At 43.1% G+C, this 130,020-nt stretch overlaps 3 protein-coding genes and 1 long non-coding RNA gene across 9 annotated transcripts; all 4 read left to right on the forward strand.

The window, feature by feature from the left end:
• Positions 1–6,362: 6,362 nt before the first annotated feature.
• Positions 6,363–22,079, forward strand: GOLGA7 (golgin A7). 2 transcript variants are annotated; one of them, XM_058525279.1, is made up of 6 exons: positions 6,363–6,424; positions 6,641–6,773; positions 11,996–12,148; positions 18,094–18,195; positions 19,226–19,288; positions 21,769–22,079. In XM_058525279.1, exons 2-5 carry the CDS (start codon positions 6,663–6,665, stop codon positions 19,271–19,273), a joined length of 414 nt encoding a protein of 137 aa, XP_058381262.1. In that variant the 5' UTR covers positions 6,363–6,424; positions 6,641–6,662; the 3' UTR covers positions 19,274–19,288; positions 21,769–22,079. The 2 variants fall into 2 exon arrangements, with proteins under 2 accessions (XP_058381262.1, XP_058381261.1); XM_058525278.1 differs by lacking the exon at positions 6,363–6,424 and having other exon boundaries at positions 6,584–6,773.
• An 11,507-nt stretch (positions 22,080–33,586) lies between these two features.
• On the forward strand, positions 33,587–47,369 carry GINS4 (GINS complex subunit 4). Of its 2 annotated transcripts, none has more exons than XM_058525281.1 (8): positions 33,587–33,711; positions 34,385–34,499; positions 39,089–39,175; positions 39,884–39,922; positions 43,578–43,675; positions 43,844–43,932; positions 46,023–46,113; positions 46,208–47,369. In XM_058525281.1, exons 2-8 carry the CDS (start codon positions 34,404–34,406, stop codon positions 46,302–46,304), a joined length of 597 nt encoding a protein of 198 aa, XP_058381264.1. In that variant the 5' UTR covers positions 33,587–33,711; positions 34,385–34,403; the 3' UTR covers positions 46,305–47,369. The 2 variants fall into 2 exon arrangements, with proteins under 2 accessions (XP_058381264.1, XP_058381263.1); XM_058525280.1 differs by having other exon boundaries at positions 33,589–33,711; positions 39,884–39,997.
• A 16,430-nt stretch (positions 47,370–63,799) lies between these two features.
• Positions 63,800–66,449, forward strand: LOC131394139 (uncharacterized). Its single transcript, XR_009216075.1, has 2 exons — positions 63,800–64,219; positions 65,071–66,449. It is a non-coding gene; the product is annotated as an uncharacterized LOC131394139 (long non-coding RNA).
• Positions 66,450–84,454: 18,005 nt separating this feature from the next.
• GPAT4 (glycerol-3-phosphate acyltransferase 4) lies at positions 84,455–120,258 on the forward strand. 4 transcript variants are annotated; one of them, XR_009216060.1, is made up of 14 exons: positions 84,932–85,992; positions 98,193–99,197; positions 105,828–105,897; positions 106,066–106,366; positions 107,163–107,237; positions 108,016–108,105; positions 108,292–108,385; positions 109,040–109,155; positions 110,003–110,058; positions 110,598–110,683; positions 113,887–114,015; positions 114,097–114,176; positions 116,126–118,477; positions 119,293–120,258. XR_009216060.1 is itself a non-coding variant. In XM_058525282.1 (13 exons), exons 2-13 carry the CDS (start codon positions 99,033–99,035, stop codon positions 116,232–116,234), a joined length of 1,371 nt encoding a protein of 456 aa, XP_058381265.1. In that variant the 5' UTR covers positions 84,455–84,507; positions 98,193–99,032; the 3' UTR covers positions 116,235–117,152. The 4 variants fall into 4 exon arrangements, 3 of the variants coding, with proteins under 3 accessions (XP_058381265.1, XP_058381266.1, XP_058381268.1); XM_058525282.1 differs by lacking the exons at positions 84,932–85,992; positions 119,293–120,258 and adding an exon at positions 84,455–84,507 and having other exon boundaries at positions 116,126–117,152; XM_058525283.1 differs by lacking the exons at positions 107,163–107,237; positions 119,293–120,258 and having other exon boundaries at positions 84,931–85,992; positions 116,126–117,152.
• The last annotated feature ends 9,762 nt before the right edge of the window (positions 120,259–130,020 follow it).

The following is a 130,020-nucleotide window of genomic DNA, read 5'->3' on the forward strand; positions in this document are numbered from 1 at the left end:
TACCAAATCAGAAAGGAAGAAATAAAATTGTCTTTGTTTGCTAATGACATGATATTATATATAGAAAACCCTAAAGACTCCACAAAAAAAAACTGTTAGAGGGGCCGGCCCAGTGGCCTAGTGGTTAAGTCCACTTAACCACTCCACTGCGCTCCACTTCGGCGGCCTGGGGTTCACAGGTTCAGATCCTGTGCGTGGACCTATGCACCACTTACCAATCCATGCTGTGGCAGGCATCCCATATATAAAGTAGAGGCAGATGGGCACAGATGTTAGCCCAGGGCCAATCTTCCTCAGCAAAAAGAGGAGGATTGGCAACAGATGTTGGCTCAGGGCTAATCTTCCTCACAAAAAAAAAAAAACCATTAGAACTAATAAATGAATTCAGTAAAGAAGGATACAAAACCAATATACAGAAATTAGTTGCATTTTTATACACTAACAATGAGCTATCAGAAAGAGAAATTAAGAAAACAATCCCACTTATAATTGCATCAAAAAAGAATAAAACACCTGAGGATAAATTTAACCAAGGAGGTGAAAGACCTGTACAATGAAAACTATAAGACATTGTTAAAAGAAACTGAGGAAAATACAAATAAAAGGAAATATATCCCCTATTCACAGATTGGAAGAATTAACATTGTTAAAATGTCCATACTACTCAAAGTGATCTACAGATTCAATGCAATCTCTGCTAGTATTCCATTGAAAAATGTCCATTGACATTTTTCACAGAAATGGAAAAAACGATCTTAAAATTCATATGGAACCACAAAAGACCTCAAAAAATCAAAGCAAATTTAAGAAAGAAGAACAAAGCTGGAGGCATCACACTCCCTGATTTCAAACTATATCACAGAGCCATAGTAAACAAAACAGTATGATACCGGCATAAAAACAGACACATAGACCAATGGAACAGAATAGAGAGCCTAGAAATAAACCCATGCATATACAGTAAAGTAATCTTTGAAAAGGGCACCAAGAACACATAATGGGAAACGGATAGTCTCTTCGATAAACAGTGTTGGGAAAACTGGAAATCCACATGCCAAAGAATGAAACCGACCCCTATCTTACACCACTCACAAAAATTAACTGGAAATGGATTGAGGACTTAAATGTAGACCTGAAACAGTAAAGCACCTAGAAAAAAACATAGAGGAAAAGCTTCTTGACATTGATCTTGGCAATGATTTCTCAGATTTGACACCAAAAGCACAGGCAAGAAAAGAAAAAATAAACAAGTGTGACTACATCAAACTAAAAAACTTCAACACAGCAAAGGAAGCAATCAATAAATTGAAGAGACAACCTACGGAATGGGAGAAAATATTTGCAAACTATATATATGGTAAGGGGTTAATATCCAAATATATAAATAAACTCATACAACTCAATAGCAAAAAAAACAAATAATCTGGTTTTAAAATGGGCAGAGAGGACCTGAAGAGACATTTTTCCAAAGAAGACATACAATGGTCAACAGGTACATGAAAAGGTACACTACGCTAAGTGAAATTAGCCAGACAGAGAAAGATAAGTACTGTATGATCTCACTTACATGTGCAGTCTAGGAAAAAAATGTCCAACTCACAGAAACAGAGAGTAGAATGGTGGTTACCAACGGCTGGAATGTTGGGGAAATAGGGATATGCTAAGAGAGTAGACTTTAAGCATTCTTACCACACAAAAAAAGGTAACTATGTAAGGTGATGGATGTATTAATTAACCTGATTGTGATCATCATTTCACAAAGTATATGTATGTCAAACCATCACATTGTACACTTTAAATATATACAATTTTATTTGTCAATTATACCTCGATAAAGCTCAAAAAAAAAAATCTGGTGAGTGAATGAATGATCTAATGAACGACTAAAATGAGTATGGAAAGACTAGGATTTGGTTTAGGCCAAGAACATGTGAAAGGTCACTCTGGAGAGAGAATGGGTAAGTGAACATGTGGTAGCAGAAATGAACAGGAGAGGGTTACAGAGGGGTCAGTAAACACAGCAGCCTAACACTGAAGGGGCTGTGTAAGAAAATAAGAGAGCCATGTGGTTAAATTAGGTAAAAATCAGTAGATTTAACCAGAGTCAGATCCAACCGATATTGGGAAGATGTTCTAGTCTCCCAAGCAAGGGGCCAATGTTTTGAGACTGGAATTTTAGAAAGATTAATCTTTAGAGATAAATAGACAGTTGAAGCTCCCAGCTAAAGATGGGCCGAGGGAAAGGGTTTAAGCCAGAGTAAGGAAACTAGATTAGATTAGAAAAGGTCATTATGTGGAAAGTTTGTGAAATCCTTCCTGGAGTCCTTAGAAATCTATTGTTGGAGTTTCTGCTGCGAGGCAAGGAATTGTTCAGATAATTTTTCAAGAGCATTTCCATGCCACAGTTAGTGTCTTTGATAACTAAAACTGAATATGTATTAGTCACACAGAATTCCACAACATGCCCAAATGCACAGAATAGGTTGGGGACATTCTACACCACTCAATACCAGTAACAGTAAATCAACTGTAGAAGGAGGAAGAGAGGGAGGAAAGGAAGAAGAAGGAAGAGAAGTAGGGGAAAGAGGAGGAGAATGAAGACTGATAGAAATTGAAATGTTTTATCTATACCATAGGCCTTGATCTAAGCACATCTACGAAAGTGTTTCACCAATGTGATTGTCATCCATTAGGGATATCAAGGCAGACAGACAGCTTGGGAACTACCGGGTAAAGCTATATCACTGATCCTGTCTTCACCACACTGAAGACAAGCAATTCTACAGTCACACTTCTATCTCCCTCAGTAATAGGTAGAACCTCAACCGCCATCACCAATCCCAAAATAAACATAAGTGCAGAAGAGAGCCCACCTCACGCAGGTAACTCCTATTCATTTGGAAGATCAGATTTCACATCTTTGTAGCTAACTTTCCAGATGTGGGTTGTGAGAGGTGAAATTTATAGGCTGTGATAGGTGGGCTAAAGAAATATAACTTTATTTTCTCTTTATTCTCTTTATTCCTACTTTGTAGCAAGGGGTAAAAAAAAAACTTAAATTTGAGCATTCAAGAAAACTTCCCTCCAAACATTCTTTTTACCTGAGTTAGGTTTTAAGCTCAGTCAATTCTGAGTTCCCCCTTCTCGTAGAGGAAATCCAAGTTCTAGAGGAGTTTGCGTAGCATTTTGATCTGTGGGCAGGAGAACTGGGTTCTTGTTCTGGCATCCTCTCAAGTCTAGCTTGCCCTGCCTAGTCTCTGGGCATCTTGTGCTGCTATTCACTGAGGTGTGGCAAGTTCCACTTGGTTCTTTTGAGCATCACGCTGACAGCAATGTAGAAGTCTGCATGCCCAGCCAAAGGCCCTCACATTCTTCAGCCTCCTCATCCCCATCCCAGGCTTCTTCCCTGTCCCTGGATCTCTTGGCACTTCCACACAGGGTTTTCTGGTTCCCCCGGTCACAGGTACAGAACAGGAGATGTGGAGCATCATCTCTGGCCCACCAGCCTTGCTCAGCTCTCATCTGCCACCTGTATGGTACCTGCGTTGCTCTGGTTTCCAGTTCTATGCTGAAAGAGGGACTTCTGATCTAAACTTTGAGAAGCAATAAACAAGCTACCCTGCCCTTGCACTCTGGACATCTCCACCACCCCTCACTCCACCCCCCGCCACACACCAGATTCTTCCAAAAAAAAAATACACCTATGAGAGTGTGTTGGGAGGAGGGTAGACAATGACACTTAATACGACTTATTGTCCTTCAATTCCTCTTTCACCCAGGTCCCTCTTCCCAAGTATCAAGAGTTGAGTTGTACTTTCTCTCCTGTTTCCTGAAGCAAAAAAAAAAAAAAAAACGGTTTCACCACCCAGTCTTAGTGGCCAAGGGCTCCCGGGAAAACTCCAAATTAAAGACAAAAGGGAAAGTAGACTGAAAAACATTTCCAAAAATATTACCCTTTTACTCAATGTATGAAAATTGTCTGTTTTCTTTGTCTACTTCACTAGACTGACAGTTGGAGGGTAGAGACTGTTTTACCTGTTTGAGAGTGTTCTCAACTGCAAATATTGAATATGTAGGAAAACAACTCCTAGGAGATCTTACTGAGTCAGTAAGGAAGTATCAACTTAAGAGAAAACACTAGTAGACATTTAATGCAAAACAGGGTCAGATGATGGAACAGAATAGAAAATCCAGAAATAGACACACCCACACACACATATAAACAACTGATTTTCCACACAGGTACAAAGGGAATGCAGTGGAGAAGGGAGTCTTTTCAACAGATGGTGCTAGAACAATCAGATAATCATATGGGGGAGAAATGAACTTCAATCCCTACCTGTGGTAATCAAAATAATAATGCCCTCCCCAAGACGTCCACACCTTAATCCCCACAAATTCATGAATATGTTGAGAGTGAAAAGACAAGCCATAGACTAGGAAAAAACTGTTTGCAAATCATATATCTGATATAGGACTTTTCTCTAGAGTATATAAAGAACTCTCAAAATTCAATAATAGGAAAACAAACACAACCAAAAAATTGGCAAAAGATTTGAACAGACACTTCACCAAAGAGGACAGATGTTCAAAATCATTAGTCATAGAAAAATGAAAATTATAATCACAAGGAGATACCACAAGGAGAGAGCATAACATAAGTGTTGGTGAAGATGTGGAGCAACTGGAACTCTCACACATTGCTGGTGGGAATGTAAAATGGTGCAGCCACTTTGGAAAACAGTCCAGCAGTTTTCTAAGAAGTTAAACATATACTTACTCTATGATCCAGCCCTTCTACTCCTAAGTATTGATCCAAGAGAAATGAAAATATATGTCCATACAAAGACTTGTAGGTGAATGCCCAATAGCAGCTTTATTTGTAATAGCCCCAAACTGGAAGAAACTCAAATGTCCATCAACAAGCAATGAATAAACAAATTGTGGGATACCCATACACATCCAGCAACAAAAAGAAATCCATTTTGATAACATGACTACAGATGAATCTCAAAATAGTCTATGTGAAAGAAGCAGACCAAAAAAAGAGTACATACGGTATGATTCTTCTTTTTTTTGCTGAGGAAGTCACCCTGAGCTAACATCTGTTGCCAATATTCATCTTTTTGCTTGAGGAAGATTAGCCCTGAGCTAACATCTGTGCCCATCTCCCTCTATTTTGTATGTGGGTGGCCGGCAGCCACTGACCAGCGCAGTGTAGGTCCACTCACCAGAACCAAACCCCAGCAGATTTGGAGCCTGCCAAACTTACCCACTAGGCCACTGTGCTGGCCCCTATGATTCATTCTTTATAAAATTCAAGGAAATACAAACCAATGTATACTGACAGAAAGCAGATCAGTGCCTGGAGAAAGGGGCTGGGGAGGGGCAGGAGGGGGCATGACAAAGGAGCATGAGGAACCTTTTGAGAGTGATAAATGATCACTATCTTGATTGTAAGGAGGGTTTCACGGTTGTACACATATGTCAGAACTTATCACTTTGTCCACTTTAAATATATTCAGTTTATTGTATGCTATTTATACCTCCATAAAGCAGTTTTTAAAATACAATAATAGAACATTTAAAAAATATACAAAAGGCAGGATCAGACAGTGGTGCTAACAAGTTATATTAGCCAGGCTCCACCAGATAGGGGTGAGGTGAGGTTTCCTTGGCTGCCTTGCAAAAGTATGCTGAGTTAAGTGACCGTGCCAGTGACCTTGGAGAAGAGCAGAGCTGCGTGTCCTGTCAGGTCACCAGAGAGGTGTAGGCTGGGGTGTTGGATGACAATCTTTGGGGTAGGAGGAAAGCCAACACCTCAGAGAAGAGCTGGAGCAGGGATCTTGACAATGAGCCCAGGCAGGTTCTTCGTTCTCCCTTCCTCCCTTGCTGTTGCCAAACGGATCCCCAGTAGCCTGCTTTCTATTTCTAAATTTGAGTGAGCAGTTTTTGTATAAATTGAGTTGGATGGTGTCCCACGTGTAAGCTGCGACATCCAAGCAAGAGTGAAAATAACCCCTTACAATCAGAGATCCGAAACTACCTCGCCACGACCAACACGGAAACGACACGACGCGGAAATCCCGAGTGTCAAACCGCCCAACCTCCGGCGGGCTCGCGTCTCCACAGGCCTCCCCCGCGCCGCTCCGCCCCGCCCCCAGCCCCGCCCCCCAGCCCCGCCCGGTCTTTTTCTTCCGGATGGACTCCTCCGCGCGGGGCGGGAGCGGAGGCGGCCCGGGCCCCGCCCACGGCGCACCGCAGCGCGCAGCCTCAGTAGAGTCGCTTTACGGCCGGAGGAGAGGGTGGGTCCTAGACTTGAGGTAGGAGGCCGAGCTGAGGGGCGGGGAAAGAGGCCTTTTGCGGCAGGGACGTAAGTGACGGCGGAGGCGGTGCGACAGCTGCTGGAGGGCAGAGGAGGCGGGTTTGTGTTTCTTGGGCCGAACCTGGCTGTGGGGGGCGCGGGCCCTGGGCCGGGGCTGGAGCTAAAGGCCCGTGGTGACAGCATGGGTGAAGGGGAGTGGGGCGGGGGAGGCCCTGAGCTGCCTTGGGCGGTGGGTGGGTGTGAGGGGCTGGCGGGCTGGATTCCTGGGTCCAGGCCGGGGCTCTGACCCGTGGTTCGTGTCCCCCGACCCCACAGCGCGGCCCGTCCTGTCCTCGCCATGAGGCCGCAGCAGGCGCCGGTGTCTGGGAAGGTATTTATTCAGCGAGACTACAGCAGTGGTACACGCTGCCAGTTCCAGACCAAGTTTCCCGCGGAGCTGGAGAACCGGGTACGCAGCCTGGCTCCCCGCACCTGCTCTGGGGCGAGGGAGCGAGGCTCCCCAGGGACGGGAGGGGGTATGGGCTGACACCTGGCCCGCTGAGTGTCTCGCGGCTCTGGCAGGGGCAGGCAAAGAGAGGATCTTGGCCATAGGTGTACGAAGAGGGCCACTGAGCAAGACCTGGTGTTTGGAGGAAGGAAGAATAAGGCCAAGCCCCCGGGTGTGATGACCTCATAGAACTCTATCATGCCCAGTGCCGGGAATCCGTACCCTGCTGTCCCCCACCCCCCACCCCCGGGTTATTGACGACAGTATGGGGAACTAATTCCTGAGGCTCCTGGCCACCTAACTTAGCATGTTGTAAGCTATCCTGCTAACTGGTCGCGCAAGAGAATTCATCATCGTTTTCGTGACTGGCGTTTGTGGCCACTGTGCTGGTCGCGCTGCTCGGTAGAAAGGGTTTATTGAGTGCTGTGCCAGGCAGTGCAGACAGGTCTTCTTGGAACCTGAAAAACGTAAAGCATTAGATGGGATTGGACAGGGAAATATCACAGAACAAGGCCTTAAACTTGTCGCTCCCAGTTATGATCACTGGGAATCGCCTGTGTTGTGTTGGCTTGTATGTCAAAATGGTCATCAGGATATAGGTCCCTTGGGCCACTTTGCATACAGAAATGGAAGAATGGGATGTGTTTACCCTTTCTTCAGACTTAGCAAAAAAAAGTATCCTATATTAAAGGTACAGTGAAGTGAGCGTATGTGAGTGTGTGTGTTTTCTTGTGTCCGTGTGTGTTCACCCACCCAAAGAGAGACTCAGTGTTGAGCCATGTTACCTTACATTCTGTTTCCTGGTCAGAAGTCCGTTTCTGGTTAGATGCGAGCAGGTTTCGTGGCTCTTTCCTTTTGACAAGGAGGGTGAGGAACTGAGAGGTGATTAGGCATGTTACTGTGTGTGGGGCTAAGAAATGCTGGTCATGGAATAAGTGGGTGTAGATGAGTCTGTACTGGAGAAATGTGTAGCAGTATTGAAAATTAGCTTTTATCAAGGTAGGTTGTTCTATCTGATTGCCAAGGTTGGAAAATCAAGGATCAATTATAGTATCCTTCAGCTTGATTTATAACTGTGCGCAGGTTATTGGCCCAAGTATGTTTCTTTAAATGCAAATTAAAGATCAAACATGTCTTATCAAGATGGTTTGTAGATTAGCTGGTTTGTGAAATGCCATATGAATGCTGCAGTTTGTTTCATGATGTTGCCAGTTAACTCAGCCTGACACTAGGTGGGCATTTCCACAGTGGTTTGAAGAGATAGAAATTGAGCAAGTTGCCTATTGGCTAAAGCTACTGAATGTTGTTTTTAAAATAATTTAACATCACAGTTAGCCTGTTTTACATGTTAGAACTTATATGAAATGTATCAAATGTTTTATTTTTAAGCATTTTATAGAAACTCTGACTTAGACTATTTGTGTACTTTCAAATCAGAATGTAAACTATTCTTTTTCACCACACTTATTTGGATGTAACAAGATTCCTTTGTTTAAAGATTTTAAAGTTAAATTTCTGACTCATACACGAGCCAAATATATGTATGCAGAATCAGACACTAACCTTCCACTCTGTGTGTGGTAGAGCCTTTATTTCATAGTTGGAATACAGAAATACAATCTAGTCACAGTACTCACTGGTTCTTACAGAAAATTGATGTTTCTAAGTTCTGGAGTACTTTTACTTCTTTGACTTAATAGAGCCCAGAACTGCTTGTGATTCTGAGTACTACATGGAATGTTATATGGTGCTATTCAATTGTGCCTTTGAAATTTTTTTTCTTTGTAAATGTTTGGGTTAAAACACTAGTTTGTACATTAAACTGTTTGGGAAAGCTTTGTTTTTTTCTGTGTTGAGATTAAATTTAAATTACAGGTTTAAATTTTCCTTGCTTTTGTTTGATGGAAAATTGAAAGGTTTCTTTCTTTGTTTCTCTGCTAGTTACTCTAGAAATTGTACTGATTGCTCTGCCACTGGGGCTGATTTTCCTTTTGAGAGAACATCACACTTGGCAACTTAATAGAGGAAGAAACTAATATACAGATATTTTGTATTACTTAAAGCATTAAACACACACACATTTGTACCCTTTAATTTGGGAGTGAGGACAAGTTCTGTCTGTTAACAAGTTTGCTTTCTCCAGTGCCTGTTAGAATGCAATACTTTGATGCCTAAGAGCTTTGTTGCTAGGGCAGTTCTTTAAAAGAAGCTTTATTCTCACATCAGCCAAAATACAGACATCTTAGGCACCCTTGGTCTGAGTAGAAGAGAAAAGAGTGAACTACAATTGAAGCGTTTGTTCCCCTACATACCTTTAAAAATATATCTCTACATCTGGTCGGTAGAAATTTCCTTTGACTTGTGATCACTTTAAGCTTCAGCCTCACACTTTCTACCACATAGTTCAACAAGAAACAAAAATTCTGGGAAAACAAGCTTGATTCCTATTTCCATTCTGACTTCACATGTTTATTGATCCAAACTGGTATTTGGCTCCAACTTCACGTATCTCCAGATTTTCCTACAGCTCCTGTATGTACAAGTCCCTGGGGAAAACACCAACAGCTGTTCTGTGTGGCGCCTGAAGGGAGTGAGAGAGACACCCATTCTGGTTCTGTTGGGCCCTGCGTGTTAAGTGTATCCTCTGCCTTTACTGCTGCCTACCATGCTTTTTACCCTTTTTAATAACCTTTCAAAGAGATTCTTGATTTTATTTTACCTTTTATTCCTTTTTTCCTTTTTATTAACCTATTTTAAAAAATCCTTCACCTTGGTTTTGGGGGGTTTTTTGGTTTTTTTTCATGAGCTGTGATTTGTCTCCGTCCTGTAAAGTGTTGCAATCTTAGGATAACTTTTAAGAATTAGAGTTTCTGGTATGATCAGTAATTCTGATCTGAAAGAAATAAAATGTTTCTGAGTTTGATTCTATGGTTTTGAATCATATTGTGTCAAAGAAATGTAATAATTCAAAGACCTTTGTCAAATTATTACATTGTAGGTAAATGAAATGTGTGTGTTTGAAATAATTTAGACTTTTGTAGATTTACTGATGGACAAACTGAAGGCATTAACTTAGGCATAGCTAGGTGACAATAACAATTTACCATTGATATTTGTTCACTGAGCTATTCTCCTAAGTCTGTTTTCGGGGAATGAGAACTCTGAGATAGGTTCCCCAGGTGACTGTTCTTGACACCACATCTTCAAGTGGTGGCTCAGCGAAGGAACGCAGCCCAGCTCTCAGCACCATCTCCACCCACCCGACTCTTGTCAGAAACTCTCATATTCTGGGAAATTGAAGGTAGCCCCTTTTTAAAAACAGATAGAGCCACCACCACTTACATTAAATGCTCTCATAACATTGGCTCATTGAGTCCTCACAGTTTTCCACACGAAGGACAAAACAATGATTACAACTGCCTCTAACCTAAAGGATTTTTTTTTTTTTTTGTGAGGAAGATCAGCCCTGTACTAACATCTACCAGTCCTCTTCTTTTTTTGCTGAGGAAGACTGGCCCTGGGCTAACATCCTTGCCTCATCTTCCTCCACTTTATATGGGGTGCCGCCACAGCATGGCTTGCCAAGCGGTGCATCAGTGCATGCCTGGGATCCGAACTGGCGAACCCTGGGCCACCACAGCAGAGCACACGCACTTAACCGCTTGCACCACCGGGCCGGCCCCTAACCTAAAGGATTTTAATAGCTTAAGGGTGATGATCATAAATTGTTTTATACTGTAAGAAATTATGTTCTTGGGAATATTTTGTCTCAAACTGTATGTTGAGTTTCTTTGATTTTGTTTCTGAGTCTATTTCTAATAAAGACTAAATAGAAGAGAGAATTCATATGTAAGTAGTTACTAGGTTTAGGAATAAGGGAGATATTATGTGAGAGAAAGCTTGGAGTAAGGACAGATAAATTGCGCTTTGTTACCGAGAATGACAGTATTGGGGGGCCGGCCCCATGGCTTAGCGATTAGGTGCACGCCCTCCGCTACTGGCGGCCCAGGTTCGGATCCCGGGCATACACCTACACCCCGCTTGTCCGGCTATGCTGAGGCGGCATCCCACATACAGCAACTAGAAGGATGTGCAACTGTGATATGACTATCTACTGGGTCTTTGGGGAGAAAAAGGGAAAAAAAGGAGGAGGAATGACAATAGATGTTAGCTCAGGGTGGGTCTTCCTCAGCAAAAAGAGGAGGATTGGCATGGATGTTAGCTCAGGGCTGATCTTCCTCTCAGAAAAGAAAAAAAAAAGAATGCCAGTATTGGATGAAATTCTCTACTAATGGGCCTTGAAAGTCCTAGGGTAAAGTATTGAGATTTGAAATCTACAAAGTACTGTTAGAAGAAAGTAAAGTGATATTGGAAGAAAAACGTAAAAGCAGATGATTAGAGTGAAAAATGGATGACAGTAGTAGTATTAGTGTAAATGTAAGATAATGGTGTCACTGAATCAAAAGAGGTCGTAGGAATGACTTGGTGTGAAGAGTTGTGTGGTAGTTTGAGATTTTGCCTTGTTCATTGTGAGCTTTTCCTAACCAAATAGTTGCTTTAAAAGAGATGGGAGATTGAGTAAACAATACAGAACTTGTACCTTTTGATCCTTCTGCTTAAAATGTCCTTACTTCCCTTTTTTCGCCTAGTAAATTCCAGTGTTTAGGGACTCAATTTAACATCACCTACTCTTTCCAGATAAAGGAAATGTCTGCCTCCTGTGTCCCCACTGTACTTTATATATGCCTCTGTTGCAGTACTCTGTCAATTTATTGTATTTTTATGTTTACATATCTGTTCTGCTTGCATGACTGTAAACTCCTTGAGGTCTGTTCATCTTTCTCTAAGGCCTGTCATGATATCTGATGGTAGGTGCTCAGTAAATGTGAATGTAAGTGAATAGAAAGATGGAAGGATTGTATAATTTGTTACTTGAAATTCAGTATAAAGAACAAAGAAGCACCATATTGAGCCATGAAGATATCCAGTATCCATAAGAGGGATAAAATTAAACACTAAGGAGTTTCAATAACTTAGGTCCAGATTTAATCACCTAAAAATTGTTTGTTGACTATTAGATAAGAATGTTGACAAAACAGCAAAATAAATTAGTGATAGCAAGCATTAGTGAGTTGCTGATCTTTTTTTCCAAAACTTATTTTTAAATTCTTTCTTCCATACAGATTGATAGGCAGCAGTTTGAAGAGACGGTTCGAACTCTAAATAACCTTTATGCAGAAGCAGAGAAGCTTGGGGGCCAATCCTATCTTGAAGGCTGTTTGGCTTGTTTAACAGCGTACACCATCTTCTTATGCATGGAAACTCATTATGAGAAGGTAAGGCCACCTTTGTTTTCACAAAATCTCTTAAAATCAGAAAGAAGGTGAGTTTATTACATGTTTATGTTTACGTGATGACAATTGCCATAAAATTTAAATGAGCATTTATAATAATAATAATTCAAGTTTTATTGTTGTTCCTGTGTCTGTTCCAATTGGAGTTGACATATCAGTTTCAAATTTACTTATACTTAAGAAGAATGTAGGAAATCTATTCTACCCAGCTTTCTGAGAATCCTTTTACTTTATTTCCCCAAACTTCTCTCTTCAATCTTATCTTCCCACCTGAGTTCTTATCTTCTCTTTCTAACTGCCTGCTAGACCCAGAGTTGCTGGCTTCTCAGCTTAGGTGTCCAAAAGTCAAACTGCATATCTCCCCATTTTGTTTTATAGCACCCCCTTTTTCAGTACCATCTTGAGATGTGGGGGATGAAGAAGAGGGAAAAATTTATCAATTGTCAAATACTGAAATATTTTCCATTTTCCCATTCATTAACCTTTCATGATTTCCTCTGCCACTATCCTAATTTGTGCCCTTATTACCTTTGTCCTAAACTATTGAAATAGTCTCCCGACGAGTCTCATTTCTTCTGTTCTTATACTTTTCCAAACTGTCTGCTGCTGTCTTCAGAAAACACAGCCTTACTTCCCCTACCACTCCTGCTAAGTCACAGGCCTTCCCTGGCTTTCCATTCACTGCCACCGAGTAAAGCTCAAGCCTCTCCTCAAGCTGACCTCCAGCTTACCTGTCCAGCTCTGCCTCCCACCCCTTCCTCACTTGACCTTTCAGGCACACTTGATTACTCGCTGGTCTCTAAACCTACCCTCAGCGCTTCTCCACCTGCAGTGCCGTTCTTCCCGGGGTCAGCTCTCACCAGTGCCTTATGTCCCACTTTTGTCTAACTTGTCCTTAGTCTTCCAGTTGAATTTTGTCTCTCCTCTGTATCTCTCTAGCATTTTATTTGCCTCTGTTTTCTGGCATTTATCACTCTCTACTTTGGAGTGTAACAGTTAACATTCTTGTCTTATTTGCCCTTCAAGTATGTATTTTTCTTGAGGTCAAGGACAGTGCCTTAACCATGTTGTACCGTTACCTCTTCATGCCTAACACCATGCCTTGGGTATGTTAGTCACTCCTTGAGTGTGTGTTAAATGAATGACTTTAAGTTAATCACAGAAAACCCCTAACGTATCGTTATATTCTGGCCCTGCTTAGAAAACGAAATGCTGTAAGAATATCTGTTTAATACGCTGCCTGGTAGAAATGTCCCTGTGATTGTCTTGCACTCTGTGTAGTGGAGAGCAGATACAGTTGCAGCTAAAATATTTTGAGTTATTGGCTGAAAATGTTGCTATATTCTTCATTAGCATCCTGCCATGAATTCCCTTAGTGTTATTCTATATCGTGTAAAAGAGTATATTTAGATACCTAAATTAGTAGTTTATATTCTTCTCCATAGCACACACAAAAGCAGGTTTCATTCCTGTTTAACATGCAAAATCAGAAGTTATATAAAGGATCAGTATCCACTTTCAGGCTATGTTTTGTCTTAGCAGCCTCTCTTCAATAATACATTTGGTGAGTAAAGGAACAGGGGTTCGTTCATTCATTCGATAAATGCTTATCGGAAGCCTACTATGTGCTAAGCAGTATGCAGGGAATATAACTGAGTAGGGCAGACGTGGTAGCTGACCTTGTGGAGTTTGTAATTTAGTGGTAACAACTGATAATAAGGAAACAAATAAAAGCAACAAAATTGTAGATTGTGATAAGTGCCTTGAGGAAAACAAACTTTCCTATGATAGAATATAACAGGAAAAACCTAATTTAGATGATGTGGTCCGAAAGGCCTCTAAAGTGGTGATGTTTAAGCTGCTCAGGGAAGGATGAAAAGCCTGAGGCCATTTGGGCAGCGAGATCAATGTATGCTAAGGCCCAGAGGGCTTGCTGGGTCCTGGGAACTGAAAGAGGGCCAGTGTGGTAGGAGAGAATGGCTAGAGATGAGATTGGAGAGGTAAGGAGCAGCTGTACCCTGTAGGAGTGTGTAGTCCATGGAGAGAAGTTTAGATTTTTTTTTCAGTGCAGGGGGAAGCTACTCAAAGGTTTTGAGCAGGAGAGTGATATGATCAGATTTTCCTTTTTAAAGAGATCTCTTTGCTCTGTTGAAAAAAAGGTATAAAAGTAGAAGTAGGGAAACTCATTAGGATGCTCCACAGAAGTCCAAGCAAGAAATGATGAGAGCTTGGACAAGGAATGGAGCAGTGGAGATGGCAGGAGGTGAACACGTTCAAGGGATTTGTTGATAGTAGAACCAAGACTCGAGGAGCTGAATGTAGGAGGGCAGGTTAAGGCTGAATTCATGTGGATAAAAACTTGGTCATCCAGGAATTGTCATTTAAAGAATATATGATATTGCCAATTTAAGGTAGAAATACATCCTCCAGAGTATTTCATTCATGCTTAGTGGAGTGTTAGAAGCTTGAGTTTTCATTTTACTGTGCTCTTAAATTTGTCGATAAGATTTTAATTAACTTTTATTTATCAACGTGCATTTGCTGAAATAGATACAGATACCTCTTCTGACGTCAGTTGTAAAAAGAAATTGGTAATTGGATGCCAGCCAAGTCATTTACTAATTACGGAATCATGGACAAGTTAATCTCTCTGAGTTCTCTCAACTATAAAATAGGTCTTAGAGTTAATAAATTGCTTCACATATGGTAGATGCTTAATAAAGAGTGTCTTCTTAAGTAGATTTAAAAATTAAGTTAGCATATATATGTTTTAATTGGACATTTGTGAATTCACATATACAATGTTTCATTTCAAGTATAAGTAATCATTCTTTAGCAGCTGCTAGTTTATTTAACAGCTCTTAATTAAATCCTTTTGATTATTAATCTTGGAAGGCAGCTCTCAATATCAGAAATACAATGGAAATTGATCCCAATATGTTTTAACTTGAGTTCATAGGCAATATATAAGGTACTACTTTATAAGTCTAATCAAAGTCTCTTTCTTTTTATAGAATAAGTATTATAAGGCAAGTAAAAACCAAATAAAATTAGTCAAGAAACCAAAATTTGAGGCATGGTTACATTTTTTAAATAGGTGATTTTGTTTTAGAAACTGGACATGAATAACTAGCTCATAGGAAGTGAAGAACTGGAATGGTGATAAATGGTCATATGATGTGCCTATACTTTTAAAAGAAAACTTTAAATGTGTATTTGTATTTTTGATAAAATGGTAAAGTGTAAGAACAACTGCCCTTTCCCTCTCTCCAGTTTGTCCCTTAGGAATTTTGTGCTATTATTTCCTGCTTTATGAAAAGACAGGATTGAGTCATTTAGTCTTTATTGTTTTAAACACTAAAATTTCTAGTCTACAGACAATAGGCTAAATATGGTAGTGCTTGCACTTCGTCATGTGGGTTAAATTTTTTGAAATTATAAATAGGCCTTTTAAAACTCACTCAAACAATCATGTAATTTTTTCCCTATAATGTGCTAATTATTGATTTAAAATGAAGACAAAGACTTCAGTGTTATTTCTCTGTTGTTGCTGCCCATTATAGTTAGGGAACAAATGGGCTTGTAAAAGGTTCTCCTCTCAGTAGCTGTCTGCCTTGTTCATCAACTAGAAAACATCTCTTCTGCTATGTGCTGTAATCTGTAAAAGGGACACACTTAGAAGGAACTTAGGTATTTTCTGAAAATAAGATCCTGCTGTTCTCACCTAGCCTCACTTAGGATATTTTTTCATGAGGGTCTAGTAGACTTTCTCCAGTTTAATATTCTCAAGAAGGATAATAATCTTTCCTGAGGTTTGATTGTGTTTGCTTTGTAAATATTATACATATTGAGGTTTTATTTAGGATTTGAGAGTAACGGAGATAATTTTGCTCAGTATTATAGTTTGTTTTGACATTGATTTACCAAAAATAAAGTATGAGTAAAATGTCAACACAAGGTGTTTTGGGGTTGAGACTGATGCTCTGTCCTGTCTGGGATGCAGAAGGAGTTTCCTCATGTTAGTGCTTTCCTCTTGCTGAAGAGACAGAGTTTAAAAGCATCGTGTTTAGGACAGTGCTGCCTTCACCAAAGTAGTATAAGAGGATTTGGAGCTTATACAAAAAGAAAAGTCATTGTTTTCTTCTGAACTGGTACCCAAGTGCACATGAATGCTATTCAAGTTTAAATAAAAACCTTGCGCAACAAAGTTATGCTTGAATCAGATAAAGGAATGCTATTTCTTTGCTAGTAACCTATACCCAAGGAGAGAGGGAGGAAGGCTGTTCTGAAGGAAACCTTTCTTTGAAACCAGCCATGCAGGCATTTTTGTGAGTGTCCCCCTAGTATAGATGAACTGGGGTGAGGGGAGACTGACTCTACAGTTTCCAGTTCTGGCAAGGGAGCAGAGAAGGAAATAGAAAAGATTGAGAGTCCTGAGTGGGGCCCCTTTATGAGCTGTTTCCTTCTATTTGTATTTTAGCATGATTGACAAACTCTGACAGGAAGACAGTGCCTAAGATTTTTTTTCTTTTTTGCACATAAAAACCAAGCACAACTCAAATTCTTTGAGAGCTTGAAAATAGGAGACTGATACTTGTATTACTTCAGGTAATTAGGTGAAAAGAATCTTTTCTTTAGAAATGGTATTCTTAATGTACTACATAAAGAACCCTGCAGATTGCTCTTTTAATAATAATATGCTTTTTTAAAAAAAAAAAAAAGCATAAAACATGAGATTGTATTATTCCCAAAGATGTAACCTGAATAAACTATTTAAATTATTTTCCTTCAATAAGAAAATGTGTTAGAGAAACCACATCGAGTTTTCAATTCTAAATCAGTTTATACCAAAGCACCTAAATTGTAACATTCTAATTTGTTAGTTTGGCCTGATACACCCACACTTAAATCAGTTCCTAATTTCCAACTTTTTTTCATATCGTTCTTTTTTCCCATTATGTTGTGATCACATTTATCTGCGACTCTATCATATGCTGGTAGTGTGAATTAAAGAAAATATATAGTAATTAAAGAATGGATCAAAGCCTCTTTGAACATTAGAGCCAGAAAAGGGTTAGGATGACTTTGAATCTGAAATAAAACATGTAACTCTTTGATTTTGGATATATAGCTATTAAGATTTATTTTCTTCTAGCTTATCTGTCTCAGAATTGCCCTTATTAAAGCTGGAGATTTGGCCATTTCCAGAAGTTCCTTTGTATCCTATCTGGTTTTTGTCTACATTTGCTTTGACTTTTACAACTTTAATACTAAACTTATAAAGTGAGGTTCCCGTCCAGGACACAAGAGCAGACTAGAGTATTGCTCCATGCGGTTGGGAAAGTGATATAAGACACTTGGAGTCATCAGAAACTCCATAGCAGCTGACGCCCACATGCTTTACAAAGGAAACAGACTTTTCAGTTTTAAACTAACTGAATAACCTTTTGTTATTGGCCAACTTTGTATCCTTACTTAAAATTGCGAAAACGTACAAAGGAGAGAAGAAGCAGTTCTTAAGTGTTAAAGGTAAAGGCCCAGAACTATCCTTGATATTAGAAGATGTCACATGAACAACACTTTATGAGTAGGGAAAGAGAAAAGCGTAACCATTGTGTATATAATCATCTATTTCTCTGTATCCAGGATTGAGGTGACTAGGAGGTAAGGAGGTGGAGGGTTGGTCCTCATGCTTTTGTATGCACTTGTACTTACGCTGCATTGAAGATAACTTCGGACTTGCAGAGTCCATGATGCTGTGCTATATGTGGTGTGCAACTGGTGTGAGCCAGATAATCAGAGCTGTATCCCTCCGTATGACTTGCTTTGAACACTAATTCCACTGCATGAATGTTTTAAGATCCAGCTGATACTTTAGGGGAAATCTGATGAAATTTGTAAAAAGCTGTGGTGTTTCCTTCTGTCAGGTTCTGAAGAAAGTCTCCAAATACATTCAAGAGCAGAATGAGAAGATATATGCTCCCCAAGGCCTCCTCCTGACAGATCCTATTGAAAGAGGACTTCGAGTTGTATCTTTTCAGTCCAAATCATAAGGTCTAAATATCTATAAGTAGAAAATTTTGATGTTACTCTTTGGCATTGGCTAGAAAGAATTTAACTCTCTTCTCTTGTATTTGCCCTAGGAATTGTCTGTGTGAATTGCATGCCTGCCATAAGCCTCCTATCTCCAACATTTTTTCTTAAAACAGGTCTCTCCTTCCTTTGCATTGTGCAGGTCTCTGTGGATTGTTCAGTATTCTGGTTACCATCTTGCTTGGTGGTTCTGAGGGCATCTTGTAGTAATAATGGGGGTAGTATGAGTAATGCATTTCGGCTGCAGAAACCCTGAACCTAAAGCCCCTTTGAAATGCATAAACTCACAATGTGTGGTGAGACTTGTCATCCAAATGAATTGCAGGTCCATGGCTTCATCTGACGAGTTGAAATCAGTTACAGCTGCCAGATGTATAATTTCGTTACCTTTGACATACTGTGCATATTTTTAGAGGCAGTAAGCTTTGAAAATCACTAAGTGAATTTGGTAAATAAAATTGCAAAAAACTAATTTAGCTTGATAACTGGAGTAATGGGTAAAATATATTTTTTTTAAAACCTAGGTCAGATAGTCCCAGGCCTTCCAGCTGATAATAATTTCAGCAGTTTTATTAGACTCTACAGCAATGGTTCTTAAACTTTTAGAGGTCATGAACCCTCTCCCAAGGAAAAGTTTGTGTGTAATTTCAGGGCATTTTGAACCCCTGAATTCATTACCTCCATGGATTCTCAGTTAAGAACTCCCTAGTTCTACAATAAAACGTTCTTTTCCGAATGTTTTTAAAAAATAAATAAATAATCAGTGTTTGGGGAGGAACTGCATGTGGACTACTACAAATTTAAATTTTCAGCAAGGTGGAGAAAGCATAGGAGAAAGTCTTAATAATTTAAAAATAAGCAAAGCAAATTGAAAGAAAACTCTGTGCAGATCATACACATCAGCTTGCCATAGGCCCCTTGTATATATGTTCTATAGTGTGTTTTCTTAACAGCCATGCTGTTTAGATTGAAATTACCATTTATGAAGACAGAGGCATGAGCAGTGGAAGATAAACCATAGAATTAAAGGTAAATATGAAACTATATGATTTATATGCAGTTTTTGTAAATTTATAGGATGCATGAATTTTCTCCCCGGCATGGTAAATAAATCATAAATAGTGGCCTATTCTCTTCATTGGCTTGGTATTTAAAATGTGTATTTAACCCCAATTCTATTTGGTGATATAGAATTTAATCCTGATTTTTCCCCCCATATTGTTTTCAGATTGGTTTTGTTGTTACTTTGTTTTTTGGTATTTGGGGGAGGGAGATGGTCTTATTTTATTTTAATATTTCAGAACTATCCTAGGCATTTAAATAGTTAGGTTTTGCATGTAAGAATCAGTTCAGAGATTTCCCTGCCTTTATGATGAATGGCCTTAATAACCAAAGAAACATTTCAGAGTGGAGTGTGGGATATTCTGAATATTTCGTTTATTTAAGTGGCTTCATGGCCTTGTAGAAGAAACCTTATCTCTAGTGGGTAGAACTGTAAATTTAATTCTTTTGTTTAGAATGTTTATGTTCTTATATATCCATGTAATGGCCTTGAATAAATAAGAAACAAATTAGTTAATACTAATAAGAATCTATAGGCAGAAGCATATAAAAGCCATAGTACATGAGCATAGCCTTCTGAGTGACAGAAAATCGTACTTGACTGTTTCTGCCAATTTCAGTCATTTTCTCTTTCTACAGATAGTGTTCCACTCCTGTACTTTCCTAATTGACTTTGTTTGCAGCTATCTATCACTAATTAACAGGTAGCACAGAGACAGAATCCACCAAAGCAGACACATTCCTTCCCAGGGCACCAGTAATAGTAATAGCTACCGTTTTGAGGGCACCTGCTATGTGCCAGGTATTATACAAATGGTATTTCTAATTCTCACAAGAATTCTGCAAATTGCAGAAATATTTCCCCCATTTTACAGATGAGCAAACCAAGGAACAAATAGATTAAATGATTTTCTCAGAGTCACACAGCTAATAAGTATTGGCATATGAACCCAAGTCTGATTGACCATAAAACCCTTGTTTTTTACACCATACTTCCTCTAAGTACTTGGAACAGCAGGAGCATGGAGAAAGGAAAGAGTTCATCAGATTGTTCTAAGTGTTTATGTCCCCTTCTTTTCTTTTTCAATACTTTTTTTAAAATACATTTTGTCTGTTCCTGTACAATTTATTGAATCCTACAAACCAGCATTCCAAAGCTGCCGCCTTTTAGCACTAGTGAATGTGTCACCTGAATCCTTGAAAGCCAAAGACCTAAGTAATGACATCTTCTGCCACATGTTTTATTTCCGTAAAAAGGCTTTATTTTGGAACACTTACTGTTGCTTGTCCGTACACTTTCTTGTGTACAGTTTCTGAACTGATATTTCTCATACAAGCAATTAGGAACCTTATGTGTGGTTTTTGTTACATGCCATTGGAATAAGTTTGTTTTATCAATCGCAGCTGCATTGACTTGGCACAACCCGTTTGTCATGACTCATTTTGCAGTCATTATTGCTAAATATAATGTTTTTCTGAGGTGGTGTGGTGTTTTGAGCAATTACCCCCCAGAGACTATTCTATCAATATTCAAACAACCGTGAAATTTTGAAATGGGAAAGATTTACATTAGGAACTTCTGGATAATTTCGTGAATGCAAATATTTTTGTTCAACACAATTTAGTTTTCAGAGCTACGTGTTCGTTAGGCCCAGGATCCAGTGTGGGCTGAGGTCTTGGAGGAGGGGGAAAACCTATAAGAATAATTAATTCAATTCTACCATTTTTTGTAAGTCTACAGGGTGTCTGCGGGTTGAAGCATTATATGGGAATTAAATTAATGACTTAACGAAAGAGTACACAAATCATGGAGATGGCCTTTATTTTAAAAAAAAAAAAAAAGCTTTAAACAATATTTTGCTCTTCTTAAGTTTAATTTTTTTAATATCTTTATTATTAGACTGATGGGGTTTTTTCTTTGGATTAAGATTTGTCTTTATTTAAAAAATGGCATATATCTTTATTCAATCACAGTAAGTTAATGATAATAAAAATATCTAACATTTATTGGCACTTATTATGTGCCTGCTTGTTCTAAATACCTTGATTTGAATCATCACAACAACCCTACGACGTCGATACTGTTATCCCAATTTTTCAGATGAGGAAACTCAGGCACAGAGGACTTAAGTTACTGGTCCAATGCTAAAAACCAGTAGGTAGAAATCCAGGCAGCCTGGCCCCAGATTCGCCACTTAGGTCTATGCTGTGCTACTTCTCATGATGTGATTGGTCAGAGATCAGAATATACAGGGCTTCGATGTCTACATTATTGAGCTTGTGCTCACTTAGGCAAGTAGAACAGATCCAGGTATTTTATCAGATAGAACTCTGGGTTAATAGAACGTAGGGCGCATATTAGGAGCACATATCAGTTGATGTAAGAGAGGTGTTTTAGTGGTTATTTTTAGCATCCTTTTCTAAAACATTTACTTTTCTAATTATAGATCCCATCTCAAGCTGGGACCCACACCTTCCACTGGCCGATCGCAGAGTGTCCCCTACCTCCTCTCCAGAGCATCATTCCTTTGTATCTGCTGCCAGAGCCACGGTGCCATTTACTCCAAGGACTAACTTTCTAAAATTCCACACCTGGAGTGACCTCTAGTCGCTCAGCATCCACTTTGTGTCTCCAAATTGTGTAAGACTCTGTAATCTTTTGATTTCTGAGAAAACACAATGAAGCATTTCACTTTTTTTATTCAAAGTCATTAATAAAATATGCAGTTGGTCAGCCCAACGCAAAGTTTATTTCTTATCTGCCAGCAGTACCACTGGTTCTTTTCATTCTTTGGGCCAGCTTCCCAGACAGCCCTAGACTTCAACAAGTCATATCTTAGCCAGTGTTCAGTCTTATTCACCCAAATTGATAAAATGCTTTTCTCCAGGATTTTGGTGAAGGGTAGGCTCTGTCTGTGGTTTTGCTAACGCGTCTCCCAGATTTCAAAGAACTACCAGTTTTACCATGACTCAAATCTTAAAGATCTATTTCTGTTGTTCAGTTTCTCAAACTGAAGCTCATTGGAAAAATAATGTATAATGTTATTTGTTTTATTATGGCAACTATTCCTAATTAAAGCAGTATTTAATGCAATTTCCAGTTATTTTTCTTTGGAGAATTTTGTTATTGCATTACCTTGAATGTTGGGAAGAAGTGGTATGTGTTGCTTGTTCCTTACAAAAATAAGTAAGCACAATAAAGTGGATGCTAAACCATCAAACACATAAATGTCCCTGCTGTGTCCCTGAATGTGTAATAAGCAAGTGTAATAAATATTTTAATTATAGTTTTGTTATAAATATAACTTATGAGAAAAAAATTTGATAGGAATAATACTGTGTATTGCTAATTTTTAACTATCCCTACTGGCAAACCTTATAATTCATAGTCTTTCCTCATATACAGTATTCAGAGAAATCTTATGATTGGTTCAAGTACAGTAAGTTAAGTGATTTCCAACTAAAACTCTCAAGTCTGAATCAGTATTTCTAGTTCTTCTTTTGGCTGTATGTTCTTAGTACTGAGGCTTCTTATGCCCTTCATTCATCTTTGGGGTTTGAGAGCATTGTATTTGGGAGAAAGTTAAGAAATGTATTAGGAGAGAGTGAAACAGTTAAAAGTTTTATTTTCAGAGATGTTGTAGGTGCTAATACTGGATTTAATCTCTCAGATTTAATTTCCTTTATGGGTCCGTTAGTTATTCAGTAAATACCATAGGTCTGTGTAATATTTTAATTGTATAAAACTCCTTTGTTACTTTATAGCCTATAATAGTGTCTGTCTGCCTTTTAAACCCATTGCAATAACTTTGCTGAAATATTAATACATTAGTAAAACTTTTCTTAAACAAATTGTCTCTGTGTCATATGTGATGTGATTTGGTAAAGGGATAAAAGATATGGCATTTAATTTGGCAGATAGACAATACTACTAGAATCACTGTTACAGTGTAGCTTGGTGTTTTTAAACAAACATCTTACATTTATGTAGTTTGTCACACTTTTCAGTTTTTTACATGCTTTATGTCATAACAGCAGATGTTAGATAAATAGGTAAAAAACCAAGAAATAGTCCCTAATAGTTAAAAATGTATTCAATTTGGGGCCGGCCCCCTGGTGTAGCGGTTAAGTGCTCGCGCTCCGCTGCTGGCGGCCCGGGTTCGGATCCCAGGCACGCACCAACGCACCGCTTGTCAGGCCATGCTGTGGTGGTGTCCCATATAAAGTGGAAGAAGATGGGCACGGATGTTAGCTCAGGGCCAGTCTTCCTCAGCAGAAAGAGGAGGATTGGCATGGATGTTAGCCTAGGGCTGATCTTCCTCGAAAAAAGAAAAAATGTATTCAATTAAAGAAATAAGAGATTAGAATGTTTCATTGGGAAAAATTTATCCGTTATTGTTACTATCTTGGCTCATCTGATGACTCTGTTTTTTAAAATGAAGTGCTTTTGTAGAGAATAACAGCTTATAAAATATAGTCTATATTCTGACTTTTGTGAAATAATTTTTCTTTGTAAGATTTTCAGTTTCTCTCTTTCCTTTTTTTTTTTTTTTTTTGGTAAGGAAGATCAGCCCTGAGCTAACATCCATTGCCAATCCTCCTCTTTTTGCTGAGGAAGACTGGCCCTGGGCTAACATCCATGCCCATCTTCCTCTATATGGTTCACTGCCACAGCATGGCTTGACAAGCAATGTGTCAGTCCGTTCCTGGGATCTGAACCTGGGAACCTCGGGCCGCTGAAGTGGAGCTCGCGAACTCAACCACTACGCCACCAGGCCGGCCCCTCAGTTTGTCTTTCCTACCCAATTAAATTAATAGCAGATCATACTCATATGCAGCCAGTAGTCAAAAAAGTGGTCAGAAAACCTTAATTAAGTTCCTTCTATATTCCACTTGACCCTGGCTCCTAGCGTAAGCTGAAGTCATAGTTTCTCAAGAGTAAACTGCTTTTTTCTTGTTCTGTTGTTTGTTTTTATTTCACAAAAAGGAAGTCAGAGTATTAGTGCGTATTTGACTTATGTACTCATCTCCCCCTACCCTCGCCATGCCTCTGCTTCCCAACAATGGAGAGAGTCATCCATGAGAGCAGAGGTTGTTTCTGCTTCTCCTTGCCTCTGTCTCTCAGTCCGAACATCATCACACACAGAGCTACATAGACTTCTCACTCACCTGTCTGTAGAGTGAATAAATGAATGAGACAGAAGTTGACAGTCATGTAACAGAGTTCCTTTACTACATCTTCATTAGGGAGGTGTTTCTCTGACTTGGTAAGATGGGGACTTGTATACTCCCCTTGTAAAGTCTTTTTCTAGGACTGGAAAGAGATCTTATGTGTGCCTCAAACTCTGTTAGGGTGGGCTTTTGCCCAGAGGTCACTACTCTTGAGGATTTGCGTGACCTTTCTCCTCTAGATCAGGAATTCCCAGGGAAAGGAAAGGAATTGCATTCAAAACCTCTGAAGCAGGTGGGTAGTGTAAATAATGAATAAGCCTCCTACTCATACTTTGTCCTTTTATTATTCTGTATATCATTGACATTGCCAGTGTGTGATGTTGAATCTAGCTTTGGTTAAAGCTGCAAAACATTTTAAAGTTTATTTCTCCTTAATTCTTTTAACTTCTTCTATTTAATCTTCTGATAAAATTCACTTTTAGAAAGTTGCCCCTTTTCAGAATTCTCTAGGACCTAATAAAGCATGAATTTGTATTCAAGTCCTATTATATTTCTTCATGTACAAAGTTACAAGAAACTATGAAAAATGTGCTGATCACTCATTTAGCAGCTAAAATGAATCAAACAGGCCTATAATCTAATATCACCAGAGACTATTCCATAGTGAAAATACTAATGGAAATAGCCAAAGTGAGCCCCATCCTTATCTGTGCTTGGTTGGAGAACAGACATCAATAAATGTACCTATTATACAGTGACCAACTTTAATCTGCAAATGTGTAAAGTGCAAAGAATTTTATTCTTTCCACGAGAGCTGGAGTAAATGGTTTTATAATAGTACTCTGCAGTACTCAAAACTTGGAAACATGTAGAGGATAGCAAATGTCTGATTAACTTCTTTGCTGTAAATTGTGAATGCCAAAATATAGGTTCTGGACCACCTAAGTTCTCGGATAGTTTAGGAGTACAGCAGTAAATGTATTTTGTTCCAAAATGAGTAGACACGAAATTACATGACCAAAATAAATGCTGTGACTCTTCTGTATTGTATCTTAAGTTCTCCCATATGCCTCAAATGGTGCAGGTATGAAGTTCTGTGAAATTCTGCCTAAAACCTATAGGAACTTAATGCCTACTTTAAAAATTTTTAAGACTCCATTTTACAAAAAGAAATACTTTTATAAATCAGGCACAACCAAAGATTTTTGGTTAAAGGGCATTGTCAAGTTAAAACAAATTTATGCCAGCAGAATTTTCTAATTTTTTTTTTAATGGTATCTGAGCAATGTAAGTATTTATTGACCTTGTAAGAACGTATTTAACTTTGTGCTGTCACTTTTTACCTTGGTAGTGAAATCATTAATCTTCAGATTAATAAATCACCTTGTTTTTGAAGAATTTCTTTCTGTTTCACTTACAAAGAGTTCTTAAAAAAAGGCGACGTTGTGGGGGGAGTGGTACCTAAAAATCAGTCCACTGGCTGCTAGAGCTGTTGCTCTTGATCTTCATCTTTCTGTTCATGTTATATTCTCTTACCTCATATTTTCACAGCCCAGTTTATTGCCTGGAAATGAACATCATAATTTGTATTCAAAATGTTTTGGTGATTGGTCTTCTGGGAAGAACCAATTGCCAAACAGCGTAATTGGAGAAACTCAGATTCTGTGATAGACAAGGACTCGAAACACAGATGTAATGTGACCTTTCCTTCCCAATTAAAGGACTGGTGTGTACAACCTTTGCACATCTGTGTGCATCTCATACAATGTACAAATGTTTTATTTAGTCCAATTCCTAATCTCTTAGATATTTGAAGGTTTATGTACTTGAAAAAGCAACATTATTGTAGTGTTACTGTCTGATTTTTAAATAAGTGCCTCAGTTAATTAGGAAAGGAAAGGCCTGACAGCATGTTTGGGGCATTTTTAATCCTGCAGAAAAAGATCTTCACTTAATACCTAATGATATGGAGAGACTACTTTGCTACTTTCCTACTAGGGTAGAAAAAATCCTCTCCTAACCACAATTCCCAACAGCAACCGTATTGACAAAGAGAAACTACCAACGCCTGCCAGCAAGAGCTATAAATAAATAATCAGATCCCTGCTAGAGACTCTGTGAAAAAATTCTGAGGAAAAATAAGGTTGCCTCTGTACATTGTTTTCTATTCCCAAATACTGTTTTTGAAATAACCACAATTTTTCTATTTAACAAGGAAATGTGTGATGTCAGAATAACATGCAGCTGCATGTTAACTATATGCAACAGTTAAAGGCAGAAAGTAAAAATGCTGCTGAGACTGGAGGAGGCAGTTAGGCTCATAGGGTAAAATTTAGTCTAATTAGTTCATTTAACAGACAGGCTTTATAAGAACTTAAAAACTTATTTGCCTGACAAAGTCCCAGTAAGGTTTTTGATGGAACTTGTCATGCTGATTGTAGACAAAGTGAAGAGACATGCCCTACAACTAGCAGGACATATTAAGTTGTAGTACTTGATGTGTGTGGCATTGGTACAAGGAGAGGCTCACAGAACAATGGAACAGAATAAAGACCTAGACTCAGACGCAGACATGTCTGGTGGGCAGGATAGTCTCCTTTTGCCCCTCCAGATCTTTTCTCTTTCCACTTGCTCTTTTATATCATAGAAAACTGATCTGTTTGACTGCATCAACCTGGCTCCCTTGCCCTGAGGCTTCCAGTAGGGTTTGGCCAGTGGGAGGAATGAGCGGGAGATCTGAGCCTGGTACACTAATTCATGGAAGTGGCTAACTAGTTGGCCAACTGCTTAGGGGCCTGGAAAGACAAACCTGGAAGGCTTGGTGAGGAGGAGTCAAGGGATACTCTGTGGAACGACCTCTAGGAATGGACTCAGTGTGAAGAAATTCATATGCCGTGTAAATGCCCACAGATAGCATCTACTGCAGAGAGTTCTCACTGAGGAAGTGGAAAGTCCTTTGATGTCAGTCAGCCTCTTCCCAGCTCCCTGGTGCTTGCTCGGTGGGACCATGTAAGATAGTCATGGCAGCAAGGATGAAGGCTACATGTGGCAACAACATCGACTTCCTTTCATTGTGCCTGACCTGGCTACTGCCACTGCTGAGTGCCCCATCGGCCAGTGGAGGCCAATGCGAAGCCCCCAGTATGGCACCATTCCCCAGAGTGGGTTTTGATTATAACAAAACTGGACATTTTAATTACTGTATTGGGACTGCATTTTGTGACTTAAAGAGATCATGGGACTTTTTTTTCCAACCAAAGATGGACAAGAGTTATCATGGACCTTCCTCAGTTTTTGTCAAGGGAGAGGGGAAGAACTATACCCAACAAATAAATGTAAAGGGGTAAAAATAAAATCAGAGACAAAAATAAGTTGCTTTATGATTACATCCCATGAATTATCCTAATTGATAACATGTACACACATATACTCACAACTCTTGTATTACTACCATATTATTTTTGGATACATAGGTATGTGGTAAAATATGTAAATATGCCTGGGAACAATAAACACCAAGTTGTGATTACCTCTAGAGAGGGAGGAAGAGGAATGGGTCAGAAAGAGGAGTACAGGGCTTAGATTGGATTTGTAATGTTAAATGGCTGCTGCTTTCCCCTACTTTTTCAAATGTCTAAAAAATTTTTATCACAAAAACAATCACATGCGTGTCAATATAAATTACCATATCCTAAATATTATGCACACCAGATAAGATCGTCAGTATCAATATGGGCTTTGATAATCTGGACACGATACCCACCACCTCCTGGGACTTCACTGAGTCTCCAGTTTCCATTTCCTTTAAGCCTTCTGGCCTGTTTGTCTCACTGCTCTCCTTGATTGTCAAAAGGCACTACCTCTGCGTTCTGTTAGTTCTATTTATACAAAAAAGAAAATGAAAAATATGGACAAATGGCTTTTTCCTGCTTACAGATATGTGAGTAGACCTCTAAAATAAATGAATTAAACTTCCAGCCTAGAAGCAGCACACAGCCAAGGGTAAAGTTCAGGGTCAAGCTGAATTTCTTACTTGAAGTAAACATGTCTAAGATGAAACAGAGGATGACTGGGAAACTTATGGTGTCACGTCCCCACAAACGGGGAAAGCCCAGAGTAATTTTGGCCTTCACAGAGCTCCACAGGTCACATCCACATCTTATTGATCCTAACAAGTTAGCTGCTCTCGGCACCATCAGCCATGATGGGCCAAAGGACCCAAGGCTTCTGGTTCCTGTTCCAAAAAATACTAACAATTAACACAGTTTCATGACCAAATTTCAGTATTTTCAGCTGAAAATATTTTCATAACTGAACTGAACATAACATAAACTGAAAAATCTAATGGTTTCTATCATTTTGAGATACTCTAAAGGTTAAATTATTACATTATCCGTTCTAGCTAATTTTGTGTGTGTGTGTGTGATGAAGATCAGCCGTGAGCTAACATCCATGCCAATCCTCTTCCTTTTGCTGAGGAAGACCGGCTCTAAGCTAACATCCATTGCCAATCCTCCTCCGTTTTTTCCCCCAAAGCCCCAGTAGATAGTTGTATGTCATAGCTGCACATCCTTCTAGTTGCTGTATGTGGGACGCGGCCTCAGCATGGCCAGAGAAGCGGTGCGTCGGTGCACACCCGGGATCCAAACCCGGGCCGCCAGTAGCGGAGCGCACGGCACTTAACCGCCAAGCCACGGGGCCGGCCCCCGTTCTAGCTAATTTTATAGTAAAATACCCAGATAATATTATGTGACATGGAACATAATTAATCACCACATTCTTTAGCCTCCTGATAGATAGAGGGTGAATAGTGAACTCAATTAAGCTGTTCAGTTTCACCAGTGAGAAACCTCTAAGTGTTTAAAAGAAGAAACCTAGACATAATGCCAGAAGTTTTTAAAGTGTCACAAATTTTTAAATTTCACTAACCCAGGCCTCTTATTCCTTATTATTTCAAGTACTGACACCTCAAGAGGGGTATAATTTATAGATGCTCTATGTAGAAATGAAAATAAAATGGTAACAATTATAATACAACTCTTTCTCTGTAAGTCTAATTAGAAAGTTTGGAGCTTAAGAAAATTTTAAAATAAATCTTACTGTGTCTTGTCAGCTCAGGGGAACAATTACCTATGCACAGATTAACTCAATTGTATTCTAAGAGTTGTCGCTGCACAGAAAAATTATTTCAAAAAACTTTAGTCTGAAGTGGAATGACCTATTACATTAGTTATGTGAAGTTCTCAAAATGGTGCCATGTCTGTGATCCATTAACACAAAGAGAAGTAAGACATTAAAATGAAAAGAAATGCGTGATATTTTGATACAGGGTACACTCAAACAAGGCTCCCCTTTAGCCTTTTCCTATGACTATAGTCAAGCCTTTTCCTATGGCGTCATATTTAAAAACAAAAAAGAGCATTGGCCTAAGCTGAGAGCATTTAGAAATGCTGAGTTTGGCCTGGTTTTCATTTAGACCTAAAGACAATTCCCTAGGGTAAATTACATGAACCCTAATAAACATGAAGACCTGCCCGGCACTTAGACATAGCAGCTTTTCATCAGATGTTCATGACATAAAGGCACATGAATTTCTTGATGGAAAGGTCACATTTCTCTTTGCTTGACTCTTACCGAAAAAAATCATTTTACCTGCTAAATGCTATATTGGCCATAGTTTTTCAGAAGGTAAATTTTGTTTAAAAAAACAAAAAGGAAAATTCATGGTGGTTGTATATTCTGCAATAAATAAATGACAGTACAGTTTCTGTATCTCCTCACAGTGTTTCACATCCATCTCTCTTGGAACTTATTCCTTCTTCCTGCAGACTATGCTCACATGTCACCTCCTCAAGGAGGCTGCTATAGGCTCAAGATTCGTGTCCCCACAATATTCATATATTTAAATCCTAACCCCCAAGGTGCTGGTATTAGGAGGTGGGGTCTTGGAGGTGATTAAGTCTTGAGGGCAGACTCATGAATGAGATTAGTGCCCTTATAAAAGTTGCCCAGAATGCTCCCTTGCTCCTTCCACCATGTGAGGATACAGTGAAAAGACAGCCATGTAGGAGGTGGGCCCTCACCAGACACTGACTCTGTCAGTGCTGAGATCTTGGACATCCTAGCCTCTGGAATTGTGAGAAATAAATTTCTGTTCTTGATAAGCCACCTAATCTCTGGCATTTTGTTATAGTAGCCCAAGCGTGCTAAGACAGATGCCTCCCCAACCGTCTAAGACAGAGGCCTCCCCGCCCTCAATGTTCTCTATCTGTTACCCAACTTTATTTCATCACCACCTGACAAATAATTATTGTTTGTTTATTGTCTGTCTCCATCACAAGGTCTATGTTTCCTATTCCCTGCTTTATCTTTAGCACCTACACAGGGCCTGGCAGGAGATTCTCAAATATAACTAGATGCTCAAGAAATATTTGTGGAAAGAAGAATTAATGCATGAATAAATGAGGGGCACTGTGCTAGATGTGGGGGGTGCCTTCAGGGAATTCACAATCTAATAGAAGAAACAGACATGTTCATACTGCAATGTAGCATGATAAATGTTGTAACAGAATAGTAACATACATGGTGACCTAAAGAAGGGGTGGATGTGTTAGGGATGGTTTCACAGAAGAAGAGATACTTTGGCTGAGTCTTGAAGGATGCATAGGAGTTCATCAGGTGGTGAAATGGAAAGAGAGAAGCCTGGAAAGAGGCAACAGCATGTGCAAAGAAAGGAGACAAAAAATCCCTCCTGTCCAACTTTTGACATAACTGGAGCAAAGGGTGTAAGGGAGGAAGCTGTAAACTTCAAGAAAATCAGCAGCACTGTTTTCAGCCAGAGTGACTGAAATTGTCCTACTTCTCTCAAGGGAATTTACCCACCCTCCAACAGCCTGCTTCAGCACAGCTGTCTAAGCCTGTGGGCAGTGAGGTGTAGCCCACAGGTGTTCTGTCTGCCATCCTCAGAGGAAAATTTCAAGGGTGTAAAATGGCCACAGTGGGATGAGAGAACATCATCTTACTCTGTGCTTGAGGAGGCCACAGCCTTTGGCAGGTGTCGATGCCTCCGTCAATGTCACTGTGAACCCTTATTGACAAAGTCAAGGCGAATGGAGGAGATGGCATCTACAGGGTCTGTGCCCAGGCTTGGGAAGCCTTTGTTAGAGCTCAAACTTGAAGCCAAATGTTCTACTTCCTGGATCAGCTTTCTTTTCAGAAGATGTGAGTACCCCTCCACAGCAAACTGACACTTTTTTGTTATAAGGCTGAGAATAGTTATTCTTAAGAATATTCTTAAGTTATGAGAAAAAAGCATCCTCCTATTAACCAAGAGAAAACAAAATACAGAGGCAGAGGTAGGGTTTATGTGTCTGTGCCAGAAACTAGGATTACATTTAGACAAACTTTGAAAAGTTTATACCTTTATTGGGGACATATATGGTTTAATTTAATGTGTTTGAATTCAAGATGAGATTTGAGTAAGGGATAGGAGCTAAAAGTCTGAGGCGAAAGGGAATTAGGAACATCACAAATTGCTCCAATCTTACATTTGTCACGGAGATCCATGCCTGGCCTGGCCTCCTGAGATTTCCAGCATCTCAGCCATGCAAGCAGGTATGGGGTTTTACCGCTGGCCAGAAAAATACTTGCAAATTCACCAGTTAACAGCTTTCCTTGAGAGGCTAAAAGGAAACATGAATTTTTCTGCCTTCCTTAAAAATGCAAGTTTCCTTCTACTTTCCTGTCCTTAGTCCAAATCTTCATTCGTTCAGATCAACTGGAGGTTAAACTTTGCTTAACTAATACCCTCTCCAAAACTTAGTGCTTTGCTTCTTAGGATAGTGAGACCAGGAATGTAATGGAATTCGGAGGAAGGAAACAGTGACAAACAGCTGGACCAAATGAGCAAGGGCAGTGACGAAGGCAGAACAGTAATGATGGTATTACCTTTTCAAAAGCATCTTTCTCCAAAAAGCATCTCACAATACTGTATAGATACATAAATTTTGTCTTTTTTCCTTGGTGATTGAAAAAAAATAGATTCATTCTTATTAATGTATATTTCTATAGCTATCCACAAACATTTTGGCTGTTTCTATTTGCTGTGTCTATAACAGCAGTGAATTTCTTCATTGAGCACCATCTGGAAATTGCATTGACTGTTCACTTTCTTTCATTGTATAGGGTCCTATTTTCTGTATCCTCTCCAACTTGGGGCAGTAGCTTTTTCCTTCTTTTGCCATGTTTGTAGCTCGACGTTTTACTTGTCTGAATTCATGTCAGCACGAATATATACATATATGCTTTTACATATATATGCTTTTGTCTTACATTAAAGGTAGAAGGCATAAGCAGTAGATATCAAAATATCCTAGAGAGTCAAGCAGCTGAGATGGAAGCATTGCCTAAAGCAGTGGTTCTCCAACCTCCCCTGCATCAGACTCACGGAGTCTGTTAAACCACCCCTAGAGTTTCTGATTCAGCAGGGCTGGCCGGGGCCTGAGAATCTGCATTCTCACGGGTTCCCAGACGACCTTGCTGCTGGTGGTCTGGTACCGCGCTTTAAGAACCACCAGCCCAGCTGTTTTTAGAACTGGAAGTAGTGGCCATAGCTGAAGCCCTGGCAAAGAAGGAACCAGAAGGGCCACAGAGCGGTGGGTGGAGAGCACGACCCAAGAGACGGTATTGGCCTGATTTTAACAGAGCCCATATCTCTGTCGTCCAACCCCCCACCCGCTCCCACCCCACCAGCCAGGACATACTCTGGCGATTGCACCCCGGTGGCCGGGAGGCCGACACCGCCGAGCGTCCTCAGCCGCGGTGGCGAGGCGCCCCCTCCCGACGGTCCCTGGGCGGCGCCAGCCGGGACCCCACTGCGGCGCGGCGGGCCAAGGCGGGCGAGGCTCACCCGAGCCAGCCTGCCGCCGCCTCCCTTCAAGAGGGCGCTGCAGAGCGAGCCGCAGAGGCCAAGCCCCGCCCCCGGGTGGACGGAGCCTCTGGGCCGTGATTGGCCAGCGCCGCCCGTGCGCGGTGACGTCATGCCTGGGCGGAGAGTTTCTGAGGGGAGCGCGGGAGCTGCAGAGGAGGTTTGGGTACGTCCGGGAAAGGCCTCCAACGGCGTGTTTGGCGGCCGGGTGCTCCTTGGGAGAGCCCGGCGCTTCCCCACGCGCTTCCGGTGCTAGCCGCGTGCTACCTCGGAGTGTCTCTCTGCCTCCTGGGTGAGCATCCGCGTGGGACCTCTGGTGGGTGGGTGTGTGTGTGTCGGGGAGAGTGGGGAGGGGGCCGCTGTGCTCGCGGCGCCGAGCGAGGAGAGGAGCGGGAGGGTACGCTCTCAGTTTCTGAGGCTCCGGGGACTGCCCTTGGCCCCACCACCCGCCTTCCTGAGCCGTTGGGGTCACTGGCCGGCCTGATGTCGCTGGGCCTTGCGGCCCTAGGGAACGAGGCGTTGGTTAGCTCTCCCAGCAGTTGTAAATGCCTGCTGTGAGTTAAGCACGGTGCTAAGCGCAGGGACTACGCAGGTAACTATGGCCCCAGTACTTAGAAGTGCCAGGCACAGAGCGGATGGTGGTTCATACTTGAGCTGAAGAGCACACAGCCCCTGAGGAAAGGACCGCTGCTGGGAAGGCAGACAGGTGGTTATCACGTGGTGTGATGTACCAGTGTACCGTTCGTGGTGCACGTGGAAACGCTTCTAAGGGGTGACCTCTTTGAGAAACTAATACTTGACCTCAGGTTTGGAGGAAGAGGCAAAGAATTATAAAATCAAAGTCTGTGAATTCTCTAGCTACTGCCAGTGAGCCTCTACAACCCCAGTTGTAGATACATAGTTGCCTGTTCTTGCAAATAAATGGAAAACACGTTGCAGGGTATTAGTTCTTTTATTCTCATTAGGTTCCTGGTTTCAGAGAAGATGGCAGAGGAACTGGATCTCACGGGACAGGACTCTGATGGGGGTAGTGAGGAGGTGGTCCTGACTCCTGCAGAGCTCATTGAAAGGCTGGAGCAGGTAAGCACCTCAAATAGAGTCCCCTTGCTCCAATCTTAGCCCTTTTATTTAGCCCAACTATGCAAATGTCGGGAATCAGAAAACGAGGAAATGGAATTCAAGGCTTATTTCAAGAGAAGAGGGACTAGATTTTACCATCTACACAGAAATAGGAAGTAGTGGGGACAGGCTTTGTTAGAAACTTCATAATGTCAAATACAAAATCTTCAAGTGGGGCCAATAAGGGACAGCTTTGGGCACATTGAATAAAACAGTTCATAGAAAAGGATCTACTTGGTATTTGTGGGGACTGCAGAGGTTTTGTGGTGGAGACTTGTAAGTTCTAAACCTTAGTCCCTGAAACATCTGCTGTTTCCCTGTAGAATGCTTGGGTTAGCAAGAAAGTGCTGGAACACCTTTAGGAAAAAACTGCTCTTATTTTTCCTTTTCCTCCCATATACTTGCTTTTGTCAGCTGTTCTCTTTTTCCACTGGCTATCTAAAATCATTTCTGGGATATTTCTCCTTTTAGTCATGATAGCCATGGTTTATTGAGCATTTCCGGTGTCCCAGTAACTGTGTTAAGTTACTTACAGTCACTATCTCGTGGAGCTCTGGAAGATAGGAGTTCAGACTATCTGTGTTTAGATCCCTCCATGCCACTAGTCTATTATGTGACCTTAGGCAAGTTATATAGCTTGTCTCAAGCACTTCTTTGACTGTAAAATGGAGTTAATAATAGTGGCTACCTCACAGAGTTGCTGGGAGGATTAAATGAGGTAATATATGTAAAGTGCTTGGCAGATTGCCTGACACGTGATAAGCACTCACTGAATGTTGGCTGTGAGCAGTAATAATCCTTACAACAACCCAGTGAGGCAGGGGTTATTGTTATCTCCATTTTACAGATGAGGAACCTGAAGCTTAGAGATGTCAGGTAATTTGCCCAAGGTCACACAGTGGCAGCAGATCAGGATACGACCCAAGTCTCTTTGACGCCAAAACGTGTGCTCTTAATCCACTACACCTGCTGCCTTGTTCTCATCTTCTCCCTTTAACTGCCCCTTTCCAGAACTCGCTCGTTTGTTACTTTAGTATTCTTCATTTTTTCCTACCAAACATGCCATCATGAGTGACAAAACTGAAGGAAGATAATTTTAAAATTATACCTTATATGATAATCCTGACCATATAGCAGTTACTCTTAATTTGTTTTAATATCACAGACCTTTTTGAGACTCTAGTGAAAAGTCTGGCCCTTCTTCCCAGAATAGTATATATATACACCCATGCAGAATGCTGCATATCATTTCAGGAGGTTCTCAGACACCTGAAATCTGCCCACCTAGTCTGTGGAGCCCAGTTGAAGAGCCCCTGCTTTATTAGGAAAGGGTTCACTAAACAAAAATCACAAAGCATAAAGGAAAAAACTGATACATTCAACTACATTAAAATTAAGAACTTCTGTTTTTACACCTTGGTAAGAGTAAAAAGACATGCTGCAAAACTGGGAGAAAACATTTCAAAATATGTAACTGACAAAAGGTTAGTATCCACAATACATAAACAAACTTCAAAAACTGCCCCAACGAAGAATGAAATCTTAACAGGCATCTCCCAGAAGCAGAAACCAGAATGGCCAATAATCATATGAAAAAGATGTTCAACCTTTCTAGTAATCAGGAAAATGAAGATTTAAATCTCTATGAGATATTGCTTCATATTCATCAGATTGGTAGAAATGAAAAAGTGAACAATATAGAGCATTGGCAAGGATATAGAGCAATTTGCACATTTGTATACTGCCCTGGGCATGTAAATTGGTCACTCTGGAAAAGAATTTGTTATTGTCTAGTCAAGTTAAAGGCACACATATCTTGTGGCCCAGTCATTCTACTCCCAGCTACATGCCCTAGAGAAAACTTACACGTGTACTCCAGGAGACATGCACAAAGTTTTCATAGCATTGCTTGTGATAGTTAAAAACTGAAATAACCCAGATATCCATCAAGAATAGAATGGATGAAAAATTGTGGCGTAGACACACAATGGGAAAAAAGATGGTAATAAAATGAGTAAAAGCTCCTGCAGCAGCATGAAGAACTCTCAGGAACACCATGTAGAACAACAGGAAATAAGTTGCTGAAGAAACATAAATATATGTCAAGTTCAGACGCTTGCAGAACTGTTGTTCAAGGCAGAGCTTGCCAGCTCGACTGATGCAGCACACACTGGTGTGCTGCAGATGCCTCGTGATGTTGACCCTCTGCCCTCTGGGACAGCCAGAGCCCCCAGGCTGGCTGCCTCTTGCCGGTATCCTCGGGGGCCCCTTGGAAGGCAGCCTGAGGATAGTGGGGTCTGACAGCACAGCCGCAGCCTGGCAGTGGGTGCACATGAGTTAACATCTTGGGCCCGATGCTCTGTTGCAGTGCCCTGAGTGCAGCCAGGGCTGGTCCACCACCTGGACAGTGGCTGCAGCTGGACACGGACTCCTAGGCTGTGTGGCATGGCCTAAGGGGCAACTTGACAGGACCACTGATAGACCCAGCTCCAGGAGCATATATAGGATACTCCTGCATGCCTGTGAAAAATGATTTAAAAGTTATTACCTACAGTGCAATGTTTCTCATTTTAATGATTGTATTAGTCTGCTAAGGCTGCATAACAAAGTAGCCACACTGGGTGGCTGAAACAACAGAAATTTATTTTCTCAACTCTGGAGGCTAGGAGTCTGAAGTCAAGGTACTGGCATGGTTGGTTTCTCCTAAGGCCTCTCTCCTGGGTTTGTAGATGGCTATCTTCTCCCTGTGTCTTCACATGGTCTTCCCTCTGTGTGTCTGTGTTTAAATTTCCTCCTCTTATAAGGACACCAGTCATATTGGATTAGGCCTCACCTAATGACCTCATTCTAACTTAATTACCTCTTTGAAGACCCAGTCTCCAAATACAGTCACATTCTGAGGTACTAGGAGTTAGGACTTCAACATATGAATTAGGGATAGAGAGGGACACAATTTAGCCCATAGCAATGATGAACATATTTGTCATTAAAAATTTTGGTCAGGAGCCAGATGTAGCCATCTCAGACATAGAACCTGATTATTGAAAAAAGACCATGGATTTAAACACAAGTTTCTCACTAAAAATTTTTAAAATATTTTATTTGAAAGTTTTGTACTAATATAAAGTTTCCTGTAGTGTTTTATATTTTATTGTCATGATTTCTTAATGTAAATGAGAAAACTCCCCCAAATCTACTCCATTTTACCCCAGTGTACCATACAGGCATTATCAAATTATAAAATTGATAAATTATAAAATTATAATTTTATATTATAAATTATAAAAATTTATAATTTTATTTTTTATTTTAAATTTTATAAAAATTTATAATTTTTATAATTTCAAAATTATAAAATATATTAAATACTAAATTCAGGCTAATGATTTCCTCCGAGGAGGGAGGGACACATGGGGACTTTATGGTAAAATTCTTTAATGAAGTTATGTGCCCACAGGTGTTTTTATCACTATTTTTCATGTTAATATGTATTTCATAAATATTTTTGTATCTAATCAATATTTAATAAAATCAGTTAAAAAGAAAAACTCCTACTTTATAAGTCTTCTATGACAATTTGATCTGTTCTCATTCATTATGCTACTTGAAAATACAGATTGTCTTTCTGGTTAATTTTCTATATCTGTAACACTAAAGCTTGAGCACCTGAAAAAAATTTTATGATAGTAGCAATCCCCAGTATTTAATAATATGTCTTGATGGTGATAATTGGAGAAGTAGAGCCTCAAGGACGCAAAAGGAATAAATTGAGCCTGATTGGCATGTAATTCTGAGCTATGCTAAAACTAGATTTCCTGGAAGTGAAAGATAAGTAGAGTTTTCTTCAGTCACCTGTGGATATTTCAGTTCTCCAAGCCTTGGTAATATCTGAAATGTACCAAGCATCTGAGCCTGAGTCAAAATTAGGGATTTAACCTCTTGTTCTAAAATTGTTTAATAGGTGAATATCCATTTCTATTGTGATCCTTTATACTCTTGGACAGTTAGTAAATAACTTAATCTGTGTTTTCTTATCAGTGAGATAAAGATAGCTATATCCATTTCCTCTCATATTATAATGATGAATGAAAAAGTATGTGTAAAGTGCTCTGAGCTTCAGGAATGAAGAGATGTGTGGATTTATGTCAAGTGTTGCTTCATCTCTCAAAATAGAAAGGTGCTCGTGCCCCCTGGTGGGAAATAGCAAGGAAGAAGTAGAAATGTGTTGATGCTACTCTGTCAGAGGTACTGTTTGAACACCAGGCGGCGTCACTCTCAGCGCTGGGATCGTATACCATTCTTGAAGTGAACAGTGATTTTTTGGTAATGTTGGTTAAATAAAAGGTTGTGAACACAGTCCTCCCACTAAAAGAAACAGAAAAGCCTTCATTAAACGTAGCTTGTCTTCAAAGCATTTCCGGTATTTCCAGCTGGTAGGCAAACAGTTTTCTTTGCCTGAGATAGCTGGGATTTTCAGGGAGTGTGTACTAACAGGATTGTTTTGTGCCATTGTGAGTGATGCTTTTTTTTGTTGTGCCGTTGTTTTTTAGGCCTGGATGAATGAAAAGTTTGCCCCTGAATTGCTGGAAAGCAAGTGTGAAATTGTAGAATGTGTCATGGAACAGCTCGATCACATGGTAAGAGTTGCTTGTCTCGGGGTTACAAAGGACGAGAACGTTAAAAGGGTCTGTCAGCATAGGGAGAGGTTGTGGTCTGATAGCAAATCTGCTTTGCTTGGCCCAGCCTAAGTTGTTGTTGTTGTTGTTGTTGTTGTTTTTAATATTGAATTAGTTATCTACATTTACAAAGCAGGAGAGTTCCTGTGAATATCTGCATATCAGCTTCCCATGAAAAGTCCAAAAACCTGTCATCACTGGCCCCACATTTCTACATGACAATAGCTGACCAGGGCAGGGTAAGGGCTGCCACCTTTCAGTGTGCTCTCCAGTTCCCCACAGTCCCTAATTGCCTACCTTTCTCATAGACCTTACCTGCCTAGCCCCCATAATCATTTGAGTGTGCTGCCGTTGGCTTAGATGAGCTCGGCTTAAGTCATTATCAGCCTCAAGTAGCTTAAAAACATTGGTATTTTACAATTTCTCGACTGGTGTTTTTACACTACTTTTTAGACTCTTTAGGCATTTTTTCTGTCTGCTATATTATCTCCTTAATAATTGGGTTGGAGTTCTGGGCCCTTCTGACCAACGCATATTCAGAATGTAGTCTTTGAGTCCTCAGCATTGCCAGTGAGGATGGTCCTTGTGGGCTGTGTGTAGATTAAACAAAAAAGGTCCTTAGTCTTTGAATATCATGTTTTTTATAAATTTCATTTTCTCTTTTAATAGGAAGAAAATCTCAGGAGAGCCAAGAAGGGGGACCTGAAGGTCAGTATCCATCGAATGGAGATGGAGAGGATCCGCTACGTCCTTAGCAGCTACTTGCGGTGTCGGCTCATGAAGGTTTGACAAGGGGATACCTGTAGGCATTACGACAGTGCAGTCTATGGTATAGACTTAAGTGTCTTGGGGAGAGGTTGGACTGGGGCCTGGGAGGCTCCAGGCCAAAAGATGCTTCTGAGGCCCAATATCAGGATAGCTAAAGAGTAAGGAGGGCAAGAGATTGTTCTGGAGAAGCATAGATGAAACGTGTGTTGCAGACCTCCAGGAACACATTTTTAGTTTGTTTATCTGCTGTGTGAATGGTGCCCCCTGGAGTTACAGCATGGCAGTGCTGACGATAGGGTTGTTTGTGTTGGTTAAACAGGGAATACTGACTAGAGGAGAGCTGGTTTTAAAAATTATTTTGCATCTGTCATACAGTCAATGTCAAATGGACCGTGATAACTTGACATTCAGCTTTAGCCTTGTGGCCATCTTACTTATAAAAATGAAATTGCAAAACAGTCTATTTTGTATGATGTCTGTTTCAGCCCTGGAAAGTGCTTCCTTCCTTGAAGTTTCTTCTCATTTGGTTCCGCTTGTCCCCTTAGTTATTACAAAACAAATACATTCTCTCTTCTACATGAGAGTGCTTCAGATATCTGAAGACAGCTCACAAGTCTCATCAAAGTCCTCTCAGCTAAACATTTCAACCATTTATTTCCATTTACCCTCCTGATCTTTTCCCTAAAAAGGTTCTTCCTAAATTATACCACCTGCAACTGAATACAATATTCCAGTTTTAGTTGGTCAATTTTGTGAAAAACAAGAGTCATTTCCCTTATTCTGGATATTAAACTGGTAGTAATTCCGCCCAGTATCACATCAGCGTGTTTGACAGACACACCATGCTTAGTTCATTCTGTACTCACCATGAACTCTAACCTTTCCTGAAGTTTTTATTATTACCCCATCCTGTCACCATCCTGTATTTATATGGCTTGATTTTTGACCCCTAAGTGTAGGGCTTGATTATTATTCCTCTTAAACTTCGTCGTATTAAATTGGGCCATTTCCCTGGTCTCTGGATCCTGATCTTGTCACCTAATATATTAGCTATCTCATAACACTTTGTGACATCAGCAAGTTTGATAAGAATGTCATCAAGGTTCTTACCTGATTCGTTATTAGGACTGGGCCATTGATCGAGTATTCCACCAGAGACTTCCCTATGGAATGACATCTGTCTGTTCAATCAGTATTCTCTGTCTAACTCTTTTTGAGTCTCAATCTGTACTGTTACCTGGCCCCAGGCTTACAGTTTGTCCGCAAAGGTGTCATAAAGACGATATCACGTTTTGAAAAAATTGAGACACACAGTATGCCTCTCCACTCACTGTCAACTCCCACGCCACTCACTTTGTTGTTGTTGTTTGGATAAATCCTCTTCATGTTAACCACTTACTTTTCTTTGAGTTCATTATACTATTCTAGTATAGTGCCACATATCAATGTTAAGGACACTACTCTGTGTTTGAAGATTCCCTGCCGCCTTTGTATTTTTAAAAATCGGGATATTTGCCTATCTCAGATCTTTCACACCTCTTCTGAACTCAGTAGTTCTTCTGAGATTGTAAAACTACTTATATTTTTAGTACACTAAGTGATACTGTAACAGTAGCAATTTGCATATAACAGGAGAAAGTGCTTCATATAATTACACTCTATACGAATTTTATTTAATTTATCCTGGAACATAATTGATCCAAGCCAAAAAACTAAACTCCTTTGAAGAGTAAGTACTCCTTCGTCTTGGCCTTCAGTTCCTCCTCACCTTTGTCATTTCCCTACTTGCAGGGAGCATTTCCTTCCACGGGGATAACAGTAACAGCATTGACTCTGAGCAACAGCCTAATCCCTTCCCAGCTCCTGACGACACAACTTTTTATAGGTTTTGGCTTTTTTTTGTTTTTGTTTTTGTTTTGTTTTCCAGGTAGTTGTTAGCGTTTTTTCCAAGACTCACCTAGATTCTGGGCTTTATCCTTGCTGGTTATATTCTTGAAATTGAGTGTCACTCTTCTATCTGCCTGTGTATTCTGTATGCATCTTTCCAGCATTTGTCTATGTTTCATCTCATAGAAGAACACCCTGTACAATTACATAAAAATGTTCTCTTCCTCTTAAATGTCATTTACAATTGTATTTTTGGATTTTCTTTTATGATAGCCTCTCATCCTTTTTAAACTGTCTTCCGTTTTAGAGCCGTTTTCTTTTCTCTGAATTCTTTGGAACCTGCCTTCTTGAAGTCCAGAGTGTGGGCCTTATTATAAGAAAGAGTCTTGACCAGGAAGACTTGCCTTTTTTTTTTTTTTTTTTTTTTTTTAATTTTTGTTTATTGCAGTAACATTGGTTTATAACATTGTATAAATTTCAGGTGTACATCATTATACTTCTATTTCTGCATAGATTACATGATGTTCTCCACCCAAATACTAATTACAACCCATCACCACACACATGTGCCGAATTATCCCTTTCGCCCTCCTCCTTCCCCCCTTCCCCTCTGGTAACCACCAATCCAATCTCTGTCTCTGTGTGTTTGTTTATTGTTGTTATTATCTACTACTTAATGAAGGAAATCATATGGTATTTGACCTTCTCCCTCTGACTTATTTCACTTTGCATAATACCCTCAGTGTCCATCCATGTTGTCACAAATGGCTGGATTTCATCGTTTCTTATGGCTGAGTAGTATTCCATTGTGTATATATACCACATCGTCTTTATCCATTCGTCCCTTGATGGGCACTTAGGTTGCTTCCAAGTCTTGGCTATTGTGAATAACGCTGCAATGAACACAGGGGTGCATGTATCTTTACGCATTGGTGTTTTCAAGTTCTTTGGATAAATACCCAGCAGTGGAATAGCTGGATCATATGGTAGTTCTATCCTTGATTTTTTGAGGAATCGCCATACTGTTTTCCATAGTGGCTGCACCAGTTTGCACTCCCACCAGCAGTGTATGAGAGTTTCCTTCTCTCCACATCCTCTCCAACACATGTTGTTTCCTGTCTTGTTAATTATAGCCATTCTGACGGGCGTGAGGTGATATCTCATTGTAGTTTCGATTTGCATTTCCCTGATAGTTAATGATTTTGAACATTTTTTCATGTGCCTGTTGGCCATCTGTATATCTTCTTTGCAGAAATGTGTGTTCAGGTCTTTTGCCCATTTTTTAATTGGGTTGGTAGTTTTTTTGTTGTTGAGATGCATGAGTTCTTTATATATTTTGGAGATTAAGCCCTTATCAGATGTATGGTTTGCAAATATCTTCTCCCAATTGTTAGGTTGTCTTTTCGTTTTGTTGATGGTTTCCTTTGCTGTGCAGAAGGTTTTTAGTTTGATGTAGTCCCATTTGTTTATTTTTCCATTGTTTCTCTTGCCCGGTCAGACGTGGTGCTTAAAAATATGTTGCTAAGACCAATGTCGAAGATCATACTGCTTATGTTTTCTTCTAGAAGTTTCATAGTTTCAGGTGTTATATTCAAGACTTGCCATTTTTAAAGTCAGTTTCTAGATTAACCTCAGCCTATTTCAGAAATCTGGTATGTTGGACACTTGAATCTTGACAGATGTTTTCATCGTGATTTTATCCTCGCAGATAGAGAAGTTTTTCCCTCACATCCTTGAAAAGGAGAAAACACGCCGTGAGGGGGAGTCTTCTAGCCTTTCTCCAGAAGAGTTTGCCTTTGCCACAGAGTGAGTAAGCAGTGAGTGTGGGAACCACCTTTCTTTCCCTGGCTCGTGAGCATGAGTTTTGGTGGTTGTATCCACGAAGCCCATCTCAGAGCCGCTGTTCTCTATCTGATAGCCTTGGTGGCTCATACAGTTCATGTTGTGACAGTGATGTGCATTTTTGTATTTCAGGTACATGGCTAACACAGACAACTATCTAAAGAATGTTGCCTTAAAGCATATGCCTCCTAACTTACAGAAGGTGGACCTCTTGAGGTCAGGTGAGCAGAACATTCTCTTTCAGACATCCTGAGGGGCCATAGTTTACACCCTAAGTATCTTCAGGTGCCTTGGAATAGAATCTTCACTCTTTTCTCTCAAACATGGAAAAATAAGTATGTAGATAAACAGAAAAGAGGAAGGGTTTTAACAAAAAATTGTTGCAAGGGTAGCCACATCAGCATGAACTCTGTGTTGTTCAGGTTGGGTTGACATTCTTGTGACTGCCGTTCTAGACATAGACTCAGTCGTGCGTTCAGTCACTCGTCCCTCCAGCAGTTACCTGCTGGGCATCTGCACTGTACTAGGCTCTTCTGAGCACTGACAGTACAAGGCGTCTGCTCTCAGGGGGCTGGTAGTCTTTCCTCACAGATTCCAGATCGTGCAGGGACTGTCCAGCTACCAAGGAGGCTTTAAATAGGAGGCTAAGGAAACCTCTGGTGATTCCCTGTCACCTGGAGTAAAGGCTTCTAGTCTCTGTTGTGAGGAGTTTCTCTCATTAAGGAAAGGGGAACAGGACTGAGAGTGGGGGGGAGAAGGAGAAGGCGGCTGGGCGAAGGGAAGCAGGACCAGAGCTTCCACCTCTCGCCCTCCTCGCACAGTCCCCTTTAAATTCTGCTGAGCTGACACAGTGCAGCCTGTAACACCAGGAGCAAGCAAACGCAAACCAGATTTCTGGAACTCTGAAGTGGTCATTTTGGTGAACCTGCCTGAGGGAAACAAAAGGCCAGTCCATGTCCAGGTCAGCCACTTTTGTTTGCACCTTAGAAGGATAGGAATGGAGCAAGGACCATCTCCCTAATCATCGCCCAGGGCTGTCACATCCAATTGATTAAAGCAACCATGGGACTACTGGTGGGCATGCATCTGAATTTCTGAAACTGGGTCTAAGCCATTGTCCCAGAGCTTCTACTTGATGCTGGTGGACACCTCCTAAAACACTCACATGTCACTTGTCCACATCCCTTCCAAGAACTAGAGCCAGGCTCCTGGGATTGAAGCTGTGGGTGGGGGGACCAGCCTGCCCTAGTAAAATCAGAGTCTTGCTTAGTTGCTCTGAGTCCCCCTCAGGCCTCTGGAGCATTGTAGACCCTGAGATCAGGGTCGGGGAAGGCATGTTGAAATCTAAGCTGAGTTTCCTGGAATCAGTAGCTGCCCCGTGGGGCCGACTGACCTGGTGAAGTTGGAGTCTCTTTGGCAGACCCAGAACCCTAGAGCATCCCAGGGGACCCTCCTTAGACCTTTGGAGCCAGTTATCCTGAACCCCCTCCCAGAGATGAGGGGATCAGGGGCAGTATGAAACCTGAGCTGGGCTCTTCCAACTGAGAGTTATCCAGTAGGTGCTCTGACCTTGCAGTTGATGGAGCTCTGGGTACATGTGGAGCACCAGGAGATGAGCCATCAACAAGCAGCCCAGCTTGGGGCACACACGCACTTGAAATGTTGGGAGAGAAAGAGGGATGACAGCAACTTCTTAACCTGTAATCAGCCAATGAGGGTCCACTTATAGGTTGAAACCTATAGTCCTTAGTCTAACGTTCAAGACTGTCACCATATGACCCAGTCTTCCTAATATTCTCTCCTCCTCCTCCTTTATATAGAAATACTTTCTGACCAGATTTGTACACTCTGTCCTCCCAAAATGTCATGCATATTTCTACTGTGGCCCTTGCTATTACCTCCCAGGCTCACTTTTCCTCTTTATGTCCCACCCTTTCCTTCACTGCTCACATTGACTTCTTTCTCCCCACATCACTGAGTGAGTGTGCCACTGATATGAAGCCTCAGCAGATGCTGCTGGTACCACCTTGTCCAGAGACCGTGTTGTGCTTGCTGGTATCCTCCATACTGTGGCAGAATTCCCTGCTCAGTTTACATGCCCATCATTGTTGAATGAGTGGTTGCTGTGTGAAGCCATGGGTGGGAAGTGTGCTATTTCTATAAGGAGCCAGATCTCTCCTCGAATCACGCCCCACACAATGCTTTTACATCAGGGGTCCCTCAGTGCTTGAGACAATTAATCCCAGCAACTTTTCCCACACTGATCTTGTTAGCTGAGCATTTTCTGATCACATTGGTGTTTTTCTGGCAGTTCCCAAACCAGATCTAGATTCATATGTGTTTCTAAGAGTGAAAGAACGACAAGAAAACATCCTGGTAGAACCAGAAACAGATGAGCAAAGGTGAGTGACGTGTGTGTCTCTGACAGTGGGAGATACTCCTCGCAGTGGAGCACCAGCTGAGCTCTGCACACCCATTTTCTTCCTCCTTTTTCAGGGACTATGTGATTGACTTGGAAGAAGGCTCACAGCACTTGATCCGATATAAAACCATTGCACCTCTGGTTGCTTCTGGAGCAGTACAGCTAATTTAAAAACAGAACTAAATAAACAAGAATGAAGATGCAGAACCCTGGAGAAAATGTTCAGAAATCCCTCATGTCACTTTGTCCTTGTGGACCACAGACTTTTCCCAGCAGTGCTGGGGGTCGCTTGGGCATTGAAAAGGAGCTCAAAGTGGGATTCCTAACATGCCACAGGCCCTCCCGACTCTGCTGTGTTAGCCAGCATCAGCAGATGGGGCCCTTGCTCTGTTGATTCTGTGCCCTGGGCAAATACATGGAGACTGTCACTTTGTGCACCTCTTCCCTTTGTGGTGTTTTTTGAGCTAAAGAAAGTGAGGGAAAAGTAGCTCATGAAAAGGCACCACTGCCTGTGTTAGGGGACTGTAGTCAGCCCTGGCCTGATAGTGGCAAGAGAGTTCCTTTAATCTTTCTGGTAGGAAGACAGTCAATTGGAGAAACAGTTGTAGCCTTCTTCTGTGATACGTCACTAAACTGTGTGAACTAACCTTTGGGAACCTCTAATATTGGCCTTAAAACCAGTTTCCGTCATGCTTAACTGAGAATCGTAAGTAAACCAATAACCCATTACTAAGATTCAGTTTGGTGGCAGAAGGAGCCTCTGGACAGTTCTTGGCCTGTGGTGTGATGGAGTGCGTTCTCCCTGCTGCTACGCTGCAGCCTCCCCGAATCTCAGGCAGCTTCGCCAGGCCAGCCTCCGGGCCATCTGGCCACCTTGGCCAAGGCTCTGCTAGCAACAGTGACAATCCTATAGTAACCTCAGTATCAGCTTTTCTTTGTTAAGCTCTTCACTTTCCCAAGGGAAATGGGTGCAATTAAACTTCTGAGAATGGAGAATGCCACAGTGATACCTGCAGGAAAGACATATGGACATTGAATGAATCGTCCTCCCTTGAAATGTGATGAAAAGCAATCTACATTCCAGCCTTTTCTTGCTTGATAGAAAGGCAGCAGGTCCTCATTTACGTGACATAGGCTATTAGAGTAATCAATGTAATATTGCTGTCATTTCCAGGAGACGTCACTAAGTGAAAGCAAAGAAGGTTTTATTCGTTAATAAAAGCATTTTATATTTCATGTAGTGCTTTTTTCCAGCATGTTTTACCCTCTTCAGCCATTCATTACACAAATATGTACTGAGCGTACAGTGTGCCAGGCACAGTTCAAGACCCTGGGGCTCCAACCCAGAGTCAGACAGTCACCATGCCTGCTCAGACAGTGATAAGGGCCTTGCAGAGAATTAGAGCAGGGTGACTCACCCGAGAGTGACTCATGGTCTGAGGGATTCTCACTGATTTCAGTGACTCTTACTGAATTAGGCTGAGGTCTGAATAACAAGGAGCCAGACACACAGGGATCAAAAGGAAGGGTGCTCCAGGCAGAGAAGGCCGCTTGTGTAAAGACCCTGAAGCAGAAACAAGTCCTGCCTGTGGTCAGTGCGGCTAGAACACAACGGGCAAAATGGAAAATGGTGCAGGATAAGGTCTGAGAGGCAGGCTGGGCCCAGATCAGTTAAGGGCTCTGTTAGCAAGGATCCCATTTGGTCCTCGCAGCAGTCTGAGAAGTAGGCAGGGTGGGAGGATGTATTAGGTGGGGAACAAAGCCATAAGTCTGAACCTGAGTCTCCTTCCAGTCACGTGTGTGTGCCCTGTCGCCATTGCCTCCATTGTGCTAAGCAGCCAGGAGAGGAACCTGGGCTGTTATGCTGTTATCTAGAACAGCATTTCCTAAGCCTTAATGTGCACAGCAGTTGCCTAGAGATCTTGTTAGGATGCAGATTTTCATTCAGGAGGTCTGGGATGGGGCCCAGAATTCTGCATTTCTGAGGAGCTCCAGAGGCTGTGCAGTTGCTGCTGATCCAGGGACCACACTTAGAGTGACAGAGCTCTACGTCTTCCTGTCACAGCTTCTGTCCTGTGCGTGCTGGGCCACGCGGAGGAGGTGAAAGTCTCTGCTAAAGCCACTGAGTGAGTTGCTCCATTTCCTAGGTCACCTCTCCAAAGGAAGACTGGTTTAGATATGTCCTTTTAAAGTAAAGGTGAAGTGGGCCGGCCCCATGGCTTAGTGGTTAAGTGCACGCGCTCCACTACTGGCGGCCCGGGTTCGGATCCCGGACACGCACCGACTCACCGCTTGTCCAACCATGCTGAGGCCGCATCCCACATACAGCAACTAGAAGGATGTGCAACTATGACATAGAACTACCTACTGGGGTTTTGGGGGGGAAAAAAAAAGAGGATTGGTGATGTTAGCTCAGGGCCAGTCTTCCTCAGCCAAAAGAGGAGGATTAGCATGGATGTTAGCTCAGGGCTGATCTTCCTCACAAAAATAAATAAATAAAATAAAATAAATAAATAAAGTAAAGGCGAAGTTGAATCTCTAAACCAAGTAGAAAGGGAAATGATGTGACTTAGTGTGACCTTCACACTAAGTTTTTCAGTTCATGGTGAGTATTTTGCTTTACTGGAAGCATGATAGAACATTTTCTTCAAATAATTGCAACATACTTTATCATAAGCTTGCCACCAGCAAGATGGCTGTTCCTGAGAAATGCTTGCAAGTCCGTATCTGGGTTTTCCCAGCCACAGCAACCATGCGTCAGCTGTGACCTTGCAACAAGCCCCAGCTATGTTCTCTGTGTGCCCAGGCCCTGGCAGACAGGGGTTCTAGTGCCACCCTCTTAGGCACTGAAGTTCCTTCTGTGACATTCACAGTTAACCATAAAGCTTTCGGAGTGAAGTGTGAAGCAAGTACTTTATATATCAATTCTTTATATAATGTTCTTTAAGTAATTTATCATGGGAGGCTAAACATTCCAAACGTGGAATTCTTCAAGAATTGAATTTTTTGTGTGAGGAAGATTAGCCTGAGCTAACATCTGTTACCAACCCTCCTCTTTTTGCTGAGGAAGACTGGCCCTGAGCTAACATCATGCCCATCTTCCTCAACTTTGTATGAGACGCTGCCACAGCATGGCCTGACAAGTGGTGCACTGGTGCGCGCCCGGGATCTGAACCTGCGCACCCTGGGCCGCCACAGCGGAACACACTATGCCACCGGGCTGGCCCCGAATTTTTTTTTTTTTTTTTGTATTATGGTAAAGTACACGTAACAATTACCATCTTAACCATTTTAAGTGTACAGTTCAGTGGTATTAAATATATTCACACTGTTGTGCTGCCGTCACCACTATCCGTCCCTGGAAGTCTTTCCATCTTGTAAAGTTGACACTCTATACCTATTAAACAATAATTCCTCATGATCACCCCCATCAGCCCCGGTAACCACCATTTTACTTTCTGTCTTTATGATTTTGACTACTCTAAATACCTCATCTAAGTGGAATCCTAAAGTATTTCTCTTTGTGACTGGTTTGTTTCACCAAGATTGTCCTCAAGATTCATCCATGTTGTAGCATATTGCATAATTTCCTTCCTTTTTAAGGCTGAGTAATATTCCGTTGTGTTTATATACCACATTTCGCTTATTCATTCATCCATCGATTTGGTTGCTCCCACATTTTAGCTATTGTGAATAATGCTGCTATGAACATGGGTATAAAAACATCTCTCCGAGACCCTGCTTCCAATTCTTTTGGGTATATACCCAGAAGTGGAATTGCTGGATCATATGGTAATTCTATTTTTAATTTTTTGAGGAATTGCCATACTGTTTTCCACAGCAGCTGTACCATTTTACCTTCCCACCAACAGAGAACAAGTGTTGCAGTTTCTCTACATCCTAGCCTACACTTGTTTTGCTTTTCTTTTTCGTAGTAGCCATTCTGATGGGTGTGAAGTAGTATCTCATTGTTTTGATTTGTATTTCTCTAATGATTAGTGATGTTGAGCATCTTTTCATGTGCTCATTGGCCATTCTTATATCTTCTTTGGAGAAATGCCTATCCAAGTCCTTTGCCCATTTTTTAATTGGGTAGTTTGGTTTTTGTTGTTGACTTTTAGGAGTTCTTTATATATTCTGGATATTAATCTCTTATCAGATACATGATTTGCAAATATTTTCTCCCATTCTGTGGGTTGCCTTTTTAACCTGTGGATAGTGTCTTTTGATGCACAAAATGTTTTTAATCTTCATAAAGTCCAATTTGTCAATTTTTTCTTTTGTCACCTGTGCCTTTGGTGTCATTTCCAAAGAAATCATTGTCAAATCCAATGTCATAAAGCTTTTGTTGTATGTTTTTTCTAAGAGTTTTATTGTTTTAGGTCTTACATTTAGGTCCTCAATTCATTTTAAGTTAATTTTTGTATATGGTGTTAGGTAAGGCTTCAACTTCATCCTTTTGCATGTGGACATCCAATTTTCCCAGCACTGTTTGTTGAAAAGACTGTCCTATTCCCCATTGAATGATCTTGGCGCCTTTTCAAAAATCATTTGACTATATATGTGAGAGTTTATTTCTGGGCTCTCTTGTCTGTTCCATTGCTGTATATGTCTGTCTATATGCCAATGCCACACTGTTTTGATTACTGTAGCTTTGTAGTAAGTTTTGAATCAGGAAGTGTGAGTAATCCAGTTTTGTCCTTTTTCAAGATTGTTTTGGCTATTCAAGGTCCCTTGAGATTCCATATGAATTTTAGAGTGGGGTTTTTTTTTATTCAAAAAATGTCATTGGGATTTTGATAGAGATTGCATTGATTCTGTAGATTGCTTTGGGTAGTACTGACATTTTAAAATATTAAGTCTTCCAGTCCATGAACATGAGATGTGTTTCCATTTATGTCTTCTTTAATTTCTTTCAGCAATGTTTTGTAGTTTTTGTTATACAAGACTTTCACCTCCTTGGTTAATTCTTAAGTATTTTAATCTTTCTGATGCTATTGTAAATGGAACCGTTTTTGTAATTTCTTTTCCAGATTGTTCTTGTATAGAATGCAACTGATTTTTGAGAGTTGACTTTGTATCTTACCCCTTCGCTGAATTCATTTATTAGTTCTAACAACTATTTTGTGGAATTTTTAGCATTTTCTATATATAATATCATCTACAAACGGCTAATTTAACTTCTTCCTTTCTAATTTGGATACCTTTTCTTCCTTTTTCTTGCCTAAATGCTCTTTTTATACTGTGTTGAATAAAAGTGCTGAATGCAGGCATCCTTGTCTTGTTCCTAATCTTGGAGGAAAAGCTTTCAGTCTTTCACCATTGATTATGGTGTTTGCTATGGGTTTTTCATAGACGGCTTTTATTATGTGAGAGTAGTTTCCTTCTCTTCCTATTTTCTTGAGTGTTTTTATCATGAAAGGGTTTTGAATTTTATCAAATGCTTTTTCTGCATCAATTGAGATGATCTTGTGGGGTTTTTTCCTTCATTTTGTTGATGTGGCCTATTACATTGATCAATTTTCATATGTTGAACCATCCTTGCATTCCAGGAATAAATCTCCTTGGTCATGGTGTATAATTCTTTTAATATGCTGCTGAATTCTGTTTGCTAGTATTTTGTTGAGGATTTTTTCATCAGTATTCGTAAGGGATATTGGTCTGCAGCGTTCTTGTAGTGTCTTTGTCTGGCTTTGGTATCAGGGTTATGCTGGCCTCATAGGAGTTAGGAAGTACTCTCTTCTCTTCAATTTTTTGGAAAAGTTTGAGAAGGATTCGTATTAGTTCTTCTTTAACAGTTTGGTAGAATTCACCAGTGAAGCCATCAGGTCCAGGGCTTTTTTTGGTTGGAAGACTTTTGATTACTGATTCAATCTCCTTACTAGTAATAGTTCTATTCAGATTTTCTATTTCTTCATGATTTAGTCTTGGTAGGTTTTGTGTTTGTAGGAATTTGTCCATTTCATGTAGGTTATCCAATTTTTTGGCATACAGTTGTTCATAGGGCTCTCTTATAATCCTTTTTATTTCTGTATAATTGGTAATAATGTCTCCACTTTCATTTCTAATTTTAGTAATTTGAGTCTTCTCTTTTTTTCTTGGTCCATCTAAGTAAAGGTTTGTCAATTTTGTTGATCATTTTGAAGAGTGAACTTTTGGTTGTATTGTCTCTATTGTTTTTCTATTCTCTATTTCATTTATCTCTGCTCTAATCTTTATTATTTCCTTCCTTCTCCTAGCTTTGGAGAATTTGTTTAATTTGTTCTTATTTTTCCAGTTCCTTAAGTTGTAAAGTTAGGTTGTTGATTTGAGATCTTTCTTGTTTTTTAATGTAAGCATTTATGGCCATAAATTTCCCCTTTAGTGCTGCTTTCACTATGTCCCATAAGTTTGGGTATGTTGTGTTTTCATTTTCACTCATATCTAAATATTTTCTAATTTCCCTTGTGAAATCTTCTTGAGCCATTGGTTGTTTAAAAGTATATTGTTTAGGGCCGGCCCCGTGGCTTAGTGGTTAAGTGCACACGCTCCGCTGCTGGCGGCCCGGGTTTGGATCCCAGGCGCACACCAACGCACTGCTTGTCCGGCCATGCTGAGGCCGCGTCCCACATACAGCAACTAGAAGGATGTGCAGCTATGACATACAACTATCTACTGGAGCTTTGGGGGGAAAAAAATAAATAAATAAAAATCTTTAAAAAAATTTTAAAAAGTATATTGTTTAATTTCCACAGTTTTGTGAATTTTCCAGGTTTATTTTTGTTATTGATTTCTAGCTTCATTTTGTTGTGGTTAGAGAAGATACTTTGTATGATATCTATCTTTTTAAATCTGTTGAGACTGAATTTGTGGCCTAACATTTGGTCTATGCTGGAAAAGGATTGAGAAGAATGTGTATGCTATTGTTGTTGGATGGAGTGTTCTGTGTATGTCTGTTAGATCTAGTTGGTTTATTGTGTTAAGTCCTCTATTTCCTTACTTCTGCCTGTTTGTTCTATCCATTATTGTGAGTGAGGTATTGAAGTCTTCAATTATTATTGTAGAAATGTCTATTTCTCTCTTCAGTTCTGTCAGTTTTTGCTTCATATATTTTGATGATCTGTCATTAGGTACATGTAATGGTTTATAATTGTTATATCTCCTGCTATATTGAAACTTTTATTACTATGTAATATCCTTCTTTGTCTCTTGCAACCTTTTTTGATTGATTTAAAGTCTATTTTGTCTGATATTAGTATAGCTACCCCTGCTTTCTTTTGGCTACTATTTACATGGAATATCTTTTTCCATCCTTTACCTTTCAACCTGTTTATGTCTTTGGATCTCAAGTGAGTCTCTTATAGACAGTATATGGTTAGGTCATGTGTGTTTATCCAGTCTGCCAATCTCTTTTGATTGGAGAATTTAATCCATTTACATTTAAAGTAATTACCTATAGGGAGGGACTTACTTCTGTCATTGTGCTATTTGTTTTCTATATGCCCTATAGCCATTTTGTCTCTCATTTGCTGCATTACTGTCTACTTTTGCATTTAGTTGATTTTTTGTAGCAAAATGTTTAAATTCCTTTCTCATTCCTTTTGTGTATACTCTATAGCTATTTTCTTTGTGGTTACCATGGCGGTTACATTTAACATCCTAAAGTTATAACACTCTAATTTGAATTTATACCAGCTTAACTTCAATAACATACAAAAACTTTACTCCTTTACAGCTCTGTCCCCACCCCTTTTGGTTGTTGATGTCACAAAATTATGTTTTTATGCATTGTGTGCCCAAAAATATAAACTAATAATTCATTTAAATGCTTTAGTCTCCTACATTATGTAGAAGACAAGATTTGGAGTTACAAATCAAAGTTACAGTAATACTAGCTTTTACACTGTTTTTTTTTTCTTAAAATGTGTTAGTCTCTTAAAACATGTAGAAAACGAAAAGTACAGTTACAAACTGTTATAGTAATACTAGCTTTTATAATTGCCCATGTATTTACCTTTATTGAGATCTTTATTTCTGCATACAGCTTCACGTTACTGTCTAGTGTCCTTTTGTTTCACCTCACAGAACTCCCCTGAGCATTTCTTGCAGTGGTCACAAACTCTCTCAACTTTTGTTTACCTGGGAATGTCTTAATTTCTCACTTTTGAAGGACAGTTTTGCTAGATATAGGATTCTTGATGACATTTTTTTCTTTTAGCACTTTGAATACATTGACTCACTGTCTTCTGGCCTCCAAGGTCTCTGATGAGAAATCTGCTGATAATCTTAAGGATCCTCTGTATGTGATGACTCACTTCTTTCTTGCTGCTTTCAAGATTTTCTGTTTGTCTTTGGCTTTTGAAAGTTTGATTATAATGAGTCTCAGTGGGGGTATCTTTGAATTCATCTTACTTGGAATTTGTGGAGCTTCTTGAATATTTATATTCACGTCTTTCATCAAATTTGGGACGTTTTCAGCCATTATTTCTTTAAATATTCTCTCCACCCCTTTCTGTCTCTCCTCTTTTTCTGGGACTCCCACAATGCATATGTTGGACCTCTTGATGGTGTCATGTCCCGTGGGTCCCTTAGGTTCTGTTCGCATTTCTTCAATCTTTTTTCTTTCTATTCCTTAGCCTCAATAATTTCCATTGTCCTATCTCTTTCTTCTGTCTGCTTGAATCTGCATTTGAATTCCTCTAGTGAATTTTTCATTTTAGTTATTGACCTCTTCAGCTCTAGAATTTCTTTTTGGTTTCTTTTTAGGTTTTCTATATCTTTATTGATATTTCCATTTTTTTCACACATCATTTTCTTGACTTTGTCCACATCTTCCTTTAGTTCTTTGAGCATCTTGAAGACAGTTGTTTTAAAATCTTTATCTAGTGGATCTACCATTAGGTCTTTTTCAGGAAAAATTTCTGTTGATTTATTTTTTCCTTAGAATGGGTCTTAATTTCCTGTTTCTTTGTATGCCATATGATTTTGTGTTGAACACTGGACGTTTGAATCTAATAATATGGTAACTCCAAAAATCAGATTCTACTCCTTCTCCAGGGTTTACTGATTTTTGTTATTGTTTTTGTTTATTATTTTTGTTTTTTTGATTGTTGTAGGCTATCTCAGTACCAAGGATCAGCCTGAGGTGTAAACTTAATGTCTTCTAAGGTCTTTTCTGAGACTTTCCCTGGGCATACACAGTCACTTTCTAACTTTCTCTGTATATGCAGTTGTTTTAGAATGTCCTAAAGTCTGGTTCCTGAATGGGGAAAAAGCAAAAAATAAAGGGGAAGAGAAAGGGATCCAGCCTTTACATCCCTTGGCAGTCACTTCAGCCATAGGGGAAGGGGCTTGCAACAACAGGAAGAGGCGCAACAACAATGGCTGCCTGGCTCTTTGTCTGCACCTCTGTGAGCAGAAGCAGCAATCAGTGATCAGAGCACAGATCCCCAATATTTGGAGGACAGGGTCCTTCTTGCCCACATGGCTCCCACAAGCTGTGTGCAAGCTGCTCCAGGAACACATGCACAGCTGCCTGCCATATAGCTAGCGGTGGAGGATTAGTCCCTGCTACTGTGCTAAGATCTGAAATTGACTGAAATTATCTGTAATTTACCATATAAGTCTTCCCTGGAATTTGCAAGCCTTCAACATATTCCAGAGTTCCAAAATAGTTATATCAGACAGATTCTGCCAGTGCAATTGTTGTCTAGGTGAAGAAAAAGTCAAATCCTCATTTGAACTGATTTTAATATTTTCCTGGTTCTCTCATTAAACAGTAAGTTAAATAAAAGCTTAGGCACATGTTCATTTTATATCTGTATCAGAGTTAACAGTTCCTACCATATAGGTGTTTACAAATAAATTTTAATTTTTCTTATGTATTTGTAAGGTAAGTAATATTGCTATCACATTTTAAGGTGAGAAAACAGATTAATCTACTGAAGGCCACATAGCTACTAGGTTGAGGAGATGGGATTCAAACCCCAGTGAGTCCAGAGCCCCAGGGTCTATCCCTTAATTACCTCGCAGTACTCTCTCTCCACAAAAGGAAAGAAGATCCAGAAATGTTTTGAGCAATGATACCTTCACTGTAGTAAGTTCAAGTCTTCCAGAAAGACTCCTTTGAGAGAGTAACCACTACCATTCACATTTCTATAGAAGAGGTGGCATTTTTCTTAACATAGGAGTATTTTCTGCTCTAAGCAAGTCATGTTCTACATACCACAGTGGTTACAAATTCTACCTAACCTGTTAAGACAAGGAAAACCGTTCAAAATAAATTCAGCACACAATTACCTAAGCCTTCCTTCTCGTCCAGTTCTATTAGGTTCTATGAGAATAAGAAAAAAAGAAAATGACTATTTCTGCCCCAGGAAATTTACAGTGAATCCTAAAAAGAATTCCTAAGTGTAAATCTAAAAATATAAGATTATTTGCCTCATAAAAAAAACTGTCTTAACTGCCAGGACTAAGAAGGTAGAAACAAAATGATTTTCTTGGGCTCAAAGCTTTGTGTATAAGAGTGTTTTAAGCCTCTTAAGTGGGGTACTCCTTGGAACCCAAAGTTGTTCCCAGCTCAAATGTAAATGTTTTAAAACTTCTAATTCCTGCTTCTGTTATCTCGGAACCTGTAATTTTCCTCAGTGGCTACCCAGGGGCCGGCCTGGTGGCACAGTGGTTAAGTTCACGTGCTCTGCTTCAGTGGCCTGGGGTTCGCAGGTTCAGATCCCGGGCGCAGACCTACACCACTCATCAAGCCATGCTGTGGCAGTGACCCACATACAAAATGGAGGAAGATGGGCACAGATCTTAGCTCAAGGCCACTCTTCCTCAAGCAAAAAGAAGAAAATTGGCAACAGATGTTAGCTCAGGGCAAATCTTCGTCACCAAAAAAATAAAATAAAGCTTCAGTGGCTACCCATTGTCTACAGAAATGGAAAGGGGTAAAGAAGATTAATAATTTTTGAGCATCTGGACATCCAGGATGTGTCCTGGACAATGGGCAAATTGCTCTCCACAAATTACCTTGTTTAATCCTCATAACAACCCTAGGAGGTAAGCACTAGTCTCACCATTGTACCCTAGCTTCCTGGGTCAAATTGTCCTTTCTCTTTCCCTAAATCATTTCTAATTTCCTTTTTATACTTATAGTTTTACTATTTTATCTTTATTAAAATCCCACCAGATTTCTATGGGGAACTAAGTAACATATAAATAATTTCATATCCATAACACTGGAGCAAAAAAGATGATTTGGGCATGCCCACAATCTAACTTCCAGAATAGATGGTGAAAATAGCATAATGAAAAATGGCACATGTTCCATCTAACTTCATTTGTTAACGAGCACAGCGTGTGTGCCACCCAACGGCTCTGTTTGCAGACATGCCCTCCCTCATCCTCTGAACAAGTCGGTTGGCCTTCAGTCTGAGAAAGACTGTAGTCGGCCCCCTTCATGTTTATAATAGATCATCAGCTTTGCCATCTTCTGGTATCTAAAGCTTTCTGATCTCCAACCAGCAACATCACATGTCTACACTTTAGTGGGCTCAGTCTTGAAGAGGCTGCTAACCACAGCATGCCAACAGTTTAATAAATAAAACAAGAGACACTAAGGGCCGTATCATCAGTCCATTTTTCTTGTTTTCCCCAGTTTTATTTCTGTATCAGACTTGATCCCAGAAGGCAGCATCCCTGGACTAATGTCTTTTAGCAAAGAAACAGCCATGTGAATAATATCTCCATGTCTTCCAAAAATTATAATTGAAGACATTATCTATTACCTATTGTTTTCTTTAAAAGGACCCATGTAATAAATTTTTCTCAGAATTTAGTGCAAGTAAAAGTTTCTCTTCAAACTTTTGTGATTCATTTTATCAGACAAATGAGTCCTATTGGTTCCCCTTTTTAGCCTTCCCACCGGGGAGCACAGAGCCAATCACCATGCTCACACTGCCTTGCCGCCACTTCTTTGTAAATTTGCCCTGGGTCTTTCCTTAAATAGTTTCTGATCTCCTTTTTATACTTACAGTTTTACTATTTTATTTTGTCTTAATTTAAAAAGCTACCCCAAATTCTGGGGAGAATTAAATAAAGGATAAATAAGTATATAGTAATAACTTGGGCATATATTAGTAACCTGGAGTTCCCAGGTTTTAAAACATGTATGAGAATGAGCCATTTCACAGAGTACAAATTCCTAAATGAGGCACATAAGCAAAAGTGGTAATGAAGGCAAGAGATAGTGTCCTGTCACTCTAGAACTTTAAAAAGAATGAATGGGTCAAGTAAATTACACTATAAATAGCAGTATGCCAAGTATGTTCAAGTAAAGGAACGTATAGGGTCAGACGTAGTAGTACATGCTGTGCACTCAGAGGAGGAAGGCCTCTGACTTGAGGCAGCATGTCATCTAGTGAGGGAGACCAGGAGGAACACAAATCTCAGAATAACATGCTCTTGTAAAAGTAGGACAGGGCACGGGGTGTGATGAAAGAGCACAGGAGGGACTCCAAAGATGAAGAAATCACAAGCGCCTCCCAGAAGAGCTGGTCCCTGCACGGAGTCTTGGAACACTGGAGGAGTTAGCCTGGCAGAGGGAATGGCTGCTCTGGGCAGAAATGCCGAGGCACAGAGGCCACAGGACACACACAGCATTCTGAGCGCTCCGGGGAGTCTGCATGGCAAGCGCACAGGGTGAGAGTCAGGGTGTGGCAGGAGAGCAGCCTCCCGTCTTTAGGGTCTCATAGGAGACTCGTGCTGTAAGACTTATATGATGTATAAGGCTTCCAGGAGTCCGATTTACCGTGCTAAATAATTTGGATTTTGCACTAAAATATTTGGAAGCCCCTGAAGGACTTTAAACTAAGATCTGATATGATCAGATTTACATTTTAGAAAACTGATTTGCACTTAGAAAAATCCCTATGGTGACTAGAGAATGAAGGCCAGATCACAGGGTTAGAAACCAGTGGCTGTGCTGGCAATCCAGGGGAGAAGGAATAAGGACTTGGCAGTACATAAAGGTGGAGATAACATGGCAACGGGCAGGCACCGCTGCCTCCTCTAATGGTGGCCTAAGTAGCTGGGCCACCTCTCACACTGAGGACAATTGAAAAAATTGGATGAAATGTAAAAAGCATTTTTCTAAAGACATCAAATTGCTAACAAGCTAATGAGGAACTGTTGCGCCAAGATATGAGAGAAAACAGAAGAGGTGAGTCTAGCGTGTGTGCGGGTGAAGGGGTAGCTGAGAGAATGAGCAGTGCTTCCAGCAGCCAAATGCAGCGATCCTAAGTCTGGGATTCCCGGACCGTTCAATTCAGGGGGTCTGCAAACTTGGTTAAGAGAAAAATTACGTCTTTCCTTTCACTAACCTCTAAATGAAGTTTAGGCTTTTCTTCTGTTATGAATGTAGGCAACAAGCCACAGCAATATTAGCAGTACTTGTAAGTTTGTCACCAACAGAAATCAGATATTTTCATACCACATTTACAGTTACTGCAGATATCTCAAAATGTCATGAACATTCATCGCTATTTCTGAATTATAGTCACTATTAGACCTGCTGCTAGGACTTGCTATTTATGCGTTAATAAAGAAGCACATGTATTACTATAACACAATTTTTTTAATGTTTTGATAACTGTATTTCAATATAATAGGTTTCCTTTGTATTCCCATATATTTTAAACTTTTAAACTTTTAAAAACGTTGTTCTGAGAAGGAGTTTATAGCTTCATCAGACTGCCAAAAGAGTCTGTGGAACAAAGGTTAAGCACCTCTGGCAGAGTGGGACCAGTGGGTCGAAAGTTGGAGTTGGCTGCCTATGGAGGTTGAGAGTTCTGGTGACCCACCCTCATTTAGGATCGGGACTCCAGGAGCAAAGGTGAAGTAGAGGTAAACCAGGCCCTCACACACAGATTTGAGGCCAGCTTTGCATCATGCGGATGGTCCTGAAATTTTCAAACTTATAAATTGGGTTAAAGAAATCCAGACTGCTGATGCCTCCAGGGACCTGGCAGAAATAAATTCACCTCTGAAGAAAAAGAATATCCTAGATCTCAAATGATTTCTATAAAAATTTTTTAAAATACAGTGTCTAGCATAAAGATAATAGGCACATAAGCAGAAAAGATATTATGAATGAGAACCAATAGAAGCAACAGATAACAGAAATACAGGTATTCCAGATGGTGGAATTAATAGACACAGGCTGTAAAACAACCATGCTCATGGGGATAAAAGATGAACTCAAAAATTTCAGTAAGGAACTAGAAGCAATACAAAGTAAGATTGCAGATTTGAAAAAGAGTATTAGCAAGGAGCAAGTCTGAGAGAAGGGGATGATCATTTAGATTGGAGGTGGGTGGGAATTAAAGATGAGGCTAGAATGACATCTAAAGTGAGTAACTGTGAAAACAATAATTATGGTAAGTGGCTATCTTGACATGAGCACAGCCATGTTTGGCTGTTCCATTAACCTACATCCACCAGCACACAAAGAAATATAAAGCTGCTTTCTGTGTGGTGGGAACTGGCTTTTTCCCAGGAACTGGCCTTTCTCCCACGGAGATAGTTACAATTTGTAAGAATTTCAAGGTCCTTTGAGTGTCGTGGCCTGGGGCAGACTTACCATCTATGCTGGGCTGGGGCGATAACCAGAGAGAACAATGCACGTACACAACTGCCGGGCTGGGCCGATAGCCAGGAGGCTCCGTGCACGTATGCCACTGATAACCATTTGTGCATGGGAACACTGAATGTTTGCTCTGTAAACTCTGTAACTGCTTATATAAACTGCTGGAAACCGAGGCCTGGTGAGAGTTCCACCTGTGGAAGGGACACCTTGCCCAGGACATGTGATCCTCACCCAGCCATATCGATTAAAAGGACTCTCCTGGCAGTGGAGCGTGAATGTTGTGAGTAATTGATTTGTTGTGAAGTAATTGATTTGTTGTGAAGTAATTGATTTGTTGTGAATAATTGATCTGATGTGTTCTTCTTTTGGTCAACCTGGTGTTTCTCTTTCCTGTTGATTTGTGTCATGTCCCTTCAGTCAATGTGTATGTTTTCCCTTTCCAGTCGATCTGATGTTTTTTCCTCTCATTATATAATCTATTCGAATCTGCTACTATCTCAGTTGATGTAAATGTTTTCTCTTTCCAGTCGAGCTGATGTTTTTCCCTCTTAATATTTGACCTATTCGGATCTGTTTGTGGGCTATCGCCTTTATTCTCCTCTGTACAATAAACATAACTGCGGTCCATTTGTTTGGAGTGGAAAGTTTTCTTTTACGTCTCGGATCGAATCCCCAAACCTCTCATAACATAGTTGGCGCTGTGAGCAGGATTCGATTAAGGGGATGGCTTTCCTGTTCAAACAAAAGGTAACTGAAGCCAAAGTGGAAGAAATTCCAGGATGGGAAGACCCTCACTTTTGCACTCTGGCTGGGGAGTGGGTCAGGATTATGTGAATCCTGGGATGTTTGTCTGTGAGATACGAATCATTGGATGTGACCAAAACTTTGCAGACGGTGGAAAAAGAGAAAGATGATGTTTCTTTTTTGGCATGGTGAGGTTGGTGTTTGTTGACTGCTTATTGTCGGGCTATAGAAGATAGGGATAAGATAGAGAGAGAAAAAGTACTCTTGGAAAAAGAAGCTTCAGATTTACAGTCCCGGCTGATGTCACCCAAAATAGGAACTCTTTCCTTGCCATGAGCCTGGCATTCTAGTTTTATTTGGCCCCTCCTATGTGACAAATAGAGAGCCTGAATATGTATCCAACAATAATTTGGCGAGGCAGCCGGGAGGCTCTTTGCCCGTGGCTTGGCGGCCCTGGTCTGGGTGGGATGTCCTGGGAAACAGTCCAGCAGCTGCCTAGGTGATTTGCCCTGGGGACTGCTCCCAGTGCTTTCCATCTGACCCGGCACTGCTGACCTTGGGCATGTTTTCTTATGACAGGGAAACAGGCTCTAGAATTATTTGTTTGTTTGTCTGTTTTTGCTTACACCGAGAACTCCCTTCCCCTCCATCTGGGGTCCTGTCTCTTTAAGATGCAGGGCTATCCCTACTGGAGTGGGAATAGTTGCAGGACTTTCACCCGGAATCTGTTAGATGCATCTCTCTGTTCTGTTTGAGATCCCATTTGACTGTTCTGTATGTTTGTAATTTTGAAGGGAGGGAATTCATCTGTCCCCAAGAAAAGCCCTCTGGGCCACCTCTTGGCTAAATGGGCTGACTTCAGCTAGGAGCCCATATCCAAGAAGAAGATAGTTTTTTCTTGTAACACCACATGGCCGCAATATTCCATAGACTCCAGAGAAAAAGTGGCCAAAATGGGGCAATTTCAGTTTACCAAAACTGATGTATTTGTTTATGCAATTGGAAAAAGCCAGCTAAAAAGTTAAATAACTAGTGGGAAGCCTATTTTAATCTTTGAGGCTTCTAAATAAAATCGGGAATATTGTACCGCCTCTGTAAAAGAAAGTAATTAAACATGCCAGCAGCCGCTGAACCTGCTGCTCCCCTCCCCTCTCTCGCTGAGCTTCCCGCTTCAGCTCCCCCCCGAATTCCTGATCTGAAATTCAACAAGTGAAAATAAGTAAACTTTTAAAGTAATTTAAAATTGTAATGGCTATTCTGGAAAACTTCTGTTTCAGATGAGTTCACCTTAAGGGTCGCCCTTAAAAGAGAGGATTCAAAACCTCTCACGATGAAATACAACCTTTAATTAATATACAGAAACTTCTAAAAGACAAAGTTATTTCAAAAACAGCTTCCAAAATCTTTTTGGTAACTTAAAGCCTTAAAGTTTTGCTAAATTAAGTTGATAAAAATTTATTGAGTAAAACATTAAAAATTGGTTACTAAGCATAGATTTGTCTGCCTTTAGTTTATCTCAGAAAAACTGAAAGATACTTGGGTTTATTGATAAACATGTTCTGTATATGTTGAGAAATTTTCTATGAAGAAGTACACATTTCTGGAAAGTCTATATACAAAAAAAGCAAAATGTATGTTGTCCGTAAAAAAGGTATAAAAAATAGAGATATTTTTGTTTGTTTTATTAAAAAAGATAAATTTGTCCTAAAGTACTAAAAAAAAAAAAAAGACATAGGACAAATTCTAAATGTAAAAAGTAAGTGACAAAAGGTTTATGAAAGTAAAACCCTAAGGAGTTTTGTACATGATCAAGTAGGCTAAAGTAAGCTGGTGGAAAATTAGGACTTGACTTTCTCTCTTATAAAGGTAATTTTCTTAAACTTTTGGTCTGCTCTTTATATAGAGATTAAAAGGTGTTCCTTTGAGTAAGTCTATATAAAAAACAAAACATCTATGTTTTGTTAAAATAATTTCCTATGTTCACAAGGACTGAGGTCTCTCTATTAAGGTTTTTGTTTTTATTTTTTGACTGTTTTAACTCTGTTTGCCTTTGACTGTTTCTGTTGTCAACTTGATTAAATGAATAACTAGGCATTGTTTCCTACTTGACCAAGTGTTTTAAAATCTTTTGATATTTTTGATAAACTTCTGCCAAAATTAAAGTCTTTTTTAACTTAAAAGAAATTATAAAAAGACATATGATTATGATGCCAAAACACGATTGTTACTGTATTTCATGTTGATGCTCACAGTTCTTTAATTTCTACAAAACAAAAATATAACTCTCATGCTGATCAGCTGGTGCAAAATCATGCAACACACAACCCAGGCTTAGCACGATGGGTCCAGGAAAAGAGTAAACACTTGGGAGAACAAACTTCATACAGGTGGGCACAACAAAGAGGAATCCTTGTCACCCATGATGATATTGCCACTGCAGTACAACAATGTCAATTATGCCAACAGCTAAATAAACAGGGAGTTCCACACCCCCACCAAGGTCGTATTCAAAAGGGATTATTTCCCGCCCATATCTGACAAATAGATTTTATTGGACCATTGCCAAATTCTTGTGGCTATGTTTATGCCTGCACTGCTGTTGATACATATTCTGGTTATTTATTAGCTATGCCGGCTAAAGCAGCGACCCAACAGAGTGCCATAAAATTCTATGAAACAACAAGACAAATTCAGAGAGACAACAGTTCCCACTTTACAGGTAAGTTGATTCAAACTTATACAAAGAAAATCATATAGAATGGATTTATCATATACCTTATTACCCCCAAGCTGCAGGCCTCATAGAACAAATGAATGGATTGCTTAAACAACAATTGAGGAAACTCGGTCATGGCTCATTAAAGGGGTGGCACAACCATCTGAGTACTGCTCTAAATGTGTTAAATAACAGGGAACTAGGCCCTAATGAGACTCCCCTGTCAAGGTTATTACCAGCAAAGATTACAGAAGTGGCAGCCTCCACCCATGAGCTTATGACCTTAACCTATTGGCCCCTGACGCAGTCTGCTAAACCGCCTTTCCGTGCCACCGCCGAAGCGGCTGGATTGGATTTATCCACCGTTTATTCTATTCAATTGCCCCCTAAGAAGCAGTCTATAGTCCCTACTGGGATAGGGGTACGATTTCCCAAAAACACTTTTGGTTTGTTAAAAGGACGCCCTGGACTAACAACAAAAGGTATTAATGTACTAGGAGGAGTCATTGATCCAGATTACCAGGGAGAAATAAAATTTATATTATGTAATGGTGGTGACACAGTATTAACTATAGAGTCTGGGAAATGAGTGGGACAATTGTTGATACTTCCCCTCCTGACTCCAAATGTGTCACAAGGACAACCTCCAACTGAATTAACTAAAAGAGGAATGCAAGAATTTGGGCTACAGATGGATGGAAACCTGGAACAAAGATGTGGGTGACACACCCACCCACTGCGGCTCCCCGTGCTGCAGAGGTAGTGGCCCAAGGGCCCACTACAACACTCGTGGTCATGTATCCAGAAAGTAAACAATTATATCATGTTCCTAAAAATTCTATTTCTTTACATAGGTAGATATTCCTGCTGTGCTCGCTATGCTATGCTACAACTCCATGTCTGCTGCAGACCTACACCCCAACTAATGTCTCCATAGGACAACCTTTTGACCCTGCACTGTTGGACCAACTGCTCTACACCAGTGGGACCTGTAACCTGGACTATGAATGGCCGAGAAGTTTGGTCTCAGAAACATCAAGCAACTTCTCAGTATAAGACTATATCTGATCAATCACACAAAACTAGTTATAATTTCTCTACTACCCTGCCTTCTGCTACCCTCCGTGATGGGGGCTGGTCTGAACTTCTACAAGCTAATTTGTTAGGCCTAGGTGTTACTGTATCTAATGTTATCTTTGATGCTGTACATGATTTGCAAGATCAAGTTAATAACATTTCGTATCCTAGGGGATTGTTTATTGGTTACCTTGGAGTTTAGGTCCTTTATTGGGAGATAGTTTTATAATTATTGTAGTCATTGGATTTTGGATTCTTGGATGTGCCTTGTGTACTTGTGTACGAAGTTCATTGTCTGTGCATATGGTGTCTTATGGTTAATGGAGACGGCCACGGCAGAAAATGTCTTGACATGAGTACAGCCATGTTTGGCCGCTCCATTGACCTACAGCCACCAGCACACAAAGAAATATAAAGCTGCTTTCTGTGTGTGGGAACTGGCCTTTTTCCCAGGAACTGGCCTTTCTCCCACGGAGATAGTTGCAATTTGTAAGAATTTCAAGGTCCTTTGGGTGTCATGGCCTGGGGCAGACTGGCCATCTATGCTGGGCTGGGGCGATAACCAGAGAGAACAATGCACGTACACAACTGCCGGGCTGGGACAATAGCCAGGAGGCTCAGTGCACATATGCCACTGATAGCCATTTGTGCATGAAAACGCTAAATGCTTGCTCTGTAAACTCTGTAACTGCTTATATAAACTGCTGGAAACCGAGGCCTGGTGAGAGTTCCACCTGTGGAAGGGACACCTTGCCCAGGACATGTGATCCTCACCCAGCTGTATCGACTAAAAGGACTCTCCTGGCAGTGGAGCGTGAATGTTGTGAGTAATTGATTTGTTGTGAAGTAATTGATTTGTTGTGAATAATTGATCTGATGTGTTCTCTTTTTGGTCAACCTGGTGTTTCTCTTTCCTGTTGATTTGTGTCATGTCCCTTCAGTCAATGTGTATGTTTTCCCTTTCCAGTCGATCTGATGTTTTTTCCTCTCATTGTATAATCTATTCAAACCTGCTGCTATCTCAGTCGACGTGAATGTTTTCCCTTTCTAGTGGAGCTGATGTTTTTCCCTCTTAATATTTGACCTATTCGGATCTGTTTGTGGACTATCACCTTTACTCTCCTCTATACAATAAAATATACCTTCAGTCCATTTAGTTGGAGTGGAAAGTTTCTTTTATGTCTCCCATCGAATCTCCAAACCTCTCATAACAGTGGTGCAAGGAATATAGAAAAATTTTGTTAAGGGGAAGTGGAGTGAAGAAAATGATGACGTCATACATATGGAGCTTGATGTATTCATGGGACGTGAAAGTGGAAATTTCTGCAGGAGTCTGAATGTGTGGAACTCAGGAAGGAGATCTGGTCTGGAATGTAACATAGACTTCGTCGGTGCTCAGGTGAAGTTGAAGTTCTGGGAGTAGATGAGGTAACTAAGGGACAAGTGTAGAGAATCGGATGTGAAGAGAGGTTTGTAGGATCAGTGATTCCGGTTGCATACAATGAAACTCAACCTGAATTGGCTTCAGGAAAAAGGAGATTTACTGGCTCCTATAACTGAAAATAGCAGCTAGCCTCCAACAGCCAACTACGTCCACAGATTCGACCACTACTTTGAGAAGTGTGTGTGTGTGCGTGCGTGCGTGTGTGTGTGTGTCCTGCTCTCTCTCTCTCTTCTCCTGCTTCTCTATGTCCTTTGGCCTTATTTTCTCCTGCAGATGGAGTTTATCCTCGTGGCAGGACATAGAGCTGCTGGCAGCTACATGGTTACCCCGCTCCAGCTTAGCGTGGGATGATAACATCTCAGTCCCAGCTTTGTGTTTTAAAGCCCCAGTCTGGGGCATGTGCCCACCGCTTGAACCAAACACTATGACTAAGATTGGCCCAACCAAGGTAGGGGATAGAATGTGTGACCAGAATGCAAATGGAGAAAGGGCTGGGCAGATAGAGACAGGAACTGCTACAGCCCTAAGGAGTACTGCTTGCATTTTTTATAGAGTTAGATCCCGTGGGAATGGTTGTTATCATCACCTACTTCCTCCAGTGAGCCAGGATCTCAATGGGCTAGATTTCCCCCCACCCTACTACCATTTATTGGGAACTGGGGGACTAGAATTCCCAAGCAGTTCTGCCGTCACCGAACACTTCTTAAGCCTTATGGGGGATCATCTTCTCTTTGCCCACCTCCTGCACCATTTGGTCATCAATGCCGGGCCACCTCACTCTTGCTGGACTTCACTAAGTGACACCTTGATTCTTTGTGCAGCAGATAAAATTCATCATTCGTAACAACTAGCTTCATCTTTATTCATTATAAAATATTTCAAACACATAGAAAAGCACAGAAAATGTAACAGATAGCTTTTTTTTTTTTTTTTAACCTAATAGTACATCCTAGAGATCTTTCCATTTTGGTACATAGATAAGGTCCTGTATTTCTTTTTCAGCTACATAAAATCTCACTGTGGGGATATACCATAGTTTACTTAACTAGTCCCCTAGAAATCATTGCTTAGATGGTTTCCAAATTTTTGCTACTACAAACCCTGCTACATTAAATAGCCTTTTACACGTGTCATTTCATTCATGTGTGGGGATATCTGCAGGGTAAGTAGGATTGTAGCAATGTATGTAGTGCCTTATATATTGTGTGTACTAATCCTCTGTTGGTTATATACATAGCAGATATCCTCTCCTAGTCTGTGGTGTGCCTTTTGACTTTTCTTATTTTGTCTTTTATCCTGTAGAAGTAGTCAATTGAATGTAGTTGATTTTCTTTATGTTTGTGCTTCTTATGTATTACTTTAGGAGTCTTTTCTTAGCCCAAGAACGTAGATACATTTTCCAATATTTTCTTCCAAAACTCCAAAGTTTTGCTTTTCATATGTAGATATTTAGCCACCTAAAATTAATTTCAGGATATGATGTAGTGTAGGAATCGAACCATTTTTCCATATGGATAGCCAATTGTCCCAGCATCATTTATTGAATAGTTCATTTTTTCCCTCTGACTTTTAATACTGTCAAATTCCAAATGCATATGTGTGTATATGTTTCTTGGCTGTCCTTTCCCATTAGTCTATTAATTTGTTCTAGTTCTAAAACCGCACTGTTTTCATTACAATGGCTTTTAGTTTTAACTTTATTTAAACTACTAAAACATACATGTCATTGTAAATAGTTTGGAAAGAAAAGAAAAGCTGAGAGAAGAAAATAAAAATCATCTAAAACCTCACCATCCTAAAATAACCACCAATAGAGTGTTGACGTATATGCTTCCTTTTTGATGCTACAGTTAAATGATTGAGCAAAATGATAAAATGTATAGAAAATGGACCTAATGAGGAAAGGAATTCTTTAGCTTAAATAGGGGAGCAGAGAAAAAATATAAATATATCCTTAAAAATAAAGAAGGGGCCGGCCCAGTGGCATAGTGGTTAAGTTCCACGTGCTCCGCTTCAGCGGCCCGGGTTTGGTTTCCAGGTATGCACCTACACCACTCATCAGCCGCCATGCTGTGGCAGGTGACCCACATACAAAACAGAGGAAGAATGGCACAGACGTATCTCAGGATGAATCCTCCTCAGCAAAAAAAAAAAAAAAAAAAGATTATTAAAAACAATAAAAAATAAATAAGAATTTTTAGAATAATGCTAAAGAGTAGTTCATTTTTAAATAGAAATGAACAAGAATAAAATTATTTGCATCAAAAGAAATGTGCTCTGAACATTAGGCAAGCCTCTGGACTACCAAGAAGATAAAATAGTGGACTGGGCAATTGTTATGGACTGAATGGTTGTGTCTCCCCCAAATTCATATGTTGAAGCTCCAATCCCCAAAGTGATGGTATTTGGAGGTGGGGTCTTCGAGAAGTAATTAGGTTTAGATGAGGCCATGAGGGTGAGGCCTCAATAATTGAATTAGTGCCCTTATAAGAAGAGAAGGAGACCAGAGCCCTCTCTCTCTTTACCATCTGAGGAGTGAGAAGGCAGCCGTCTACAAGCTAGGAAGAGAGCTCTCACCAGAACCCATCCACGCCAACACTCTGATCTTGGACTGCTAGCCTCCAGAACTGGAAGAAATAAATGTCTTATTTAAGCCACACAGTCCCTGGTATTTTGTTATAGCCACCCACGTTGACTAAGACAGCAATCAAGAGATCCATGATTTCCATCCCTGGAAGACTCTAAGAAAGGCTCTGTCCTCTATCAGATAGGATGCTGGGCATTCCTTACTGCTTGTGATTCACAGCCAACCAAGATGCCTTAGACACCAATGACCTTTAAAATGAAACGGCTTAATTTTAGTGAATTAACCAGAAGAGCTGGGGATCTGGACATAATGATCAATGATGAGACCATCAGTTTACATGTGGTAGTTAGAAGCATAAACTAGATCTGATGACCCAATTTGATCCTGATTTTTAAGGGATAAATTAGTTTTGTGGGATAAAACATTCAGGAGGAAATGGTTAAGAAATTATTTAATTGTAAGGAAGAAGGAAGGAATTATGCAAGTTTTTTTTTTAATGAATGTTAAAAGACCAAAATTTTCTAATGTTATGAGTAGCAGAAGGAAAGCAATGGAAAAGAAACTGGGAGTCTCATAAAAACCACGCTGCTTCTCTAAAGCGTAGGTTGGCGCACGCAGGAACATATATAGAGAAAAAAAGAGTCAGAAAAGTGACAAATGACAAAGAAAGCCAAACGTAGAACTTTCTATGAAGAGGAAAGAGATCTATATAGTGTCATGAAGAAAAGGCTTTTTGTCATCCAAATAACAAAAGACTGGAATAGTCTACCAAGGAAGGTTGTAGGAGCTAGTCTAGAGCTGCGAAAAAATTAGTAGATATTTTTCTGTCCCAAAAGGTTTAAACACTTGCTTGTCTGACACGTGCAAAGGACTAGAGAAGAAAATCTCTCTAGTTTCCTTCCAGTTTTCAATCTGCCTGCCGCCCAGCGGTCTTTGCAGATTTATGCACAGTCCCACATATGCCTCTTTCAGAAAATTAATACTAATTCCTTATATTTACAAGGTGCTTTTTGTTTTTCAAAATGTTTTCACAGGGCCCGGCCCCATGGCTTAGCGGTTAAGCCTGCGCGCTCCACTGCTGGCGGCCCGGGTTCAGATCCCGGGCGTGCACCGACACACCACTTGTCCAGCCAGGCTGAGGCGGCGTCCCACATACAGCAACAAGAAGGATGTGCAACTATGACATACAACTATCTACTGGGGCTTTGGGGAGAAAAGGGGAAAAAAAGGAGGAGGATTGGCAATAGATGTTAGCTTAGGGCTGGTCTTCCTCAGCAAAAAAAGGAGGATTAGCATGGATGTTAGCTCAGGGCTGATCTTCCTTACAAAAACAAAACAAAACAAAACAAAAAAAACTAAAATGTTTTTACAAGGAGCGGGGTACAATGAAATGATCCTGGAATCTGGAGTCAAGAAAACTAGGCTAAGTCCTGAGTTGGCATTTTTATTAACTCAAGAACCTTGGAGAAATTACTTCCTTATCAGTAAATTTTTTTTTACCCCTAAAACCCTATGATAAGATAGTCCAAAATGTAATATGAGATAGTGCTGGAAGATGAGACCCCCAGGCTGGAAGGCTCTCAAACAGTGACTGGGGAAGAGCAAAGAACAGCACTGTTGCTAATGACGCAACCAGACTAAAGCCAGAAGGAGTCTAGGGAAGTGCACACGGGTGAAAGGCAAGTCCAAGGCTGTACCACATTCACAACTGGAACATAGAATGTGAGAAGCTTGAACCAACATAAACTGGAAATTGTAAAGCAAGAAATGGAACGTTTAAATATTGCAGTGTTTGGTGTTAGTGAACTAAAATGGACTGGAATGGGACACTTGCAGTTGAACAACTACAGAGTTTTCTACTCTGGAAATGACAAACTCAGAAGAAACGGAGTGGCTCTAATAAGCAGGCAAGATGTAGCACAGGCAGTTAGGGGCTACAATTATTGATATCAAATAATATCAACCAGACTTCTGGGAAAACCTATTAACCATCATCCAAGACTATGCTCCAACTACAGATGCTGAAGAAGATGAAATTGAAGGATTTTACACAAGTATCCAAGAAGAAATTGATCATATACCAAAACTAGACATGCTGATAACTACAGGTGACTGGAACGCAAAAGTAGGAAATAAAGCAGAATTGAACAACATCAGAAAATTTGGACAAAGGGTCAGATGAAACAGACCAGTTGTGGATTTCTGCGAAGCCAACAGTCTGTCCATCACAAATACGTGCTTCAAGCAACCGAACAGACGACTGTCTACATGGACATCACCAGATGGCCAATACAGAAACCAAACAGCCTATATAATTGGAAGCGAGATGAAGAGGCTGCACTCTTTCTGCCAAAACAAGATGGAGGAGCGGACTGCGGTCCTGACCACGAACCGTTCACATCAAATATCAGGGGAAGCGGAAGAAGACACTGAAAGAACCAGAGTGCCAAAACGTGACGCAAACAACATTCCCGACGAAATCCAAGTCCACACAAAAACAGATGTACACTGGTGCACTTCACTGACAAGAACCAGAAGAACTACGAAACGAAACCAGAAATATCACTAGGGAAGGAGGCAAAAAGACAATGCCTGAAGTAAAAAGAAAAGAAAAATCGAGATGGATGACAGAGGAAACACTAAAAATTGTCAAGGACAGGTGAGAAACAAAAGTAAAAGGTGACAAAAGCAGGGTTAGAATCCTGAACAGCAGTTTTCCAGTAACTGTCATATAGAGATAAAGACAACCACTCTAGCGGCCAATGCAAAGAGATAGAAGAAAACAACAAAAAAGGAAGAACAAGACGTCTCTTCCAGAAGACTCAAGAAATCAAAGGGAAATGTAGATGCTTGGCATTAGCCAATGTGAATAGAGACAAACAAATGTAGGGCAACTGGAGACCTAGCGCTTATTGAAAAAACAAAGAATCAGAAAAAGAAAAATCTGGAAAAATACAATCCAGCTACTTTCTGTTCCCCCAAAATAACTTCACACTTAAAATAATAGGAAAGTGAATAATAGAGAAATAAACACACTTAGACTGATGTTAGCAGAGCAAAATAAGGGTAGCAATAGAATTATCAACATAGACTTCAGGGCAAAAAAATTAAATGGGATAAAGAAGTTTATCATCCATTGATATAAGATAAAATCACCAAGAAGATATAATAGTACCGAGCCTTCACATACCAAACAACATAGTGTTACACTGTTATATGAAGTGTAAACTATTAGAGAAGGTACAGATTTGAGAAAAACACAATCATCATGGGAGACTTGAACACTCCTTAGAATTTGAAGATCAAGTGAGAAAATGTCATTTTAACAAATTGAGAAAACATTTCCTTTTTTTTAGAAAATTTGTTCACATACTAGTCAACAAAGAAAATCTCAATAAATTCCTCAGAATAGAAGTAATAAAGACTACATTCTCTGAATGCTAGAAATTAACCCCACGTGTTCAGCACCTTGCCAGTTTTGTTCACCTTGTACCTCAGCACCTGACACACTGTTTAGCTCATAGTAGGGATCCATAAGTATTTGTCCACAAGGAAGGAAGGAAGGATGACCCATAATACCACTCATAAGCAACATGAAAAATATATCCTCCCCCCAACATAATCCCTTAGAAATTTCAATTATAATCATAATAATAATTCTTGTGTCAAAGAGAAAACTGAAATGGGAACTAGAACCTATTTAGAAATAAATGGCGGGGCCGGCCCGGTGGCGCAAGCGGTTAAGTGCGCGCGCTCCGCCGCGGCGGCCCGGGGTTCGCTGGTTCGGATCCCGGGCGCGCACCGACGCACTGCTTGGTAAGCCATGCTGTGGCGGCGTCCCATATAAAGTGGAGGAAGATGGGCACCGATGTTAGCCCAGGGCCGTCTTCCTCAGCGAAAAAAGAGGAGGATTGGCGGGTGTTAGCTCAGGGCTGATCTCCTCACAAAAAAAAAAAAAAAAAAAAAAAAAAAAAAAAAAAAATAGAAATAAATGGCAATAAGCACTGGGTGTAAAAATGTACAGGTTTTCTTTGTGAAAAATTTACAATCATAAATGCATTTCTTGGAAAATAGAAAAGAATGAAAATAAATGAAATATGTATTCCACTGAAGAAGGTAGAAACAGAAGGTAAAAAAATAAAAGGGGAAATCGTAAAATGAAAACAAAAGATAATGAACTAGACAACGAAAAAATCAGTATATCTAACAAATTAAATAATAAAACCTCAAGTCTGACCCTGAAAAAGAATATAAAACAAAATAAAGAATATTAGGAATAATAAGAGAACTGCAGATAATATGGAGCTTTTTAAAAATTAAGAAAACACCCTGTTTAACTTCATATCATTAAATTAAAAGTTTAATTTTAATTAAAATTAAAAATTAAAATTAAAATTAAAAAGGCTAATTTTCTAAGAAACTACAAAGGATCAAAACTGACTCACGAAGAAGCAACGTCACCAGGTTGGTCAAACATGTACAAACATATTTTCCTAATCTTTTGTTTGTTGATCTTGTTTATGGTGTCTTTAGCCATACAGAATTTCTCCCACCGAGAATTATACAAATATTCTCCTATAATTCTTCCTTATAATTTACAGTTTTTTTAATTAAATTCTTCAGTTATTTTGGTGTGAGGCAGGAGTCTACCTTTATTTTCTTCCAGATAGATAGCCCACTGTGCCAATATCATTAATTAACACAAGAGCTACTACTACTTCTACTATATATTTTAAAACATACAAATGACTTTGAAAATTGGCAAAAGGTTTGAACATGCATTTCACTAAGAAGGAAATGGAAATGGCCAAGAAATGTATGAAAAAAATACTACAGACCATTTTTGCTTAAAAATATAGTCAAAACAATCATGAGATACATTTTTTACTTTTCATATTGGCAAATATTTTAAAATTTGATCATTTTTAGTGGTGGCGAAGATAGGAAAAAAGAGCAACTCAAAGCTTATTGGCAAAATTATAAATATATACAGCCTGTCTGGAGGCAACTTGGCAGTACCTATCAGAACTTTAAATGTGCATACCCTTTGAACTAACAGGCCTCGTTCTATTTTTTTTTTAATTTTATTTGTTTATTTTTTCCCCCAAAGCCCCAGTAGATAGTTGTATGTCACAGCTGCACATCCTTCCAGTTGCTGTATGTGGGACGCAGCCCCAGCATGGCCAGAGAAGCAGCGCGTTGGTAGGCGCCCGGGATCCGAACCCGGGCCGCTAGCAGCAGAGCGCGCGCACCCAACAGCCGAGCCACAGGGCCGGCCCCAGGCCTCATTCTAAATATCTGTCATGGAGAAATTCTCACACACGTACATGAACGTATGTATACAAGAGCGTTATTTGCGCTATTTTATTAGCAAAAGAATTGAGAACCACCTAAACGTCTGTAGTAGAGTATGGTGCACCCATATGATAGAACACATGCACCATGGTGAAAAATGAGCTACATCTATAATATACTAATATGAAAAGATGTCCACTGTATAGTAAGTGAAAACTGCACATTGCCTATAAATAATCCGAGGCCATTTTTGTAAAAATAAAATCTCCAAACCACTATATAATAACAATTTTACCTCCTTGCTGCTTTGGGTTTTTTTTTTAAATAAACTTTTGATTGTTTGGAGTAAAACATACAGACAGAAAAATTACACAGGGAACACACCTGCGTTACCACCACCCAGATCAAGAAATAGAAGCATTTTCTAGGAGTCTGGAGCACAAGAAAAAGGTCTAGGCTAAAGATTCAGACTTGGGAGTTAGCATAGGAAAGTAATTGAATAATTGTCAAAATTGGATAAGAGCATCCAAGGAAAAGGTATAAAGTGAAAAATGTGGAGAGCTGATTTCAGGGGTCCAGAGAGTAACCTGGGTCTGCAAAGGAGACTGAGAAGGATGCCAGAGGTAGGAACACCAGGAAAGTTGTCACCACCGGAGGCAATCTGATCATGTCCAGCTGCAGAGCCCAGGAGTGCCACCAGGTGCACCAGGTGGGATTCGTTAATGGGTGTACTTTGTATCCTGTGATCCTGTCACTCCCGCCACCACTGACTGAACCAGAGATCCCTGCCCAAGGCCCTATGGGTGCTCTCCACATTGGTCAGTGAGTGCCACACCCAAGGACCCTCCTTTCTTTGGACCACACACACACACACAGACACACACACAGGGGTACAGAGGAGTAAACCAACACAGAAACAGAGCAAAGGCAGTAAACATGTGACTGGGAAGAAACCGTGAGGTGGAGAGGAGAGGCCACAGAGTGGGCAGCATGTAAGAGCACAAGGAAGCGCAGCAAAGCACACTCCCTCACAGGAGAGGCGGGGAAGGACGTTCCGCACCCCTGGGGATGGGCTGGGAGCCTTCTCATCCCTCCACGCCTGTCTGTGTCATTGTCCTTCTCTCCTTATCATAGACACCTGCCACAGGTAACCCAGGAGTGACCCTAAGGCTGCCCCGTCATTGGTGGCCGTGCTGGCGGCCTGGGGCACAGTGCCTGAGGCACACTTCTGGTCACATCCTTTTCATTTCTCCCAGTGTTGAAGACAGGAAAGGCCTTTCTGATTGGCTGCCTCCCGGGGGCCAATGCCTCAGTACTGCTGGCCCTCTGGGGGTCAGGAGCACATCAATAGTTCCTGCCGGGGAAACTGGCCTCAGACAGCGGAGCCGACATCGCCGCCGCGCACTGCCGCCTGCAGCTGCGCGAGGTAAGCGCCCCTGTCCCCAGGAACTGACGGCTCTCACCTGGTGCCCAACCCACTACCACTTCTCGCCTGTGCTTCTTTTTATCCAGTTTCATCAGACACTTGTGGACAGGGGACCGCAGGGGAGGAGAAGGGCGGTGATGCGGCCGGCTGCAGTTGAGAATTCCTGGTCCTTCTGCCCTGTCGTCAGAACTTCCTTCCCCTTTTGTCACAGGTCCCAGTGCTGCCAGCGTGTCTTCTGTGCACCGCCCCATGCACCTCTGCCGCAGCCACAGCCCTTCCCCGCAGCAGCTCCTGCGGCCTGACGGAGCAGAGCTGCGGCCCCAGTCGTCCTTCCACTCCTGCCTGGTACGACCGCATGAACCCCAGTGCCCCAAGGGGTGTTTGCAGACACGAAGGGGCTCTCGCTGACGTCCGTGCACAGATTTGAAGATGCTGTAGGCAGAGACTCTGAAGAAGTCTCGCGTCCCATGTCCAGCTTCCCGCGCCCTGCGCCACCTGGCTCGCCAGAGCCACGACCTACGCCCTGGGCTTCCCCGCACCCGGGCAGGGCTCCGGGGGTTCGGGAGGCGCCTGCAGACGCAGAGCGTGTGCCTGGAGCAGTGCGCCGGGCAGGGGGCTTCCTGCGAGGTACCGTGCGGCGCGCAGGCTGGGTTCCAGAAGGCGGGGCAGATGCGCACCACCTCTGATGCCTGGGGCGCCTTCCAAGAGTGCTCTGTGTTCACACTCCCGGTCCTTGCGGAGGCGCGACTGACCGCTTCGCCTTCCAGACGGTTGCCGTTAGGCCCCCCGGGCCGCGGGCACCTTCCAGTTCTGCTTCTCTTGAGAGTGTGCTCAGCAGCTTTTAGGGGACAACAATCAAGGGCAAAACGGTAGTTCGGTGCCCAGTTCTCAGTCCTGCTCCTCAGAATGAAACAGAACTCGCTGAGGGCCCACAGACAGGGTGAGCCCTCCGTGGTTACTTTTTCTGCAGAGGCAAAGCTGGAATTCCTCGCCCAGGATGTGCGTATTCCTACCTCTCCTGGGGCTTTACTCAGACTCGTCTTGCTCCTGAATTCATAGTAGGGAGACAGCATGAAAGCAACTCCTAGCGCCCAGAAGGCCTTGAATGCTTCGCATTCTTCTCTCACACGGGCAAGCTCACTTCCTCACCAAAGGGATGAAGTTTCCTTTAGGAAGATGCTGGGAATAGTGCCCTTACTCTTTGCAGGGAAGCCTTTGGAATGTGGAAACAGAAGGAAGGTAAATAAAGCTTCTATATGTAATTATTTAGCAGGCCTGGCAGACAGTCTATAAGGACTGTGCGGGTGGACAGGAGAGGTGGAGGGCTCTTCACATGGAAGACAGGAGGGATGCAGCGCAGCAAGGGGTTTTCCTACTTTTCTCTCCATCTGGAAAGGGCCAGTTTTCTGATAACTTGAAATCGTCTTGCTTCTTCAACTTTTACCAAAAGAAATGTTCATTAAAGCATCTTCAACGGTTCATGTTGTAAACACTCGCCCCTTCCCCCTCTTCAGCAGATAAAAGTCTGGGAAAACTCTGTCTACCTCAAAATATTAGCTGTTTAGTACATTTTTGTGCAAGTAATTTACTGAGACCCAGAAGCCTGACCTTTGTTCCTATGCCCCTCTTCCCTGTTGTATTTATCACCCTGTATTGAAACTGCTTATTGAACTGTTTGCCTCCCCCAGGATCTGGGGAGGCTGGAGCAGGACTGCTGTCCACCCTGCTGGCCCCCAGGCTGGCAGCCCTGGAATGCTCGGTAGGTACGGGTTGGAATATACATGAGTGTTTGTGCCAAGTATGCCGCTAGCTTCAATTTGAAATGCTCTGAGATCTTCAGTCTTTGGAAGATTTTAGCCTCTTTTCAGAGATTGTTTATTCTCTCAGATTATTGTTCATGGATGACGAATTTTAAATATAAATGTTGTTCTTTTAAAAAAAAATCTTTATCTCTTCTGATCCTCGACTTCTTGGGCTACATTTGTTTGTGCCAGTGGCAGGCTATATAAATGCAGTCACTGTGGTTGAGCAAGCAGCATTCTCTTATTTTTCTCCCTAAAGGGCCTTCCCCAGCTGATTCAATCTGTAAAACAACCAGGTGGCTAACAGGGTAAAGACAGAAGCAGCCAAACACACAGGCTTCCAGGGACACTGTGAACACAGCTGCGGCTTCCTCATCTGATAAGGAATGCTATTGTAACTGCACCTGCTTCCTCCCTCTCCCTATCCAGCCTTCTAGTCCTGACTCCATCAAGGGATGATCACGAATAGGGTAGGTGGTCCCCACAGGGTATGCTGTCAGAATTGGGGGTCACTCTCTCAAATTAAAGTTGGTAAGAATCAAAAGGAAAAACTGAGTAGCCAGCTGTAAAGGTGATTTGCCTCTAGAATGTGTTGTAATATATTTCTAATGAAACTAGGGTTTCTGAAATCTCATCAATGAGCCTCTGAAAAAATACAACTGAGGTCAGGGCCTACCACTGGGAAAGGGAGGTCGTGGAAGACCACAGGGGTCAGGTTTTTCAGTTATAGGGGGCCTGAAATCTAGACTTTTGATATTATCTCCAATGAAGTTACACTCCAGTGAAGTATGAAGGGGTTCAGAACAGTCCTCTCCAAGATGTGCCACCTTGGCAGGTGGAATATTTTGAGCTAAAGGCCATCGAGTCCCTGCGGGCTTAAGAGAAACTTTTACCTCTCCCTTAAAGAATGTAAATTGGGGCCTTGCACATAATAAGAGTTATTACCAGAAATACCTTTTTATGATCTATCTGTATGGCAGGGCAAACGTCTAATTACTGAACATCTGCTCTTCTTATCATCCTGTGAATTACCCTCCTCCCCTCTGAAGCCCCAGGCTTCTATCCCATTTCTTGGCTCAAGATGGCATATATACCTCATTTTACCTTTCTGTCTTTGAACTTCTCGTGTATGTGGTGTTCCCGTATGTACAAAATTAAATTTGTTTTTCTCCTGTTAATCTGTCTTGTTTCAGCTTGATTATTAGACGAGCTGAAAGAATCTTTGAAGGGTAGAGGAAATTCTTTCTCCTCAAAATGTGCAACCACCGAGATAGCTAACAGGATTGAAAAAAGATGCTGCTCATTAGTCATCTTTGAATTTCACTTTTGTGTTTCATTGACAGACCACATTGCCTGTAGTGCACTTTGAATTAATATTTGATATTTTCATAAAGCCTTATCTTGTAAATAGCACAACTGTGTTATTTGCCCCTTTTTCTGTTAAAATTGTTAATTTTGGAAATACACATGTGTACTATATGCCACAGTTGTAATCCTGTAATTATATATATTTTTTTAATAGTGATACTCTCAAAAAAACAAAAGTGGCCCAGGACTCTCGTGACCTCTGAAACATCCAGACTAAGAAAAACTGGTCTAATTTATGACAACCTTTTCTATCTAGGTAATGTTTGCATTCAGTGAGCTCTGATATTTTTACTGTTAAGAACACCTTTTGCTGTTTTTCCCACATACCCCAAGTACTGTCTACCAAATTTCATGCATTAAGTACTAGTTCATTTCACAATTTTATTAAATACATACATAATTTATCAAGTTTCTGGTAGTCATCATGTAGTTTTCACTCATTCAACAAACATTTATTGAACAACCACTATGTGCCAGACATTATGCTAACTATTGGGGATAGAAAGATGAATAAAACAAAATTTACAGTCCAGTGAGGGGAGCCAGACATCTAAATAGATAATCAATAGAAATAAATAATGTTGGAGGTACCCAGAGAGTGTTAGGGGCTCATGAAGAATGCACCCCTAGGGAGAAATCAGAGGAAACTTCCTGTGGGAGTTTACCCCAGAAGTGAGTCCCTAAAAGATGAGTAGATGTTTGCCAAAAATTACATCTCAGTTAGCTTAATTTAGTGGCCTTTTTTATATATGTGATTTCCACTAGACTCTTAAAATTTTTGTTAAAGTAATTGGAATCTCCCCTTTTCTTTCCTTAAGAATCCCAGGAAGGCAGCCGTTGTTTTAATGCAGGTGATAATGGTAGATGGCAGTGAATTTTAGAAAACAGAGAGCTGGGCAAAGAAAAGTGATTTACCATATTCATCCAAGAATCTGCTCAGCCAAGGTTTTTTTTTTTTTTTGGCTGCTTGGCAGGTAGAATTCTGTACAAGTAGAACTTCAGGATATATCAAATCTCCAGAGCCTTTAGAGACATACATTTCCTTTTTTCTTTTTTAAAACTTTACAGTCAACAAACAACCTGTTGAGGTTGATTTGGTTTCCCAAGTAGACTTGGGAAACCAAGTAGCTCACCCTACTGCTAAGGGTGAGCTGACCTATGGATTCTATTATTCCAGTTCTATTATTCTATTATTCCAGTTAATTTGCATTTTCAATTATCCACTTGAATTAATAAATAATTCCTCTCTTTTTGTCAGCATCTCCTGTAGGTTTGGTTACTACAAGTCAGTCCCCAGAACCAGATCATCCTGATGTGAATTGGCAAAATTGAGTCTGCATGTTTTCAAATTGAGGACCCCGGTGCAGATATGGACTGAAAAACTTGTCTTCTTCATTTTGCTCTTAACTGCAAAGTCTCTACTTCTTAAGTCTGAGAATTTTTGTATTAATCTGATCCAACATGTATCATCAATATTCTGATGACTCTCAAATTTATGTCACTAGCCTGATCTCTCCTCCCAACTCCAGACTCATACATCAAAGAATAGCATCTCAAATGGCAGTTCCCCAAAAAATTAAAAATAGAATTACCACATGATCCAGCAATCCCACTTTGGGGTATATATCCAAAAGAATTGAAAGCAGGATCTCAGATATTTGTACATTCACGATCATAGCAGCCTCACTCGCAATAGTCAAAAGGTGGAAGGAACTCAGACGTCTATCAATGGATGACTGGGTAAAGAAAATGTGATATATGCATACAATTGAATATTATTCAGCCTTAAACAGGAAGAAATTCTGCAATATGCTACAACATGGATGAAACTGGAGGACATTATGCTAAGTGAAATAAGCCAGTCACAAAAAGACAAAATTTGTATGATTTCACTTATACCTCATATGAGTATGAGGTATGAGTAGTCAAATTCATAGAAACAAAAAGAATGGTGGTTGCCTGGGGCTGGGGGGAGGGGGGAATGGGGGTTTTTATTTAACGGGTTATACAGTTCTCATTTTTGAAGATGGAAAATTTTTAGAGATTGGTTGCACAACAATGTGAATATACTTAACACTACTGAACACTTAGAAATGGCTAAGATGGTAAGTTTTATGTGTATTTTACCACAATTAAATTTTTTAAAAAAAAGAACACAACTTTTGCTTAATTTGGCCTTTTCTGTTGGTGCTTGGAAATGAGCATTGGTGTTGCTGGTTGTGTAATAAATAGTTGTGGATTCACCTCTTAATGAATGTCAAAGGCTTTGTACATGGAAAAGGTAACCATGGAAGAGAGAGAAGTTATTCAGCACACTGACGGTATTATTCTACTGGGGGATGGAGTATCTTTTATATTTTGTGTGTGTGGGAGATCAGCCCTGAGCTAACATCCATGGTAATCCTCCTCTTTTTGCTCAGAAAGACCGGCTCTGAGCTAACATCTATTGCCAATCCTCCTCCTTTTTTTCCCCAAAGCCCCAGTAGATAATTGTATGTCATAGTTGCACATCCTTCTAGTTGCTGTATGTGGGACGCGGCCTCAGCATGGCCAGAGAAGCGGTGTGTCGGTGCGCTCCCGGGATCCAAACCGGGCCGCCAGTAGCGGAGCGCGCGCACTTAACCGCTAAGCCACCAGGCCGGCCCTGGAGTATCTTTTAAAAGGAGTGTCTTACCAGTTTGATAGCACTGTGTGCCAGATACACAGCAAACACAATGATTATAGAGGTGCATTTTGGGAAATGAGCTCAAAGTTAGGATGGGATGGGGATTGTTAAACCTTTCACTGAGACCTTAAACACTGTGATCCCCTTCTTTTAATGGACTATCATTCATCAGTATTTAAAATAATCACATAGTTTTTGTAGTACAAGAGTATTTTCATCCTAGAATGTGAAAACACCTTCAACAATAATCTGAAGACAGTCCAAATTCAGTTGCAAGGAATTTAGTGTGGGGGCCAGCCCCACGGTGTAGTGGTTAAGTCTGGTGCGCTCTGCTTCAGTGGCCCAGGTTCTGGGTTCAGATCCTGGGCGTGGAGCTATACCACTCATTAAGCCATGCTGTGGCGGCGACCCACGTACAAAATAGAGGAAAACTGGCACAGATGTTAGCTCAGAGTAAATCTTCCTCTCCCCAAAAAAAAAATGGAATTTAGTGTTAGATATAAGCCTGGTCATGCTATAGGCAGTAGGCCTTCTCTATAGATAAACCTGTGTTGTGTCTAACTTTTCAAGCATTACTCGCTCATTTTATCTCTCTTATTTGTAATCCTTGTGCCTAGAAATGACTGTGACAGAGATGTGCCCAGATCATTGACCTTTCCAAACAAAACTTTGGAGCCTAAGAGAACTGTATGAACCCGGTTTTAATTGACTTCCTCTTCAGAGGGAAATTTGATTGCTTTCCTGCGCTAAAGAAGTTTAGAGAATGTGAATGTGTGCATACTCTCCCCTGCTTGTGTGCATGTGTGTGTGCTGATACCCCAAAACTGAGTCTACTACTTGGTTGAGCAAAGAATCAATCAACACCATTTGCATTGAGTCTCTAATAAGTGTGACACATTTTTTAATTTCAAAATTATTATATACAAAGAACTGTAACATATGGTAAGAATTGTGAGAAAATTTAAACATGAATACATGTGAGCAGAGCAGTTGGATGGGCTACTTCTAAGTTTTGACTGGTTCTGGGGGTAGGAAAGGAGACTAGATATAAGAACCTAAAGAGAGTTTAAGATGGTGGTGGCCACTTTAAACCCCTATCCCAAGCGTTGGGGAGGACACAGAAGTGTATGATGTCCAGTTTCTCCTTTTATGGAACCGAATCTAGTTGAAGATTAGACATGGCCATGCATTATTCAACTTTGCATCATTGGGGCTCTGACAAAAAACTGGCCATATAGTAAGGGCTCAATGCAAGTTCGTTAAATGAATGGATAAATGACTGAGTTCAAGTCCCAAATAGGTGTGGTAACATTTAATGTGGAGAGGAGTGGTCCAGTTTTTGAAGCAGAGCCATCATTCTTATAGGGAGATTTTGAGGTTTCAGAATGTGGACTTTAGGGGCCAGACCTGGTGGCGCAGCGGTTAAGTTCCCGCACTCCACTTTGGTGCCTGGGGTTTGTGAGTTTGGATCCTGGGCATGGACCTACTCACCACGCATCCAGTCACGCTGGGGGGTGTCCCATATACAAAAAATAGAGGAAGATTAGCAACAGATGTTAGCTCAGGGCCCATCTTCCTCACCAAAAAGAAAAAGAATGTGGGCTTTACCCTCAAGATTTATTATCAGATTATTTAGCGTGGAACGGCAATCGGGTAGCAGTGTGCAGAATAAACCAGGGGGCAGGAGTTGGTACTGGAGGCAAAAGCATCTTTTAAGAACAGGAAGGAGAAAGGCTAATATCTTTTTTTTAAGAAGGACGAACTCTAGGGGAGATGATAAGCTTGGGTTAGGTGTCTCGTCTGAAAACATGGTGAGAAATATACGTGCAAACTCCAGCAGGTACTCCTAGACTGGAGTAGAGTGATCGATTGCAGGCTGAGGTAGACCTTGAAAGTTGAAGCCGCGAGGGAACATGGAGATCGCCTGCACCAACCCCTGCACCCCTTGGCTTCCCTAGTAAGGCAAATGAGACTCAGGGATGATGGTGCTGGTGGTGGCGGCGGCGGCAGTGACGGTGACGGCAGCTCCCAGGTCTGGAGCGTGCCAGGCCGTGAGTTAAGTTCTTTACATAAATAACTGTATCTCACTGTATACTACAACAGCCCAAGATGACAAGGTAATTTAGGACTCAAGCGTGTTCTCGCTGATCAGGGCCGATTTCACCCTCTCCAGAACCTGTGTTAGCGCACCCTGGGGAAGTGGCCAGTAGTCGGGCCCTGGCGCAGCTCAGAAACGTGGAGACCCCTCTTTAGGGAGCGTCCCCGCATCAGAGCCGGAACCCCGCGCGCCACGGCGAGGGGCCGGCGACCGGGGCCAGGGCGCCCAGCAGCAGCTCAGCAGCACCTGGCCCGCCCGGGGCAGCGGCCGCTTGGCAGTTCCCGGGCGCGCCCACCGGGCAGGCGGCGCGGCGCCCCGCCTCCCGTCCTCCCCGCCCCTCGGGGCCCCTGCGGCGCCAGGGAGCGGGCGCGAGATGAGACGGGGGGCGGGGTGGACGGGAGGGGCACGTCAGGGCGGCGTAACAAAGGGCGGACGCGCGCACGTCCTTACGCACGCTCGGCCGGCGGCGCGGGCAAGGGCGGGAGCGAGCGGCCACGGAGGGTTTGGGAGCGCCGGGGCCTCGCGGTGGGTGAGTAGGGCCGAGCCGGCGCCTTCCTGAAGGTCACTGCCCTCCGGGGAGCCGAGAGCGGAGCGTGGGCTCGGGGCGGCGCCCCGCGAGGGCCTGCGCCCCGGGGCACGCTCCCTGCGCCGCCCGGGCGTCGGGAGACACCATTGCCGCCTCCCGGCTCTCGTGGCCGCGCGGAGGTGCCGCCCCTCCCGCGGTGGAACGGGCCGCCTCCCGGCGCCGCGCCCCCTGCCCGCCAGGCGCGGCGAGGCCCGCCCGGGGTGACCCCGCGGCGACCCCCGAGGCCCGGGCGCTCGGCGGCCGCCCTCCCCTCGCGGCCGGGAATGTCGCTGGGGAGAGCGGAGGGCAGTTCGGCATCACGAGGAAGCGCCTGCACCTGTGGTGGTTTCTTATCTTCTCTGGCTTCCCTGGGGTGTATATTTTCCTTTCTTGTTCTTCCAAAGGAATCCCATTTTTCCTTCCATAGGATTTCCTAACCCTCAATCCCTTGCCTTTCCGTTTTGATTTCACGCCCCGCTAGGCATCCTCCTACCAGAGCGTCTTATTTCCTCACTTTCCGTTCCCCATAGGCCTTTATTTAACGTTAGTTGAAAAGTTAGGGGAAATATAGTATGTGAAACGTATAGTATAGCTCTGTGGAGGTAAGGGCCGTGCTGTGCTAGATGCCGGTGCCTCTCGCCGCTCCTGCCCTCGTGCCGTGGATCGTCTCGTTGATAATCTTCACGACAGTTGAAGAACTACCTTTCTGGTTCATTTTCCCTAATGTTGGCTGAACTTTGAGTGCCTCTCCTTAGTTTCGTGTCTTGTAGAGTCTATCTCAACGCAGGGGAAATGGTGTGGAAAGCAATTATTGTCATGCCAAGACTGTGTAGAAAAGAGACTGTGTAATAATGCCAGTCTGGTATTTTTCCTCGTTTTGACAGTGATGTTGTTTTTTTCAACCTTGTATTATGGAGAATTTCAGACACACACAAGTAGGTAGAATAGTGAACCAGCGTGTACCCATCGTCCAGCCTCAACAACTCACCTTAAGGCTAAGCCTGTCCCATCCACATCTCTATCTGGTTCCCCCTTCTCCATATCTCTGGGGTAAATCCTTGTCAAAAGTAGCTTGAGATTTGAAATAAAAATCTTACTATCGCTTAAAGTCATCAGGTACTTTTATTGGGACACAGTCTACTGTTATAAGTCCTTCAACTAATAAACACCTAGTAGCATTGGAGAAGGACCAGAAAAGGTATCTAAAATGATTGAGCTGCTGGAGGACAGGTTAGAACAAAACGTATTTCAGATCTGGATGAGAACTTCGAGATCATCTGGTCTAACTTTTTCATTTTTGATGAACCCTCAAGGTCCAGACAGGTTCAGTGACTCGTCCAGGTCTACAGAGAATAAGAGGCTGAACTGAGGCTGGACCCGCCGTCTCCCACCAGTCTCTCTGCTCTGCCGTACCGCTTGCCTTGAGGTTGTTTCCTTCAGGAAAGAGAAGTATGTGGAAGGGCTACGACTGAACATTCTTACAATGAAGGGTTTGGATGGGTAAATGCGAACATTTTTGTGTGTGTGTGTGAGGAAGATCAGCCGTGAGCTAACATCTGATGCCAATCCTCCCCTTTTTTCTTGAGGAAGACTGGCCCTGGGCTAACATCCGTGCCCATTTTCCTCTACTTTATATGGGACGCCGCCACAGCATGGCTTGACAAGCCGTGCATAGGTGCACGCCCGGGATCCGAACCTGCGAACCCTGGGCCGCCAAAGCAGAGCGCGTGCACTTAACTACTGCGCCGCCAGGCTGGCCCACTAAATGCGAACTTTTAAACCAAATTCTGGAATAATAAAACTTAGGGGATAGGCTTTAAATTATTTCTTAAACTCCATTTGGGACAAATGAGAAGTTCTAATCAAAGCTTTTAGGAAACACGGGAAAATTCTAATCTTAGAATACCAGACTGAGAATAAGAACACGCTTTAAAGGATTTAGATTACATTCATAGCTTTAACGAAGAGTTACTAAAGGAAACTGGAATGATTTGGAGTATACCCGTTATGTTTTGCTCCTGATAGCAGACAGAACAATAGCCTCCTGTAAAACATGCTTTCTTGCCATTGACAGATAAGGATCCTGGCTGGATTGATCATAGATTAGGCTTTTTCTTTTTTTTTTTTTTTTTTTAAGAAAACCGTGGTATGCATTTCCTAGCACACTTGATGCTATTAAGTTTTCTTATTTCAAGAAAGACAAGTAAATTCAGTACTTCTCCCTCAATTTTCTTACCTTTCAAATGGGGATATTCTACCTACCAGGAATGTTGTGAACAAGGGCATCTTTGAGTTTGCTTATAAATTCAGTTTATATGATATAACATAATGGTTTATAAATTTACTTTCAGAATGGACTTTTCTTATGGATTCGTGACCTAAGTACAGCAGTTGTCATGCATGTCCACTTTATGGAAATTTCGCTGAAATAACAGCATCTGAGTGTCTTGGTAAATCGTTACCCCTAAAGACAAGGCCCTAGGGTGGAGGTGGGGATTGTGTGTTTTATGCGGGGGTTTTTTTGTGTTTGTGGTGTCAGAAAGTGCTGTGGTTAGTCTAACAGGATTTTAACCTAACTTGGTAACTGGTTTCTGCTAAAGAATAAACCATTTCTCTCATCTGTGTGCCCGTCACAAAAGGTTACCTTTTATTTTAAAAGATCTCTTGCTTTCTGGAGATAGAAGCCCGAGGTTATTTGGTCCTGGTTACACTTGAACTGTACTGCAGAATCGTTTCTTCAAGTAAAACAGGACCTCATCATGGCATGTCATTTACTTATTGTATCATTATGTTCATGGAGAGAACTTGACTAAATATCATCCATTCCACGTCTCAAGCTACTTCCTACTGCTTACTATAGCACGGTGAATGCTTGTCGAGAGCAGAGAACTTGCGAGTTAGTAGGAACGTTCTAAGTGCTTGGAGTTTTCTCTAACTCCTGTGAGGTACTCTTGCTCTTTAAAACACATACACACACACGCACCTGCCACACCGCTACGGAGGCCTGTCTCTTTGCTTTGGGCACTCTTTATTTTGTCTTGTGTAATAGTGGTTAGCGTGTTTGGACTGTACCTCCTAGTAAACTGTAAACTCAAGATTTGCCATACTAGAATAATGCTTTCCAAAAAGTAGGAGCATAATACATTTTTTTTGACTTTTTGAATTAACAAACAAAAAACTGATGAGGAAACTTAAATCGAGGAAAGCGGAATGACTTGTTCAAGGTCACGTAGACCAGATGGTAGCAGAGCTGTGCCTCAGACCTAAGCCGCTGCTGAGTTCCAGTTGTAGGCCCTTCCATTGTACCATTTTCTTCACACCTCAGAGGACTAGGGAAGGAAAAAATAGTACGTGTATATATTTTTTTCCTTCCCAGGTGGAGCTATGTTATTTTCAGGGTCTGCTTTGATCAGTGCTATACAATAGAAATACAATACAAGCCACAGGTATAATTTTAAATTTCATAGTAACCACTGTAAAAAAAGTAAAAAGGAACAGGTGAGGGGCCAGCCTGGTGGCGCAGCCATTAAGTGCACGTGCTCCGCTTCTGCAGCCCGGGGTTCACAGGTTCGGATCCTGGGTGCGCACCCACACACTGCTTTGTCAGGCCATGCTGTGGCGTCATCCCATATAAAGTAGAGGAAGATGAGCATGGATGTTAGCCCAGGGCCAGTCTTGCTCAGCAATAAAAGAGGAGGATTAGCATGGATGTTAGCTCAGGGCTGATCTTCCTCACAAAAGAAAAAAAAAAAGGAGCAGGTGAAGATAATTTTAATAATGTTTTATTTATCCCAAATTATCCAGAATACCACTTCAATGTGTAATCAATATACAAATTATTAATGAGGTCTTTCACATTCATTTTTGTCATATTAAGTCGCTGAAATCTAGTGCGTATTTTCCGTTTACAGCATGTTTCAGTTTGGACTAGCCGCATTTCAGGTGCTCAACGGTCGCATGATGATTCGCGGCTGTGTTGGGCAGCACAGAATCCCTGTCAGCTGAACACAAAGATGGAGCAGCATTTTATGTTCTTGGTGATACTCAGTTCTGAGGTTAGAATTTGTGGTTTTGGTCTTTAGTTTTTTTCTTTCGTGTTTTAGTGATTTTTCTTGGCACAAACAGGATTGTTTTGAGTTTGTGGCAAGTTGAACAAAGAGTGTGATGTTTCACGGATCCTCTGCCTTCGTCATGAAATGCTCTTTCTTTTTTTTTGTCTGTGGGCTCAGTCTCCTCATTTTCTTTTTAACCATCTTAACCATCGTAAGAGTACAGTTCAGTAGTAATGCTTTCTCATTTTCAATAAGACTGCTTAGTCATTGGGGAAAAATAGCTTGACTTTTAAAAATGGCTAGTAATAAAACTGAATGATAAAACAACCTAATAAAATATAGGCAACAGATTTGAACACTTTACCAAAGAAGATAAACAGTTGGCAAATAAGTACATGAAAAGATGGTCATCATCATTAGGTGATTAGGGAAATGCAAGTCAAAACTATGAGATGCCATCTCGCATCCGTTAGTATGTCTGAAATTAAGAAGACTGATCATAGCAAATGTTCCTGAGGATGTAGAGCACATGGAGCTTGCGCACACTGCTCATGAGAATGCAGAAGGGCACAGCCAGTTTAGAAAGCAGTCTGGCGGTTTCATAAAAGGCTAAACATACACCTACCTTAGTCATTCCACTCCTGGGTGTTTACCAGGGAAGTATTTACCCAAGAGAAGTGAAGGTGTATGTACATACAAAGACTCGTAGATAGCAGCTTTGTTTGTAACAGACCCAAACTTGAACAACCCAGATGTGCATCAAGAGGTGAACGGGTAAACAAGTCACGGTATATTTATACAGCAGAGTACAGCTCAGCAGTAAAAAGGAATGAATTGTTGACACTTGCAGCAACATGAACGATTCTCAGAATAATCATGTGGAGTGAAATAAACCAGACAAAAAAGATTCTTAAGAAAAAGGCCAGGAAGTTGCCCCCAGTTACAAAATGGTACCCAAATGTAAGAGCACCATCTTGAAATAGAGGTCTCAGAGCAGTGTTCATGTTGGGTAATGAGGTGTCTTGGGTCTCACAGCCCCAGCAAATCAAATTGTCCTTCTTTAAACTGATGACCCCAGAATATCAAAATATCCTATATCCTGGGGCTGGCCCTGTGGCCTAGTGTTTGTTTGGCACACTCTACTTCGGTGGCCCGGGTTCAGTTCCCAGGCATGGACCTGCACCACGGCGCAGCCATGCTGAGGCAGCGATGCACATACAAAATAGAGGAGGACTGGCATAGATGTTAGCTCAGGGACAATCTTCCTTTAGCAAAAAAGAGGAAGATTGGCAGCAGATGTTAGCTCAGGGCAAATCTTCCTCAGCAAAAAAAAAAAAAAAAAAATCTTATATCCTTTATCCTTGTTTTTTTTTTTCAGCTTTGAAGACTTTTGTTGCTTTGGGGTGAACTTGGTACTGTGTTGCTTGTTACCAAGTTGCAACTCAAGCTAGGCCTTTCCAGGCAAGAAGACAGTACTTCAGGTCAGAATGACCTTAGTTAAGACCAAGACCCTGATACTGACCGTATTCCTGACTTCCTCCTAGTGAGCTGTCATGCTTTAGTCTCTTGTGTCCTGGCTTTGCCTTGACCATGTATTTTATCCAGGGTTGGTGTCAGCTGTATTGTATATTCTTGGTTTTTCAGCACTTCAGATTTACTTCAACTTAGTAGCTCTCAGTCCTGCCCTGTCTCCTCGGAAACATTATACGCTTTCCTCCTAAGCAGCGACATCCTGTTCAAGCAAATTTCTTATATCCCACTGTTCTGATACACTTGACATTAGATTCACCCCAGCACACATTTGCTCTGTGTGCACACATTTTTTTCCTTACCGTCACATCCGAATTGGGCATTCAGTGAGTCTGTGTTCTGTCAGAGTAACTAGGAAAATGGATGGCTTCCTCTGAAGTGTAACCCACTCCAAAGCAAGGAGAGGTCAGCCTGTGGAGCAGAGAGACCACTAGACGGGGATCAGATCTGAGTTCTAGTTCTGCCTCTTGTTACTGGCCAATTTGGTAACTTGTCCCAGTCATTTAACTGAAGGCTCAATTATGTGAGCCGCAAGAAGAGGTTGACTAGATTTCTCAATGATTGACTAATAAAGTTTCATTTTGTGACCGTGTTGTTATTGCCTCCAGGTTTGTAGTGATGATTAATTAGTAGCAGCTTCTGTGTACTGAGCACTTGGTGCTGAGCAGGACTCTGGTAGCTTGATAGGCATTATCATACTCAGTCTTCACAGCAGTACCACAGGATGCATGTTATCCCCATTTTACAGATGAGAAAACTGAAGCATGGAAAGTTCATTTATTTTCCTGAGGTACCACAGTGAGAAGGTAATGGAGGCTGGTTTTGACTGCAGCTTGTTTGATTCCCTGTATATTTAACTTTCGTGCTTTACTGCTTGTCTGACATGTGACGATTTTAAGTAGACACAGATGAAAATCTTGGTTTGAAAAGACATCTGCTCTAACCACCGTAGTGTGTCTGCCGCCCTGCAGAATCCAGATCTGGGTGAATATCTCCCTAAACAGCCTGTTCTTTTTGAACAACTCAATCTTAGATCCTTTTTTTAACAGCTTTGTTGAGATACAACTCACATACTATACAATTCACCCATTTAAAGTGTAGAATTCATTGGTTTTTTTATATTCACAGATATGTATAACCATCACCACAATTTTAGAACATTTTCATCACCTCAAAAAGAAGCCTCATACCCTTTAGCTGTTACTTCTTCCCATATCTCTGCATTCTCCCCAACCCTGAATAACCACAAATCTACTTTCTGTCCTATAGATTTATATTATGAAATCATGTAATATGTGGTCTTTTGTGACTGGCTTTTTTCACTTAGCATGTTTTCAGGGTTTATCCATATTGTAATGTGTATCATTCCTTTTTATGCCTGAATAATATTCCATTGTATGGATATACCACATTTTGCTTATTCATCAGTTGGACATTGGTTGGTTCCACCTTTTGGCTATTCTGAATAATGCTGCTGTAAATATTCATACAATTTTTTGTGTGGACAGTTTTTATTTCTCTTGAATGTATACCTAGGAAAGGAACTACTGGGTCCTATGGTGACTCTATGTTTAACCATTTGAAGACCTGCCAGACTGTTTCCCAAGGTGGTTGTGCCATCTTACATGCCCACCAGCAGTGTGAGGGTTAGATTCTTAATATTAAGCTAAAATTTACACCCCTTTAACTGCCAACCATAATGCCAGTTCTCTTGTCTCAGGGTGTCCAGAGCACATCTGCTTTTTCTAGAAGACAGCCCGCTTGATCTGATCTTTTGAGTGCTCTCTGATGCTAAATGGCCTCTGCGTTTTCATGGTCCTATGATGTAGTTTTAGATCTTCTCATCAACTCTCTTATGAAAGTCTTCAGTTTGTCTGTAGTCTCTCCCTCTTTTTTTAATTAGAGAATTAGGTACATTTTATTTACTTACTTATGGGTAAATTGTAATCAGAGATAGATGGGAGGTTGTCTTCTCAGTTTCCAGTTGTTCTTTGCTGAGTTAACTGGTAAGAACTCTTAACCTAGTAGTTCTCAACTCTGGCTACACATTAGAATCTTTTGAGTCCCTTAAAAACAAATCCAGGTCTCACTAAAGAGATTCTCATTTATTTCATCTGGGCTGAGGCCCAGGTGATCTCAGTGTGCTTCCTGGGTGGAGAATCCGTGCAGCCACAAGTGGCCACAGGAATGGTTCTAGCCAGGTCTTCTGAGGCACTGCTCACATCCCTGCCATCTGTGCATGGATGTCTACTTTATTGATTCAAAAATACTGTGACAGTTGTAGTCTTTACTGGTGCATAGGGTGCCATCTTTAAGCATCAAACATGTATTTTTCCTGATTTCTACGGAGGTCTTGTTTCCCCTCAGTGTGCTCTGCAGACATTGGCTGGGGCTGTGTTTTGCCTCCCTTTCAGGCCATATGCACTTTCTGGGTGGGATGGCATGCTCCAGCCATTTTAGGGGATTACAAACACCTTTAGGCAGGAGTGGTAGTTGAAAACAGATTTCTCATTAGTGTAATGTCATGACTTCTTGGGCAATACCTTCAAACGCCCCTCCTCCTTCCTAATAACAGGAGCTTAGAATAGTAATAATAATAGTCTATTTTGAGCATTTCCCTTGTTCTAGGTACCGTGAAAAATGCTTTATGTTTATTGTCTTGTAATCTTTTCAACAGTCCTTTTTGTAGATATTGTTGAATAGAAGCTTAAAGAGTAATTTACCCAAAGTCACACACATACTGCTAGTTAAGTGATAAAGTCAGGATTCAAACTTTGGTGTGTTTCTTTGGATTTTTGAACCATAAGACTATTACCTATTCAAAATGATAAATACAATTTTAAAGATACCAAAATGACAAACAGTGGCCTCTCCCTTCCACTCCTAGAGGCAGCTACTGTAGCCAGTCTATGGTGTATCTTTACAGAGATACATGTCTTTGCAAATGCGTATAAACTGTATGTATTTTTCCTTCTCCCTCCTTCCCTCACAATTGGTATTTATTCTGGGCATTGTTCTGCATCTAACTGGGAGGTTGTTTCTTATCCATGCCTATGTAGATGTCTTTCTGTTTTTTAACAGATGAATAGTATTCCATTGTTTCCTCTGTTAATGGACAGTGATATTTCTTTTGATATTACAGACAATGCTGCAGTCAATAACTGCGCACATAGATCATTTTGCATGTGCTTCAGTACAGGGTTTCTCTCCCTCAGCACTGTTGACATTTGGGGCTGGATAATTCTTTGTTGTAGGAGCTGGCCTGTGCCTTAGAGAATGTTTATCACCTCTGTGTCTTCTATGCACGATGCCGGTAGCACCCCCATCCCAAGTTGTGACAACCAAAAATGTCTGCAGATATTACCAGATGTTCCCCAAGGGAGTGAAAAATTGCCCCTGGTTGAGCACCGTTGTTCTCATTTGTCTTGAGGATAAATTTTTAGAAGTAGAATTGCTGGATCTAAGGTTATGTGCGTGTAAAATTCTGATGGCGATTGCTGAGTTGCTCTCCATAGAGGTGGTACCATTTTACACCCCAACTGGCAGTATTTGAGAGTGTTTTCTCATTTTCACCAATACGGTGGTTTATAAAAAATTTTTTGGCATCTCACTATAGTTTTTATTCATACTTCTCTGCTTTACAGCTAACCTTTTTATTGAGCACTTAGCGCTTGCTCGGCAAATGGTATTTTTGGCTTGTGGGTTTTGTGACATGCTGTGACGTGCTGTGAAATGCCTGCCTCCCTATGTAGCCCTTAGTCTTAGTTTGGTACCTAGAACTGAAGACAGTGCTCTGGGTTTCTTCTGATCATAAGGAAATCATACTACGTACCATCTAGTGTGTGACTGGCACTGTGCTCGGTGTGATTTACAAATGCGTTATCCCAGTGTAACCTAAGCATTTGTTTTTAATAAAATGGCGTATCTTCTTCCTTTTGAGTTGGTATGTGGCATCTCTCTGGACACATTCTGGTAGTCAAGGTCCCCTGAAGGAGGATGTGTCACAGAGAGCTGGCTGAAAGGAGTATTTGATTCTGCAGTTGGGAATCATAATAGTCCCTGCCTTGTGATCGGGTCAGATTGGTTTAGATGCCCTGATTTAAGTTTGTAAGTTCCCTCTGTTATTTTCTCTTCCAGGACTCTCTTCTTGTCCTTGTTAACCATCATCAAAGTGTGAAATTATGGCTTTGGGTATGCTTGTTTTTTTAATTCTCGTCTCTAGGCCTGTTTGTTCACCACTACCCACCTAACGCCCAACACAGTGTGTGGCACATGGTGTGCGCCCAGTCAACACCTGCATGGATGAGAACTGAGGAGCCCTGGGAGCCGGGCCACTGGAGGCCTCAAGGCCAGATTTGCCCTTCAGTGGATTGAAGAGTTGAGTTCATTTAGCGATGAGCTCTGTCACATTCCCAGGATGAAGCCATGTTCCCTCCTAAGAGGGTCAGAACTAGTTGGTTCTTATGTTTTTCTCTTGACCATTTGGGTTTTGGGGGGAACTTTGATCCAAATGACCCTCAGTGAGTTTGGCTGAAAGCTGTGGAAGTAAGCAAAGTGAAATCCTCTCCTAACTGAGCAGTTATCTAGAAATTGTGATGTGATTGAGTTCTGATGTGAGCGATTTTCTGGTATTTCCAGAGATAAAATCTGTGTTAAGGAGGCCTAAGACCCAGTTACCTCTGGCTTTAATGACTGCTTTGCTAAGCCAGCAAGATGTTTGGAACCCTGCTTGATAACCACAGTTTACTTGCTTTTTTCTCTCCTTCCAGGATTTTATGTGAGGATTGTTTAGTGTTGGCCAGATAACTTGTTTGGCTAGTTTACTATTCTCTGTTCTGGAGGCCGGTGCTCAGAAACAAGAACTCAAGGGGTGGGGCAGGACAACAAGGGGAAAGTCACTGCCTCTGAGGGGGAAGGAGCAGCTGGGGCCACGGGTTGACAAACTGTTTCTGAAAAGGGTCAGGTAGTAAATAATTTGGCTTTGCAGGCCATGGTCTCTGTCACATCTTTGTTTTTTACAACTGGTTAAAGATGTAAAAACCATTCCTAGGTCATAAGCCTTATAAAAACAGGACATAGCCAGATTTTGGGCCATGGGCCATGGTTTGCCAACCTCTGAGCTAGGTGAAGAAATTAGTTTAATGCTAAACATGTTTAGTTTAATGTTTTTGGGGCTGTGCACCAGAATAACCTTGGGAATTCTCAGTTGATTGTGATCCAAAGAAAAGAGATCTAGGGCCAGCCCCGTGGCTTAGCAGTTAAGTGCGCAGGCTCCGCTGCTGGCGGCCCGGGTTCGGATCCCGGGCGCGCACCGATGCACCGCTTGTCCGGCCATGCTGAGGCCGCGTCCCACATATAGCAACTAGAGGGATGTGCAACTATGACGTACAACTATCTACTGGGGCTTTGGGGAAGAAAAAAAGAGGAGGATTGGCAATAGATGTTAGCTCAGAGCCGGTCTTCCTCAGCAAAAAGAGGAGGATTAACATGGATGTTAGCTCAGGGCTGATCTTCCTCACCAAAAAAAAACAGAAAAGAGATCTGAACGCTGGCATGGGAAGTCAAAGTGACCCTGGTGTCAGTCACTTTGGGTCCATGGAGCTCAAGGTGACCTTGGCCAGAGTGACAGCAGCGGTCCAGTGGGACAGAGGTCTTGCTGCTGCTTTCCCATGGGAGTGCTGGCTGAGGAAGACAGGGATGGAAGAGAGGAGCGGGGGCATGGCCCTCAAGTTAGGCTGGCATTAGATGGGTTTAAGGAACACAGTGACTCAGCATATTACTTTCGTTAAGTCTCAGAAATACATCCAGTTTCCTGAGCCTCTGCTAGGATGTAGTTAGAAGTCTGGCATGTGCCAGTTTGACCAGTTTATAAAAATGAAGGAGCAGGTTTGTACCTTGGATTCTGAGAACACCAGACTCTGTACATGAATCCAGATTTGCTCTGTGGTTTTCTCTGATTGCAAGAGGTCCTGTACAGCAGGCCTGGCGTGAAGGAAGCGTTCATTTATTTCAAGGTGGTTTGGGAGATAGGAGGGCACAGACAGTAAAGAGCGTGGACTGTGAGACAGGTGCGCTTGTCCAGATTCCCACTCTACCACCCACTAGCTGTGTGATCCTGGGTAACCTGCTAATCCTCTGAGCCCAGTTCCCTTCCCTGTAAATAGCGGTGATAATGATCACTCCACCATGGGGTTATGAGAATGAAGTGAGGATCGTATATGTAAAATGCTTATTCTCTTAGCTCAGGGTCTGTAGTGTTAGCATTCAGTAAATGTTAGCAATAATAATGATAATGTGGAAGTGAAGGATCAGAAACAGGAAATAGTACTTGTGACTCAGTGCTACTGAAATATCATGTCTTTAATTTAATCGCTAGATGTGTGGGAATGTAATGGGGCCAGTACTGGATTAGGAGTCAGAAGAACTGGATCTGTGTCTGCCTGGCTCCGTTTCCTAATTGGTAAATAAAAATAATATGTGTTGACAGCTTGTGAGATACTACGTGAAAGGGCATTGAGTTCTATAAAGCAGTGGACAAAGTTGGAGGTGAAGTCAGTAACCTGTTCACTTGCTCAGTTTCGTGAACTTCTGAGTGTATTGGAACAGAGCCAGAAGGTGATTAGTGTGGAGCCAGAATGTTTGCCAGAGAGGCTTCACAGGATGCTCCCAGTTCAGGACTTGTGTTGGTAACTGGTATTAGGAATGAGTAATATAAAATTGGAATACTTTTGTAAGATATTTGAAATAGTGGAATATTAAAAATGAGTGGCCATAGTAAGTGAAAGAAGCCAATCTGAAAAAACTATACACTGCATGATTCCAACTATATGACGTTCTGGAAACGCAAAGCTATGGAGACAGTAAAAAGATCAGTGATTGTCAGGGGTTGGGGTCAGGGAGGGATGAATAATTGGAGCACAGAGGATTTTTAGGGCAGTGAGAATACTCTGTGTGATATTATGAAGATGGATACTTGTTATTATACATTTGTCCAAACCCACAGAAGGTACAATACCAAGAGCAAACCCTAATGCAAACTATGGACTTTGGGTAATTATGATAACGTAGGTTCATCAGTTGTAACAAATGTACCCCTCTGGTGGGGGATGTTGATAATGGGGGAGGCTATGCGTGTATAGGGCAGAGGGTGTATGGGAAATCTCTGTACCTTCCTCTTAATTTTGCTGTGACCCCAAAACTGCTCTTAAAAAAATAGTCTTAAAAAAAATGAAAAGAGTGGCCAGTGTGGGGAGATAGGCTGGAGGAGTTTAATCTCTATGTAGAAAATGTGATAATACCTCGTAAAATTAAAACTGTATATTTTTTTGCCCTGCAATTCCATTTCTAGGAATTTATCCTGAGAATGTATTTGCATGTGCGTTTTGTGCGCTAAATCCTGTGTACGCACATTATTTATAACAACAAAAATGTGGAAGCACTTGTGTCCAACCTCAGGAAACCAGTTAAGCAATCCTAGTACATTCGTACAGGTGAAAACTATGCACCAGTAAGAGTGAGGGAGCTCTGTATTTGCTGATGGAACCCTCTTCCAAGATGTGTTAAGTGAAAGAAACGGAAAGCTAGGTGAAGAACGATGTTCGTAGTATGCCATCATCACTGTTGCCAGCTGAGGGTAGTAGAAAAAGGTCAATTCTGATGTGCTTGTATAAGCATAGACTATCTCGGGAAGAATAGGAAGCTGGTAACATGCTGGCACCTCTGGATAAGAGCTCTGGGTAGCTGGGGGACAGGTAGGAGAGGAATTGACTTTTCACCGTATACCCTCTTAATCTTTTGAAATGTGTCTTATTTCCATATATTCTCTATTCAAAAAGTTTGGCCACAGATTGAAGTTGAAAACTGTATGAAACTATATGAAACATCTGTGTATTTTCCTCCCACATGCGTGTCTGCCACCTCTTGCTCTGCGCAGTCCCCTTGACCTTGATGACTTGAGAAGCTGACACTGACCCTAGGCTTACCCTGAAACAGTCCCCACCCCCAAAGCATATTGGCGTTTCTCCTCTTGATTTGTGTGACTGACGATGTTTCTCTTTCCACCCCCAGCTTTGGCAGCATGTGAGCAACGTCTTGCCAAGAACCCAGGTCACCACTGAGAAGGGAGCCTTAGGGAGAATATCCAGAGGAAACCAATGCCAGACGCATCTGGAATTACAGTCACCACGGCAGCATGAGACATTCTGTGCCAGCATCTGTGTCCTGCTGGCAAAGACTGTAGCTCTCCAGGCAGGAGGGTCCTGGAAGCAGCAAGCGCCAGGAGCCTCTAGAGAAAGAATGGGGACAGATATGAACTCTCTACAATGAACACATTTTCAGCTTATGAAGGAATTTTGAGTAAAACAGTTATTTGATTTCCACATATTGAAGTTCAGTAGCCTTCTGTGTGAAGTGCCAGCAGTCGCCCCTTCACGGGAGTTATTGGGATTTTTCTGGCACCAAGTTGAACTCTTCTTCATACTTCTGGCAGTGACAGATCTTCAGGACAGATTTATCTGCTAAATGCTTTTGGGCAGGAAAAAAAGTAAAACTTCTGGAAGCAGTGTAAGGGTAGCAGGGCAGAGATCCCTCCTTCACGGCTCACTTTGACAGAAACTCGGCCCGGACTCAGGTGCTTGTATTGGCAATTGATTCTGCCTCGTTCACCTCCAAGTCCATCTGTTCTGGAGAGATCTGGCGTTTTTGGGCTGCCTCCTGTGGCCCTTCTTACTGTCCTTCTACTCGCAAGCTTTCTATTCAGGCAGTCAAATGGTGTGAACTTTGGAATGGAGTTTGTTATCCTCTGGGGACTTGCTCCCTTTCGCGGGCTGCTGCTGTCTGAGAGGACTGTCTGAAGGCCGTGGTCTGTTCTTGGGGAGGAGGGCACTGGCCTTGCCTGGATCCTCCATCATGTTCCTGTTGCTGCCTTTTGATAGCCTGATTGTCAACCTTCTGGGCATCTCCTTGACTGTCCTCTTCACCCTCCTTCTCGTTTTCATCATAGTCCCTGCCATTTTTGGAGTCTCCTTTGGTATCCGCAAGCTCTACATGAAAACTTTGTTAAAAATCTTTGCGGTGAGTTGTGCTGTTTACAAATGGTTCCTTCACAGAGGAGGGAAGATGTGCCGTCAGCAAAAAGAGTTGTTCTTACCTGGTTGATTATTATCTCTGTATTAATATGGAGAAATAAGGGGGAATGGGAAATGGCATTTGAGTAAAAAGAATAGCTAAATGTGTACATGTGAAAGCCCTGAGCAATCTTTCTTTTTGAGCTCAGGTACTTGTATGTTTGATTCATCTGCGCAAAGGAGCCTGTTCATGACTCCACACCTGGCCTGTTGATTTCAAAGAGAAGGGCTTAGAATTAAGGAAAAAAATCACTGCCAGAGTCTGCCTCCTCTTATGTAACAGATACTAAAACACAAAGCCGCTGCTGACATTTTCCCTCGGTGATCAGTATAAGAGACTCTCGTCGTTCTCTCTCTCATATATTTATCAAATAGGTTCTTGCATTCAGACAAAAAGAATTAACAGAAAAGGGCATTTTATGAATTGTTTTATTTTCTTAAAGATAGGGGAGAAGGATATTAAATTTCTTTTTTTTTTTTTTTCCTATGAGGAAGATCAGCCCTCAGCTAACATTCATGCCAATCCTCCTCTTTTTGCTGAGGAAGACCGGCCCTGAGCTAACATCTATTGCCAATCCTCCTTTTTTTTTTTTTACCCCTTTTTCTCTCCAAAGACCCAGTGGATAGTTGTATATCATAGTTGCACATCCTTCTAGTGGCTGTATGTGGGACACTGCCTCAGCATGGCCAGACAAGCGGTGCGCGCCCAGATCTGAACCCGGGCGCCAGTGGCGGAGCACGCACACTTAACCACTAAGCCACAAGGCCAGCCCCCATAAATTTCTTAACATGTGTCAGAACTAAACTGGTTATACCACTGAAGAGAACTGGTTACAATGTAAAGGGAATGGGGTAGAAGTGATAGTTCCTGGGGGTTGATCTATGCCGCAAGACTTTAAATATCTATTCAAAGATTTGGTAATTTGTTGGCAATATCCTTTTCAGTGGTCACCAAATCTTCAGGTGTTCTTTTCCACAACTGAGACCATGTATAATTTGAGAAATGCACTCATAATAGTAAAAATAATACAGTATTATTTGTTCATATAGTGTCTGTGGTTTCAGAATAATTTCATTCATTTTCCTTTGGTTCCTTATAATTCTGCAGTGAACAGGGTATCTGCATTTTATCAGTGAAGAAATAGAGACTCAGAAAGATTAAGTGAGGTATATGAAATGTTACATTATAATGGGAAATATTTTTTATGTATGTTATTGAATCTTGGGTTTTAGTATTTAATATTCCTATAAGAATATGATTTTTTTCACATTTTAAAAAATTGAGGTGAAATTGACATATTAAATTAACCATTTTAAAGTGAAGAATTTAGTGGATTGATTATATTCGCAGTGTTGTATAACCCCACCTCTATCTCGTTCCACAACTTTTTCATCACTCCAAAAGGCAACTCCATACTCATTAAGCAGTTGCCCCCCGTTTTCCCCTCCCCTGGCAACCACGAGTCTATCTTCTGTCTCTGGATTTACCTCTTCTGGATATTTTATATTAATAGAATCGTGTAAAATGTGCTCTTTTGTGACTGATTGGCTTCTTTCATTTAGCATAATGTTTTTGAGATTCATCCATGGTGTAATGTTTTAGTACTTTGTTTTTTATGGCTTAATAGTATTCCAGTGTGTGTCTCTACCATAATTTGCTCGTCCATTCATGCATTGATGGGCAGCTTCGACCTTCTGGCTGAACTCAATAGTGCTGCTAAGGTGCATGTACTTGTTTGAGTACCTGTTTTCAGTGATATGATTTTTGAGCACTACTTGTGTCTCTGGGGTTATCTAGTTCCTTGCTACTGGGAGAGTGGTCCAGAGACCAGCAGCATGAGTATCACCTAAGAGCTGGTTAGAAATGGAGGTCTCAGGCCCACTTCAGGCCTACTGAATTAGAATTTACATTTCAACAAGATCCAGGTAATTCATAGGCACATTAAAGTTTGAGAAGTGGTAATCTAGTCAGGCTTTGGACTGGCTGCTTTACTAATGTATAGTATTTTAATTAATCAGGAAATGTAATTCTCTTAAATTTCAGTCCAAGAAAATCTTCAGTAGATCCCAGGGTTCCTGTGGACCATATAGCTTACTACCCCTGCCCTTTTGCCACTATGAAAAACGTATGCCAGTATAGAGTCAGTAGAACAGCTGATAAACTTTTAGGAGACAACCGTGAGGGATATCTAGCTTTCGTTCAAGTTTATAAGCAAGTGATTAATTCATAGACTTACGGAAATCCTTATTTTTATTTTAAATTTTTTTACTGATGTCATAATAGTTTATAACATGGTGAAGTTTTAGTTGTACATTATTGTTTGTGAGTCACTGTATGAATGCATCCCTTCCCCCCTTGTGCACACTCCCCCAACCCCCCTTGCCCCTCATAACCACCAAACAGTTCTCTCTGTGTGTTGGTTTATATTCCACATATGAGAGAGGTCATACAGTGTTTGTCTTTCTCTCTCTGGATTATTTTGCTTAACATAATACCCTCTAGGTCCTAACATAATACCCTCTAGGTCCATCCATGTTCTTGCAAATGGGACAATTTTGTCTTTTTTATGGCTGAGTAGTATTCCATTGTGTATATATACCACATTTTCTTGATCCAGTCATCAGTCAAGGGACACTTGGGTTGCTGCCACGTCTTGGCTATAGTGAATAATGCTGCAGTGAACATAGGGGTGCATAAGCCTGTTTGGATTATTGATTTCAGGTTCGTTGGATAGATACCCAGTAGAGGGACAGCTGGGTTGTGTGGTATTTCTATTTTTAACTTTTTGAGGCATCTCCATACTGTTTTCCGTAGAGGCTGCACTAGTTTGCATTCCCACCAGCAATGAATTAGGGTTCCCGTTTCTCCACATCCTCTCCAACATTTGTTTTTTGTGGTGATTATAGCCATTCTAACGGGTGTAAGGTGATATCTTAGTGTAGTTTTGATTTGCAGGAAATCCTTATTTTTAAAACATAGAAATAGGAGTTGTCAGCCTGGGGTTCTTCTGTTGAGGCTAAAATTTTTTAACTTAGATCGCTTTGGGTAGGACAGAAGGCCTAGAATCCATGTATAGTCCCTACTCTATTTTGAAAATGCCCCCCAAAATTAATAAAGTTCATAGCCAAGTAAATCCTCCTTATTGTGACTATATTTTTAAATGTACATTCTTGTGACTTTTAATGTAGATTATAATTATGCAATGGAGAGTTTGTTAAATATGTATTGTTGGGTCAGTCCATGGGACAGGTGTCTTGAACTGTCAGACTCTTTGCTGACCACGTATTGAAAATCACTGGTTTGAGGCACAGTGGTTTAGAAGTGGTACCAGAAGTAATGTGTGTATATATGTATATACCCATTTGTGACCTCAAGATTTGGAATTTCAAGAACTAGATTTGCACCTCCTATTTCCTAGAGGCCTGTGTCAGGCACTTAGAGGGTTCTGGGTACCCTGTGGCTCCTGTCCTGTTGAGCTTCATGGATAATTACAACTTGGCTGTGAGCTAGAGTAAGGGGTGGGCTAGAAGGGACTGATAGATAGCAGCAGGGGCATAGGGTGGGTCTACAACAGGGTACAGTCTTTTCTCACCCTCTGCAAAGGCTTATTGCTCTGAGTTGATCTTAATGGAAAGAAAGAACTGAATGTGATTTTTATCAGTGGTAGTATTAGATACAAGTTGGATTTGGCCAAACTGGTTTTAGATCTTGGGAAGTACACATCTGTGTGTACATCTAGAATATACCGATACTTGTGGGTGTTTTTTAATAGAGGAGAGACCTTTATTTTGCTTTTTTCAGCCTCTTCATCCCTTCCTAAATTGGGATGATATATATAATTTCAAGATGGAGGGAAGCTCATAGATCATCTTAATTCTGTGGGTCTCCCCTGCTAACTACACATTTGAATCACCTGGGGAAGCATTTTAAAAGTACTTATGTGAGAGCACTAGAATCTCCCCAGAAATTCTGATTTAATTGATTTGGGTGGGCATTTTTTAAGACTTTAAGTGATTCTGACATAAGCCATCAAAAGGTAGAGTGTGGTTCACCTCCTCTTGAATGGGGACCTGCCTTAGTGACTCATTTCTAAATAGAATGTGGTGGAATGTCACGCTGTGTGACATGTGAGATTAGGTTAGAAACAGCAATGTAACTTCCATCTGACTCTTGAGATGCCTCCCTCTGGAACCCAGCCACCATGTTGTGAGGAAGCCTAGGCCACGTGTGGGTGTTCTGCTCACAGCCCCTGGAAGGCTCTGACAACCAGCATCAACTGCCACACACAGGAATGAGCAAGCCTACAGAGGATTCCAGCCCTCCTTCACCAGGGTGAAGGAGTCCAGTTCACTGAGCAGCCATTCCTTCACAGGTGGCTCCCAGCTAGCCCCCAGGTTCCTCCGCCTCTGCTCTTTCCCTGCTCTTGACTTTGGGCAGTTCTTTCCTAGACACAGAAGCACTTAGTAATGTACCTGAAGTTTGAAAAAGTAAAGCTAGAAGTAAAAGCAGGAGGGCAAGGGATGTTTGTCACAGAGCTTTGTCACAGAGCTTGGAGATGTAGAGTCTCTTTTAACCAGTACCCTTCCACGTAAAACCAGAAAACCACAGCCATCTCGAATTTTGCATAGTAAAGCAGTCCTCACAGACCTAAATTCTAGTGCTCAAGGGGCCTGACATCATATATTCCTGCCTATTGCAATCTAAGTGTAAGAATTGTCAGGTCAGAACCACATCTTGCTGCTTTTGACTATGCATACAATACCAACAGAGTCTTGGCCAAAATGGAAAACACTAAACTCTGGTTGAGGGACCTGTGTGCCAGGCCTGTTGTCAACTCTCTTGTCCCTTATTCACCTCTTCCCTGGATGGAATTCACTTTCCTCCATTTTAGGAGTTATGTATATATACATTTTCTTCTAGAAGAGATCATCCGTACATAGAGCTGGAAGACATAGGTGGCTAAATATCTGAAATATAGAACATGAGTTAGGTGTGTTTCCTTGCCTTAGACCTTGCCTTGCCTTTGAGTGGGAGCCGTCTGTTTTTTCTAGACAGTGGCGTTTGACCAGATGAGGTCAGATCACTGATTAAACTCGTGTCCGACCTGGTTTTGGCTCTGCTAGACCAGGCGGAGTAGTCTTACTAATACTTCAGGCTCTACCAGCAGAATCCACAAATGCTTCAGGCCATGTGGATTTTGCTGCGTCATGGAGTAAGAGTTCTTTCCCGCCTTGCATAACCGTGGAAACAGGTTTGAAAAGACACTTTAAGATATCTGTTCTGGGCCGGCCCCGTGGCTTAGTGGTTAAGTGTGCGTGCTCCGCTGCTGGCGGCCCAGGTTCGGATCCCGGGCGCGCACCGACGCACCGCTTGTCCGGCCATGCTGAGGCCGCGTCCCCCATACAGCAACTAGAAGGATGTGCAACTATGACATACAACTATCTACTGGGGCTTTGGGGAAAAAAAAGGAGGAGGATTGGCAATAGATGTTAGCTCAGAGCCGGTCTTCCTCAGCAAAAAGAGGATTAGCATGGATGTTAGCTCAGGGCTGATCTTCCTCACAAAAAAAAATGATATCTGTTCTGTTTCTTTGACTCCTCATGGACATAACTTTGTGTGCAGTGATAACGCCTTCCAGTAGAGAGTAAGTGGGCTCATGTTTCCACCCTCCTGATTTGGTAAAGGGAGAGACCCAGCCTCTGACCCTCTTACTCTAGTTAAGAGGGTTTTAATGAAGGAAGGGAGGCCCTAGGAAGAGCCTCTCTTTTGTAGATCTCTTCTCAAGCCCATTATTATTTCAATAATAATGAGGACAAAGCGTTTTGCAGTTTCCCAAGTTCTGTCACATGTGATCTCACTGCCTCCATGACGTAGGAGGTCGACGTACCATTCTGTTTTGTAGATAGAAAAGAGTGCTGGAATGAGCTGCTTAAGGAACATAGCATAAGTGTCAAACTTGGGATTTGAACCTAGATTGTTTTTATCTCCAAATAGTGTTTTTTTGTTTTGTTTTGTTTTTTTAACACTAAGCCACTCCCAAGCCTTTCTATGTTAGGGTGTGAAGTTCTCCTGTTAAAAGGTTACTCAGAGGGTGAATGGGCAATCCAGACATAAATATTATATAAATCCTTTATCTACTTGAAAACTGAAATTGTTGCTTTCTTGGAATAATTTGGGAGGTAGGCAGCATAGTAGCTTAAAGGATGCTTGATTTTGTGGTTTGTGAATAGCGACTGTTTGGCAATAAAGAAGGAACATGTGAGGTCTGTGCACTTTTGGCTGGTGAGTTCCTTAAGGAGCTGGGAGACAGATTTAGGCAGTGAGAAGCAGGCCCAAGAAACTTACCAAGCTCCTTAGTTTCCAGCTCTTTCCTGTCGGTGACTTAACTTGGTCCTACTTATCAAGGAGGGGCGTGCTCTAGGAGGAGAGGGCTTTGAGTCTCCCTTTAGAATGGATGCTCTCTGGGCTGCAGTCTGCTCTGAGCTGATGGGCTTGAGGCTTTCACAGAATGGAAATGGAGGTGTTGACTGAATGACAAGGGTCTCATTCTTGTTGGTTGCCGTTTCTCCCCCACAGTGGGCTACTTTGAGAATGGAGAGGGGAGCCAAGGAGAAGAACCATCAGCTTTACAAGCCCTATACCAATGGTAAGACTGGGACTGGATGCTTGTCCTGAGAGGCCCTTTGAAATGTGTTCCTGAGTGCTTTTAATTCCACACCTGCTCTTCACCATATAAAAGTAGGATATGTCCTCTGAATATTTTTAGCGTGCTTTCTCCCAGTGTGCTGCTTAACAGGGTTGTTCTCTTTTGCAGGAATCATTGCAAAAGATCCCACTTCACTAGAAGAAGAGATCAAAGAAATTCGTCGAAGTGGTAGTAGTAAGGCTCTGGATAATACTCCAGAGTTTGAGCTCTCCGACATTTTCTACTTTTGCCGGAAAGGAATGGAGACCATTATGGATGATGAGGTGACGAAGAGGTTCTCAGCAGAGGAGCTGGAGTCCTGGAACCTGCTGAGCAGAACCAATTACAACTTCCAGTATATCAGCCTCCGGCTCACTGTGTTATGGGGGTTAGGAGTGCTGATTCGGTATTGCTTCCTTCTGCCACTCAGGTGAGGGCAGGACCTGATGGGGACAAAGACTAGAGCTGCTGCTGCCTAAGCCTGATGCAGGGTCTCCTAACCTCTGTCTCCCTCCTTGGTTTTCCTGTTTTAGCAAGGATAGTGTGATTCTTTCACTGGCCAAGTCCGTCTGACTCTTGGAAGGGTACACTGCTGGTTTTCCTTTAAAGGCCCTTGGAGTCTCTGCATATCAGACAGAAATAGTGGGGTTTCTTAAAGACAAATTGCTTGTCTAGGTGAACTAAACATAGGGACAGGGAACACGATGTCCTTTCTGGCCACTCCTCCTGGGCACAGCTCATTCTTTCCTATAGCTTGCCTCTACTACAGAGGCAATATTGATCTCTCAGTTTTTCTGTACTGTGTGCTATTCTGAGTATGTCTTGCCAGTTGCTGGTACCTTTAGGCTCTCCTTCCTGTTGCTTCACAGAGAAGCTGTGCTTCTGCCAGGGTTTGAAGCCAAAGGGAAGGGCAAGACGGCAGGGCAGCAAGTGCCTAAGGGCAGAACAGCCAGCGTGAGGATTTTCCATCATTTTGGCTGCCTGATGCCTGAGGAGATAGTGTCAGTTGAGAGAGCCAGATCCATAGTTCACTGTCAGTTTGGAATCAGAATGATCTCTGGGTCTGATAGGCCTGCTCGCATTTCTCAATGGAGCTCTTATCTAGGTCCTGAGTGATGAGATCTTGGGAGTGGTTTTCATGATGCCCACTTTCATTTTCACACATTCAGTTCTATACTTGGTGTGAGGATTTATATGCTGTGTTTTAACTCGTCTTCTTATTACAGGATAGCTCTTGCTTTCACGGGGATTAGCCTTCTGGTGGTGGGCACAACCATGGTGGGATACTTGCCACATGGGAGGTGAGTCGAGTGCGGGTGTTCATGTTTGAAGGGTACTGGTTCTGGGCTTGGTGGCTCCGATATTGAAGGCCAGTCTGCTGCACTGGGTACAGCCAAATCCACAGAACCTTAGGTAGGCAAAATAACCCAATGATAACAGTGGCATCAGCATTCGAGTCTTTTACTTTTTTACTGATCTTGATCTATGACTGTGTTCTTTTTGCCCTCCAGCCCTCACAGTCTTCCCATTTTAAAGACAAAAGGGAGAACCCCCAAAACTGGAGAGTCCAGGGCAAGCAGATTTTATAGCTTCTTTAGTTTTGAGCATTCTGCTGTGTTGAGAAATTGGCAAGTGGATAAGAAATATAGGTAGGGCTTTTTTGTTTGTTTTTTTTTAAGATAGATCTGCTCCTTCTGGGAAGTTCTGGGGCTAGCACACCTCTCTTCTGCCCTGGCTGGTGAGGAGGGTTGACTCTCTGGGCTTCACCCTGCCTCTGGGGTTGACAGGAAGGAAGGAGATCTAGGAGACTTAACCTGCACTGGTAATTCTAGGGCTGTGAGTTCTGAGCCCATTAACTTAGGTGAATGTAGGCAATTCTCATCGTTTCTTTGTTTCCTCATATGTAGACATAAAGATGCTAATTCACTACGGGGTTTTTCCGTATACAGTAATATTTATAAAAATACTTTGCAGTCATAAAGGACTATAGGCAGTGATAGTTAAATTGTTGGAGTCAGCAACTTCTCTTGTCTTCTTATATGTAAAATAAACACAAAAATCTGTGTCTTGTTGTTGCAGGTTTAAGGAGTTCCTGAGTAAACATGTTCACTTAATGTGCTATCGGATCTGCGTGCGAGCCCTGACAGCCATCATTACCTACCACGACAGGTGAGGTCACTGTACCATTGGAGGGAAATGGTGCTGGCAAAACCCGACCCGACTCGAGCTGGCCGGCCAGCAGGGCTCCTCTGAGTGTTCAGTAGAGCTGACGGAGCTGCTGGGGTGAGGGATGAGAGCCAAGTAGATGGCTTCCCACTAACTTTTGTTGTTGCTTTGCATACATTTTAAACACAGGAAAAACAGGCCTAGAAACGGTGGCATCTGTGTGGCCAATCACACCTCTCCTATTGACGTCATCATTTTGGCTAGTGATGGCTATTATGCCATGGTAAGACCTTCTGTTGGTTTCTTGGGGCAGGACTTCTTACTTTAGACTGTGAGGGCTGGGGGGCTCTGGACCCTTCACAGACCTCCTTCTAGGGTATAACTAGGTAGACGTATTTTTTATACATTTGTATGTATACATTTATATATTATATATGTATACATTTATATGTCTACCCAACCTAGGTTGTCACCTTCGTTTCTGTTGCTTTTGGGGACTCCTTGGGCCTTTGGTAGGAGATGTTCTGAGCAGAGTCACTGAGAGTGTGGTTGGAGATCAGAGTTTGGACATTTAGGTGGACCATGGAAAGAGGTGAAGGGTGGGGAGGGAGGATGTGGAAAGACTGAATTAGGGGCATTGCAGAATCTGCCCAGGGAGGGCATTGTTACACAAGGTATTGCTCACCTTCAGTATTTCCTCTTAGAGTTTTCAGGTCTGTTCTTAATTACACATCTCAGGTATCACTGATTAAAAGGAGAAATTTAAGATTCAGGTAGTCTGATAGTGGTTTCTTAATAGAAACCTGTGGTTATCAATAGACTGTTAGAGGGTGAGAGGTTGGGGTACTTGTCTTGTGGGATCTGGGGCTTCCTCATCAGAGTTGGGGATTTGTGCCGGGATAGCTTCACCACCAGTTGTTCCTGTGTCTGCGCTTAGGTGGGTCAAGTGCACGGGGGACTCATGGGTGTGATTCAGAGAGCCATGGTGAAGGCCTGCCCTCACGTCTGGTTTGAGCGTTCAGAAGTGAAGGATCGCCACCTGGTGGCTAAAAGGTAAACCAGCAAGATGCTGCTGTTCTGGATGACCAGTTAGAGAGAAAGTATGCATTTTAGGGCTAGTGATCCCTCCACAGTGGAATTATAGCATCTTCTACACGGAGCCTATACTGCTTTCATAATAAAGTTTTAAACATGGAATATAAAAATAACCCTAGTATTATTTACCAAGTTGGTAAGGTTTCTTAACCTTTTTATTCCTTTACTCATTGTAATAAATGACATATGAACTTTTCATGCTATTTGGAATCTCAGAATGAGTTCCTTTATCACAAATAAAAGCAAACTTAAGGCAATGAAACAAAGTCCTGCTCTGTTTTCAAGCCTGAAGAAAAGATCAGTCTAGTATGAATGGGGGCAAGAGCTTTGCAGTAAATGGAGAGGCATCAGGACGCAGCTGAGACCATCTCCACTGGGGACAGATGAACCCGCTGCTAAATTCCCTCTGCTGCATCTCTCGGGACAGCGTTAGCCAGGTGGACTGTAGGTCCACCCAGCGCGCCTGTCGGGAAGTTCGGTACAGGCGTTGATTGAGGGCGCTCTTGGCAGGGCCCTGTGGCAGGCGTGTCCTTTGGGTAGTCCCCAGGCTGAACAGTGTCCTCTGTGCATAGACTGTGATACTTAATTCAACAGTTTTATGAATTAAATAGTAATCTGATTTTCCCTGTCTTGGTAAGTTTTGTCTTTATGAGATGAAGATTGTGGGCTTATGAAAGATAGGGTCATATTTGTTAACTTTTCTATACCATCTGGTATCACATCTATGTAGGTTATCCATAAATGCATTTTGATGATGATGCACGTAAGGCTGTCTGACCCTTCGTTTTACTTTTCTCTCCTGAAGACTGACTGAGCACGTGCAGGATAAAAGCAAGCTGCCCATCCTCATCTTCCCAGAGGGTAAGAAGGCTGCTCACCACAGGAGGCTTCTGTGTGGGGAGGCCCTGCAGGCTCAGGGCTGTGCTATGGCCTCGGAGCCAAGTCTCAACCTTTGTTGGGCTGTTTTCACTGACTAATGCTAGGTCCCCTTTAAGTTGGTTGTGGGACTAGAACCTCAGGGGAATTCAGGATTTGGACTAAGAGTGCCATAGTGTGAACTTCCCCAGTGCAGAAATCCCATCTCTATATTGTCGTCAGGGTCTCTCAGCTTCTCACAGAGTTTTTACTGAGACCTCCCAAGTCTGCTCAGTGTCTCTGGCTGTTATCTGGGATGGTGTATGTGACTCAGGGAAATAGTCCTATTATCAGAGAATGGGAAGCAATACAGTATTTTGCTCATCTCTTTTTTAAGTGTTAATTTATAAGCTAGGGAGATGACAGATTTATCCTGTTTGAAGAGCCATTAGAAGAATTTTTATTATTATATTTCGTCCTTAAACTCTTAGTCTCTGGGGTAAAGGACCAAAAGAAATAGCATTTTACTCTCTGCTGCATTTTAGGAACCTGCATCAATAATACATCGGTGATGATGTTCAAAAAGGGAAGTTTTGAAATTGGAGCCACAGTTTACCCTGTTGCTATCAAGGTACGTGACCTCTGAGGGTCATTACCACAGCTGCCATGGATGGGACGCAGCAGGAGGAGGTGGAGGAGGGAGCAGTGAGCGGGTTGATCCTCTCTGGCAGGGCAGCCTGGGGCTGGGCTAGTGTGGGTAGGACGCTAGAGGAGGAGAATGTGAAACTTCATAACCCGGTAGAAGGGACTGGGGAGTGTTTGAGTGAGGAACAGCCAGATTCCAGCCACACCTCGCTGTCACCACCAGATTCAGGAAGTGGCAAGCCCTTCATAAGCTGTGTATATCCCTCCCCCCGTGCATTACCTTTTTCTTCATAAACCCAACTAGAACGTAAGGCACTCCATTTGAAGAGGCAGCTTACTGCGAGGGGGGCGGTGGGGCTGCCCAGCTGGATCTGCTGGAGAGGTGAGGATGGATGGGTGCAGGTTTATGTACCCTGAAGGAAGGGTAGGTACCTCCCCCGGGCTGTCATATCATCTTATATACTGAGGAGAGCTTGTACCTCTGACTATTCCAGCTCACATAGAGAGATGGGATTCAGTTAGCCAGTCAGTTTCCCTTTTTCCCCCCTTCACATCCATCTGATGATTTTATATATAGCCACATAGTATTATTTCTAAAAGAACGCTATTACTCACATTATTACTTCTGAAAACCACAGGCTGTTGTCCATATGTTTAAAGTATTCAGGTTGGACTCTCAGATCAATGTAAAGCAGTGTGTAAATTTGAGTCAGAGTTGTGCTTAGAATTTCTTCTCTGTACTTTTGCAGGGGTGCACTTGTTGTCTGCAGAGCGTTCTGTAGAAATATTCCTCATTTTCACTTGGCAGCACAGCGGGTGCGGTTGGGGGAAGAGGTGTTGCTCTTGGTTAAGCAGGTGCTTACCAGCCGCTCTGCTTTTACCAGGAGGCAGAGTACCAGGGCGGAGATGGCAAATGATGGCTGCAGGGTAGCTGATCTGTGGGTTAGGGCTGCCCCGGCAAAGTGTCAGGGATGCTGTGTCTGTGCACAGCAAGAAGGGAAACTGTCAGCAGTGTCTGCTGTGGCTATAGGAACGGGGAGTGGCGTTTGTGTCACACGCGTGCCATCCTGCATTGTTATTTAACATACTGAGGGTCCAGTGCTCCACCACGTGTGTATTGAAAACAAACTACTAGATAGAAGCCCCTGTCGCGCTCTCCAGAGCATCGGTTCTTTTTAGCTGCATCAGCATCACCTGGAGGGACTGTGGAAATGCAGATTGCTGGGCCCCACGCCCAGCATTTCTGAACTTGCGTTTCTGACCCGCCCTGGGCGCCGCGGCTGCTGGTCAGGAGCCACACTATGAGGCGCTGCTCTGGAGCAATGGTTCTTAGCCAGTCTGGGGACATGGGCCCTTGGGACAGTTATGACTCTCTCCAAAGAAAACATGTAAATTTTACATATAATTTCATTCCATTCACAATTTATTAAGGCCCACAGAGGATTCAGAATTTCTGCTCCACTGATACTTTTCTAATTGTTGGGAAACCTTCACTGGTAACCAAACTTGGGTAACCTTAACAATTTCAAGTCTCTTTTAACATTTCTGCTAATATTAAGCCATTATCTGGTTTTGAGGAATTTATTGCTATTTTGAGCTTTTACCTTGTTATTCTCTCTACAGTGTCTGCCCAGCATGGAATAGAGAATCAACCCTAAACAAGGGATTCTCCCACTCACACATAGTATCAAATTTTTTATCCATTTAGTGCTTTATAAAATATAACACTTCCCTCTAATCATACACATGAGCTTCTGGTTAAAACTTGCTCTTCTCCCTTGTTTCCTTTTGGTATTATAGTGTGAACTCATTAAGCTCTGTGTAGTTAAATCTAAATTTCTTAGGTTCTAAAATTAAATCTAAATGTCTTCACTTATGTAGTCAGGTCCACAGCTAGGTGTAATTATCTAGTTTCTATTCTGAGGATCATAAAATTTAGGCTTGAAAGGCCTAAAAGATCATACAGTTCAAGCCTGCTCCCACCCCCTCAAGTGCAAGAACCACCCCCCCCCCCCCCCCCCCGCAGCGTCCCTGCCAGTGTTCCTGCTCAGGCTCTTCCAGGAAAAGGGCATTTTCGATACTGGTGGTTGCTTTGTCCTGTGGGATAACTCTTGAAATTCTGTCTCCTTTTATCTTTCCACTCTCTGGTCCCAGGTCTTTGCTTTATCATTACACAGAGTCGTCTGACGTCTGTGGTAGCCCTTGGGACTTGTCAGCACTTCCACGACGCTCTGTTCAGGCCTTCTCCTCAAGGGCTCAGTCCCTCTTGTTGCTTCTGTAACTTCCTCCAGCACCTCTCCCAGCCTGCTTACCTGCCGCTTAAAAATGCCTCTGTTTGGTGAGAATGAGGGTCACAGCTGTGGCCACACTGCCCACAAAATGCCGTGAAGGACAGCCTTTGCCTCCACTGGAGTCGTTGGCAAATGAAAGTCTTTGATCAGCCTGCTTCTTGGTGGGAAGTGCAGCCACCTGTGTGGTGGGGGCCTCATGAACGTCCGTGTGCGGCCATTTGCGAGTGAACACTGATGGTTTCATCAAAGCAGAGCCTCCTCCTGAAGCAGATAATTAGCTTTGTTAGAAGTGTAATTACAGAAGCATATCGTAAGCTTTCTAATTGTTTTCCCCTTGGTCTGGGGGACCAGAAATGATATTAAAAAGTTGGTCGTTATATAAGAAAATATCTTTATTTGGGGGAGATACATGTGGATGTATTTATGAGTGAATGATGTGATGTTGGGGAGAGGGTTTATAAAAGAGGAGGGGATAGAGGAGGCCATTATGGTGAACTGTTGGTAATTACTGAGTCTGGGGAATGAGTATATGAGAGTATATTATCTTGTTCTGTTTTGGGATATGCTTAAAAACCTAAATAATAGATTTTGTACACCTGTGAGTGAGTGAGCCATGAACGTATTCACAGGAGGAAGGATATTTGTTTGAGAAAGACTGTTAGGCTAGTCCTCCCTAATGGCCTGCGGCAGAGTCTCGGGTCAGTGGGGGAGGTTGGTGTTGCTGGAGGTCTGAACCCCCCAGGTGTAGGATCCCTTCAGAATGTTCATGGAGGGGTCTGGAAGCAGCTTTCTAGTACTCGTACTGCCCCATGTGATGCTCTCAGAAAAGTGGCTGTTGACACACATACATTGTGAGAACTGCTGACTTCTTACCCTTTAGCTTTCCATTGTTTTTTAGTATGACCCTCAGTTCGGTGATGCCTTCTGGAACAGCAGCAAATATGGGATGGTTACGTACCTGCTGAGAATGATGACCAGCTGGGCCATTGTCTGCAGCGTTTGGTACCTGCCTCCCATGACCAGAGAGGTGGGTACCCACGCCGGGCGGAGGTCTTCACTTACCTCTGTGGGACCTGCGTCAAGTGGTCTCATTCCTTCTTTCTTACAGACAGATGAAGGTGCCGTCCAGTTTGCAAATAGGGTGAAATCTGCCATTGCCAGGCAGGGAGGACTCGTGGACCTGCTGTGGTGAGTCAGAGCCAGATTTTATCAGCTGAGTCTGGGAGAAAGGGAATTGCTGAAGCACATGCTGAATCGTTGACTCCATTTACAAAGACTGCTCCTCTCCCTGGTGTGGAGAGTTGAGCTCACCAGCCCTGGAGAGGGAGCGCCTTGCCTCCTTTGTCTGGGTTCAGTTCAGAAGTGCCATGTGTTACCTTGACCTCGGGGAACGTGGAGCCCAGGAGGCTTGGACTGAAATAGTTGAGTCTGTGTACCTCTCTGGGGGGTGTGCCTGTCTACTGGGGCACCCACACAGTTCCTGTCTCTTTAGGTAGAGGTGACCAGATGCTGATCTGGAAACCTCACAGGAAGACTGGGCTCTGATCTCATGTGTTAGGCAAAACTGGGTCATCCTAGAAAGGCAAAAGTTTTACGTATTGCATTTAGCTTGTTCCCTGCTAGAACAGAGGTTGGCAGACTTTTTCTGTAAGGAGTCAGTAAATACTTTAGACTTTGTGGGCCATGTGGCCTCGGTTGCACCTGCTTGGCTCTGCCACTGGTGTGAAAGCAGCCGGAGATGATACATAAAGGAATGAGCGTGTCCGTGTTCCAGTAAAACCTTACGTACAAAAACAAGTGGCAGGCTGGATTTGGCCTAGAGATGAACTGGGATGAATGCCGGTTCAGGGGAACCATTCCACCCCAAGGACCCTTACTTATAAGTGCAAGGGTCAGCTCTGGGGGGCATTTGACTGAGGTGGACTTCATGGGAGAAGAAAGTGTAGAAATGCAAGTTTTAAACTGACCTGTGGATTCTTAGGTAATAGCTTGGCCCTCAGATTACAGCCTTTTTAAAAATGCTAACATTTATTGAGCACTTCCTGTGTGCCAGACACTGTGTGTCCAGTGCTTTATGTGATGGTCTCACTTCACCCTACCGTGGCTCCATGAAGGATGAAAAGCATCACTCCCGTTCTGCACATGAGAAACGGAAACTCAGAGTGGTTCAGTAGCTGTATAACAAAGGAGCCAAGTAAGCACCAGAGCCAGATTTTAAACTCAGGTCTGACAGGCTTCTAGAGCTGAAATGTTCCACCACTGCTCCACAGTCCCTGTCACTGAGGCCTGGTAAAGACAAGGGGCTACTTGAAAAGGATGCCCTTGCTGTGGATTTTAAAGGGTGTAGCAGATGCAAGGTCTCCCAGTGTAAGGTCTGTCCAGTGATAGGGCTTCAACAGAGTCTGCCACCACTACCACCAGCATAATTCAGGGAAAAATAGTGTAACAGAAAGACAGAAGTGGGCTTGGATTTTCATTCGTCACTGCAGGTGATGATAATCTAGAGTGTAGGCAAGGAGGTGGGGGTGACCGTGGGTGGGAGTGGGACTTTGAGGAAGCAAGTCCCAGTGTGGAGGATTTATGTGGGGTATTGGAGGAGCTGCTGGGGTGGTTAGCCCAGAACTCTGAGAGGTGCTCAGATGCCCTTACGGTACCAGCCCTTGAGCACAGAAGTAGTAAGAACTTGGATTTCCCCTTGTGTTCGTTGTTGATGTGAATTTGGAGAATCCCTGGGTCTGAATTTGACAGATTTTGTTTCACAGATGAGATTTACAGATTTGTCATCAGTCTCAGTATGTTAGAGCTTGGCTAGCCTTCCAGTACCTCCTTTATCTTCTGTAAGGTGACAATGAACGTTCAAGTAGAATTAAACTCCTTGGTAGGTTAAGCAATTACAAAGCACCTTCAGTATGAGTAGTGAATTCTGACCCAGGGCAAGAAGGAGAGTTTTAAGGTAGAAGGGGCGGATTCCAGGAGTCCAGGGCTGGTTTCTGAGGTCATCCTGATGAGAGAGCCATGGAGTCCTTTTGTTTCTGGCAGGTTTTTCTTGGTCTTTGAGCAGCATGGTGCATCTGGCCGTGATGTGAGGGTGGATGGGAAGCCTTCTTTGCTGTTACGTCCAGTCTTTCTGTCATCAGGGATGGTGGTCTGAAGAGGGAGAAGGTGAAGGATACATTCAAAGAGGAGCAGCAGAAGCTGTACAGCAAGATGATTGTTGGGAACCATGAGGACAGGAGCCGGTCCTGAGCCCGCGCCTTGCGCTGCCTGGAGCCGCCATGCCTGAATCCTGATGCGGGAGCCCGCCCGAGTGTTGCCGCCGCCCCCACCGCTGCATCCTTTCCAGGCGCCAGGGCTCTTCGGGCTGCTCTGGATCCCAGGACTCCAGCTTCTTCAGAGCCGCCCCGGGGTCCCTGGGCTTGCCATCTGAAGTGAACCATGCTGGGTGTTGCTGCCTGGGACGAGATGCCTTCTTGTTTCTTTTACAATAAGTCCGTTGGTGGAATGCCATTAAAGTCAGCTCTCCACCTGTGCATGTGCAGGGCTGAGTGTTTGGGAAAAATTGGCCCCATTCTCCTATCCAGGACATTATGATGTTAGTCTCTTATGGATGTCCACCTGCCAGGGACTTGGCTGGGGAGAGGGTGCCCCCACCCTTGAGGAGAGGCACTGCCAAGGCAGTGTGGTCACTTCAGGCTAAACATCACCCCAGCCTTGGAGCTCTGCAGACTTTATAAAAGGAAAACTTGTCTGCAGGGGCTTTCAGCAAAATGAAGTTTTAAATTCTTTGCTGCTGCCCATGGGCGGTCCCTGACGGGGATGGGAAGAGGTGAGGTGGACCAGGGATTGGTGTGTAGTGGGAACCAAGAGTCATTTTGCACTCAAACTCCAATGCTCTCCCTGAACTCCCATGGGTGACTTGCTCTCTGTTAACATGTGCCTCAGTTTCCCCGTCTCTAACCTGGCTGGGAAGGGAAGGGTGGTGAGACCTACCTCACAGGGCTGTTGTGGGGATGGAAGTGCTGCTGTCAGTGAGGGGCCGGCCAAGCTCAGTGTTACCGGTTCAGATCCATGAAGGCGGCAGGACAAGGTCTGAGCTCAGAGCTGCTGCTCAGGGCTTGGGGTTGGTTTTGTGAGTAAATAAAATTGTCTTTGATGGTGAATGAATTGAGAGGTTTCTCCCTTCACTCTTTCTCCCCTAGATGTAGCCGTAAGCCACATGTTTCATATCACAGTCACAGTTCTCTGACTTGAACCTCAGCCCGGGACTGTAGGGAATCTGCTTGACTTCTGGAACAAGGACTAGTGTTGTTGGGAAGACAGTAAACGACTCATGTCAGATGTTTGCATCTCGCTGATGAATTTACAATTCCCAGCACAGACCGAGATGTGGATTTCTGCGCAGATCGGGCACCATTGGTTGAGTTTGGGGAGAGTGGAAGGTGGCAGGGGCAGCCTGTGTGTAAGGACAATGGGAAGCAGTGAGGAAATACAAGGGCAGGGAGGAGCAGAGGTTCCTGAAGGGTTGGTGAGGGTGGTGAGATGGGCAGGTAGGTGTTGGGTGCACCATGGGCTTCCATACAGCCAGAGGGAAACCGTGGGCCTCGGGTCTTCCTGCGCCCACCATGAAGGCAGAGCCCAGCCATCCTCGCCGGTTCTTGCTTTGAGGGCCCAATTTCAAATCTCACAGCAGAGAGAGCGGCCTCACCCCCACCGTTTGTTGATCTCTCTGTCCCTCCCCTCTCCCTCCCTTGTCTCCGGTGTGAGAAAGGTCACGAGACCTCTCAGGACTTTGCTCGAGCCGTGGTGAGTGTCACCTCTCCGAGGCTGCCCTCTGGCCTGGGTTTGGGGATGTGGGGGAGTGGAGCCCTGCTCCGGAGGCTGCTGGGCTGGTGGCACCTTCCTGCCTGACCTTAGTCTGGCTCCCACCCCGCGGCCCTCCTGTGCCTCTGCCTCCCTGAAGAGCCGCCCAGCTCCTCCTCCTACCCTGTTGCTAACCAGGGAAACATTCTTTTTTCTCTCAAATAAAAACACTATTATAACTGTAAGAACAGCCTCTTATGAACTAAATGTTTTACTAAATGTTCAAGAGTAAACAGTGGTTTTCAGCTTACAGAAAGTGTTACAGTGTTTAAAATTATCTGGAATGGTCTTTAAAAATTGGTCTTGAAGATCAAGTTCCCTTTTTAAAAGTTCCCTTTAAAACAAGCTGCTGTTTAGTACATTTATTTCATGATTTTCACAGGTATTTTTTGTTTGGTGAGGAAGACCAGTCCTGAGCTAACATCCGTTGCCAATCCTCTTTTAGCTGAGGAAGACGGCCCTGGGTTAACATCCGTGTCCATCTTCCTCTACTTTATATGGGACGCCACAGCATGGCTTGACAAATGGTGCGTCAGTGCGCACCCGGGATCCGAACCTGCAAACCCCAGCCCGCTGAAGTGGAGCACGCGCACTTAACCACTACGCCACTGGGCCGACCCCCTTCACAGGTATTTTTTAATACTTTGTTTTTAGTTTTCTCATATTTTCGGCAAACCTGTCGATTACGATGACCTAGCAGAGTGTTGAGGAACCTGATTTAGAATCACTGCTACGTTAAGAAAAACTTGTGGAGACTGGACAGTGGTTATGTTCCTCTTGCACTAAGTGAGGAGAAGGGATGTGAATTACACTCCCAAAAAGAAATCTCTAAAATTTTACTTAGTGCTTGTTACAAGCATGCAGACTCATCGGACTGCTCCACCCTTTTAAATTGGGGTCCCTGCAGGCCCCGCGTCATCCGTAAGTCAGAAGACCTGGTTTGAGAACTGGGTCGGTCTTGTGTGGTCAAACCTCAGGGCACTTAGGAACAAGGGCAAAGAAGCATGTTGCCTACAAACTCCACCTTGTGAGCCCGGCGGTGATGGGGGCGGTCTTGGGGGGGACCAGGGCGGGTCAGGGGGTGAGCGCTGGCTGCCGTCCTGCTTGCAGGCCTGCTGCTCTGACTGTTGCTGTTTCCTGATCCCTAACTAAGGGCTTGGGCTAAATGGCCTCTGACGCCCTTTCCACCTCTGAAATTTCTGTCCTTTTTAAACCATCGTTCAAACTTTGGCTTGAAGTTCTGAAGTCATCTGGGTTCAGAAATAAGAGAAGTCAGTCTGAATCCATTTGCTTCCTCCAGGACTTTGGGGGCTGGTGAAACTCCGCTCCACTAGAGGGGTTCCCCGTGTGAAGGAGAGTGCCCAGTGTGTTAGATGATTGTGGGCCTGGGGGGTGTGATTGTGGGTCTTAGACTTTTCACTCAAACATGAGATTTGTTTTTCAGCTGGTTAGAGAAGAAACTTTCTAAAAAGGCTAGTAAAATTCCCCACCAAGAAGCTCAATAGAAGGCTGTCAGCCAGGCCAGAGCTCAGCAAGCTAAGCTCGATGGCGCAGTATGAGATGACGTCCTTGTGACGTGCTTAACCAGCTGTGGAACTGGATTCTGCACTCTGTCAGCCCCCACACCCTGTTGCTGCCCTTCAGACATTAAGAGAGGCTTGATGTGCAGTGGTGGGGAGTGCTCTGTGGGGCACTGAATGCCCATGCCAGGCCAGTGACGAGTCTTTGGGTACCACCCTGTTTTAGCCCTTCACAGCAGCACCCTGCCGATGGGTGGGCACTAAGTCTGTTGTCCTGCAGAAGTTTTCTGGGACTACATCCTACCATTTCCTTCCTGCAATTGACCAAAAACTCAGTTGTCTGGGGAACAGTGCTTCCCGCTGTGCCCTGATGCATGAGCGAGTCACCTGTGTCCTGGGGCCCATCTGCCTGCTGTGTGTCTTGGGTGGCCAGACGCGATTTCGCCAGCCGCACTTGCCATGTGTGGCCTGGGACGTCCAGGCTGGCCGGGAAGTTGCACGCACGCTGACTCCTGGGCAGGTTCAGAGATGGCCACCCCGCCATCCGTCTTCCACTGCACTGCCACCCTGTCTCCCCCAGTCAATATGTCTCTCTCCGATGGGAAAGTTAATAAATTTTGCTCTAGATTAAAAGTATTGATCATTTCATTTGTAAACGATAAATAAAAAGGGGGAACTTTTCATCGCACCAGGAGTAGCGCCTAGTGTATTTTGCTGGTGAAATTGCGCCAGCTCTCTGGGGTGGGCTTCTCATATGCATTCTGGCCGGCGGGCAGCATTGATTTCCTATTAGTCTCCCTGCACCACCCAGTAACACATCATTTCAGTACCTGCTATTAATGCTCTTTTGATAAATAATCACTTGTAAGTCAATAAATTTTTATTAAACAGTGTGGCTCTTTGATTTATTAAAATCCGACTGTGTTTGTCTGGGAGAAAAGGGATGCTGAATTGAAGTGGAAGTTTTCATATATCTTCCTGATGCTGAACAGTCACTGCACACTCCAGAGAAAAACAATTGCATTTTAACAGAAACAAAAGAGCCGAGTTTGGAACTTGGGCCCAGTGAAACTTTATCTCCGTCAGTGTGAGGCTTACTCTGCAGGGGCAGCTGCAGGCCCGAGGGCGCTGTGTCAAGAACCCTGGGTTTGCTTCCGAGAGCGGTGATGTACCCGGGCTGGGCCCCCCTCGGTCTCATCCTGGGTAGCACAGACCCTTGCTGATGCCACAGCTGGGTCCAAGGGTCAGTCCTGCCCACCTGGGAGCTGCACCTGGAGTAGGCACCCTGTGAAAACACATTTGGGACCCCTACAGGACCTTTCAGCTTCCTGCCTGGCCAAATCACCAAAGTCACGGCTTGTGGCAGGAAATGCCAAGAAATGGCCTGTATTTTGTTACGTGGAGGTTTGGCTGTATGTATTATTTTACAAAGTGAGCTAATTTCCGAAGACTGGAAACTTTTTGTGAGATTGGCATTGGCATCAAGTTTGCTGTAAGGGGTTTGACACCTCTTCGAGACTAATATGGCCCCAAACAAGAATATGGAGCAGCCTAACCACTGAATATAGAGCCAGAGCTCCCAGCCCAGAAGGAGGTTAGGGAAAGGGAAAAGCCTGGCTAGTCAAGTGCTTTTAGTCAAACTGATAGTTGGGACTCGCCTTGAGCCTGCCCTCGTCCAGGCCACTGCGGCCGACTTCCCTTCCGTTCCTCTTTAATGTGGTGGGTTCACAGGAGAAGGGCTTGCGAAGCGGGGATTGCTAGGAAGAAGTTCAGCCGAGGGCTTTAATGTTTTCAAACATTTTATGTTATTACATGTTTAAACCACATTTTAAAATGTTTTTAAGATCTAATGTTTTAACCCTGCTGCAAGGTTTCTGTCGTTGCTTGGAGCTCCTTTTCTGTCCTGGTCTTGGGGGTGAAAGCTGCTGGGTCGGGGCGTCTTGAAGGGGAACAGGAAACTGGAGAGAGAAAACGTGACTGCCGGCCCGGCAGGTGCATATTAGCATCGGGGTTTTCAGGAGCCGGCCGCTGTCCGTGTGCAGGAGTGGGTCAAGGACCCAGGGGCTCTTCCGAGGAGCCCTGAGGCCTGTGTGCAGGCTGGAGCCCCAACCCCACGCCTGGGGTGGTGCAGTGGTGTGCCCAGGCAGGGGAGCCACGGACAACATGCTTACAGCTTTCTAGAACACGAGTAGCAGTAAGTACATCTGCACTTTACGTGTGCAAAATTCAAGTCCACTTTCAAGGTAAAACAGGAGACTTGTGAAATGTTTCGCCTGAGGGTTTCTCTCAAGCCTTTGTTAATTCTCCTTCACTTCACTTCCCCGTCCACGTTCATTCCACTCTGTTGTCTGGATTTTGGTGGGGAAGTTGGAGAAGAAGAATCTGAGAGTTTCTTGCATTCCATGAGTTTACTTCCAGTCATTTTGAGTCAAATACATTCAACTACAGGAAAGGAGTGACTCCTGCTGTGCACCAGATGGGAGGGGTGGGTGGCAAGGGTAGTGAGGTTGGCACAGAGGAGTTACAGGGGGCACTTGGGCCTTCATCCAGCAGGTACCCGCACCCCCCCGTAGGTACAGCACAGTAGGAGGCCAGCGGAGGTGGAGGTTGAGAGGCCCTGTCTCCCTTGGGAGTGAGGGTGGAGACCTAAACCCTCCGGAAGGAAGCATCTGGTGAGCCTAGAGAGCTGTGACAGTGTGCTTCCTTCTCTCGACTCCACGGCTCCCAAAATGCATTTTCATTGGATTTGAACCCCTCCACGTATCACGGACTCAGCTCCCACAGGCTGGGATGAGGTCAGGAGAAGGTAACTGGTCCCTTCCCATCTGATCCCATCCCGAGTTCTAGGCCGAGATGTTCTCCGGCTCCCCTTGCCCCTCCCGCCCTGTTTTCGGGTCCGGACAGACACTTGCTCCTCCCCAGCTGAGGGGCTGCTCTGCAGCGGCGGCGGGGGAGGTGCCCCGGGCTCTTGGGTCCGTGGTGCTGCTGCTGCTGCAGGGGCTCGGGGAAGGGCTGCCTGCACTCCGATTGATCCACCAGCTGTGATTTGTCATTTCTCCGGGGCAGGCGCTGTTTTCTCTCGCTTCAGGAGGCCCCTTCGACACCTGCTTTATTTTTCTTCCTGCGCTGACGTGACGGGAGACAGGTGTTAAACTACTTAATCACTTTAAAATTGTTTTAATTTTCTGTTTTTTATTGATCTCTCCAGCACCAATTAATCAGCTCACTGGACCAGGCAGTTAGTACATTAAAAATTGTCAGGGAGGCCGTGCATCTTGCAAAATGTCTAAAAAATATTCAGCTAGCAAATTTAGTTTTTCTTTGGCACACGGTAGTCCTTGGCCCACAGAACTCCCACTGAAAAGGGCCTCTGCCTCTGGGCTTGCGTCCAGGAGTACTCAGGGGACAGGAGGGACTGGCCGGAGGGGCTTCCTGGAGGGGAGACGGAAGCAGGTGTCCTTCTCATCACCCATTTGCACCTTTCCTCCACTTTTGTTCTCTGCTTCCCACACAATGTTGGATCTCCTTTCCCTGAGAGCATTGGGAATTTTCGTGGAAGGGTGTGCCTGCTCTGAACTCTGTGTCCTGACCCCTGCAAGGGCCTGGACCTGCCCTTGTGGCTGGGCACCCAGCCCACAGCCAGAGCTCCTCGCCCCAGAACACTGGCACTTTTGACTTGTCCTGACGTGCCAAAGCCACCTCCCTGGGGCAGGGGGCCCGCTAAACTTGGTCAACTACGTCTGTTGGCAGGTAGCTCTGTGTCACACTGCCTCGTCCTGGCACCCCGGTCATGAGCCTGAAGCCCTTCCATGGAATGTTCTGGACAACCCCACCCCCACAGTCACCTGCTCCTGAGCTGCAAACCCTTGCCATTTGCTTTTATCATCCGTCTGGAAAATTATTTAACTGCTTGCTGGACTTTCTGAATTAAATAAAACGTGGACAGGATAACCAAGGGCTTCAATATCATTTCTTGGGGGTAGAAATTTGTTTTCCAGTTTTCCCATTTTTGCCTGATTTTCTGTCACTTTCCAAAAACAAGCCCCTTATTTTTGGGGGACAAATTAAATATCAAGCAGCCTGCCTGCAGGTCTGAGTTGTCTGCCTTTCCAGCAGCTCCTACCTGCCAAAGCACCTCTCACCCACCCTGCCCTCCTTCCTTCCGCCCCCAGCTGCCCACGTGACTGAGGAGAGCCCTTTTCTCACCTCCCCCAACACTTCATGGTTCCAGGGGCCCCCCAGAGACCTCAGGCACAGGCCCTTCAGAATCGGGGCTCTGGCCCCCACCGGAGGAGGGCCCGCTGTGGGGAAGAGGGGGCAGGCCGGGTCCGCCCTGCATGCTGCTGGCCGGACTTATCTCCCCACGCCCGCCCCACCCGCCCTGTATTAATTGGGATATGATTGGCCGGGGACACATAATCTAGTATTGATTTTCTCTCCGGACGCCACAGCTTTATTTGCTCACATCTGCCTTGTGTTTAATTGGTGCTTTGCTCTGGAAACGAGTGACCTTATCGGCCTATTTGGTTTCTTTTCCTGGGGCACACAGGCACGCACACACCCTCACCCTCTACATTAGCCGGCCCAGCCCTGCCTCTCCCTGACCCTCCCAAGGCGAGGCATTCCCAGGGGTGAAGGAGTGGAGAATGACCCAGAAGGGCCTTCGCAGAGACTTCCTGTCATTACACTTGACCTCGCGGGCTGTGGCTGATCCTTCCCGGTGTGAAAGTGCATGCGTGATGATGACTTGGGGAGATGCTGGCTTTGGAGTCAGACCTGGGTTCAAATTCACCTCCTCCCGTGCGTGGCCTTGAGGCTTACCTGTTGAATTTTTCTGCACGGCAGTGTCTTCTTTATCTGAGAAGGCAGAATGCCTGCTGTGTAGGACTCTTAGAGAACACCCGTCAGTCCCCACACGGCGCCTGCTCGGCAGGTGCTCCGTGAACAGCGCTCCTTGGTCAGTGACGTTGCCCCCTTCAGCCTGTGCGTCTGCGTGTACCGACCGCCGGGTGTGAGCGGTCACAGCCGTGGCCCCAGGAAGAGAAAGGAGGCTCCTGCACCACGTCTGTCTGTCCACGCGGCGTGGGGGCACGTCTCCCTAGGGCTCACAGTCCACGGAGAATCTCTGACCCCTCGTGCTGTCCCCACTCAGCTTGTCTGAGGCCGAGGGGCTCCTGCCCTCTCCCTGCCCCAGGGAGCTCGCTCTCAGCAGGGCTCCCCTGTCACCTGGCACCCATCCCCAGCACACCCCAGGCCGGCACCTGTGTTGGAGGTTTTTTCTCTCCCCTGACCATGGTCCTGCATTCGGGCCTGTCCACCCTGGGCTTTCTGTAGCAGAGGGAAGATGTAAAGGCCAGAGGTAAACACTGATTTCCTATTGACACAGCATTAATTCTCCTGCTCGGACAGCTGAATGTGCTTTCTCTCACTTTACCAAGATTAATGAGGGCGGTCGCCGGCTGAGAGAGAGGCCTAATGAGGGGCTCTGCACGCATGCCCTCTGGGTTGGCTGTGAGGACAGAGGCTGGCAGACTGCTGTCCGTGGAGGAACCTCAGCCTCTCCCACCACTTCTGGCACTGTCGCTGTCCAGGCGCTCGCCTTCCCTGGACGACGCAGGGTGGCAGAACGATTGGTTCACGGATACGAGCTGTGTCCTGCCCCAGGGGGTTATTACCCACAGGAGACCTTCTTGGCAGGCCTGCACAGTGGGGTCTGGAGGTCAGCCCAGCCCTCCCCTGCCTGTCACCTGAAGCTCTCTTTCCGCCTGTGCAAACTGGGTTCTCCCCCATTTGCACCCAAGGCTGTCGTCAGAGGTAGGGTCAGTCTTTGGTTCAGGCTCTGAAGAGCAACAAACAGTATTGGAGGGAATAGGTCAGGGCTTCTGAGGAGGGGCGGCTGGCAGAGGAGCAGCAGGACAACTGAGGACGCCCATGACCTCAGGGCGGGAGACTCCTGGGCCTGTAGGTGACGTGGGAACAAGATGGGATGTGAGCAGCTTCTGTGCTGTGGCTCTGTGGGTTCAGCACAGCTTAAACGGGGCAAGAAGGAGCCCTACAGCTTGACTCTTCCCCATCAGCCCCGCAGGTGAGGGGGCAGGTGCAGGGGAGCCGCTGCCGGCCAAGGCTATTCCAAGTCCGTGGCTGGTCGGGGTCTCTTGAGGATTTCCTCAAGGTGGCCCAGGCCGTCTCCACTGAGGCAGCGCGAGGCGGCAGACCCTCCAAAGAACCGAAGCGTCCCTCCCCGCCAGAGCCAGGCTGCTCTCACCAGGAATGTGACCAAGGCTCAAACTAACCAACACTTGGGGGATGGGAGGACTCGTGTAATCAGGCCCTTTCTGTCACTAAGGGTGGTCTGTTATAACCTGGCCCCCCGCGCCAGAGATGAGAGCTGGGGAGTAAAGGCAGAGCGGGTAGGACCCAGCCCTCAGAGAAGGAGCGCGGGGAAATCCTCACCCGGAACAGCTCCCCTTCCTCCACATGTCCCGGTGTTGCAGGTTCCCTGGCAGGGCCCCCCTATCAGCAAACAACAGGGTTAAAAAAAAATTTTTTTTTCCACTGTGAGTGTTCTGTCCGTTATAAATTATAGAAACCCAATTCAACCAAACTCCAGACAAAAGGGTGTTATTGCCTCCAGAAAAGGCCGGGGCCAGATCAGGCCGGGCTGAGCTCAGGCCTGAAACCATGTTACCCATTCACCCCTGCCCTCCCTCCGTCTCTCAGACCTCCTCTTCCCGGGGCTGGCTCCCGCTCGGGCGAGCGCCCCTCACAGGGGCCAGCCGGCCGCAGCAGCCGAAAAGAGCTCCAGCTGGAGAGATGAGGGCTGCTCCAGGGAACAACCTGGGTCCTCCGCTCATTGGCTGGACCTGAGCCTTAGACCCATCTCTGAACAAGTCCATCACACGACCAGAGAAGCGGCATTCACTGATTGGTTTAGGACTGTGTCACTCTTCTACGCCTGGAGATGGGGGTGGGGTCGGCCGGCCCACACGAGGTCCATCTAACGTGGCAGGAGGGTTGTTTCCGGGCAGGACAGTGAGGGTGGCGTTACCAGAAGAAGGCAAGGATCAGGGCGAGGCAAGCCCAAACCACAGACGCGCACTGCGCCCTTTTACTACTCCCAGGGTAGAAGCCGCCATTCACTGAGCAATGCGCTGTACTTTACAAGTTATCCTGCAGCGTGGCCACAGACCCCTTTGCCCTGGCTGTTTCCACCTCGGCATGGGACGGTCCAGCGAACGCAGAGGGAGAACTGCAAGCCCAACGTTGCCTTTTTTCCCAGCACATAGCGGCATGGTCTAGCAAATTCCTTAGCGCACGGTCTCTCCCAAGAGCCCTTGGAGGTTTGATTATATGAGACCTTCACAAGTATCACCGCCACGGGGCTGATGGCGCGAGGCAGCAGGAGGCCAGCGGGGTCCCCCCATGTCTCCTCTTTCATCGGGAAGAAGATCCAGACACTTTGCAGCTGTGCTTCCCCGGCCCCCGCGGCCTTCGTTTGCTCACCTGGAGGAGAAGGAAAGCCACAGAACTCAGCGTGGGTCTTTGTGAACAACTCGAGAGCCGGCAGGGAGAGCCAAAACGGGGATTTACATCGAGTTGGGCTTCTAAAATCACTATTTGCCTAATGTGTCCCCTCCCAGTGTCCTGGGGCACTTGTTAGCCCCACTGAGTGGGAAGGGCCCTGGGAATCTGTATGTCTGACAAGTCCTCTCATCAGGCAAGCTTGGGAAACTGCCTACATGAACATCTCTGGCTGTGCCATGTCTGCTCCACCTGGGGACACTGGTGGTCACTCCAAAGCAGCAGAAACCACACCAAGAAAAGTGCCCCTTGCTGTCATGGTGCGCCACAGCGCATGTGATCAGCGCGTCTTGACGGAGGCCTTCCTCTGGTCCTCTGCTTCCTCTGCGGGGTTCAGGTCTTTGCACAGCGGGGAGTAGACATGGCCCTGGACTTAGAGCTGGAGGACAAGGGGGGTTGGCTTTGTTAGGTCTCCTCAGCGCTCCGAGCCCCAGTTCCTCGTGGGCAAGTTGGGACAAAGCCTGATGGCCAGTCCATCTGAGAACCAAGTGGAATAAGTGTGTGAAGTGCCCTAGTGAGCACAGTATTGCTGTTCCAAACGGGGGTACGGTCACTCCTTTTCATCCACACTTTAGGTTCTAGGTTTCAGGTGGTGCGGACACAGCGGGTCTGACTGAGGAAGGTGGCCTCTGTTCTACTGCTCCTTCTCACATGTGGAGGGACGCGACACTTTTGGGGAGGTATGGTGTGCTGGGGATCAAGTGTGAAGTGCATTTTTGTTAGTGTCCATGTGATTAATTAACTTCTGTCTTAGTCTTAACCTCTGCCTCCTGTGGCCCATCTGTTCCTGTGAAGAGGTGCCTCATAGCACCACTGGCACTGATTCCCTTCCTTTCTTGGCAACCGGTCTCCTTCTAAACCGTGAGCATCAGGAGGCTAGAGAGCTGGTCTCATGTTTGTATTCCCAGCAACGAGCACTGTGCCAGGCAAAAAGCAGACCTCAAATGGTGACGACTGTGTGGATTTTAATTTATGACATATATAATCTGAATTTTCTTTATAAACAGTTCACAGCCCAGACTTAATTCACATGAGCCTTCTCTCTCTCCCCTTTCATGGTGGTTAAGAGTGGGGGCTGCAGTGTCAGTGTGACGGGGTGAAGCTGTGTGACCTAGGGCAAATTACTTAGCTTCTCTGGGCCCCAAGTGACCTTGACTATAAAGTGGGTATAATAATAGTGCTTATTTCACGTGGGTTTTTGAAAATTAAATGAGATAAGTAAGGCTTCCAGAACAGTGCATGGCTCAGTGACTGTTGAGCAAATGTTAGCAGGCAGTGACAGCAAGAGTGGTGGCAGACACAGCCGTTGCAACAGCAGTGTGGTGCAAGGACGGAGCACGGACTCTGGGGTTGAACTACCGACTCTCCGTGGACTTGGGGGCCATCAATCCATTTCTTTCTCTCAGCTGCTGCTTCTGGAAAACGGGGACACGAAATCGTACGCAGCTGTTGGGAGAAAAGTGAGTGGGTGTGAGTAAAGCATTGAGAAGGAGCCCCTTTCTTAGAAGGTGCTGGAGTCTTGCCTGCAGCCTGGGCCTCCTGCATTAAGGGGAACACGCCTATGCCTCTTTGGCATCCTGGCCTGATGCCAGGTGGGTCCTGTCGGAGCTCCAGGCCCTGGGGGCGAGGTGACACAGGGAATCCCTCAGCCTCGTTCTGCCTCCCGAGTGATGGACTCCCTTCCATGCAGGTTTTTGTCACATCCCTCCGTGACCCCCCAGCCCAACCTCTGCACCAAACAGAAACGACGTGACCCAACAATCAAACGGCAGATTCTAATTTGTACCATGTTGTTTATCTGCGCATCTTCAGGGAGTGATTGTTCTAAGCAAAATAATTTCCCAATGACAGTCCTTCTAAAATATTATGCTCTTCCGGCCATCTTATGGAGAAGACAAAGGACGCAGTTCAGTCTCTCTGACGGCGCTGGGACCTCATTCTGAACATGAAACACAGATCTGTCCTCAAAGGCCTTGACCTGAGCTGGGTTATCAGTCCTATCACCAGAAGCCCACGGAGGGCTGTGCTTCTGAAATTCCTCATTCTCCTTCGTGGGCACCCTGCTGGGGTGGGGGAGGGCCTGCGTCTTGGCCCCGGGATCTCTGAGTCTCGTCTTGCGCCTGAGGTGGCTCCGGCCTTGCCCGGGAGAGCAGTGTGTGTGCCCTGTGGTAGCTACTTTCTTCTCCTCACGGCTTTTTTCTTATTTTGTTCACAGTCGGGTTCCAACTGTGTTACGTAGTCACGAATGCTATGAATCTACCAACACCCTTCTATAACGATTGTTTGCTGAGCACCTAATGTTGGGCCAGGCTCTGTGCTCTGAGAGGAGGAGTGTCCTCCACACATTCGCACAGTCAGACCCACTCTCCATCTTCTCGGACTGCGGTGTACATAACAACCCAGTCGAGATCTGTTAAAATGCAGGTGCTGATTCAGGGGGCTGAGATGGGGCCTGAGAGTCTGCATTCTAACGAGCTCCCAGGGTGAGGCTGCTGCTGCTGGTGCCCAGGCCATGTCTTAGAGTGTCAGAGATTCGAGCAGGACACACAGACCCAAATGCCTCCAGGGGCCAGGCAGGCACGTGGAGGTGGCGGGGAAGGGGGGATCCGGCCCTGGCCCAGGCCTGCCCGGCCTCAGGACCAGCGGCAGTGTCTGTGAAAGCGCTGTTCCGCCCCGAAGAAACATACCCGCAAGCTCAGCTCAGCCCTGGGCGTCTGGCTTGGCCCCTGCCCTGGAGTCCAGAATCGAGGGCATTGTGCAGTGAACTACTCTGGTCGCAGGGGAAGTCCTTCCGCAGCCTCCCGGGTAGCAGCCCCCCTGCGGGGCTTGAACGCTTACAGGGGCAGGTAGCTGCGACTTCGGACCTGCTTGTCCCATCCTTGAGAAGACCCATTGAGAACGGGCTCTGCCACTTCCCAGCGGCACAAATTTGAAGAGGAAGGAGAGAGTGTGAGTGCACGGGTACGCGAGTGCCCACGCCGGTCTACACATTGTACAGGACGCCATGTCCTCTCCTCAGTCCTGCGGGGCTGCTCATCAGCCTCATTTTACAGGTGAGGACACCGGATTCC

The sequence above is a fragment of the Diceros bicornis genome, chromosome 29, assembly GCF_020826845.1.
Source record: "Diceros bicornis minor isolate mBicDic1 chromosome 29, mDicBic1.mat.cur, whole genome shotgun sequence".
Taxonomy (NCBI): Eukaryota; Metazoa; Chordata; class Mammalia; order Perissodactyla; family Rhinocerotidae; genus Diceros; species Diceros bicornis.

What these genes read in the sequence shown, in the direction of transcription:
- GOLGA7 (XM_058525279.1), top strand. Translation starts at nt 6,663, where the DNA reads ATGAGGCCGCAGCAGGCGCCGGTGTCTGGGAAGGTATTTATTCAGCGA. An exon ending in CCGCGGAGCTGGAGAACCGG is followed by an intron (nt 6,774 to 11,995) that starts GTACGCAGCCTG and finishes TCTTCCATACAG; the next exon opens with ATTGATAGGCAGCAGTTTGA. An exon ending in TTGAAAGAGGACTTCGAGTT is followed by an intron (nt 18,196 to 19,225) that starts GTATCTTTTCAG and finishes CATGCTGTTTAG; the next exon opens with ATTGAAATTACCATTTATGA.
- GINS4 (XM_058525280.1), top strand. Translation starts at nt 34,404, where the DNA reads ATGGCAGAGGAACTGGATCTCACGGGACAGGACTCTGATGGGGGTAGT. An exon ending in TGCGGTGTCGGCTCATGAAG is followed by an intron (nt 39,998 to 43,577) that starts GTTTGACAAGGG and finishes TTATCCTCGCAG; the next exon opens with ATAGAGAAGTTTTTCCCTCA. An exon ending in GGTGGACCTCTTGAGGTCAG is followed by an intron (nt 43,933 to 46,022) that starts GTGAGCAGAACA and finishes TTTTTCTGGCAG; the next exon opens with TTCCCAAACCAGATCTAGAT.
- GPAT4 (XM_058525282.1), top strand. Translation starts at nt 99,033, where the DNA reads ATGTTCCTGTTGCTGCCTTTTGATAGCCTGATTGTCAACCTTCTGGGC. An exon ending in GGATACTTGCCACATGGGAG is followed by an intron (nt 107,238 to 108,015) that starts GTGAGTCGAGTG and finishes TTGTTGTTGCAG; the next exon opens with GTTTAAGGAGTTCCTGAGTA. An exon ending in CGCCACCTGGTGGCTAAAAG is followed by an intron (nt 109,156 to 110,002) that starts GTAAACCAGCAA and finishes TCTCTCCTGAAG; the next exon opens with ACTGACTGAGCACGTGCAGG.